Source organism: Stegostoma tigrinum, chromosome 14 (assembly GCF_030684315.1).
Source record: "Stegostoma tigrinum isolate sSteTig4 chromosome 14, sSteTig4.hap1, whole genome shotgun sequence".
NCBI lineage: Eukaryota > Metazoa > Chordata > Chondrichthyes > Orectolobiformes > Stegostomatidae > Stegostoma > Stegostoma tigrinum.
The window spans coordinates 12,884,216-13,015,131 of NC_081367.1; the positions used below are offsets into that span (position 1 = coordinate 12,884,216).

The 130,916-nt window shown below is 41.1% G+C and overlaps 1 protein-coding gene across 1 annotated transcript; it reads left to right on the forward strand.

The window, feature by feature from the left end:
• The first annotated feature begins 35,348 nt into the window (after positions 1-35,348).
• On the forward strand, positions 35,349-99,056 carry LOC125457713 (rho guanine nucleotide exchange factor 4-like). Its single transcript, XM_048542285.2, has 11 exons — positions 35,349-35,432; positions 39,426-39,524; positions 42,239-42,331; positions 52,875-53,102; positions 65,025-65,219; positions 72,072-72,251; positions 81,039-81,271; positions 83,624-83,753; positions 88,258-88,389; positions 94,640-94,886; positions 98,962-99,056. Exons 1-11 carry the CDS (start codon positions 35,349-35,351, stop codon positions 99,054-99,056), a joined length of 1,716 nt encoding a protein of 571 aa, XP_048398242.2.
• Positions 99,057-130,916: the final 31,860 nt, after the last annotated feature.

A 130,916-nucleotide genomic window follows, 5' to 3' on the forward strand; every position in this document is an offset into this window, starting at 1 on the left:
AAGGAAGTCTGCCCTCCTTGCCCAGTCTAACCTTTGTGTGATTTGAGACCCACAGCAAGGTGGCGAACTTGTACCTACAGACTGGGATGGCCTGGCAAGTTAAGCAGTTGTACCAAACTGCTACTGAAACCATTTGGACTGCGTGATTCAGGAAGGTGGATCTCCATCCACCTCCTCAAGGGAAAGTAAGGATGGACAACCATTCCTTAATTGCCCCATCCCAACAAGGAATTCAAAAAGAATGCAATCAATAGTAATAAAGATGGTGATCTTCAGGTACACTAAAGTGATATTTAATAAAGCAAAGGGGCGATATTGACATTCTAAAAATTAGACAGGAAGCACCAAAGCAATATTGCTCACTGGAATAGTAGTCAATTGCTTTGGTAATGTGAGCCAGCTCTGCCATGTGATCTGCTCCTATTTCTTGTTTCCAGGTCACAAATGTAGCCTAAGTGGAAGAAGCTTTTTAGAATGAGGCTGGCACTCAGATCAGAGGAGCTAAAATGGAATGTATATTTTTATAAAATAGAGGCATTCATTTCTGCGTCACTTTTTCCCAGCACAGGCCTTCCCATTATTATTATTATTATTATTAATATAAAATATAGAAAACAGGTCAGCCAGAATGTGCACAGTAAGCTCCTGCAAACAGCTATGCGAGAATGACCATCATAAGGGCAAATTAACTGTCAATCAAAAGGATAAATATTAACCAGACACCAGGGGTAACTGCCCGGCTCTTCTTTGAGCAGCATCATCGTATCTTTCACATCCACCCGAAAGGGTGTATAATATTTGAAGACGGTATTTCAAACAGTGCAGCACACCCTTAACCAGCTGACTCAAATAAAAATAAGAATGCTATCAAGTGAGTCAATACTGACAGCTGAAAATAAGATAGAGGCCCAATTGGTTTCTGGCCCAAAAAACTTAAAACAAGCATTTGCTTCAGTTCCGGAGATTTAAAATGGGAAGAAATAACTAATGTGAAAATAAGAGAATAGTGATTTCCTGAATGCATGTCTTGCATAACAGGTGAACTGTCAGGCAGCAAATGTGCTCATTTCTTTGTTGCACTTGTGCAAATTTGATACAATCAAGCAATGCTATTGCGGCAAAGGCACCATTACGTATACAGCCATGTCTGAGATATTTCAATTCAATTCAGACAGGTAGATCAGTATTGAATGATCTATATTACAGACATAATAATGTGCAAATGCATAGAGGGTAGCTATATTCTGAGAGGTGAAATAATTTGTGACTGATGAGGAAATAGGAAATATATTTTCTTCCAGTTAAAATATGGAATATTATTGGTGCTGCTATTCTTAAAGAACAAAAAATGCTGTAGTTTGGATGAAAATTCCTAAATATCAAAAGGTTAACTGTTTCTCTTTCAGATGCTGCCCAACCAACTATTTCCATCATTTTCTACTTTCATTCCATATTTTAAGCCAAACCTCACTGCAACAAAACTTATTCTATGTTCACTGCGAAAAATCATCTGACTGTTTGACACCCAAATACAAATATCAAAAACCCACAAGAGAAACATCTTCTGCTGTTTTTTTGACTTTGATTCATCCAGCTCCAGCCGAAAAATAGAAAGGATATTTGCCAAGAAAAGAATACCCCAGCAGAAGCTGTATGAAAGCAATCATGTGAGATTTGCCAGCCAACATTTACAATCTTACGTCAATTATAACATCCAAATCAACTGTACAGAAGAACACACAGGAATGTCAGGCTGTAGTCCATCTGCCTTGGTTTCTACCAACTGTCACATGATACAACAAAAATAGAGTACTTATAATAATCAAATTCTGCACCACAAGCCCCTCTTTACTGTTGGCTGATCTGCTTAGTTTAGCTTTGAATCATCTATGTCGCATTTAAGACTTGAAACCAGACAGGGAAGAGTCATTACATCAAAGAAAGCATGTTAGAAAACAGGATAAGAGTCACCTTTCGCCCAACAAGCATACAGCAGCTGCCCCTCATTATGTCTAATGAGAAGTTTGCAATGATCGCATTATCTACATTGAGAATCCTGAAAGCACCATCCTGAAAGTGACATCATCTCTCAACCTTCCCAACACAAATAGAAGTTGATCAATTTATGTTTGTGTGCTCTTTAAAATGCAAAATGCAAAGATCAATGGCTCCTGTGGTGTAATGGGAGTGACCCGACTTTTAAGGAGAAGGTCCAGGTTTCAGTTCCACCCACTCCAGAGGTGTCTATTGCACATTCAGACAGGGTGATTTGAGAATATTTTTTCCAAAAGTTCCAATATTTTTTTCTTAACTTGCCTTCAAGATTTCAATGGTTAATTTTGGTAGATACTGGTCAAAGCAGTGTATCTCCAAGTTGATTTGATTTTACCTCTGGCCAATGTGGTGTCCGTTGGAGGGAATGTAATTTCTTGCCAAGCAACTGTCTCTTTGAGGTGATTAGGAAAATTAATTCCACCTCCACCTCCTGTAGTGCCACCTCCCTGGCTCCACCCCAAACCCCACGGCCTACCACTCATTCCCCTCCCACTAACAACCACAGTTGCAGGTGATAAACTATTAGGCCTGCAAGCCATGAATTTAATTTATTTCCACAAGTCATAGAACTGTATGGCCTGGAAGCAGACCCTTTGGTCCAAATTGTCAAAGCTGATCAGATCCATAGAAAGAATACAGGATGAAAACAGACCATTTAGCCCAACAAGTCCACACCGACCCACAGAAGAACATCCCACCCAGGCCCATTCCCTTGCCCTATCCCTGTAACCCTGCATTTCCCATGGCTAATACATCTAACTTCTACATTGTTGAACACTACAGGGTAATTAAGCATAGCCAATCCACATAACTTGTACATTTTGGTAGGAAACCAGGCCAAACCCTCGCAGATGCTGGGAGAATGTACAAACTCTACAGATAGTCGCCTGAGGCTGGAACTGAACCCAGGTGCCTGGTGCTGTGAGGTAGCAGTTCTAACCACTAAGCCACCATGCTGCCTTATCTTAAACTACTATCATTTGGCCTAAATCTCTCTAAACTCTTCCCATTCATGTACCATCCAGATGTCTTTTAAATGTTGTATTCATACCAGCCTCCACCGCTTTCTTTGGCAGCTCAGCCATGCATGCAGCACCTTATGCATGAAAAGCTGCGCCTTAGGTTCCTTTTAAATCTTATCCCTCTCACCTTAAATCTATGCCCACTAGTTTTGGACTCCGTCATCTTAGGGAAAAGACCTTGGCTATTTACCTTACCTATGCCCTACATGATTTTAAAAACTTCTTTAAAATCACCCCTCAGTCTCCAATGCTCTATGGAAAATAGCCCCAGCCTATACAGCTTCTCCCTATAGCTGAAACCCTCCAACCCTGGCAATATCCTTGTAAATCTTTGATAATGGGAACTGCAGATGCTGGAGAATCCAAGATAACAAAGTGTGAAGCTGGATGAACACAACAGGCCAAGAAGCACCTCAGGAGCACAAAAGCTGACGTTTCGGGCCTAGACCCTTCATCAGAGAGGATCTCATCAGAGACCTCTCTGATGAAGGATCTAGGCCCGAAACGTCAGCTTTTATGCTCCTGAGATGCTGCTTGGCCTGCTGTGTTCATCCAGCTTCACACTTTATTATCTGGTTTCCTTGTAAATCTTTTCTGGTCCCTTTCAAGTTTCGCAAGAGACACTGGAGGTAAGCATTGGCCTAGTGGTATAATGGCTGGGCTGTCATTCCAGAGATCCAGATAATTTTCTGGGGAGAGATAATGGGGACTGCAGATGCTGGAGATTCCAAGATAATAAAATGTGAGGCTGGATGAACACAGCAGGCCAAGCAGCATCTCAGGAGCACAAAAGCTGACGTTTCGGGCCTAGACCCTTCATCAGAGAGGGGGATGGGGGGAGGGAACTGGAATAAATAGGGAGAGAGGGGGAGGCGGACCGAAGATGGAGAGTAAAGAAGATAGGTGGAGAGAGTGTAGGTGGGGAGGTAGGGAGGGGATAGGTCAGTCCAGGGAAGACGGACAGGTCAAGGAGGTGGGATGAGGTTAGTAGGTAGCGGGGGGTGCGGCTTGGGGTGGGAGGAAGGGATGGGTGAGAGGAAGAACCGGTTAGGGAGGCAGAGACAGGTTGGACTGGTTTTGGGATGCAGTGGGTGGGGGGGAAGAGCTGGGCTGGTTGTGTGGTGCAGTGGGGGAGGGGACGAACTGGGCTGGTTGAGGGATGCAGTAGGGGAAGGGGAGATTTTGAAACTGGTGAAGTCCACATTGATACCATATGGCTGCAGGGTTCCCAGGCGGAATATGAGTTGCTGTTCCTGCAACCTTCGGGTGGCATCATTGTGGCAGTGCAGGAGGCCCATGATGGACATGTCATCAAGAGAATGGGAGGGGGAGTGGAAATGGTTTGCGACTGGGAGGTGCAGTTGTTTTTTGCGAACTGAGCGGAGGTGTTCTGCAAAGCGGTCCCCAAGCCTCCGCTTGGTTTCCCCAATGTAGAGGAAGCCGCACCGGGTACAGTGGATGCAGTTTTCTGGGGACCTGGGTTTGAATCCCACAGCAGCAAATGGTGGCATTTGAATTCAATAAATATTAGGAATTTAGAATCTAATGATGACCATGAATCCATTGTCAATTGTCAGGAAAAACCTATCTGGTTCACTAATGCCCTCTAGGGAAGGAAACTGCCATCCTTACTTGGTCTGGCCTACATATGACTCCCAACTCACAGCAATGTGTTTGATGCATAAATGCCGTCTGGGCAACTGGGATGGGAAATATAAGCTGCCTAGCCAGCAATGCCATCATCCTGTGAATGAATAAAGAAGATCTCTCCTGTAACAGGGAGACCAGAATTGAACGCAGTGGTCTAACCATTGTCCTGTAGAGTTGAAACATGGCCTCCGAACTCCTATACTCAACGGCTTGACCAAAAAAGGCAAGTATATCAAACGCTTTCTCTACTATCTTGTCGACCCACAACTCTAATTTCAAGGAACTATGAACTTGCACACCAAGGTCTCCTGTTCAGCAACACTCCACAGGACCTTACCATTCAGTGTACAAATCCTGAACTTAATTGCCTTTCCAAAGTGCAGCACCTCACATTTATCTAAATTAAGCTCTTCTGCCACTCCTTGGCCCTTGTCAATAAACAAAAAATCATGAGACTGCAGCAACTTGAGCTGTGCTCCCCATAGGTGTCCCCTCCAATGAACTGGATGAAGGGACCAACTATATCGTAATCAAATTTACTGTTGATCTAAAGATTGGCCAGAAAGCAAATTAGAGATGGATACGAAGAGCAGAATTTCACTCCCACATTAGGTTACATATAGTCTATCAATTTCTTTTTGTATCCTGAATGGTCTGATTTGCATTTCAGATGTAAAGATGCTGATAACTGGAGTTGGGAATATTCTCACCAGCAACAGTGTAGAGTTTGGCAGCTACAGGGGCTGGCAGGTATGAACGTGAGCTGGATGAAAGCCCTGCTTTGATATTCAGGGATTTCATCCATGTTGTAATCAAACCAATAAACCAAAAAAATGCGCTCATGCCATCACCCCTCACATTTTGTCACCACCCATATACCCTCCATGACACCCACACCCCCATGCCAGCTCATGTCACCTCACTCAGTCTACACCAATTCCCACATGGTCCCTCATATCCTCCATCCCAATATATCCCCCTCAGTCTACCCCCTATGGCTTCTCATATAATGCCAACTTAGTTTCAAGTTATACCCACCCATGAGCCACTATTCATCTTGTGGCTCTTATATGCTGATACCAGTAATGCCAGGTCATGCCAACTTGTGACAGTCACCCTTTGCCATTACATTCTCCATGTCACCTCATCTAGTATACACCTCAGAAGCCATGACGTTTGCCATAACACAATAAAATATTCTCCCTGATAAAATATAAACAATAGATTTAATTTCTTTCAAGTAATCAGTCACTTTTATAAGTTCCTTCAAGTACTTAAAGTCATGTAAAATCAAACACTGTCTATCTTTGACGTAGGTCATGAGTACAATCTATTTATACCCATATTGATCTGTTTTCAAATTTGAAAATTTGACTCTTATTGTGAAATTTTCAGGCTGTGGAGAAAGTCAAACGACACCAAATCTTAAATAGTAACTCGTACTTATGTTAACACTTTTTTTTTCAAATTTTAAATTGCTCAAGATTTCAATAACCAGATACTTGCCAACTTGACACATATTTAATCCACTTTTTATACATGCCTATTCCTAAACATCCCAAGGGGGTGCAAAGAATATCTAACATCTCCCAAAATACACCTTACCTTTCTCAAAAAGATACCTGGTTTCTCGCAAAAGGGTACTTGACCTTTTCCAAAATGGTCACCGAGAACTATCCAAAAGGATACCGTACATCTCAAAAGAATGCTCATAGGTTAGACCCATTCCTGAAATGTCTAAAACTCACCAGACTTGTTTTGGAAATCCTAATACTGAAAATTGATAGCAGAAAGCTGGGGGCCGGAGGATAAAGACATGCAAGGGCATAGGGAAATTCCTCTCACTCACATTTTACTCCCTCCACTGCATTCTACTGCCAAAAATCATGGGTCTCAGGTTAGGGAGAGAAAGGGGAGCCCTTCCATCCTCTTGAAATGTCAGGTCAAAAAGCCTGGAAGGGGATAAAGGTAGCTTAAATGGGTGGGTAGAAAATGTGCAAATGGAGTATAATGTGGGAATATGTGAGGCTATCTGCTTTGCAGGAAGGATGGAAAAGTAGAATATTGCTTAAATAGAGAGAGCTGTGTGTCCTTGTACATGAAACACAAAAAGTTATATTAATGAAGTAGGGAAGTCTTAGTGTAGCTGTAAATGGCCTGAGTGAGGCTGGATTATGATGTACAACTTTGTCCTCCTTACTGGACAGGCAATAAATTCTGGCCACCCAGTGACACCCACGTCCCACAAGTGAACAAAAAAAAACTTAAGGAGGGATATGCACTAGTGGAAGTACTTCAGAGAAGGTTGATGACTGTGAGGAAGCGGTTATCTTTTGCGAAACGTTTTAGTAGTTTTGGGCCTGGACTTCTTGGAGTTTAGAAGAATGAAAGATGATCTGATTGAAACATCTAAAAATGTGCAGGCAGATACTGAGAGGATATTATATCATCCGGGTCATGGTAAGTCAGGAAGTATGGCTTAAAAATAAGGAGTTTCCCATTCAAGATGAAGATGAGAAGGCACTTCTTCTCTCAGCAGATTGTTAGGCTGTTGAATTCTTTTGCACAGAGAACAGTAGACATCAGGTAACTGAAATATACAAGGCTTATTTGGACTGATTGTTGATTGACAAGGGATTTATCGGAGGTAGGTAGAAAAGTGGTATTCAGGCCACAATCAGATCAGTTATGGTTCATAGAATGGCTAAGGAGGCTTGATGGGCCAAATAACCTTTTTTTTATAAGCTTATGTGTTTAAGTTTATCTATACACCAGCCATCAATGCCAATGATAAAGTATCTTTAGTGAAGTGCTTAAATAAAGCTTGAAGTGGAAATATAAGGTCTTCTGGTTGGGACAACACCTGCATTGATTTCAAGACTAGGGGCCATGTTTTTAATGTGACAGGAGAAAGATTCAAAAAAGACCTGAGGGGAAATTTTTTACCCAGAGAGTGGTTCATGTGTGGAATGAACTTCCAGAAGAAGTGGCGGATGCGAGTACAGTACAGTTACAATGTTTAAAAGACATTTAGGTAAGTACATGAATAGGAAATATTTGGAGGGACTTGAGCAAGTGTAGGCAGGTGGGACTAGTTTAGTTTGAGATTATGATCAGTATGGACTGGTTGGACCGAAGGGTCTGTTTCTGTGGCTCTATGACTCTATGATTCTGTATGTCTATTAAAAATGTAAACAGTACAATATTCATAACACCATTACTTAGGAAAAACTGGGGACAAACCTTGAAAATAGGATCATGGTAAAATTGTATCAGAGATAATGGGAACTGCAGACGCTGGAGAATCCAAGATAATAATATGTGAAGCTGGATGAACACAGCAGGTCAAGCAGCATCTCAGGAGCACGAAAACTGATGTTTCGGGCCTAGACCCTTCATCTGATGAAGGGTCTAGGCCCGAAATGTCAGCTTTTGTGCTCCTGAGATGCTGCTTGACCTGCTGTGTTCATCCAGCTTCACACTTTATTATCATGGTAAAATTGTATTGTTCATGCATCCTTACAACACAAGATCACATTTATGTTTAAAATGCTGAAAATAAAGATGGGCAAAGAAATTTCCACATTCTGACAAAAAAAAAGAGAAAATTCCACATGTGCATTCTGCACTGTGTTTAGCAAGTGGCTACTCTGATGTCAAAAATATGGTGGGTGGTAAATAGCAGGAGCCATGCCGCTGTTTTTCAAGAACGAGACAGCTCAGGATTAGTTGTCTCTGCAACTAAGATGGGCAGATTGCAGCCTGCAGTTATCTGGACCACACGGAAGAGAATAAATGCAGTGGTAGGTCTCAACACTTCACTTCCCACTTCATCAACCACCATCATATTAGGTTTGCTGTACTGGGATAGCAGATAGAAATCCAGGTCAAACTTTATTCCATGTTAATCTGGGCATCGCTGTGATCTTACCACCCCAAGTTGGTTAGTATTTTGAAGATAAATCAATTTTCTTCTTGACCTGGGATCAATCTATTTTTGAATTTATGCTACAATTATTCAATAGTATTTAAATAATTAGTTTTAGGTGATACTGAACTAGAGGATTGCTGAACAAAGACTCATTTGTCAAAGCTTTATAGATTGCAATCATCAGGGCTTTGCAAGAATGCTAATTTAGAAAGGAAAAATGTCTTATGCTAAATATGTTGCGAGTGCAGACTACTTGATAAGTGGACTCTAATTGGTAGTGCATTGTCATAAGAATACACAAGCTAGATGAAAACTGACAGTTAACTGCCAAGCTTTGAATAAAGTTGAACAAGACGGATGAACTCTAACTGGTGTAATCGTTGTTCTTAGCAACGAATCAGAGAATTTCTATCACCAATTTTCTTAACTTGAAACAGACATAATAAGTGTACATATTATTTTTGTCTGCAAAGAGCAGTGTGAACCCTGGGAATTAATATATCCAATTTCTAAAGCTTTGCTTCTGTAGTTTTTGTCAACAATGCTCTTGGACTTCAATACTTGTAAGCTCACGTTACAGCAGACCTCATGCTGTTTAGTCTCAGCCACTGAGGATGCTTCAAATTTCCTCAAGTATCATTTCATGGATACTTTCCCCACTGAGCTGTATTTCCGATGGTTGTTGCCTTCACCCTCATTTGGCATGTGGATCAATTTGACATCCTTTAACACAATTCCTTGATGCTGGTTAAATAATCACTGCTCAGACAATAAATATCACCAAATCTGCCCAACCTCTGCGATGTCACAAAGTACACTCCATCTCATATGAGCATGGTGTGATGCACGACAATATCACAGGCAGTTTCCCTTCATTGTTATATTGTAGCCCAAGCAATACAGCTGAGAGGGTTTAACACTACGCATGGAGTATCTCTGCTGAGCTTCTCTGAACATCTACCTGCTCCTATTCATTCTGAACAGATGTAAATTGTCACATTCTCTTTCATCTGTTTGATACTGGAGGGACTGTTGAACCATTCATAGAAGAATGATTTTAGAGGTCATCAGTAGAAAGATGACAATTCAGATTAGTTAGTTATAGGCAGAAAGGGGTGTTGAACTTAGGCTGAACAGAGTAATTGAGTGCTTTGTGCAATGCTATCTTACTGCGTAGCTTTGGCAACACTGACATTGATGGACTAACTCACGCCACATTATAACTATGGAAAGATTGTTATTAGCTCTATATCTCCAGTCTGACAGGATGTTTCTCACTGTGATATAGCCTGTAACCATCAATGTCATTGATTAGAGTTTCTACCTATATTCTCTCCTTCCTCTTAATGGGGTCACTACTCCATCATATCAAACATAGAGTCATCAACAAAAGGAGCTGTCAAATGAGGAAGAGATTATGCTTTATATTTGCAACCTTGCAAACTCTTCAGCTTTTTCAAAGGTCCATCTAGTGAATCCCATTCCTATGCTCTTTCCCTACCTTCCTGCAATTTTTTGTGCTTCATCTATTATCCAATTTCCTTTTGAATGCTGTTATTGATTACATACCTGCCACCCTATGATGAAGTGCATTTCAAATCCTAACCTGCAATAGGGTTAGGGTTAGAGTTAAATAAAAAATGTTTCCTTCATGTTACCTTTGATTCTTTTGCCAATTCTCATGAAGCTGTGTCCTTGTGATCAATCTGACAGTTATTGCAAAAAAGTTTTATCTCTATTTTCCAAACCCTTTTTGATTTTAAGGCACTTCTATCAACTCTCCTTCTTTATCCTAAGGAGAACAACCCCAGTTTCTTCAGTTTATCCATATATGTGTAATCCTGTCATGCTTGAAATCATTCTAATATATCACTTCTGTTAATTCTCCAAAGCTTTCACATGCATTACAAAATATGGCTCCCAGAAACGGACACTATAATGGTGCTGAACTACTGTTCTGATGATGAATCCTTGATCAGAAACATTAACCTTATTTTGTTTAATTGCTGACAGACCTGTTTTGCATTTCCAGACTTCATGGGTTTTCTTTCAAGATCTGTAGTGCTTTATTCAAATACTAGGGATATTATATTGGTTTAGTATAAATTCCTGTTTTTTGCACTCTATATATAAAGTGCAGAATCCCATATTCTTTTTTGCACACAAAGAACCCAAAGTCTCTGTCGCCTTACAACCTACAATACATTGTGTTCAAATGCTGTTCATTATAATCGTAAACACCCCTTTTGCCTTTATATTTTCTCTGATGCTCTGTAGAAGTTCAATGAAGTTCCGGTTAAATTGGTGCAGAAGAAAGAAATAATTTATAAAGACAGATGATGATAACCAGTAAGCTAAGATCAAGGCTTAAGGCTCTGCCAGTCAGATCAGATTCAAATGTTTTTATACCACATTCATCCCCATTTCCAAAGCAACAGGATTAATTTGCTCAGTAAAACCATTTTCATATTGATTGAGACGTACAGTTGCGATAAAATGCTCACAAAAATAAGATCATTGAATGTCACTGCAGCTATGATCCTAGTTTCTGCTCAGTTTATCTTCCAGGCAGTTTGGCACCTTTATTATCTACCAATTGAGTATCAATCATAACAGTATCAATCCCCTACACACCCCAGGACCTGACACATCCTTCCCCAACCTTGGGATTGATACCTGCACCCTACCCACCAATATACCCACAAACAGCGTTGACACCCCCACCCCGTCTGACCCCAAATTTTCCCTCCGCCGACTGATTCTATTGGCTAGGTGATGAGATTAGTTTCTTGCTAAGCAGTGGCAATTGACTGAAACCATTGCTTGGTAAACACTTTACAAACTGAGCAAGCCAACTCATTAATATGCAGCTTCCTATTTTAGCAAAAGTGCTGAACAAACCAGGTGCCAAAATTTCTCAGTGTGAAAGTCAGAACAAATACCAGATGACTTTAGCTGGCCGCTGGCTGTGAAGGACCTCTAAATTGCTTAGCCGCGATTCACATATCGGGGCACAATGCATGGACAGTGGCTGCTCACAGAAATTGGCACCTGGAGTTTGCCAACCTCTTGCAAACCTGATCCGCTTACACGATGCTTAGAAAGCACAGGACCTGTATTGAAATGCTGCTGCGGGAATGTTTTGTGCCCAGGGGCAGGCAGTAGAGCTCACGGATTAGACCAAGCTGCACTTCGGGGCTGCTGATTTGCTATTCGCTCACTTGATGTCAGTTTACAGCATACAGGGCTGGACTAGCCTTGCTGTTCTGTGCCGTATCTGTTAGCACGTGGGCACTTACAGTCAGTACTGCAGCATTGGCGTGCACTGCTGCACAGACAGGCTTGTCACCAGGCCCGAAATGTTAACTCTGATTTTTCACTTCGCACATGCTGCCAGATCTTCTGAGTTTTTCCAGCTATTTCTTTTTCTTTCTCTCCTGATTTGCAGCATCTTCTTTCTGTTTTTACTTAAGCTGCTTCTTAGTATGGATCTGTCCAGGGTGGATGTATTGTTGTTAGGGGGTGGGGGGTGGATGGAGTTTGTCGTCTTACTGTATGGTACACCAAGATGTCCATCTAACTCTTAGGGTGTGTATCGCTCTGCACATTTATTCAACCAAATGACCAGGCCAGAACGTAGACGAGAAGTATCTTCGGTCCAGTCAAAGTGTGGGCTGTTGTCAGTAAAGGAGAGCCAGTACCATCAGCATAAACAAAATCTGCAGAGAATCCAGGAGCTTGGCCATGTTCAGTTTTGTCCACTGGACACAATTGGGGACATGTTTAGTTTCTGTGGAGCCATCACATGCTGTCAGGAAAGACAGCAGGCAGGGCCCTGATCAGCCAAGTCTAATGGCTGTTTGTTGACATTGGTCAGAAGTCTAGAGTTAAGACAGTCATGGGGTTGAATACGTTGATCATTGTGAAGAAGCGGAGAATAGGCTTGGGGCACAGAGGTCACACGCAAAATGGGGTGGGGCAATCAATGCTCGGGTAGGGGGAAGCAGAGGCTTGTGGGGCCAAGAACAGTGATGGGGAGGGGCAACTCAAAGTATATGTGGGACTGCATCAGAAGAATGGTCAGGCAGTGGGATGTGTGGTTGGGGATCATTGACAGTGCCCACCACTGTGGCCCCTACACAGGGAGCATAGAGAAGCGATGGAGCATCACTTAAGTTGTAACATCAGGGTTCAGGAGTCAGGGCAGACAGTCAGATGCAAAATTCAATGGGTCGGGTGTCCATATAGGGGAGGGGATTGGTGCGATCTGGGCAGTCAGAATGGAATGAATTAGAAGAGGACGTGTGTTCTGGGGTGTAAATACTTGATGAACCGGGTGGAGTCCTGTACTGATATTGTCCTTTGCAAACCGCATATCCTGCTATACTTACCAATCTCCAGATGTGAAATAAAACTAGAAAATGATAATCTTCGTCGTGGATGTGGCTGTGAGATGGAAAGTGAGGTTGAAGTGTAACAGGCATTCTATTTTGGGTGTGGTGTGTTGATCGCTCAGCTAGCATGACACTTTCACTGGGACAGTGTGTGATGTGACTTGTGCCATGATGGAGTAGATGATGGGGCTACTGAACTCCAGTTCCACAGCTTGGGCTGGTCAGGGAGGGGAGTCCTTCACTACTGCCCAAACAGAGTGTGCTGCATTATCCTGGCATGCTGTGTTCTGTCCAATTGGAACAACAGGTAAAATGATACATGCTGATGAACTGGAGGGATTGGAGCAGCCCGCTAAGGAGGGCAAGGAGAATAACAAGGACTGGGGAGGAGGAAACCTTCCTTGTGCATGACAGAACTCAGATGCATTGGGTCCTACAAGCCGGGCAGGAGTTGATTGATGCCTGGCTGCAGTGGATGAGAGTTGGGTGTGGCAGACTGCCATGGAATGTAAAATATTCAATAGTCATGATGCCAGCATTTGGTTGGCATTGTGTGGGTGAACTGCAACCTCTGTTTGCTTTGATTCTGTTCACATTTGCTGTCTGGAAATAAAAAGCTTCTGTTTGGAATTGTCCCATTACTTGCCTGTAGGTGATGTTCCCTTCTGGACAACCACAAGCCATGGGTCTCAAACGCAATTTTGGGACAGAGAGGTGGTGGCATAGAGAGGGTGTTCATAGGGGATATTACTAATGACGAGTAAACTGTGTGGCCTGGTCGTTAAAAAAGCAACCAGAGTGAGAGAATGGAGTTATATGTATGAAGCAGTATCAGCCATGCCAACTCTGTGCCGTGCGCTGCAGGCATTGTATCTGTATACTGTGGAAGTTGGTGTCTCCCGTATTTCCCACAACACATCCCTCACACCCCCGCCCCTGCCACAACCGCCCCAAGAGATCCCCCTTGTTCTCACACACCACCCCACCAACCTTCGGATACAACGCATCATTCTCCGACACTTCCGCCATCTACAATCCGACCCCACCACCCAAGACATTTTTCCATCCCCATCCTTGTCTGCCTTCCAGAGAGACCACTCTCTCCGTGACTCCCTTGTTCGCTCCACACTCACCTCCAAACCCACCACACCCGGCACCTCCCCCTGCAACCGCAGGAAGTGTTACACTTGCCCCCACACCTCCTCCCTCACCCCCATCCCAGGCCCCAAGATGACGTTCCATATTAAGCAGATGTTCACCGGCACATCTGCCAATGTGGTATACTGTATCCATTGTACCAGGTGTGGCTTCCTCTACATTAGGGGAACCAAGCGGAGGCTTGGGGACCGCTTTGAAAGAACGCCTCCACTCGGCTCGCAATAAACAACTGCACCTCCCAGTCGCGAACCATTTTAACTCCCCCTCCCATTCTTTAGACGACATGTCCATCATGGGCCTCCTGCAGTGCCACAATGATGCCACCTGAAGGTTGCAGGAACAGCAACACATATTCCGCTTGGGAACCCTGCAGCCCAATGGTATCGATGTGGACTTCACAAGCCTCTCTCCCTTTTTATTCCAGAACCCTCTCCCCATCCCCCTCTCTGATGAAGGGTCTAGGCCTGAAACGTCAGCTTTTGTGCTCCCGAGATGCTGCTTGGCCTGCTGTGTTCATCCAGCTTCACACTTTGTTAGCTTGTACACAGTGACCTTTTTTAAAATGGCACAGGCACAAGGGATGCCAGTCTTTAAACGGATAGACAGTAAGTGGTGGGTTGTCCTGGGACAGCTCATGGTAAGATGGGGCGAGAACTGGGATGTGAAATGGCACTGTAGGCAGTTAATGAGGTAAGTTTGGTAAAATATGGTAAGAAAACATGCCAGGCCTAGTGAAAAAACCCTGCAAAAAGTTTAACATAATTGATACTTAGCCGAAATGACTACTTCAGCTCGTGGGGTCTGCACTCATAGATCTGTATTAAAACCACATGTCTACCATAGTCTAGAATTCATGCTTTAAATGATTATTCAATTGTTTAGTTTTTATTCATCATTGTGTTGTCGTATGACCCAATACCTTACTATCTCCATCAACAATGCAACTTTGGAATATCAATCTATTTGCAGTTGTGTTCGCAGATCTGCTTCCAAAACCCTCTTCCTTCAATTTCTTACCAAGTTATAGACTTAACTGATCCATTGGTCTCCTTGCAGGCATCCTATCTTCCACTCTGCATTGATGGTAACTCATCCAAAGTCATACTGTCCTGATCCTAACTTGTACCAATTCCACTTCAGATAACATCCAGCCACTTGCTGACTTACTGATTTTTAATCCAGCAAATACCTTGAGTTTGAATTGTTCATCATTGATCTCAAAGCCTCTCATGGCCTCGAGCCTCTATCTCGATAAACTCTCCAGCCCTGCAAACATTTGAGACTCCTACACTCTCCTAATCTCTGTAATGACCTCCTGCTCACTGCCTGAATGAATGCCTTTTGAAAAGTCAGATGTACTAAGTTCTCTGGTTGTCCCTCATCTAATCTGTCCATTCTGCCAACTAAGAAATCAAAAATGTTTGTAAAATACACCATTTCCATCACATAACATGATGCGGCATCCAGTTGATTGCATTGTGATTTTTAGAGTCGCCTTATACCTCTTCATTCACAATAGATTCTGTTTACCTCCTGGGGATTTCCCGCTACCTGGACCTCTACTATTGGAGCACCTTGTTTTTTTTTTGTTTAACAACAGGGTTACCCTTGCTGTCTTGAAATCCATAGGGACTTGTCTCAAATCAATTGAAATGCAAGTTGTTGTAATGAGTGGGAAAAAGGCTATGATAGACTATCTGTATTAGGCCTAGGGTTCCCAGGCGGAATATGAGTTGCTGTTCCTGCAACCTTCGGGTGGCACCATTGTGGCACCGCAGGAGGCCCATGATGGACATGTCATCTAAAGAATGGGAGGGGGAGTGGAAACCCTGCAGCCTAATGGTATCAATGTGGACTTCACCAGTTTCAAAATCTCCCCTTCCCCAACTGCATCCCTAAACCAGCCCAGTTCATCCCCTCCCCCCACTGCACCACACAACCAGCCCAGCTCCTCCCCTCCACCCACTGCATCCCAAAACCAGTCCAAACTGTCTCTGCCTCCCTAACCTGTTCTTCCTCTCACCCATCCCTTCCTCCCACCCCAAGCCGCACCCCCATCTAACTACTAACCTCATCCCACTTCCTTGACCGGTCTGTCTTCCCTGGACTGACCTATCCCCTCCCTACCACCCCAACTATACTCTCTCCACCTATCTTCTTTTCTCTCCATCTTTGATCCGCCTCCCCCTCTCTCCCTATTTATTCCAGAACCCTCACCCCATCCCCCTCTCTGATGAAGGGTCTAGGCCCGAAACGTCAGCTTTTGTGCTCCTGAGAGGTTGCTTGGCCTGCTGTGTTCATCCAGCCTCACATTTTATTATCTTGGATTCTCCAGCATCTGCAGTTCCTATTATCTTTAAGTTTGATTAACCAGTTGAGGACAACAAGGTTATATGCAATGTTAAAAGCAGCTGAGGAAGGGAAATTCACCTCTTATCATTTAAAACCATTCCCTCAGTTGGCCATAGCTAAAATGAATATTTGTTAACGTACAGTTGTGTCACACTTCGATTAAAAACACTGTTAACTTGATCAAAATGAAGGAGGCAATTAAAGTCTTGCTTTCATTGAATAGATCATCACAGACAGAGATGATAGATTGTCACAGAATCCCACCAGCCCAACAAGTCCACACTGACCCTCAGATGTCCTATCCCCCTATAACTCACCTCATCCACACATTCCTGAACACCACGGGCAATTTAGCATGGCCAATCCACCCAGCATGCACATCTTTGGACCGTGGGAGCAAACCGGAGCCCCCGGCTGAAACCCACATTGTCACAGGGAGAATGTGCAAACTCCACACAGACAGTTGCGTGAGGGTGGAATTGAACCTGAGTCCCTGGTGCTGTGAGGCAGCAGTGCCAATCACTGAGCCACCGTGCTGCCAAATTTTATCACCTATTAGCCTCAACAAAACAATAATAACAAATAAGTGGATTAAAAATTGTGAGAATACCTGGTACTGACAGGGCGAATAAAGGCTACATTGCTTAAATGTTCTTAGAGTCCTACATTATGAGTTTTTTATTTTCACAGTAACCTTTGAAATGTCACTTTGTCAAATTGCTTCTGGAAATCTAATGACAAGCATGCCTGCAGGCTCTTTACATTCTACTGTTTTACTAATATCAATAGCTCACAAATTACAGTCATACACAGCACAGGTCATTCCCTCAAAGAAGTCTAATAAATTATTGAAACATGATGTTGCCTTTCACAAAATCACACTGATTCTTCCCAATTATCCTGAGATTTTTTGAAGTTCCTAGCTATAATTACTTTAATGATTGATTCTAACATCTTCCCCACTCCAGACACCAAGCTCAAGCAAAAGCAAAAATAGCTGGAGAAATTCAGCAGGTCTGGCAGCATCTGTGGAGAGAGAAATGCAGTCAACTATTTGAGTTCAGTGACCCTTCTTCAGAACTGCAGCGTAATGCTTCTTGTGTTTTTTTTATTTGATTGCTTCTGTATTTTCTTTAATTATTGCATGTTCTTTCTTAGAACATAGAACATAACAACGGAGCACAGGCCCTTCGGCCCTCGATGTTGCGCTGACCTGTGAAACCAAACCGAAGCCCATCTAACCTATATTATTCCATTATCATCCATATGTTTATCCAATGACCATTTAAATGTCCTTAAAGTTGCTGAGTCTACTACTGTTGCAGGCAGGGTGTTCCATGCCCTTACTACTCTCTGAGTAAAGTTTTATAGTTGCAGGCTTGAGTATGTGACATTCATGGAAAAAAGAGACCGTGATGACATTACACTTGCTGTCCTTTGTTATTCTCATAATATTTTTGTAAAAGAAAATGATAGAATCAACTGATAGTAGAACTGCCGATGCTGGAGGATCTGAAATAACAAGGTGTAAAGCTGGATGAACACAGGTAGGCCAGCAACATCAGAGGAGCAGGAAAGCTGACGTTTCGGATCTAGACCCCTCTTCAGAAATGAGTTTTTGAAGAAGGGTCTAGACCCAAACATCAGCTTTCCTGCTCCTCTGATGCTGCTTGGCCTGCTGTGTTCATCCAGCTCTACACCTTGTTATCTTATGCTAGAATTAACTGATGTCTGCATACAGGTAAGACATCATTCTTATGGAAAAGATAATAAAATGTGAGGCTGGATGAACACAGCAGGCCAAGCAGCATCTCAGGAGCACAAAAGCTGACGTTTCGGGCCTAGACCCTTCATCAGAGAGGGGGATGGGGGGAGGGAACTGGAATAAATAGGGAGAGAGGGGGAGGCGGACCGAAGATGGAGAGTAAAGAAGATAGGTGGAGAGGGTGTAGGTGGGGAGGTAGGGAGGGGATAGGTCAGTCCAGGGAAGACGGACAGGTCAAGGAGGTGGGATGAGGTTAGTAGGTAGCTGGGGGTGCGGCTTGGGGTGGGAGGAAGGGATGGGTGAGAGGAAGAACCGGTTAGGGAGGCAGAGACAGGTTGGACTGGTTTTGGGATGCAGTGGGTGGGGGGGAAGAGCTGGGCTGGTTGTGTGGTGCAGTGGGGGGAGGGGATGAACTGGGCTGGTTGAGGGATGCAGTGGGGGAAGGGGAGATTTTGAAACTGGTGAAGTCCACATTGATACCATATGGCTGCAGGGTTCCCAGGCGGAATATGAGTTGCTGTTCCTGCAACCTTCGGGTGGCATCATTGTGGCAGTGCAGGAGGCCCATGATGGACATGTCATCAAGAGAATGGGAGGGGGAGTGGAAATGGTTTGCGACTGGGAGGTGCAGTTGTTTGTTGCGAACTGAGCGGAGGTGTTCTGCAAAGCGGTCCCCAAGCCTCCGCTTGGTTTCCCCAATGTAGAGAAAGCCGCACCGGGTACAGTGGATGCAGTATACCACATTGGCAGATGTGCAGGTGAACCTCTGCTTAATGTGGAATGTCGTCCTGGCACCAGTCACGGTCGGACATAGAGCAGTTTTTCCGCCGTCTTCGCCTCCATGCCTACTTCTTCAACCGGGAACCCAACCCTCCTTCCACTGACCCCTTCACCCGCTTCCAACACAAGTCCTCCTCCTCGACACCACCCCCAGGCCTCCTACCCTCCCTCGACCTCTTCATCTCCAACTGCCGTCGAGACATTAACCGCCTCAACCTCTCCACCCCTCTCACCCACTCCAACCTCTCCCCCGCAGAACGGGCAGCCCTCCGCTCCCTCCGCTCCAACCCTAACCTCACCATCAAACCCGCAGACAAGGGTGGCGCAGTGGTAGTATGGCGTACTGACCTCTACATCGCCGAGGCCAGACGCCAACTCTCCGACACCACCTCCTACCGCCTCCTCGATCATGACCCCACACCCGAGCACCAAACCATCATCTCCAACACCATTCATGACCTCATCACCTCAGGGGACCTCCCACCCACAGCCTCCAACCTCATTGTTCCCCAACCCCGCACGGCCCGTTTCTATCTCCTTCCCAAAATCCACAAACCTGCCTGCCCTGGTCGACCCATCGTCTCAGCCTGCTCCTGCCCCACCGAACTCATCTCCACCTATCTGGACTCCATTTTCTCCCCTTTAGTCCAGGAACTCCCCACCTATGTCCGTGACACCACCCACGCCCTCCACCTCCTCCAGGACTTCCAATTCCCTGGCCCCCAACACCTCATATTCACCATGGACGTCCAGTCCCTGTACACCTGCATTCCGCATGGAGATGGCCTCAAGGCCCTCCGCTTCTTCCTGTCCCGCAGGCCCGACCAGGCCCCCTCCACCGACACTCTCATCCGCCTAGCGGAACTCGTCCTCACACTCAACAACTTCTCTTTTGACTCCTCCCACTTCCTACAGACTAAGGGGGTGGCCATGGGCACCCGCATGGGCCCCAGCTATGCCTGCCTCTTTGTAGGTTACGTGGAACAGTCCATCTTCCGCACCTACACAGGCCCCAAACCCCACCTCTTCCTCCGGTACATTGATGACTGTATCGGCGCCGCCTCTTGCTCCCCAGAGGAGCTCGAACAGTTCATCCACTTCACCAACACCTTCCACCCCAACCTTCAGTTCACCTGGGCCATCTCCAGCACATCCCTCACCTTCCTGGACCTCTCAGTCTCCATCTCAGGCAACCAGCTTGTAACTGATGTCCATTTCAAGCCCACCGACTCCCACAGCTACCTAGAATACACCTCCTCCCACCCACCCTCCTGCAAAAATTCCATCCCCTATTCCCAATTCCTCCGCCTCCGCCGCATCTGCTCCCACGATAAGACATTCCACTCCCGCACATCCCAGATGTCCAAGTTCTTTAAGGACCGCAACTTCCCCCCCACGGTGATTGAGAACGCCCTTGACCGCGTCTCCCGCATTTCCCGCGACACATCCCTCACACCCCGCCCCCGCCACAACCGCCCCAAGAGGATCCCCCTCGTTCTCACACACCACCCTACCAACCTCCGGATACAACGCATTATCCTCCGACACTTCCGCCATTTACAATCCGACCCCACCACCCAAGACATTTTTCCATCCCCACCCCTGTCTGCTTTCCGGAGAGACCACTCTCTCCGTGACTCCCTTGTTCGCTCCACACTGCCCTCCAACCCCACCACACCCGGCACCTTCCCCTGCAACCGCAGGAAATGCTACACTTGTCCCCACACCTCCTCCCTCACCCCCATCCCAGGCCCCAAGACAACATTCCACATTAAGCAGAGGTTCACCTGCACATCTGCCAATGTGGTATACGGCATCCACTGTACCCGGTGCGGCTTTCTCTACATTGGGGAAACCAAGCGGAGGCTTGGGGACCGCTTTGCAGAACACCTCCGCTCAGTTCGCAACAAACAACTGCACCTCCCAGTCGCAAACCATTTCCACTCCCCCTCCCATTCTCTTGATGACATGTCCATCATGGGCCTCCTGCACTGCCACAATGATGCCACCCGAAGGTTGCAGGAACAGCAACTCATATTCCGCCTGGGAACCCTGCAGCCATATGGTATCAATGTGGACTTCACCAGTTTCAAAATCTCCCCTTCCCCCACTGCATCCCTAAACCAGCCCAGTTCATCCCCTCCCCCCACTGCACCACACAACCAGCCCAGCTCTTCCCCCCCACCCACTGCATCCCAAAACCAGTCCAACCTGTCTCTGCCTTCCTAACCGGTTCTTCCTCTCACCCATCCCTTCCTCCCACCCCAAGCCGCACCCCCAGCTACCTACTAACCTCATCCCACCTCCTTGACCTGTCCGTCTTCCCTGGACTGACCTAACCCCTCCCTACCTCCCCACCTACACCCTCTCCACCTATCTTCTTTACTCTCCATCTTCGGTCCGCCTCCCCCTCTCTCCCTATTTATTCCAGTTCCCTCCCCCCATCCCCCTCTCTGATGAAGGGTCTAGGCCCGAAACGTCAGCTTTTGTGCTCCTGAGATGCTGCTTGGCCTGCTGTGTTCATCCAGCCTCACATTTTATTATCTTGGAATCTCCAGCATCTGCAGTTCCCATTATCTCTGATTCTTATGGAAAATGTTTGTTTTGTTCTGTTTGTTTTCTGCACTTTGTTCTTGGGTTCCTTTCTTACGCTGGCACTGTTCCTCAGCACATGTCAGCTGCTGTATTTGTGGATGTGAGTTTGCTCGCTGAGCTGGAAGGTTAGTTTTCAGACGTTTCGTCACCATTCTAGGTAACATCATCAGTGAGCCTCCGACAAAGCGCTGGTGTTATGTCCCACTTTCTATTTATAAATAGAAAGCGGGACATAACACCAGCGCTTCGCCGGAGGCTCACTGATGATGTTACCTAGAATGGTGACGAAACGTCTGAAAACTGACCTTCCAGCTCAGCGAGCAAACTCACATCCAGAACCTCAACCTGAGCTACAAATCTTCTCAAAACTCGCTGCTGTATCTGTTTCTTAATCTGTGCTGCCCTGGGCATCTTGTAAACTGTCATTTTATTTTGAATGAGAGACGGAGGTAGAGGAATATAATTTAACATAGGTCCATGGCCTTTAGTTTTGGTTGTAACATTTCAGTCTAATTTATATTTATTAGAACAAATCCCTGAACTCAAGACAGGTTGATGGATGGCTGTTTGGAGCAGGCTTTTCACAGTTGCCACACTGCGGTGAACCTTTTAGCATTTAGCACTTACTGCCCTCTGTTTTTACTGCCCATTTTCAACGTGATGTGGAATGTGATTCTCTGCATGTTAGTCGACACAACACATTTCACAAAGCCAACAGCAACAAAAACACAAACAGAGCTTTGGTTCTTAGGAAGGGCCACTGGACCAGAAAATGGTAACTCTGATTTCTCACCACAGATGCTGTCACATCTGCTGAGCTTTTCCAGAAATTTCTGCTTTTGTTTCTGATTTACAGCACCTGCAGTTATTTTGGCTTTTATGTACTACAAAGTGTCAGGTTCTTGTTGAAACTGATGTCTTGAAGTTCATTTACTATGCTATTTATTAGGTTAAACTATGATAGATTTAAAGATATTGTGTGTGTTCTGAACTTAATACAGTTACTGTGCATTGCATAGGCTGACTGAACACATTTCACTGACTCCATTACATAGACAGAGGGACTGAAAGTAAGGTGGGTGCCTTTATACTGGAATGTCACATGCCTGGATCATGTAACTGCCTTAACAATTCAGGCTTGCCTAGGCTGGAATCTACACCAGAATAAAGCTATTTATTTATTGCTTTCACTGAGAAAGACAGGTATGGAATTTGAGCTCCCAAACAACAGGTGAAACATCCGGAATATTGTGCAATAAGTTTGTTCAATTTCCCTGATAATACATTATGCTCTATGTTTGTAACATCTGTCTTATTATCTAAGTGTGTTCTTTGAAGATCCATGAACATCCCTATGCGACTCCTACTGGACTATAGATAGACAGTGTAGGTCCAGCAGTTCAATATAATTATGGTCCAATTGTGATCACTGATGACCTTTATCGCTAATAATACCAGACTATCAGTTATCATTGGGAAGTTCTTCCATTTAAATACTTCTATTGGTATCTAAGTATATTGCTAAAACCAAAGCACAAGCCAACTAAAATAATATAAAATCAACTAAAAACCAACCAACAGGAAATCTGACATAGAAACAAAATCTACTGAAAATGCTCAACAGGTCACACAGAATCTTTGGAGAGAGAAAAAATTAACTTTTCAGGTCGATGATCTTCCATTAGTCTAGTTTTGATGAAAAATCATTGACCTACAAGTGAAGGAATACTGTTTTTAACATTGACAACATTGACTCTATACAAAATCACTCTGCTCAGTCCACTGCTGGTGAACTGTTGTTCCTCAAGTTACAAATATGACCTTCACAATAGTGTTTGTGTGAGGCATTGTGACACAGAATGTTTGCAATTGCAACCCTTGAGTTAATGGATTGCCCAATTGTCTTGAGATCACTTCCTGTTGTTATGCTACTAGAATCAATTTTGCACCTCTAAGTTGATCATTTTAGAACTCAATGTATAAAACTGGGACCTCTTGAATTATAACAGAGTTAAAAAAATATTTAACTTGATTTAAGCAAGATTAACTTCATGGGTAAGTTACAAGTTGATCTTCATGTGGTCAACTTCTTTCTTGCCCTTTGTGTTGTTTTTCATTGTGAATTAGGTATTCGGCTCTTGCTGCGAAAAGCAGAGGCAACGGAGTACATGATTTGGAAAGAAATTTCAGAGACATGTATTCAGGGAGAATAAAACATTTATTGATTATTTCTCAGCAAGTTTATATGACATGTAATCTATTAGGCATTTTAAACACCATGTAATACTCCATGACATCACTGAGAAGAAGAGCAAATATGCTTTTCCTTTGCTCTGTATTCAATTTTCGTCCCTTTCAATATCTTAAACTATAAAAAGCTAATTGATAGCTAAGTGCTAGCTGGTGAAAACATTAAAATAACTCACTGGGGATGGGTCACATAGTAGGAGACCAGGGTCAAACTGCTTGGGTAGTGATAGAGAAACAGGGAAAATTCCTGAAATAGTATATCAGAAACATGCAGCAAGGGCCACATGAGACCCAGTGGAGACAAGATTGCACAGCGAATCCTTTAAAGATTAAATAATCCATTGCATTCAAGAGAATTTAAAAGTATAAAAGCAATAATGATTTTTAAAAGCTTCATTCAAGAATAAAGCAGCCCACTTGTTTGGCATTACGTCCACAAACATCCACTCCCTCCACCACTGACACTCAGTAGCAGTAGTGTGTACTATATACAAGATGCACTGCAGAAGATCTTCAGTCAGCCAATTCCATGACGTGTTCCACTTGGATAGACAAGGGCAGCTGACATATAGGAACACCACCACCTTCAACTTCCTTCACTATCCTGACTTGGAAATATATCACTGTTCCTTCGCTGTCACTGGGTCAAAAACCTGGAATTCCCTCTCTAATAGCATTGTGGGTCCACCCACAGCAGTTCAAGAAGGCAGCTCACCACCATTTTCTCAAGGGCAACTAAGGACAGGGAATATCTGGCCAGCCAGCTGTGGCCACATTCCACAAAATGAATACATTTTTAAAAAAAATTCAGGTGCAGGTTTAGATTTGGCAGCGCCACAGTGGTATTTTCCCACATGGATGCGGCATAGTGGCTCAGTGGCGAGCACTACAGCCTCACAGCGCCAGGGACTTGGTTTCGATTCCAGCCTCGGGTAACCATCTGTGTGGAGTTTACACATTCTCCCCGTGTCTGCATGGGTTTCCTCCAGGTGCTCTGGCTTCCTCCCACAGTCCAAAGATGCACAGGCTAGGTGGATTGGCCATGCCAAATTGTCCATAGTGTTCAGGGGTGTGTGGGTTATAGGGGGAATGGGTCTGGGTGGGATGCTCAAAGGGGCGGTGTGGACTTGTTGGGCTGAAGGGTCTGTTTCCGCACTGTAGGGAATCTAATCTAAAAGAAAATGACCACTGCTAGCACTTTGTGGTATGTGGAACTGGGTAAGGTTTGTGGCAGATAGTTCATTCCCATCCTCTTTTGTCTTTGCTTGTTCTTGGATCTATTTAAGGATAGAGAACACACTACCCGTAGGATATCTTACAGAGATAGTAGGAACTGCTGATGTTGGAGAATCTGAGATAACAAGGTGTAGAGCTGGATGAACACAGCAGGCCAAGCAGCATCAGAGGAAGAAGGGTCTCAGCCCGAAATGTCAGCTTTCTTGCTCCTCTGGTGCTGCTTGTCCTGCTGTGTTCATCCAGCTCTACATCTTATTACCACAGAATATCCACTGTTATGGACCAGATCAGACCCCCTCAAAATATTTTAAGAATGTAAGCTAGATGCTAACTTTTTTCTTATTTTTAAAGGCAATTGAGATGTGCCTGTTTCAGATGTAATGCAACTGGTTGAACTACCTGATATTAATCAAAACACAATTTATTTAAACACTGTATTTAAAAATACAACCCAAGAAACAGGAATTTAGAATAATAACTCTATTAAAAATCTCAATAAAATAATACACAGTAACTATTACTAATTAACTGTTCCAGTAGAGTAACATACCATGAACACACCCCTTAGCAAAAAAGACAGACATAGACACTCATATGCAGTTCTCCCATTCAAGTGCGAAAAACATCAAAAGAAAATTCAGAGTGAGTAGCAGCCAGGACACATCACTGGCACTGCCAATTCTGTTGAGGCATCAATGGCTCAGATGCAACAGAAAATACCAAAACCTGGAAATCTGGATCTGTGAGAGCTGGCCACAGCCATTCAGGCTGTTATAAGAACTCAAGGCCTCCCAAGCTGTTTACTCAAATGTTTTTAACTGGCCAGTCCACACTTCTGCCTTACAATTCCCCTTCAGAAAAAAAACAGGACAACATACGTGTTAAAGATATTATAGCATCACCACACCACAGAAGGGGCACTCTTTTTTTAGAAAACCATTGCACAATTGCAATATAAAAAATACATTTGGTCAGGCATGTCACTGTAGGATCTTAACATACACGTGTCTTTTCCCTCCAAAAGCTAGATATGAATTCCTTGTCTCCATTCACACAGCGTGTGTGACATAAGTAGTAGGGACATTAACTCTTTCAGAACCTTAAACACATCCACCTCAGGTATCATTGGCTTCCATTCTTGCTGCAGTAATAGTTTATAGGAAATTAGTTGTAGCGATTCCTTAGTCAAGAAGTGAAAATCACATTAAATGAGAAATAAATAATTAAAGTTAGATTTATTAATACTCAGAGTTGAAAACTGCATGTTTAGGCATAACAACAGATAAAAAAGAACAGCCACGATGGAAATAATGTGACAGGAACTGGAAAAGTACATGAAAATTCTCATGAAGAATTCAATGGAATTGCAGGATTTTGATAGCCTGCCTTGTTCTGTAATGCATCCAGTGAATCAGACAGTATATTATTGAAACCAGTTTCTTTGACATTGAAATTGATGGTGACATTGCACTTTGCTGGGATCCCTGGACCTGGTAGTCTTCACATAAATGTGATGCTGATTCAACATCCTTAATTTCAGAAGAAAGTCTGAGACATTGTACTGACAGTTTGGATCTGAAAGAATTAACTGAAATCCCAAAAAGCACTTCACCTAATAAGACACAAAGGGCTGTTCCTGGGAGGAGCTAACCATTTCCTGATTTGTTATTGGCGTGAATGGTGTGAAACAAAAGAAATAATCTGAATTTACTTTTAACTGAGCCTGATGCCCTAGAAGAATCTATTGTCTGTTCTGCATGTAATGTCACTGGCAAATGTAACATGCAATAAACTCTATTTATCATTCAAGGAGAATGAACCTATCCTCTGCCTAGGACATTGTGCGAACTCCCTTTCCCATCCTTTCGGAGGCTAACATCAGCAGGAAGAATTGATAGTGGCAAATTTTCCGAAGATATCCCGGATCTTATTCAATATTTATACATGATACTGAGGGTCTGACAATCAGAAATTGATTACCAAAAAGTCATTGCTTTCCTACCTGTGCTCCTAAAATGAAAAATTAGGCCATAGTACCTATACATACATGACACTGGAAACAATCATTTCAAGAACAAATGTGATTGCTAATGAATTAATGATCTTGTTGGTTCAATAATGTTGTGATTACTAATGAGTTTTGAATTTACCAAAGGCATCATTTGAAACAGAACCCTGTTTAATTCAGAAAACAAAACATCACTTAGTCTTTTTTTAAGGCAACTGAAGACGTAGAACAGGAATCCTCTGATATATTCACTGAGATCCCAGTTGAACCATTACCTAATATGCAACAATCTGGAAAACAGGTAATGACACTATTAGTCAGATATTATAAATGACAAATCATGAAGGTGCATCTGACCAAATAGATACAAATTACTCATAACATGTCTATCTTTTAGTTCAATGGCTCCATGATTGTTTTGCTCAATGCTAAAAAAACTGATTTCCAAAAGGCAAAATAATGCTGACACTGTAAATCAGAAATATAATCAAAATGCATGGTGGAAATCTTCAAAGGTCTTTGGAGAAAAGAAAACAGAGTTTCAGGCTAAGAAAGTCAGAACTGGAAAATACAATAAATGTGACAGGTTTTGGGAATATTATTGAGGTAGGGGCAAGGTATAGGTGAAGAACAAAAGGGAAGGGAAATAGATGGTAGGTGTGATTTAAGGGGCAAATTTGACTAGCAAAAATGGACAGCGATACTGAAGCGAGAAAAATGCCACCAAAGATAGGGTTACAGAAACTGTAATATGATTTGTTTCCACATTGACTGAATGATATACAAAACTAACAAATCACTATCTGCTTTACAAATAAAAGGAAGTTTTAGGATTTTGCAATTCTATTTTTGATTTTTACAACTGGTAAACAGTTGTGCCCACAGACATAAAAAGTATATTGATAATACAACCTGTTAACACATGCAATACATACTAACACATGTATCACATGTCTACCATCTTCTTGAATGAAGAGTCAACCATAAGTGGATAATACTCGAGTGTGACAAAACATTTCTTAGAAATTACATTCTCATGTGAGAGTGGAGGTTTCTTTCATTAGTTTGCCTAGTTCACTCCCCCAGAACAATTAATGTTGAGTATTGCTGAAAGAAGACATACATTCCCAAAGCTTTTACCTTGCACTCATCAGAACAATTCCCCTGAATACCAACTTAATGAGAAAAAAAATCATTTGCTATGTATGAGAGGAGACTGCTGCTTGGTTGGCAAGTGTACACTGATTGTTAAAGGTGCTGCAATGGAACATGCACTAGCTAATGCTGATTGACAGTTAACTGACAGGACACTGTCAAAGCTGGTTACATGATCTAGTTGGGTACTGTCAGTTACATATTGTGAACAGCTGAAGGGTTATTCTGTTTTATATGGTCCCTCAGTCTTTGGGACATTCATGCTCAAGGCTGACACCAGAAGAGCAGTGAAGTTCATTTTCCACATCACTGACTTGTATCTTAGACAGGGCATCTTTTTGGCTTAAAGTCAGCATCTGGTCAGTGATGAACGCCATTAGTGTTCTACTGCATACTATCAGCATGGAACATCTGGTGTGACCTGTTGCTTAAATATTTGAGAAACTTCACATTTCCTGGATAATCTGAAATTAGACTGTAGAAGTTTCAGTACCAAGTGTCACTCTTGGGGCATTTTTTGGTTTTACGTGATATATAGCAGGAAATTATCTGATCAGGGTAGCTATTATCCCACTGGTTGACTTCAGCATCAGGATTGCATGGCAAACAATTGGCTTGGGCCCTATTTATGAGATTGCCAATAAGGCCAATGTTATATACTGTGGAACAGTAGGGATCCCAATGTGTAAATTGGCCAGTGAAAGGAGGTTTATGTTAGACATGATATCTAATATTAGATGTGATTCTGCAATTGAACATCATTTGCTGGATAGTCCTGAGTGTGCAAATAATGACAGTGACAACCAATTTAGAATTGCAGTGTGGTGTACCTGTGTGTACTGGAAGATAAATATATTAATACTCAGGGCCATGTTATTTGCATTCACAAAGGACACATACACACATTGCAGCTGTTTCAACTAAAAAAAAGGTAGCCTTCACTGGTTCCTTCCTTAGGTTAATATCTCAATCAATCTGAGTCAATTTGCATGGATTAAAATTTAAACAAAGCATGTCAGTTAACTGTTAATTGTCATTAACTGGTGCATTGTCAATGCAAACACATCTGCCAGCCAGTGGCTTCTTGCCAACTATGAAGCATTCCCCTCTCATACAGAATAAATGATGGTTTTCTCTTCATATTATCAGTACAATATCAATTCTCCTATAGAAGTCTGCAAATATTTGACTAATGAGCTCAGGATTATCATGCAGGCAGCCTTCTTATACTGTTCAATATTTTCTTGCATTCAAGTGTATCCCAAGCACTGTTGGGTGTGCTACATATTTCATAAATAAGTGAACTTACTCTCAAAGTTTCAAGAGCCATATTGATTCTGAAAAACCATGCTTCAAATCATAGGTTAAAAATAAAGCCACTAGCTTGATACTTGTATGAGGACCTTTCTCAGAAATGTATTGGTGCTGCGTAGAATGTTCTGGTTCCTAACATGATTTAACAAGTGTTCCCTCCATCCAAATGGTAAGTGTATTTTTTAAAACTTATTTTAAAGTGGGGACAGAAGTAGGGAAGGAAGATTGCTGGCCTGAGCTGCTGTGCCCTCTTTCCCCATCCTAGAAACTATACCAGAAAGTGACTTAGATCAAGTCAGCCCTCTTCATCCCTGAGAACTGCCTTTCTGTGGACAAATGATGCTGACACCTCACTAGCCATGTTCTAATGAATTCTGAGGCTCAAACTGCAATATGTACATAGAACATAGAACATTACAGCACAGTACAGGCCCTTTGGCCCTCAATGTTGTGCCGACCTGGCATACCAATCTGAAGCCCATCTAACCTACACTATTGAACCATTCTGAGAACGTGGTGAACAGTTGTCATCCCCAGACAAAATATAATGGCTATTTGGATGCTGTATTATTGTTATTAGCTATTACATACTATTGTTTATTGTAGCAATTCACCACATGTGCAGGAGATAGGGGTCTCATCCATATCTGACCTCCGGTTTATAGCAGGTGCTTGGTGTGTGATTATCACTGCAAGACTAAAATTCAGTTTAAACAAATTTCTAAACAGCTGCATTTTTCCTGACTCCATGCCAAAATACAATTCCTTCTGGGAAAAATGTATTTATTTTGATACTAACATTACATTCGCTTCTGCTTTTCAAGCTAGATTATGATAGGAAACCAAATGAACAGGTATGGATGGCACAAACAAGGGTGGAAGATGTGAGAAAGATGAGACCCCTATCTCCTGTACATGTGGTAAATTGCTACAATAAACAATAGTATGTAATAGCTAATAACAATAATACAGCATCCAAATAGCCATTATATTTTGTCTGGGGATGACAACTGTTCACCATGTTCTCAGAAAGGTTCAACCAAAATTCCATTTCAAGTTAATATAACTTCTTTCCCAATTTAATGTCACAGGAAAGAAAAACATTTGGGACTTAATATGCTAATAATGGCTATGTACCTGATGAGGCTACTCTGATATCAGCTGCATAGAGAACACTATGAGCGAGTCTAGAGAGAAACCTGCAATGGAACAGGAGGTAGACAACTGAGAGATCTTTCCGGTAACTCGTAAAGATGTATAAGTGCAAATAAAGAGAGTTATTACAGAGAGTGAGAGAGGGCCTCATTCTGGCATAAGAACCAGGATACTGGGGACTAAGAACAGTGGCAGCCCAATAAAAGCAGAACAGCGTCAAAGAATGCAAATGATGTGTCCAATACCTATAGAAACAAAAGACAGGAAAGGGTGCTCATAAAGCAATATTAAACAATATTGTCTTAAAGCAAGAAGAACATAAGACCTAAAGGAATAGCTGCTGGAATGGACAAAATTGTCTTTGGATCTGTTCTAACATTCTGTAAGTTAATGGCAAAATTTCTATGTTGATTCCATTCTTCAGTACAATGCTATAACTCTTAATTTCCCTATTGCCCAAAAATCTATTGATCCATGTCTTAAATATAGTCAGCAACTAAATATGCACAAGCCTTCCTGAGATAGTGTTCCTAAGATTCACCAAACTCTGACGAAACAGATTGGTGGGCCACTAGCAGATGTCTAAGACTTACATGCATTTTTACATAATCATCTCTAGTTACTCTAAATTCCAGAGAACTTGGGCCCATTCTAGCTAATCATTTCTTAATCTCCAAACCTCCATCCCAGAAGCAAACTGGTGAACCTTCATTGATCTCCCAATGAAGCAATCATTTCTTTGTTTAGTTAAAGGGACCAAAATTGAACACAGTACTGCAGAAGTTGGCCTGTTCCAAGTCCTTTCTAATTGCAGCAAGGCTTCTTTACCTTATACTTCAATCTCTTTGCAATAAGTGCTAAATGCTATTTGTCTTCTAACTGCTTGCTGTACCTAAAAGGATATATGGATCGTTCTGAATCTCAACATTTACTAAGTCTCTCACCTTTTAAAAAATGCTCTACTTTTCTATTCTTACTTATAGTTGGCTTATTTCATGCTTCCTCACGGCATATTCCATACCTCAACATCCCCAGCCCCCTCCTATGTATCATTGACAAAGCCTGGGTCAAAGAACTGATCATAGTGGCGCTCCTGGGGTCTGGAAAATGACCTGCTTATTTCTACTGTCAAATCTAGCGTGCTTTGTTTATTATGCTTTCTGACCTTCTTCACTTACGTTACTACATTATGTGATTTGTTTATCTGTATTCCAGATCACTTCATTCTGCTGTTACATTTATACGCTGATTTTCTAACGTGGTTTCCAAAGTATATGATTTCCTTATTCTTCCTACTGAATGAATATCAGTACCCAAAACTATTCACAAATTTAAAAGATTTGGAGGTTTCCTAGATCTTTATAGTCAAATAAGAACCTCTTCCCACGCTCTTAGGATTTACTGATAAGTAAGGGGAGAGGTTTGATGAAGCTGATGAAGTTAATGTTGTATCCATGAACTTTGAAATGGCATTTGACAAAGTATCACTTCATGGACTTGTTATCAAACCTAACAGAGTCAAGTGATATGAATACAAAAATGGTCAAGAAACGGAAAGGAAAGAGTAATGGTGATTTTTTTTACATATTAACGAATTAGTAATCAGAGCACTATTCATTTTAATGCATATTAATAATCTGTACTTGAATATACACAGGAAACTTTCAAACTTATTCAATGAGGCCATAATCACAAATATTGTAAGCAATGAGAATTCAGCAGGAGATAGTAAGAACAGCCGATGCTGGAGTCAGAGATAACACAGTGTGGCTATGGAGGAACACAGCAGGCTAGGTACCATCAGAGGAACAGGAAAGTTGACGTTTTGGGTCAGGAAAATCTGAGGAAGGGTCCCGACCTGAAACATTGGGTTCCTCTGACGCTGTGTGGCCTGCTGTGTTCCTCCAGCTCCATACTGTGTTATCCCAGAATTCAGGAGGAGATAGTTTGTCAAATTAGACACAAAAGTGGCAGATGAAATTCAACACAAAATGAGAGATGATACATTTTGGTAGAAAGAATAAGGAAAGCCTATCAACTAAACAGTGCAATTTTAAATAGACAGCAGAAATGTGGTGTGTGTTCATAAAGCCTTTGAAGGCAATACAATAAATTAAGAGAACTGTGAAACAAAACCTCATGGACCATTGACCTTGGTAAAAATGGATTTGAGTAAAAAAAGAAATAAGCTCATATTAAAATTTATAAGTCACTGATCCGTCCTTAGCTGAGATATTTTGTTCAAATCTAAATGCCAGACATACAAACACGTTTATTAAGAGCTAGTATAGGCAAATTAACCCCTCAAGCCTGCTCTGCCACTAAATTATATCATGGTTGATCTGATTGCTTCACGTTCTTAACAGATTATTCCTGACTTGCTTATCAAGAATATGTCTATCTCTGTCTTAAGAATATTCAAGGTCTCTCCTACTACTGCCTTTTGAGTAAGAGAATTCCAAAGACTCAACCCTCTCAGAGAAAATATTTCTCCTTATTGTTATCTTAAATTAATGACACCCTATTGTTGAGTTCACAGCTCTAGATTCTCCCACAATAGGAAACATTCTTTCTGCATGTTCACTGTTTGCTCATAATAAGACAATACATCCAATCCAGGTATCAGATCAGAAGATTTGAACATTTCCCAATTGCTTTTAGTTCTGAAGAACAGTCATATTGCATATGAAACGTTACCTCTGTTTCTGTATCTGGCCAGATGTTCTGAATTTCTCCAGCATTTTCTGTTTTTTTCAGATTTCCAAAATCTGGAGTATTTTGCTTTCATATTTATTTGCAGCCACTTTATTTCTCCTTCATAACTTACTTTCCTACGTATCTTTGTGTCATCAGAAAACTTTGCATACATGCTTTTGTACCTTCGTCCCAGAAAAAATAAAAATTCCAAAACATTGAATCCACAGCATTGATCCCCATGGCAAACAACTTGTTATATCTTGCTAACTAGAAAATGTCTCATGTTCACATATTCTCTGTTTTCTGTGAACTAGCCAATTTTCATTCAGGCTGGTATGTTCTCCTCTGTTACAGGAGCTTTTATTTTCTCCAAAGACCTTTGCTGTAACATCTTACCAAATGCCTCTGGAAATTCACATTTGATATATCCTCTGGCTCCTCTTTATCCACAGCATGGGTTACTATCTCAAATAACTATAGTCAATTGATTTTCCTTTCATATAATCATTTTGATTCAACTTAATTCCTTCGATTTTTCTAAATGTCCTACTAGAACTTCTTTAATAATAACTTTGAACATTTTCTCAATGAAAGATGGTCTGCAGTTTCTTGCTTTCCATCTCCTTCCCTTTTGTCATTAAATGTGTCATTTAGCACTTTATGAAAAACGTCCAGGTCTTAAAATGGGTACAGAAGAGAATAACAAGAATTGTAGCAGGAATGAGGGATTACAGTTACATGGGGAGGCAATGGTCTAGTGGCATTATCACTGGACTGTTAATCCAGAGACGCAGATAATGTTCTGGGGACCCAGGTTTGAATCCCGCCATGGCAGATGGTGGAATTCGAATTCAATAAAATATCTGGAATTAAGAGTCAAATGATGACCATAAATCCATTGCTGATTGTTGGGGAAAAATCCCATCTGGTTCACTAATGTCCTGAAGAGAAGGAAACTGCCATCCTTACCTGGTCTGTCCTACACGTGACTCCAGACCCACAGCATTGTGGTTGACTTTTAACTGCCATCTGGGAAATTAAGGATGGGCAATAAATGCTGCTCAGCCAGCGATGCCTTCATCCCGTGAATCAATAAGTGAATAATTGGATAACTTGTTGTTTTTCTCCTCACAACAGTCCTGTCTAAAATCACAAATGTTGGAAGAAGTGAGAAAAAGCCATTCTCAGTTTTAGATATGTTGATAACCAAAGGATACAAGAAGTGCTTGCTAAAAGAAGCAGTGGTGACAAAAGGACTTACATAGCAAGTTATTGTGATCTGTAATGCACTGCCTGATAATGTGTTGGAAGCAATGACAATTTTCAAAAGTATATTGACTAAATGTATGAAGGAAAAAAAAAACAAGCTATGGGAAATGAGTAAGGAAGTGGTACTAATTTGTTAATTCTCATTTAATCAGGATGATGAGGTTTCCCCTATGAGATACTGTTGTAGAATTCAATTGCTCATCCACCAGATTTCCAATCTGGGCTTACTTTAAGTTCAAAACAACCAATTTAGTTTCACTAAGATATCAAAGTGACTGTTTTTCTAACTGAAAGCATATTTATTTGAAGATTGTAATCAAACAAATATCAATCACTGTCTTGAATATATAATTATTGGTTCTTTCCCCAGAATCAGTTTCTTTATTTGCATTAGTTATTAATATTATAATGTGCTACTGACAGTCAAAGATATCTTACGAAGCAACAGAAGAATATTTTTTGTGGTATCTGAGGATGGTAGAATTATTTTTTGTTTTGGATTCTAAAATAGCATATGTTCCTTCTCTCGAAGCCGTTAACTGCACAAGACCCATATCAACTGATGTATAAGGACCATGTGTATGAACTAATTGGAAAGGGAACTGGAGCCAGAGATGTACAGAAACCTGGAGTATCTGAACAAAAGGTAAAAAGCAGTTTTGATGAATGAAAGAGACAGTAGTAAAAACCTGAAGGATATATGTTATATGTATAGTCTAGACGGCAATTCACAAAACACAACATTTTTGTATTTATGATAGAACTAAGGACTAATATGAGATCTTAATCTTATAAAAAGAGTTTCAAAGTATTCTGGACAGTAAATGGTTAAAAATTGATAGAGGGACCTCATTGTGTAAATAATCCACAGCCATTTCTTCCGATGCAGTCAGCAGGCCCACATCTAGCTGTCTGTTAATTTGCAGATTCAGACCAGATAGCTATGATGGGCAATGCCAGGAGTCTACCCCAGCAACCTAGATGCAGCATTATATAACATTTGTGGACCTCACATAAATTGTCAATGTCAGTGAATGTTTATTCATATGCCATATCCTATTCTGCAAGTTAAATAAAACTGGGCAGACCATTGGCACTGACCTATGCACGGTAAATGGAAATGTCTTTTTCACTCACATTGGGGGACTTCTGCCAGATTTCAAAGAGCCAAGTAACAGCCTGATGTAGTCAAACTCATTGAATTAGTAGCAAATATCCTAGATAACCAGAACAACTACCACCATTGCCTGGTGACCTTCCCCAAGATAAGGTGTTACAATCAGAAGCAAGTTAATGTTTTGGGTTCAAAAAGTGTGGAGCTGGATGAACACAGCAGGCCAAGCAGCATCTTAGGAGCATAAAAGCTGACGTTTCGGGCCTAGGCCCTTCGTCAGAGATTTGATAGCAGCTAGGAAAAGGTGGCATATATGCTGTCAGGAGGTGTGCATGGTGGTGAAGGAATGAATGGGTAGATAGAGATGAATCCCAAAGAGAGACGATGATAGCTAGACAAAGGTATGAACGATGCTAAGCCGGGGAAGGAGAAAATCTGCTGACTGTTATCCTTCAAGCCTACTCTGCCATTCTGTAAGACCGTGACTAATTTGTCTGTGATTTGAATTTCATATTTCCTCCCCCTTTGATCATCTTTTATTCCCTGTTTAACAATATTCTCCCTTCCTTCACATTAAAAATATTCAATCATCCCAACTCCACCATCTTCTGATGCAGCAAGTTCCAAAGTTGCAAAAAGTCCTGAGAGAAAATAAATTCTCTCATTTCTGTTCTCAAAGATTGATGACTCAGTGTCCAAAACTCTGCTGATGATTGAGAGCAAACTTAAGGGCATAATAAGTATCAAAATTGGATTTGTGCTGATTTTTTTGGTTTGGATATGTGAGGGTAATTTTTCACACTGTCAAGTGTGGAGGCTATGGGGGTGGCTAGTTCTATGAACAGCTGTCACTTACCTACCAACAATCTTTATTAATCGCATCTCATGCTTACATCCTTATCATCACACATTTACCTAGTTGTCAGACTCACCTTCACAACTCACTTCTTGCATAATCACTGACACTGAACTGTACTTAATATGGACATATTGCCTTCCCACTGTAGAGTTGCTGTGAGCCCTATAATGCTTCCTTTGTAGATGTTCTGCCAAGTCAAGGCACCTAAATAGACGGTGGTCCTTCCACAGCATTAAAGATCCCCAGGGGAGAGGCCTGCCAACCTCCATACCAAAACAACCCATGAGAACTTTCAGAAAACCTGAGGCCAGCAACTCTTTATTGATCAGCAGTGCCACTGGTAAGATGCTGGTTGTTGAAGGTCCTGCATCCAACAAGAACCCTAGATAACTGAGAAATCCAAGGAGAGATGAGTGATGATGGAAAGCAGGGATTTACAGTTAAGGTATTGAGGAGGTTTAGCGGCACAGGCAAGGTGTGGGTCTCAGTAGGTACCATCCCAGCTTCTGATCCTGGATCCCTCAATTAAGGCACTAACAAGGTTTGTTTTTGAGATTTCAAGCATGACGTGAAATTCTACCTCCTATGTGAAATTAACGTTTGCATTTCTTCAAAGCCGGAAAGTGACTAAGCAAGACAGCATTTATTGAAATTATGGAAAGAGAGAGTGCTGTCACAAGTTGTCAGCATATCTCTCAGAAAAAAAATCAAAAGAATTCCAATGAACCAGTGAACCCATCATTTCGATCTGTAGCTTTTGAATCACTTTTGACAATGTGGTGGGATGCTCTGATCTCATAAAAGCAAATTGTAAAATGTTGTAATATTAAAGAACTTACTATTAACCAAAAGAAATTGTGATAACTTCTTCAAAATTGATTTACTCATGGGATATGGGACATTGCTTGCTAAACCAGCGTTTTATTTCCCGAGCTTTTATGCTCCTGAGATGCTGCTTGGCCTGCTGTGTTCATCCAGCTCCACACTTTGTTATCTTGGATTCTCCAGCATCTGCAGTTCCCATTATCTCTGATCACAGTTTTATTTCCTGAACCTAGTTTCCCTTGAGAAGTTGGTGGTGAGCTGCCTTCTAGAACTGTTGAAGTTCATGTGCTGTAGGTAGCCCTGCATGCCTTCAGAGAGGGAATTCCAACATTTTGACCCAGTGACAGTAAAGGAATGGAGATATGTTTCCCAGTCAGGATAGTGACTAGTTTGGAGGGGAACATGCAGGTGGCGGTGTGCCCAGGTCTCTGTTGCCCTTGACTTTCTAGATGAAACTGCTAGTGATTTTGGAAGGTGCTGTCTCAGGATATTTGGTGAATTTCTACAGTGCATTTTGAGGGTAGTATACACTGCTATTACTGACCAACAGTTGTGGAGGGAATGGATGTTTGTGGATGTGCAGCCGATCAAGCAGGCTGCTTTGTCCTGGATGGTGTCAAGCTTCTTGACTGTTGTTAGAGCAGCTATCCAGGCAAGCAGGGACTATTCCATCACACTCCTGACTTGTATCTTGTTGATCATGTGCAGGCTTTGGGAAGTCAGGAGATTAGATACCTACTGCAGTATTCCTACCCTCTAGCCTGCTCTTGTATTTATATAACAAGTCCAGTTGAATACTCTTCAGTACTGCAGGTTTGTATTTGTCCACCCATAGCAAACTCTGCTCCTCCTTCACTGAAGTTGCAACAGAGGTTAATACTTCACTGCAGGCTGCTGCTTGCTGAAATGTTGAAGATACACCATTTTTGGGATGTGATGAACTGCTCCCTTTATCTTCAGATTGCTTCATCAATGTAAATGAGATCTTCTTGCTGTGCTCATCTCTTTCCAAGACTCTGCCAACCTCTCCTACATTCATATTTGATTGTTTAACCTTATTTTCAGCTGCAACCTCACATCTGAATCTCTTACCCAGCATTCTACAAGTTAGATCCAGCGGTCCATCTTCATCAATTTGCTTTGTTCAAAGGCACTCAGCTTTGTCGAGTTTTGCTCATTCACCTTCTTGACCCGTTACCACATAATTGGTTTGCTTGCTAAAATTTCCTGTTAGTTTTCCTCCATAGCATTCGATTAAAGATTTGACATAATCATGTTCTATGGACTGCAGAACTCGTGTAATAATGAATGGAAGTCCTTCCAAGCAGTTTTCAGCTCTCTGAGAGATTTCTTTCAACATAGAGCTTCTGGTCCATCGTAATTCAGGTAATTCAGGTGCTTCTTGGCAGAATTCCTGGGGTTCTGGGACTCACATTTGTATGAGATATTTTATTCTGCTTGAAGAGATTTCCTCTGCATTTGGAGACACAGTTTGTCATCGTTTTTATTGAGAAATCTTACATTCTCCTTTCTTTGAAAATCCAATTTTTCTCCTCTCTCCTTGGTGAAGCTCTCGCTCTCTCGGGCTAGCCTTGTTGGACTGTTCCCTATCACTTCTTATTTACATCTCATGATAGTCAGTTTTGCACTGCTTTTGACTGGAGGTGATTTACTGATTGACGTTTCCACTTTAGCACGGGAAGATTCAAATGATTGTTGAAAAAATGCTGTTTTGCAAGGTTAAAAGTGCATTATTTGACTTTTCACTAAAGGCAACATTAAATGATGGAATCATGGTCGTCTCAGTTACCAAAATAACCTTTGTTTCTCTTTTTTGAAAGGTAGATCATGCAGACCGTCAACGTAAATCTAATAGAAAAGTAAAGCATAGTTCAACAGAAAAACCCAAATCTGAAGATGCAGCTCGTTTGGTTGAACAGGTCAGTGTTAGTTCTGAGGAAGTGTCACCAGACCCAAAACATCAACTCTGTTTTTCCCTTCACACCTGTTGGGCTTTTCCATCATCTTTGTTTTCATCCCTGATTTACAACATCTGCAGTTCTTTCAGTTTTTATTTGGGTCAGCGTTAGTGTTTATGTGATCGCCCATGTCAGCTGACCTTGCACTGTGAGACAATGCGTCACTCAGTTTAAAACTTGGCATCCACATTGAACTTCGATAAGATCAGTTGATGCTTAACAGCTCCATTGAGCAGAACAGGGACAGTGAGGAGCTAATTTCAATGTCTAACAAGCTGTAGTGAATCTTGTGTCTAGTTTTGTGCAATGGTTGCTACAAACAAGATATTAGTCTGACTCATAGGGCTCTGAATGTGTCCTTCAAAGGAACAGAAAGAGTCTTTAGAGCTTTATTTATAACGCTGTCCCAAAATTACATCATCATCACATAGGAGTCAATGAGTGTTGCCTATTTGAGATAATGGATCAGCTCAAGAACATTTGTTCAGCAGTGCAGCAATCACACGAGGCTAATAATGAAACTGGGGATAACAAGGTAAATTGACCTGAATGAACACGAACAGCATACTCGAGAATGAAAATTGTGGAGTTGAAATTTGTAGATTGAATAAACCAATCATTTTGCCTCCATTGTTTAAAACCTCCTCCTTGTTGCACCTATCTGACACCTTTCATCCCATATCTTGCTTTGTGGCCCTCCAGTCGCTTGTAGACCTGACCAACGTATATTTGGAAAAGTCACTGTATACTGTTGTTCAATTGGTGTGTCTGAAATGAGACTAGCCTGGCTCTTTCTAGTTTTAATTGGGGGTGCATGTGTCACAGTGTAATTCATAGTCCTCCCTGCTCCAGAGATGTATCATAATATCCCTGAACAAGCTTGTTAGAAAATATTCAATATTATCTAGTGCAAATCTGCTAGGGTATAATATTTCTGCAACCATTTTCTGTTTGAACTTTGAAGAACTCGAGGAAATTAATCAAACAAGATTTAACCTTCATAAAATTATCTTTTACACATTTTTACTAACTTGATTAAAACTTTGATTTGAAACAATAAATTTCCCAAACCATCTGGGCCCAGACCTATTTTTCTCTGGTAGCTAAAGGCAGATTCTGCAATCTGAACACACTGTAGTCTGCTCAATTTTCAGACTTCTAGCATCAACAGAAAGTCAGCACAACAACTATAGAAAAATGTAGTACCTACTTCGTTTTTTTCACTAGTTAGTTGAAAAATATGGGAAGGGGCGTAGGCCATTATATGATAACATCAGATCATTCTGAGTTACATTCATGATATTCTGAAAAGGCCTACTTTATTTTACCTGTACTCCCAATGACATCAGTCATGAAAATAAAAATGCCATCGTGAAGAGGAGAACCAAACATCAACAGATAAAGTTACCAACCATGTGGAAATGATTTAGAGCTTAAAAGTTGTGCGCATTACTGGTAAAGTTATTTCAAAAGCAAAATACACTCCTGCGTTTTCCGCTCCTACTCATCTGGTTCTTTGTACGTGCTATGTATTTGGAAAAATGTAACCCTCTGTTTTTTACTGAGATTTCACATTTAGGGAAATAGTCTATCATTGATCTATCAATTTGGGATTGGGAGGAAATGAATTGTCTTCAGAACATACAGATTGTGTAGAGGGTTGCTACATACCAGATATTAACCTGACTTGTGGACCTTTGAATGCCTCCTTCAACAGAACAGAAATCTTTATTCTTTAAATCTTTATTCATAATAGAGTCGCAGAAATACATCATTATCACATTGGAATCAATAATAGTTACCTATTTGAGAAAACAAACAGTTAAAACTCTCTGATGAAGGGTCTAGGCCCGAAACATCAGTTTTTGTGCTCCTGAAATGCTGCTTGGCCTGCTGTGTTCATCCAGCTCCACACTTTGTTATCTTAGTTAAAACTTATGTTTGGATCATCTCAAGAGCATTTGATCAGAAATGTAGCGACACACATGAGTTTAATAATGAAACTGAGGACAACAAAGTGAATTCTCTTGAATAAATATCAACATTATACCTGAGAATGAAACTTGAAGAACAAAACATTGTAGTTTTAACAAAACAACATTTTCTCCTTTCTCTCCATTGTTGGAAGCCTCCTTCCTGTTGCTTCCTTCTGATATCTTTCGTCCCATATCTTGCTTTGTGACCTCCAGTCACTAGCAAACCTGACCAACATATATTTGTGAAGGTCAATGCAGATTGTTGTTCAAATGGTGTGCCTGAAATGAGACTAGTCCTGCTCTTCGATAAAGTTTTACCTAATGCAAATCTGCTTATATATGATAGATTTGTAACTACTTTCTGGAGATTCCCAGTTTTTCTCTTTCTTGGAGATAAATTGTACACAAGCCTCCGCTATTCTCTACCCTGAAGCTGATAGATCTTTGACCGCTGATCAAACCATTGAAAGAAGTGACAGGATTGACTTTACTTGATGGGCTGCCTTGGTTCAAAAAGGTGGCTCACCACTGCCTTCTGAAGGGATAGGCAGCAAATGCTCATGCAGTACTCATATTTCATGCAGAAATAATAAAAATATAAGAATTGAAAGTGTTTTCTCTGACTTTGCATGGCTTAATTTATTGAGGAAATTATTCTTAGATCAGTTAATAAAATATCCATTATTTCTGTTCCCAAAGCTGGAATATGAGCGCAAGCAACATGAAAATGTTAAGAAAAAAGCAAAGACTAGACATATCTCATTAACGAAACCTGAACCACCCACAGGCAAGGTAAGAGCAATAATTTTCATCAGCAACAGAGATGAATGAAACATTAGTTGATAGTAAGGTGCAGGTGACAAGGCAAAATACTCAACACTCACGTCCAGCTCTGTGACTCAAATTATTTTCTTATTATCAAGTTTGGAACAACTCTTTTAAAATTTGGGTCATCAAATGTAGTTTTACCGTAATATGAGCTGCTTCATATGTTTTTAATTAAAAAGCATGTTCAAATATTATACGCTAGATGCTGAGCATATAGATAAGAATTTTTTAATGGCACGGTTTTTTGCTGCTAAGTTATGAATCTGGCAGAAGTTATCCAATCAAAAATGATTCTCAACTGAGAAACAAATAAGCTGTAAGAAGAACTTAAAAACTAATATTCTCTGTTTCTCATGATTTCAATTATGTGATTATGATTATTCTTTGAATTGTCTTTTGTGTTTTTGTTAATAGCTTGATTAAAATTAAGACATAAACCACTCTAGCCATTTGGACTCAGAGTTAGTGTCTGCAATTGTTTCTTTAGTAACTAGGTGTAGATGAGGTAATCATGCCATGTGTTGTGCACTGTTTCCCAGAATTCCAGCATTAACATTCAAACAGCTCATCTACTCTAACTGTTACAGAAAATAGTAGTCTCTTTTTTGCTTTTCATCATTAGTTGATGAACACAGGAACAGCAGTAAGCCATTCACCCAATTAAATCTGCTCTGCCATTTAGAACAATCCTGTGTTCAAATATGGAGTCATAGAGCTGTACTGCATTGAAACGGGCTCTTTGGTCCAACTTGTCCATGCTAACGAGAGATCCTAAATTAATCTACTCCCATTTGGCAGCATTTGACCCATATCCCTGTAAATCCTTCCTATTCATATACCCATCCAGATGCCTTTTAAATGTTAAAATGGTACCAGCTTCCAACACTTCCTTTGGCAGCTCTTTCCATATACGCACCACTCTCTCTGTAAAAACATTGCCCCTTATGTCCGTTTTAAATCTTTCCCCTCTCACCTTAAATCTATGGCCTTTGGTTTTGGATTCCCCCACCCCGGGAAAAGACCTTGACTACTCACCATATCCATGCCCTTCATGATTTTACAAACTTCTATAACGTCACACCTCAGCTTCCGACTCTCTGGGGAAAATAGCCCCAGCGTATTTAGCCTCTCCCTTTAGCTCAAATGCTCCAACCCTGGCGACAGCCTTGTAAATCCTTCTTGTACCATTTCAAATTTCACCACATCCTTCCAATAACAGGGAGACCAAAATTGAATGCATTATTCCAAAAGTGGCTTAACCAATGTCCTATACAGCCATAACATGACAGCACAATTCCCATACGCAATACACTGACCAATAAAGGCAAGCATACGAAATGCCTTTTTCACTATCCTGTCTACCTCAATGCCTACACTTCAATGCTTTTTACCCATACTAGTCCCATAATTATTTACACCACTATTAATCAGAAACCTATCAATCTCGACATTCGACATGCTGAAAGATCGAGCTTCCACATCCCCCTGGGGTAAAGAACTCAAAAATTCACAACTCTCAGCTCTGAAGAAGGGTCCTGGCCTGAAATATCGACCTTCCTAAACCCCTCTGACACTGCCTGACCTGCTGTGTTCTTCCAGTTCCATACTGTGTTAGAATCTGACTCCAGCATCTGCAGTTCTTGTTATCTCTGACAGACATACGCTGAAATCAGCTATCAAATGTTCAATAGAATTTGTGCTTTTGGATTCAACAGGCAGTCCAAGAACAAATTATGCACAAAATTGTGTGAGTTAAATAAGTAACTTCACTCTCTCAAATTTCCTGAAACACATTTATGAAATGGCAAAAGCAAAATTTGCTGTAAGCCCAGTGCAATGCAGCAATAATATAGAATACAACTAGCTTCTTTTTAAATGTTACTTTTCAGACTTCCTTGTTATTAGGAGTCATGACTTAGTACTGTTTAACTAATCTTTCTGAAAATGGGTTTATCTCCAAAAGGTAAGCATTTTCTGCATTATAATGATGAGCAATTTTAAATGGTTTAAACTGAGATGTGTCCCATTTGGTGGGTGAAACTGGTTAAAGCAGGTTTAAACTAATGAGAAAGACCTCAGAAATTCAAGTTGCATTGAATATGCCTTACACCTGTGTTCTTTGCCTACATTTGGCCAATTCCAGGCAAATTGTACTGACTAAAACAATGCAACCCAGCAGAAAATCCAGTTTAACATTTACAAAGCTGCCTTAGTTATTTACAAAACAGTAAATTTACTCCTGATATGGCCATAGATCATATCCCATATTGAAATTTTCATCATAATAGGTGCCTTTTAAAAGGATATCAGAGAGCCAAAAATGACTGAAATGTAAATTCTGAGTAAAATAATTCAGTGACTGACTGAAGACTTGTATAGATTATCCACGCTTTGAAGGAGACCTTGGAATATCACACCTAATGGATGTCAAGGAAGTTTCAAAAAACAAAAGGACTTCAAAGGGAGAAAGGGGCTGAAAACTGAACCACAATTTTCTGTGAGTTACCAGCGCCTGTGAATAAGATGGGAGAAAAGCAAGCAATCTGGGTGACAGATGTTTGTGTTGTACTCATTCAAGAAAACACAAGAACAGAGTTAAAAGATCAATTTCAACCTTAGCCTGCATGCATTAGTTGTTGAAGGTGTGTGCTGTGACAGTCAGAGCTGAGAAAAAAATATCCCATTATCCCTGCGTTTCTGGTAAAAGAAAGGAAGTCTATCTCGCTCCCTTTGTTGTCAGCCAGAAGGAAGCAAAACAACAGTTGGAAAGAAACAGACAAAAGCCTTTCGGTTAATCTCAACAACCAAGTATTCCACATCAAATACAATCAATATTAGTGATACTGATATCATCCAACTTAACCATAAGACCATTCAGCCCACCATTTGATCATGTAATAGATATAACATCCCATCATCTACACTTCACAGGACTCAAACTGACCCATTCAACTTTTTAAAAAATGATTTTGAACTCACCTCTAATTTCTAACCTGTGTATGTGTATTATATTGGTATTTTGTTTAGTAAATAATAAGCTCATTCTTCAATTATCTCAAGGAAGCTTGGTTAAATTGGCTCCTTTTAATTTCATTCATTTGATCTGGGAGAAAGCCATCCAGAAGGAAAGGGATATTTTATTAACAATGTTGTCACCAATTGAGGGCAGTGGGAGAAAAAGGAAGATTTATTCATGCCTCCTTGCTCAGAGCTTAATGATTTGTAATATCTGCCAGGAGACATAATAAATACGAGAACCTCATCTGGGGTTAATACTGTCAGATCATTTACCTCAGTACTTTGCAATGAAGCCTTTTGCCATCACTTGCTGCTTTCAACTATCTTCTCTAAACTTTGAAAATTTTATTGACATAATCCCAATAAATCAGTGGCCCTGATGTGACAATCTATTTTATGGAAAACCCCTTACCGTCACAAAATAGCCTATTCCTTCAACTAATGATAAAATGCCCCAGGAGATTTGCACCTATATATTAAAAAAAAATCTTGAATCTGTTAAGGATCTTCAGACAACAGCTGTAGATTATCACAAACCCCTGAGTGACCGTGCAATTTATAATTTGCTGGATTTGTTTTGATTCATCTAAGCAGAGCAGTAAATTTAGAAGCACAGGCCAAGTTGATATGCAGTGCTTCCGCCAAACCAAGATTACTCTCTGCAATATTGTGAAACTTCCACACATTCTTTAATAATTGAGTGACGCTTCCAGGAATTTCCACCCACTGCGTTCAGTTTTGGAAGCCTAACTTCACAGTGATATAATATCCAAGCAGACAACATTGCAAATATCTGTCATGTTGTTCAGAGGAGAGAGGATCTGTGAAGAAAAGTGGAGAAACAATGTACACCTTCAATTAAAGGATAGGGTTTAGTGTGCACTCGAAGCCTGGAAGGACTTCAATCAGGAAAAGCTATTTTTAACTGATCAGTGAATTTGTTGCTGAAGTCTATAAATGAGCTAATAAAATGTGAGGCTGGATGAACACAGGAGGCCCAGCAGCATCTAAGGAGCACAAAAGCTGATGTTTCGGGCCTAGACCCTTCATCAGAGAGGGGGATGGGGTGAGGGTTCTGGAATAAATAGGGAGAGAGGGGGAGGCAGAGGGAGAGGAAGATGGAGAGAAAAGAAGATAGGTGGAGAGGAGAGTATAGGTGGGGAGGTAGGGAGGGGATAGGTCAGTCCAGGGAAGACGGACAGGTCAAGGAGGTGGGATGAGGTTAGTAGGTAGGAGATGGAGGTGCGGCTTGGGGTGGGAGGAAGGGATGGGTGAGAGGGCAAACAGGTTAGGGGGGCAGAGACAGGTTGGACTGGTTTTGGGATGCAGTGGGTGGAGGGGAAGAGCTGGGCTGATTGTGTGGTGCAGTGGGGGGATGGGGCGAACTGGGCTGGTTTTGGGATGCGGTGGGGGAAGGGGAGAGTTTGAAGCTGGTGAAGTCCACATTGATGTCCATCATGGGCCTCCTGCAGTGCCACAATGATGCCATCCGAAGGTTGCAGGAACAGCAACACATATTCCGCTTGGGAACCCTGCAGCCCAATGGTATAAATGTGGACTTCACCAGCTTCAAACTCTCCCCTTTCCCCACCGCATCCCAAAACCAGCCCAGCTCTTCCCCTCCACCCACTGCATCCTAAAACCAGTCCAACCTGTCTCTGCCTCCCTAACCTGTTCTTCCTCTCACCTATCCCTTCCTCCCACCCCAAGCCGCACCTCCATCTCCTACCTACTAACCTCATCCCACCTCCTTGACCTGTCCGTCTTCCCTGGACTGACCTATCCCCTCCCTACCTCGCCACCTATACTCTCCTCTCCACTTACCTTCTTTTCTCTCCATCTTCGGTCCGTCTCCCCCTCTCTCCGTGTTTATTCCAGAACCCTCACCCCATCCCCCTCTCTGATGAAGGGTCTAGGCCCGAAACGTCAGCTTTTGTGCTCCTTAGATGCTGCTGGGCCTGCTGTATTCATCCAACCTCACATTTTATTATCTTGGATTCTCCAGCATCTGCAGTTCCCATTATCACTCTATAAATGAGCTCATTGGCAACATAGCCAAAGAAAATTTTTGGAGTGTTTATTTTATCTTAGACTATGAGAAGAGCTATTTTCACAGGATAGATACTTCAAGGGAAAATTAAAAAGGGCAAAAGAAAGGAATTGCGGAGATGGTAAAAATTATTTTCGAAGGGATACAGTTCTATGTTCTGAAGAAGGGTCTAGGCCCGAAACATCAGCTTTCCTGCTCCTATGATGCTGCTTGACCTGCTGTGTTCATCCAGCCTTAAACCTTGTTATCTCAGATCTATGTTAGGCTGGGTTAGCATGGATGACTAAGGTAGGATTCAGAATAATGCCACTGCACATTCTCAAGTAGATTTTCATCCTGCCTCGTTGCACTGTCCTCGCAAATAGAAGACAATTCTAAATTTAAGTTCAAGGTGAAGCAGCAGAGAGTGCAGATACCTTTATTCAGAGCACTAATGTAAGAGGAATATCTTACTGCATTTCATGACGAGTGCAGATCAGATGAATGCAAAGAATAAACAGAAAAAGAATCCAGGTGTATGTGTACTATTGCAGACAGTATGAAAATATCAAATGAAGGTGTTTGACTACGTGAAAACCTCAGGTCATTCCAAGTCATCATCTTGCAACATTCTATACTATTTAACTTATTCCATGAAAATTAAAATGGCATTGACGTGAGGGGAACCTCACTTCAGCAGAGAAAATTATTGACAACATGGAAAAGCCTTAGAGATTAAAAATTGTGCACTTTATTTAAAAAGTTATTTCACATGCAAAATACAGTTCTGTACTTTGAACTTATCTCATAAACACCGTGCCCTTTGTATATATTATGTACTTGGACTAACATAAGAAAATCTCATCCTCCCTTGTTTCAATGAACCTTCATGTAGAGAAAAATAGGCTTCCATTGTTCATTTCATCTGTGATTGGTAGGGAGTGAGTAATCTTCATAACAACAGACTATTTGCATTGTTAAACTACAAAAAGAAAGAAACGGTTATACATTAAAATCATTCCTGATTGTTGTTTGCAGCCTTGTGGTTGGAAGTGTTGTACCTCACGTTACAGAAGTGCAAGAATACAAGTGCGGTTTGATCAGGATTAGGGATTCCTGAGAATTAAGTGTTACATGGCATTCACGAACATTAAGAAGCCAGGTAAAGGTGAGGGTGTGGTACCGTAAATCAAAGACAAGATTTGTACAATATTTGGAGTTGACCTCAGTTTAAGACATTAGGGTGTAGAATTGGTCTGGATGAGGCAAGTCAGAGAAGGGGAAATAAATCACCATTGGGTGAAGTCAACAGCGCTCCTAGGAGTAACTACAACGTACACAAGAACAACGATTGGGTACTTGTGTTAAAGGAATGACAATCATCGTGGGTGATTTTAACTTATATCTGTTTAAATAATTAGACTGGCAGTTACAGCCTAGACGAAATGCTCATAGAATGTTCTCAAGGCAGTTTCTTCCAGCAGCACATCTTGGAAGTCTGCAGAGAGCAAGTTATATTCGACTTTTAATCCTACAATGTCACATGATTAATTGATTACCTTAGTGTAAAAGCACTCCAAGAATGTAATTGGATTTTACACTGAGTTTGAAAGAGAGAAAAATATTTTGTCAAAGATTAATTTTTCAAACCGAAATCAGGGCAGCGGTATGGGCATGCATCTTGAGCTTGGTAAAATGAACTGCCATAATAGCCTACGGGATAGATGATTAGAGACTTTGGAACAAGCATTTAAGAGCATATTTCAAAATACTCAGAATAAGTATATTCCTGCTATAAAGAAAAATGCAAAAGGGAGGAACCCACTATCTGTGGTTATTAGAAGTAGTTTGGGAAAGGATCATACTTAAGGAAAAAACATATTAATGAGCATGGGCAGCATGGTAAGCCAGTGGTTAGCACTGCAACCTCACAGTACCAGGGACCCGGGTTTGATTACAGCCTCAAGCAACTGTCTGTGCAGAGTTTGCACATTCTCCCCGTGTCTGCGTGGGTGTGCTCCGGTTTCCTCCCACAGTTCAAAGATGTGCGGGCTAGGTGGATTAACCAGGCTAAATTGCCCATAGTGTTTAGGGCTGTGTGGGTTTTAGGAGGATGGATCTGGGTGGGATGCTTCAAGGGGTAGTGTGGACTTGTTGGGCCAAAGGGCCTGTTTCCACACTGTAGGGAATCTAATCTTAAAAAAGAAAGATGAGCAACAGGCCAGACAATCAAAACCAAAAGAACTGTGAATGCTGTAAATCAGGAACAAAAACAAAGTTGCTGGAAAAGCTCAGCAGGTCCAGCAGCATCTGTGGAAGGGAAAACAGAGTTAACGTTTCGGGTCTGGTGGCCCATTCTCAGAAGTTCTGAGGAAGGGTCACCGGGCCCGAAACTGTTTTCTCCTCCACAGATGCTGCCAGGCCTGCTGAGCTTTTCCAGCAACTTTGTTTTTGAGGCCAGACAATCAGGCACAACATAAGAGCAGTCTAGAATTTCCAAATGGATAGCAATAATTTCTACAGGTTCTAAAATAAAATCAGTAAGTAAAGTGAGTGTGGGTTCTTGAGAGAGTGAGAATGGAATGTTTATAATAGATAACAAGGAAATGGCAAACAAAACAAGAAAATGTTTTGCTTTTGTCTTCACTGCAGGAGGCACAAGAAAATGTCCAAGTAATGTGTGTAAAATTGTAGGGAGAACAGAGAGAGGAACTTAGCAAAGTTATGATCACAGGCAAGAAACTGATGAAGGCACCCACATGGGCCCCAGCTATGCCTGCCTCTTTGTAGGTTACGTGGAACAGTCCCTCTTCCGCACCTACACAGGCCCCAAACCCCACCTCTTCCTCCGGTACATTGATGACTGTATCGGCGCCGCCTCTTGCTCCCCAGAGGAGCTCGAACAGTTCATCCACTTCACCAACACCTTCCACCCCAACCTTCAGTTCACCTGGGCCATCTCCAGCACATCCCTCACCTTCCTGGACCTCTCAGTCTCCATCTCAGGCAACCAGCTTGTAACTGATGTCCACTTCAAGCCCACCGACTCCCATAGCTACCTAGAATACACCTCCTCCCACCCACCCTCCTGCAAAAATTCCATCCCCTATTCCCAATTCCTCCGCCTCCGCCGCATCTGCTCCCACGACAAGACATTCCACTCCCGCACATCCCAGATGTCCAAGTTCTTCAAGGACCGCAACTTTCCCCCCACGGTGATCGAGAACGCCCTTGACCGCGTCTCCCGCATTTCCCACGACACATCCCTCACACCCCGCCCCCGCCACAACCGCCCCAAGAGGATCCCCCTCGTTCTCACACACCACCCTACCAACCTCCGGATACAACGCATTATCCTCCGACACTTCCGCCATTTACAATCCGACCCCACCACCCAAGACATTTTTCCATCCCCTCCCCTGTCTGCTTTCCGGAGAGACCACTCTCTCCGTGACTCCCTTGTTCGCTCCACACTGCCCTCCAACCCCACCACACCCGGCACCTTCCCCTGCAACCGCAGGAAATGCTACACTTGTCCCCACACCTCCTCCCTCACCCCCATCCCAGGCCCCAAGATGACATTCCACATCAAGCAGAGGTTCACCTGCACATCTACCAATGTGGTATACGGCATCCACTGTACCCGGTGCGGCTTCCTCTACATTGGGGAAACCAAGCGGAGGCTTGGGGACCGCTTTGCAGAACACCTCCGCTCAGTTCGCAAAAAACAACTGCACCTCCCAGTCGCAAACCATTTCCACTCCCCCTCCCATTCTCTTGATGACATGTCCATCATGGGCCTCCTGCACTGCCACAATGATGCCACCCGAAGGTTGCAGGAACAGCAACTCATATTCCGCCTGGGAACCCTGCAGCCATATGGTATCAATGTGGACTTCACCAGTTTCAAAATCTCCCCTTCCCCCACTGCATCCCTAAACCAGCCCAGTTCATCCCCTCCCCCCACTGCACCACACAACCAGCCCAGCTCTTCCCCCCCACCCACTGCATCCCAAAACCAGTCCAACCTGTCTCTGCCTCCCTAACCGGTTCTTCCTCTCACCCATCCCTTCCTCCCACCCCAAGCCGCACCCCCCGCTACCTACTAACCTCATCCCACCTCCTTGACCTGTCCGTCTTCCCTGGACTGACCTATCCCCTCCCTACCTCCCCACCTACACTCTCTCCACCTATCTTCTTTACTCTCCATCTTCGGTCCGCCTCCCCCTCTCTCCCTATTTATTCCAGTTCCCTCCCCCCATCCCCCTCTCTGATGAAGGGTCTAGGCCCGAAACGTCAGCTTTTGTGCTCCTGAGATGCTGCTTGGCCTGCTGTGTTCATCCAGCCTCACATTTTATTATCTAGCACTGATGGACAGTTCGCTAGGTCATGAGGGACTTCATCCTTGGTTATTAAAGGAGGTTGTCAATGAGGTCGCATGGTGCTAATTTTCCAAAATTTGCTAAATTCAGGAAAGGTTCCATCTGACCAGAAAGTAGATAATATAAATCCCTGTTCAAAAAGGGAAGGAGTGCAGATAACAGGAAATTATAAGCCAATTAGCTTGACATCTGACATGGGGAAGGTGTTCCTACTAGACACGAGAAGGTTATTGTTATGTGCTTTGAAAAATACAAGGTGATATGGAAGAATCAGCATGGTTTAGACTAAAGGTAATCATATTCAACCAGTTTGATGGATATCTTTGAAAAAGTCACATGCACTGTGGATAGGTTAGAGTTTGTAAATGTACCATACTCAGATTTCTAGAAGGCATTTAATAAACTGTCACGTCAAGGGTTAATTTAGAAAATAAAAGTTCATGAATAGAAAATTGGCTGACTGTCTGGTAGAAAACAGAGTATGTATCAATGGATCTTAATTTCATTGGAAGGATGTGGCAAGTGGAATCCCGAGAGCGTCTGTGCTGGGCCCCCCAGTGTTTATATCAGATGTTCGGAATATATAGGGCAATGGGGAAAGAGCAGTGCAGACAGTGAAAAATTGAACAGATGCGCTAAAGGGCAGACACAAACAAGGAGGGATGGATGGCCTTCTTCTGTTCTGTATTATATATGTTATAGCTACATCTATAAAGATTATATTTGACAAGGAAACATTAAATGCACTGAAAGTTATTTTCATTAGTAAACACTTCACTGTGGATCATTATATGTGTCTATGTGGTTTTAAACTTTATTTTTGAATTTAGGTATGTCAGGTTCTGGTTCACCTAATAGCATATACAGGTTTACGTAATTCCATTTTGAACAATAGTGTAGCTGCTTTAGACAAGTGTTATGTCAACCAGAGTTCCATCCTAATCATTACCTTGTGACCCCTGCTGAAATACGTGAACACTTGAGGGTAGAACAAGATCTCATGAATGACAACAACTTTGCTAGCTGAATTAAAGTAATTTCAGATACTTAATTACTTTTTTTGCTTTTGTTCTTGAAGCTGAATGCTGAAGAACATGTATATGATCCAGTTGCTGAAGATCCAGATTGGCATAAAGAGCACATATATGATACGGTTGCAGGAAGCCAATATCAGATGCAAGAACACATCTATGATACAGTGACTGAAGATCAGAATTGGGAAGAAGACCATATATATGAAACAATAGGATCACATAGAGACATCTTGAAGGAACCAGCAGTGAGTATTGAATCACAGGATGATCAGGTAACACAAAAACGTCCTAAGGAGAAAACATATTTTAAAAACAAAACAGAATGCAAGATGTTGCATTGATTTGGGATCTTATCATTTCCTCAAGCTGCTCTAAAATGTGGAATGAATGACGTTTGAAGTGTAACAGCTTTGTTATGTGGGCAAAATCGGCAGCTAACATGCAAAGAGCAAAGTGGCACAAATTGCAAATATGACAATTAAATGGATAGCCTGTTTGTATACCATGATGCTGATTGAAACGTTTTTCAGCAAATATGGGGAACTTGCTACTTTGGAGGCTATCCTTGGAAGAACACATATCTAGGCAACGCCACAATAATGATTATACAAATGATGTAGAGGTGCCATTTGCCTAGCACTGTGCTGCAGTGTCTGCTCGTTTCCTGGAAATGGGGTCTAAATACATTGGACTGGACGTTTCTCTCATCACCAACGTATTTGTCGGGGCAGTAACAGGATATAGTTGGAGACCTATTATTATGAGCTCACTTGTGGCTTTTGAACCAATTCAGATTTAGAAGACCAACACTTTACAACGTAATCTAAAATGCGGGGATTGGTGGTTAGGATGGGGGCTGGTTTTCAGTACCGTGAATGCAGTAAAATGAAAGTCCTATGATGCCTTTTGGGACCAAATGTCATTTCACATCAATAATACTGCTGCCATTGCTTCCTTTCACCATCCACAAATCATTTATAACACTGGTTGGAAAGTAGCTATTTACAATGCTATTTATCAGGATAATGCTGACAGATTATGCTTCAAGTCAGTACAGCAATGATTTGTGATTAAGCATAAAAGTTCATTTTTCAATGCCTGAATTCCTTATGTTTCTGCTGCTGATTCTATAATTCATCCTTTTCCCTGCCCATTCCTTCTATTCTTCCCCTCTACCATATTTCTGCAGATCCACTTCCATTTATGCACCTACAGAATTCTCAATTTCCCAAAGTCACTGGACTTCCTATAAGTAAGGTAAAAATCACTGTTGTTTGGTGCCTGGCATTTAGGTATGAATCAAACATGAAGATCAATTGGTGAGATGCTGCAGCCAAATCCTTCTGTTTAGACAAAATCACAAAAATCAATCCCACAATTTTCTGATGCACAGGAAAAAGTCATGTTCACTCGAATTGATTAAAAAAAAGCAATGGGCAAAACATTGTCCTGGGTCACTGTGATGTTGCAGTGTTATAGCAACAAAGGGATTTTAGATATTATGATTTTTTTCAAACTGGATTTCTGAAAAATAAAGAGAACATGATTATGGCCTTCAAGACTGCAGTAGTTATGATATGGAAAGTATTTAATATGTTTTCTATCCTGGAAATATGATCTAATAAAAAAAATTGATTAGCATGTGTATGGCATTTTTCACGACTATAAATGTTTCAAAGAACAGCACACAAATGAACTAATTTGGAAGTATAGCCATCATTAGGTTGTAGGAAGTACAGCAACCAATTTTTACACACCAGACCCCAGAAATCACATTGTTAAAATGACCAGATAATCTCATTTTATGAAACCTGAAAGAACTGCAGATGCTGTAAATCAGGACAAAAACAAAGTTGCTGGATAACCTCAGCAAGTCTGGCAGCAAGTGACCATTGAGGAAGGGTCACCAGACCTGAAATGATAACTGTTTTTTACCTTCACAGATGCTGCCAGACCTGCTGAGCTTTTCCAGCAACTTTGTTGTTTCATCTCTTTTTATGGTTATGATTGAGAGGCAAATATTTGGACCATGACTTGGAATGACATCCTGCTCTTCTTTGAAATGATATCATAAGATTTTTTTACACTTGAGAGCATAAGCATGGTGTCAGTTTAACATGTCATTTGAAAAACAGCAACTCCAGGAGTGTAATACATCATCATTAATACTTTGGAATGCCAGCCACAACTTTTGTGTTTGACTTCTAGACTGGAAATTGAACCTGCATTCTTCTGTAACAGAGACAAGATCATCATAGCTGACCCTAGAAACAGAATAGACAAAAATTGAATGCCCAGCTTTGGCATTAATTACATCAGATTTGAAGTAACTGAACTAACTGGTGTTCTGGACCAGGCCAGACACCCACTTCCAAATATTTTAGAAAGGTATCCTGGACCCTAACTTTTTCTTATTTTAAAGACAAATGTAATATGTTGTGTTCCAGATGTAATTCAATTGGTCAAGCTACTGAATATTAAGCAAAACAATATACCTAAATGTTATAGTTAAAATGCAACAAAAGAAAGAACTTAGAATAAATTAACTCTATTAGAAAACCTAACAGCACAATAGATAAAGTAACTAATTACTAATTAACTGTTCCAATATAGTAACATTACACAAACACACCCTTTGGCAAAAATAGACTTGTGTCACAGCAGCAGAAAGAAACCCCAGCTTCTAGTTATAACCCAGAGGAGGCAAATGAACTTTTACTTCTTCAAAACTCCAGCAGTTTCTGACCTGTTGTGGCTCCCAAGAAACTGTTTAAAACTAAACCTAAAAACTAAAATCAAAACTAGAAATCCTGGTCTATGAGAGCTGGCCATATCCATCCAGGCTGCTTCTATTGTTCCAAATTAAAAAAGAACCCAAGACCTCACAAGCTGTTTACATAATAGGTCTTCACTAGCCAACTCATCACCTCTGTTGTAAAACTATCCTTCAAAAAAAAATCCAGGAGAAAATAATCTCTTAAAGCCACAGCATCGTCACACTGCCATCATAAAGAGAACATTACTGCATTATTTGTGAAAATCCTTTCACTGAAGGGAATGAAACCGCAGCAGTCCGAAAAAAAAACTGTGTGACGCAGGCAGAACACCACTTAAAATCAAATGAGTGCTGAGAGTATTCCCGAAATACAGGGATAAATACAACTTGGGACAGCTGTAAATTATCAGAAGCCAACACTTCTCACTTCTGAGCAGAAACATAAGCTTCACTCTTAAAATTCTCAGAATGTTGAAGAACTTTAACCAGCTCAGAAGTCAAATACCATGAATCAAAGTAAGTTTACTCATCAAGAAGAAATCTTTATTGTTCTCAGAAGTATATTTTTGAAAGCTAGGAGAAAATATGCACCACTAAAGATTAACCTGGTAGAGCGCCTCTTCACAACTAGGAGATCAGGAGATACTATTGACTTCACAGGTTTGAAGGAAAAATTCAATTGTATTCCAACATCAGACAAATCATTAAAATATGATCATTGGACATCCTGCATCCCGCAACAATTAAAAGTGAATAGTAAAGTGTAAGGCTGCTATTTTAGACGATTAGAGAACCAAAATGTCATAATACATTTTATTGTCTATGACTGAACCTGACAAAATAAAGAAGTTACTCAAAAGAAACCTGTGAGAATGGAAGGATCTTGTGCAACAAAATCTTGTTACAACATAAAAATGGGAGGAATACTCCTTTCAGGACCACAGCCATCTTCTGTGATAGTAATTTGAGGAAACTAAAATTCTTCCAAGGGAGGCAAATGTAACATTATCGATGATCCAGAACACGTTCTTCTGTAAAGGATGTTAGAAATGGAAAATCAAAGATCCGCCAAGGTTCAGGTGTAGAAACAAACTGAACCTAAATGTTACATCCACAAGCAGAAGACTTCAAACTCAATCAAGTTGGCCTCAGTGATAAAGACAGAAGCTTGAGTGTTAACCTTTTTTATATATTTGAAATAGCTGTATAAAAGAATTAACAAGCATAAATAAGTTTGTGTGGGAGATGTTATAGAAGACATACTGGAAAGTGTTAATGACATCTTGAGATAAGCTCTCCCCACCAGGATATAAAGCATTGTTTTTGGGAAGGGATATGTAGGCATCAAGTTATCTATAAGTTGTTATCAGAATGCTTCAGTGACAATAAAATGCATTTATTCTAAAGTGTAACCTGATGTTTTTTTCCAAGTACTCTTGTGTGTCTTAGATGTAACTTAACTAGCTGTTAAGTTCTATTTATTAAGCCTATAATGTTTATCAAAAATGAATCCACTTCTGCTGAAGATTCTGCATGGGCTTCCTTTCCTAATGGAAAAAGTAACTTAAAGTAATATTAATAAGGAGGATTTTAGGATGAACACCAACTGTCAGTCCTGATGCTTCTGGGGACATGACCAGAACATAAAGCAAAATTTTGCACCTGAAGTAATGTCCAAACAGATTGATTTGCACAGAGCCATTGACTGTGAAAGTGAGCGTAGCTAAGAATGCTTATGTGCCAGGAACAAATTTCTAGTTATTTACCACATCTCACAGGTTTTTTATAATCCATTGTTGTCTAAGGGAGATTGCTGATTCATTAAGAATTAATTACATTTCATTTTCTCTTGCTGTGGAACAGCAGGCGAAGTGAGGCATTGTTTCAGTAGGATTGCAGAAATCCATTTGCTACAAGGCGCCAACATACATCCCCTAATCCCAATTCCTCTGACTTCACCCCATCTGCTCCCAAGATGGGGCATTCCACTCCCTCACATCCCAGATGTTCTCCTATTTTTAGGAGTGTAACTTGCCCCCACCCCCAACTGAAAATGCCTTCAAACACATCTCTTGGTATTTCCTGCACCTCTGCCTCACATCGTCTCTGCCCCAAAAATGATAAAAGCCAGAATCCCCTTTGCACTCACATATCACCCGCCCAAACTCCACAGCCAATGTATCATCCTCCGCCACTTCTGCCACCTCCAATCCTACCCCACAACCAAACACATATTTCCGCCACACCCTTATCTGCTCTCTCTGTGACTCTCTCAACCGCTCCACACTCCCCACTTACTCCATTACACTCAGCACCACTCCCTGCAACCACAGGAAATCCTACACCTGCCCCTACATCTACCCCCTCACCTCCATTCAAGGCACAAAACAAGCCTTCCACAACAGACAAGGGTTCACCTGCACATCCGTCAACTTGGTCTACTGTATCCGCTGCACCCAATGTGGCGTCCTCTACATGGGTGAGACCAAGCAGTGACTCGGAGACCACTTTGTACAGCATTTAATGAGATATCTTTTGAGCCACTTCAGATGAATCATTAATTTCCCCTCAAGATGCTTTTGGTATCTTTTGGTATTCTTTGCCATACTGACACCACTTTTGCTGTTCTGAAACTATACTACTTCGGCACATCTTCTAGAAGAGACCAATTGTTTTACAAATATAGCATTCTTTTGCCATAGCCGGGTGCTGCTTATGTCTCTGAGGCACTTTTTTTTATTGCATGGCACTTACTAACTCTTAATTATTTGACCTCCTCTTTGAGTTGGCATTGTCACTTGTGTCTAATGAGTGTTTATACCGAATAAAGTGAATATGTTTTTACTGCATTCTGGAGCCAATGTCATTCTTCTCTCAAGATTTGTCTGTGAGGTGAGTTTTCCAGGTTTCAGTTACCAACAGAAGTTGAATAGCTTTCTCCAAAACAAATATTCTCGGAACTGTAATGAATCTGTTAAAAATATTATCAATAATTTCAAAAACAGTTTTGCTTCTAATGCATTCTGTTATCAAACTTCAATGTTCACAGTTTTTCACTGATACAGTGATAGCATTAATGAAGCAATCTATTGATTTCTCTGGATTCTGAACTCTCTGTTAAATCTTGGTCTTTGAAGAATTTTGTTTGCACCCAAGTTAAATTAGTTCTCAGTTGTTGTCAGAATGTGGAGCTGGATGAACACAGCAGGCGAAGTAGCATCTTAGGAGCACAAAAGCTGACATTTCAGCCTGAAGGGTCTAGGCCTGAAACATAAGCTTTTGTGTTCTTAAGATGCTGCTTGGCCTGCTGTGTTCATCCAGCTCCACACTTTGTTATCTCGGATTCTCCAGCATCTACAGTTCCCATTATCTCTCGTTGTCAGAATGTGCCTTCTTTTAGATTTTGGTTCTTGATAACATCATCTACTTTAGAACCTACTGAATTCTATGATGCATTTACTTGTTCAACTTTAAAACTTATCTTTGTTTTCTCTAAGATGTCCAATCCTGCATTCTATCCTTTTCAGTCAATTTCTTAATTAAATTTTAATTGCCTTTTAAAGAAAACTTTGAAAATGGAATTATTAGTTCTTATTATTTTAAAACTGTTTTAAATCTGTAGCATCTCAATGCTATTACGGTGATTTTCGACAGCAATTTCAAGATTTTGCAACAGGCAATGGTTTTAAAGCATGTTACATTACATTAAATTTAGACAATTTGTATTCTCCCTTCTTAATGTCCTTCCAACTTTTAGGCTCTGGATATAACATTGTTGTAGCATGTTTTTGTAAGCTTTTAAATATCATCAGAATGATGCTGTATTATTTTCTTGTAATAAAGCTTTAAATTCTGTATTATAGCATTGCTGATGTGTGTTAACTTCTAAGTTTGTTGTTATAACTATATTGTATCTTGATGCTGCTTACTTAGGATTTTCCTGTATTTTTTTCTATTAACACCATGGTTTCCCACCTTCTGCAACTAAGACGGAGATTTTGTGTCTCTTCATGGATAAAATGAATGTCTACTTATCTTTCACTCTGCACACACCCATGCAATTGTTTTAAGAATTTTTTTTATTGTTAATCAATCGTGCCACCAAAATCAGGGTTTAAACTATGAAAATCCCAATCTTATCACACTCTTAATATTCTCCTAATTCTCTTCTTCCATTAGACTCTGTGTTCAAAATATTGTAAATTGCACTTTTTTTACATTAAATGTACTCTACAACTTTTCTGATACTGCACACTAAGCATATATTAAAATTTAACACTTTATTTGTGTAACTGGGTCCTTTAAAGAGTGCTCATGATGACAGTAATGATCAATTTTAAGGAGAAGTATTTCTCTTCCTTCTACCCTTTCATTATTTTCTTCTGCTCTTTATATTGGTGCTTCTTCCTCTTGCCGATAGGCTGTCGATGTTCGTGCATGTATTTTTGAATTGTTGCCACAGATCCTTCTTCCATAAGGGGCGCATCGCTTCCAATGTAACTGGCCTTTACTCTCTCCTTAGCCAGTAATTTCTGCTTTTCTTACCAGCCCTGAGGTGAACATTTTCTTCCTGATAGCTGCTTTCGCCCTGCTCCTGCCTCCTGCTTGCCCATTCACACATTTTCAACTGCAGTCGGATTGTCTGACTTTTCTCAAAGCAGTAACATTCTTAAAGTGATAAAATCACTTTTTTTTCCTCCTGTTACAAGTTAATTTTTTCCATCATTGTTACTTTTAGGCATCTAAGCAACAATCCCACTGCTGATCATCGTGTAGCATGTCGCAATACAGTGTGGCTTGAGGTTTGGACAAAGTGCGAGCTCTAATATTTCATTCCATACCAAGTTGAAGGGCTATCTAATTAGTGGGAGTAGAGGATAAATCATGATTGAGTTTTAAAGTAAAGAAGAAATTCTCTCAACAATAAGTTGTGCTTTATTGGATGATAACAACGGGTACAAGAACATTGACTAGTTAGACATGATTATGAGGGCTACCAGGAGCCAGAATGATACATCTGTCCCCATCAGGGCCTCACATGAGACTATCTCTTCTTCATACCAGGACTGTGTGGCATAATCGGACGGGGTGGGCACACAATGTAGCTTCAATACAATACTATATCCTTTTATTGTCACATATAGTCCATTGCAGGATTACAATGAAAAATATCTACAATGTCTGTCTTCTCACAGCAACATCTTAGGTTTCTAAGGTAAGGATTGTCTCCTCACACCAGCCTCTGACCAGGACACGCTACCTGCGCGCTGCTCTGGGGTTGTTTCCCATGTGTTGTTTGGAGTTTCTTCCCTGCACCGCTCCAGGCCCATAGTCCATTCCCTGCTCCAGGGCTCACTGCTCGTGGTGTTCTGGGGCTCATGGGGCATGCCTGCAGGCCTCAGAGCAGAAAGCCATGCTGTCCATGCTTGACTCGATCCGTGCTCTCTCATGTTGCATGAGTCATCCAATACCTGCTCAGGTCTACCGCAGGACTTGACCCATTTGCCCCGCTCCTCTGTGGGACTCAGCCCACTCACTCTGCTCATCCATGGACTTGGTCAATTTGCTCCAGTCCTCCGTGGGACTCGGCCTGCTTGTCCCGGTCCTCAGCAGGATTTGATCCACTCACTCCGCACCTCCGCAGGGACTGACTCATTCACTCAGCTCCTCCATGGGACTCAGCCCACTCGCTCCAGCCCTCCGTTGGATTCGGCTTGCTCGCTCCGGTCCTCCATGGGATTCAGCCCACTTGTCCCAGTCTTCCATGGGACTCGGCCTGCTCACTCTGCAAGCCCAGGCTTCTGGGGTTGGAGGTGTTGGGTGGGGAAGAAAGAGAAAACTGCGAAGAGGAGAGAAAAAAGAAGGGCTATAAGGTAAAGAGACTGGTAAGCAGAGGAACTCCGACTGGAGTGCCTTACTCTGTCACCGTCTTGACCAGAGAATGTTTACTCTTTCAGAATCATTGCCTTACACAACTGTTATAAAATGCATCTACCAACTTATTCACTGAGATTTTTTATTACACAAAATAAGAACAGGACTGGCCTAATCAATCCTTTCAGCTGTTCCATCATTCAATTGGATCCTGACTGATCTATATTTCTACTCATTGAATATGAAGGTTTGTAACAACGGAACTCAGATTCAGCAATTAATCAAATTCCAAATGCTGGCATAAGATATGCACTGAAGAAATGACAGAGGACCAGTTGTGTGTGTGACATCATTAGAATTTGACAATAAGAACATTGCTTTGAGTTCTATCCAATCTACATTGTGTAAGATTGTATATTTAATTAGGATACTTCAGCCAAACTTGAAAAACAGTTTGAGTAGCGTTTTTCTGTCAAGCAAAAAGCATCTTTCATGAAGTCTTTAGCAAATAAAACAATAGTATCATAATACAAAATATAATCCATAACACAAACAGGTAAACTTGATTCTTTTTTGAAATCACTGGAGACTGGATGTGTAAGAAATTACTGTTGCTGATGTTTTCAGGTTATGATGGGTCAACATTTAAGCTCAAGTTACAGAAGTGACCTACCTATCAGCCATTGTATGATACAATTATGACACAACTTATGTACAGCTACAACCCTGAGTGAATGGCTTGCTGATAAAATACACAATTTTAGTCAAAGCTGGCCACTAAGCAAAGTTCAACCAAAGCTGGTTCACACAAAACAACATTTTGGTAATTTGATGCATAACTGGAAGCCTAATGTGTGGAGTTGGAGCCTTCTCTATCAATTCTGACCTCAACTTAGAATGGCTGGACCAATAAGCTTTGTCAAAGCGAGGTTGAATTCATTTGTAAGTACTGCCAGTGGTAAAATAAAAATCATGTCAACAGTGCTCTTTTAATGAAATTTGTACTTGTCAATTTTCAGGAATCTTACATAGCAAGTCAGAGGATAAATTCCTCTGACAAAACACCATATTTAATGTAAGGATTGGGAATAAGCCCTTTTTAAGAAATGAAAAGAAGACAAAATAGTAAAGTTTATGTATCCAGAGAGAGCTGTAGTATTGTTCATGTGTTGTCATATAGCAGGATATCGATCTCCCATGGAGGTTTTCATATGATGTATCCACAGAGAAAAAACTGCTTCCTTCTAATCTCTCATACTTATTGTTCTCTGCCAGCACTATTTGTCTATGTATGTCGCTTCAACTGGCAAATATGCAGTTGTTTTGGGGCAATGGAGTAGGAAGATAATGATAGCATAAAAGGGCAGGAGGGGAGCATACAGGCAGTTTGAAAGGGGGTCAATCATTGCTTGAAGGCTGAAGTTTTCAAACAATTTCAGGCTTGTTTCGAGAAAAACTGTCACAAATTTTGAGTGTTTGAGAATGGAGACCAGAAGGCTTCATACTTGCTGAGTTCTATTTCCTTGCCCCATCTTCACTCTTTGCACTAATATTTTGGGGGTAAGTTTAAAGGAAATGTGAGAGGCAGGTTTTTTATACAAACGGTAGTAAGAGCCTGGAATGTGCTGCCAGAGGAGGTGGTAGAGGTGGATGCATAGCAATGTTTAAGAGGCATCTTGACAGATTTTTTTTCTATGCTTTAGGAAGAAGGATTGTAATATTTAACTTGCATCTTCCTCCTTCCAGCAGCGTTTCAGTGCCCTTCTCTAGTTTTTACTACCTCTGTGATCTTTCACTTCCGTTACTTCATTCCCGCAACATATACCTCTCTCACTGCAGCTTATTTCATTCTATTTGCAACTCCTGGTCTTATGTGCTAAAGTTAGGCACCTGGAATTGAACTCAGCTCGTCTTACCCTTCTCCGTTTTATTACTGCTACCTTCAGCTGAGATATTAATCTCCACAGCTATCTCCCTAGAATCCTTTTACTATACACTTACATAGCATTTTCACAAAATCAGGATCATGCAAAGCATTCAAGCGTTATTCATGTAACACAGGGACACCAAAATAAACAATTCATGTCATCGGCTTGGTACCAAACTTGTGCAAGAGCCAGCTGCACAGCCCCATTGTACTGCCTTTTCCTCACATTCTCATATTTTCTTTTTTCAATTATTTGCACCATTGTTAAATAAAAATATCAATGTAAACAAAGCAAAGCTATAAACGTAGTGAGGTCCATGTGATTGAAGACTTAATGCAGGATATTGGTATGATCAAGAAATACCAGGGTTAAGTGAGACTTGCAGGCAGGGCAGCTGGTGCAGGGTAAAGTCAGAGAAGGGAGGAGAAATGGGAATTGAGGCCCATGTGTGTGTAAAATGGCAGAAGAGAGGCAAGCCCATGAATGGGCTCAAGTTAGCAGAGGTGCGGTAAGAACCAGTGACAAATGAATAATTTGAAAACAGATAGAAAAGTGAATTAAAAGCCAGATGAAGGTTGTAGTAATTCAGAGGAGAGATTGGACAAATATAGCTTGTTTTCACTTGAACATCAAAGGATGAAGTACAACTTGATGGAAGCTTAAAAAATTATGAGAGGCATGGATAGAATAGATAGTCAGACTCTTTTCTCAGGGCAGAAGTGTCAATTAGCAGGTTTATTGGAAAAGGGGGCAAGTTTAAAGGAGATGTGAGAGGCAGGTATTTTACACAAATTGTAGTAAGAGCATGGAATGTGCTGCCAGAGGAGATGGTAGAGATTGATACAAAGCAGTGTTTAAGAGGCATGTTGACTGATTCTGTTCTATGCTTTAGTAAAAAGCATAGTAAAAAGCTTTAACTTCTAAACTTGCTTTCTTTATTTTTCTACTCTGCACATTTGTACTTAAGATGGCAACATATATGGCAGCTTGTAAACGTTTCACTGTACTCATGCAATTGAGTACATGTGACACTAAAGCTAATTTTAAAACTAATTCTAGGCAGGGCATAGAGGGATATGCCATGTAGAGTTAAGAGGTTTTTAGTTTAGAAAGGCATCATGTGTCAGCACAGTCTTGGTGGGCCGAAGGGCCTGCACTATTCTCTGTTATTTGTTCCCATCTGATGTTGCACCCTAAAGTACAAACAAATCTGTAAAATGCCCCTGCGTTGTCTCTGAACTATTATCTTATTATCAAACCATCTGTTAATAGATAAAGTTTGGCGGACAGGAAAAATTGTAAATGTGACACCATGAATATTTCTTAATGTGATCTGTTTGAGGAACTGGAAAAGTAGATCTGAATAAAATAGTTGAATATTCCATTGATAGTCATATATCAATGTACTTCTCATTTCATTAAAATGGTAATCCAGTGGCGAATCTTACTAACAATACATAACAGAAACTGTAAGTGCCAAATTTCCTGGTGCAACAGCTTGTTTATATCATAAATCATTGAGAGAAACAATGTTCAGTGCATGTCATTAGGAACCTGGTTCAAGAGGATTATATTTCTTATATATGTTAAAGTGGTCTTATCCTCTGTTCTTAAAGTTAGGATACGATGAAGAAAAGAATGATTATGTTTTCTATGGAGAATATAGTGAAAGTGAGTCCCACCCAGTGCCAGCTCCAAAAGTTCCTACTTCTCCAGACCAGGAAAAAAGAAATAGACACAGAACCAATGTCATCAATGAGATTATAAACAAAGAGCGAGACTATGTCAAGAACTTAAAGGACATCTATGAGGTAAGGATCAGTTTCTTTGATATGTGAGATTGCATCAATTTTGTTCCTGCCAAACTTTCCCTCCCCTGCCACCAAAAGACGTGGGGAGAATTTTGGTCTTATGATGGGAGTTGGTGGTGTGTGAGATTGTTGCATTCCACTCACCAGTTAGATCGTGTTCTGGAGTTGAAATAGCCTGCATTCATGGATTGTGTGGCGCCCGGCAATGTCTATCCACCACTTGCTTTGGCGGCTGCTCGATGTCCGAGACAATTCAATAATACCACTTGCATTGGTTGAATTTGAAAAGCTCTTTGCCTGGGCAGTTCTCTATTTACCCTCAGACATCATCGTGCAGTTTGACAGTGCCACTTCCCATTAATGCACTCCCCTGTAAGCTCTAACCAAGCACATAATCACCTTCAGTGATGCCCAGTTCCTCATCTCCTGTTCAGCGAGCTGCCTAAAGGGAGCACACACCATACTCACATTGCTGTTCTCTGAGGCACAGAAGTGGTGTCCCAAAGGCTTAATCCTTTACTCACTACCCCCATCTGCCATCGCTCTTGACTCCTCCAGCATGGATCACTGGACTCTGAGAACTCACTCCTCTTGAAATTACTGACTTACTAGTAGCTCAGGCAGTAACGCAATGGAAGTACTAATCGGGCAAGACTTCCCCTGGATACATTGAATTCCAGCATTCTCATTTTAGACTCTCTCGGGCCCCAAATCTGTGATCAAGGGCATTTCGCCACAAAAGTTTAGATGGTCTGGAGCATCCACTTGCAACCTGTATTGCAGACAACAGCAGTCATCTGACAGAACACTACAGGAAACAGTACCTTAAGTAGCAATGGCTATCTGGAACCAAGTGATAAATAATATGCAGGCCTTTCTCAATTCTCATTAAAACTCATTATTTGAAATCTTTCCACGTGGAGAATATTCCTTGTGATCTTGCAGCTTTCAATAATGTGCATATCAGTTTGATATTTAAGCAGATATATTGTAGATTGGAAGGAATCAGACTGATTTTCTAATGTCTGTTACATCCAGGGAACACAAATTCTACAATTTCAGTTCAGTGAACCGCCACTGAGGAGATCTACCTGTAAAACTTTGACCCCTTTCACTTTGTTGAACTCCACCTACCAGGGGAGGTGAAGGCCTACTCGTATTATTGCTGGACTGTTAATCCAGAGACCCAGATAATGTTCTGGGTCAGGTTTGAATCCCACCATGGCAGATGGTAGAATTTGAACTCAATAAATATCTGGAATTAAGAGCCTAATGATGACTATGAATCCATTGTCAATTGTTGGAAGAACCCATCTGGTTCACTAATGTCCGTTAGGGAAGGAAACTGCCATCCTTACCCGGTCTGTCATCTATGTGACTTCAGGCTCACAGACATGTGGTTGACTCTGAACTGCCCTCTGGGCAATTAGGGATGGACAATAGATGCTGCCTAGCCAGTGACACCCTCATCCCATGATTGAATTTTAAAAAAAGGGTTGAGTCTTTGCTTCTGATGTTTGTAATATGTCCATTTTATGTAGTTGCTTCCTAGTGCATAATAATTTATGTTGTTTTCCTTTTGCATGTAATAAAGGTTGATATACTTTTCTTAAAAGCTTCTTATAAATATAAGTAGAGAGGTAGTGAGGTTATGCTTCAATTATACATGGAATTGGTGAGACCACATCAGAAGTATTGTGAATAGTAGTGGCTTCCTTACTTAAAGCAGGATATAAACATGTTGGAACCTGTTTACCAAACTAATACTTGGAATTAGTGGGTTGACTTATGAGGAAAGGTTGGACCAGCTAGGCTTGTATCCATTGAAGTTAAGATGAGTAAGTGGGCTAAGAAACATATAAGATGCTAAAGGGTCTTGACATTGTGGATGTATGTTTCATCTCATAAGAGAAACTAGAATGAGGGGTCACTGTTTAAAAACAGAGGTCACTCATTTATAACAGAAATAGTGCAGTTTATTTTTTCAGAGGATCATGAGACTTTGGAGCTCATCCTGAAGAGATGTTATCAAGAGAAACTTGAGTATTTTAAAGACAGAGATAGAAACATTATTCTTAAGTAAGGGATGAAAGGTTAACAAGGTTGAGATTGTCGATTTGAGGCAGGCTTAAGGGGCTGAATTGCCTATTCTTGCTCCCTGTTCATGTTTTCATGATATGTTCAGTGATTGACCACAGTGCTAAGCAAATTGTAAACATTCAGGGCAGCACAGTGGCATTTCTCCACAAAAGTTTAGCATCCACTTTCAACCTGTATTGCAGACAACAGCAGTCATCTGACAGAATACTACAGGAAACAGTACCTTAAGCAGCAATGGCTATCTGGAACCAAGTGATAAATAATATGCAGGCCTTTCTCAACTCTCATTAAAACTCATTATTTGAAATCTTTCCACGTGGAGAATATTCCTCGTGATCTTGCAGCTTTCAATAATGTGCATATCAGTTTGATATTTAAGCAGATATATTATAGATTGGAAGGAATCAGACTGATTTTCTAATGTCTGTTACATCCAGGGAACACAAATTCTACAATTTCAGTTCAGTGAACCGCCGCTGAGGAGATTAGGAGGAGGTTAGCACTGCTGCCTCACAGCACCAGGGACCCAGGTTCAAATCCGCCCTTGGGTGACTGTCTGTGTGGAGTTTGCATATTCTCCCCGTGTCTGCGTGGGTTTCCTCCAGGTGCTCTGATTTCCACTCACAGTCCAAAGATGTGCAGGTTAGTTGGATTGGTCACACTAAATTGCCCGTAGCGTTCAGAATGTGTAGCTTAGATGGGTTATGGGCAGAGTGGGCCTGGGTGGGAGGCACTGAGGTTAGATGTGGACTTTCCACACTGTCGGGATTCTTCTCATGATAAAATATATAGTCTATCAAGGCAGGTGCTATTTTGGGATCAGACATGGCCAGTTTTACAGGTAGCTGGGATCACAACAATATGGGGTCTGAAGCCCATCTTGGGGTCAAATATGATACCAAGGTTGCTCAGCCTCAGCGTGAGAGGTGTAGTTGGCAGCTGGAGTGCCAAGGTTGTGGTGGATACCAAAGACAATTGCTTTGGTCTTCCTAATACATAGCTGGAGGAAATGCCTATTCATTCAGTACCACACGTTTAATAAACGTTCTGAAAATGTTGAGTCAGTGGAGGGATCTTTTTGGGTTGCAATGCAGGAAGCCACTGAACCTGAACAAGGATGTGAATTGTTCTTTGATATTTCCAGGAGTCTGCTGTATGTTTAGTTGATTCATCAATCTGGTAGTTCAAATGACAAAGCATAGCAATTAGTCAAGGAGGCATGAAGTAATCTTTGCCATCAACCAGCTTCTTGCAAATTGTGCAGTGTGAATAGTGGGCCTGTAGGACTGTTGTAATGTAAATGCATGATTACAAGGGACTTGAAAAGCAAGCAAGCAACTAAATGATGTGCTGCTGGACATCACGTACTATTTGCTAACTTCTAGACAGAAATTCTTTACAATTCACGGACATGATATCTGAAGTTGGGTACATGCTCTAGACTTGTAGGAATTCAAGTTTGAATGTACCAACCTTACAGCAATACCCTATGATCAGATAATCATGGTGAAAGCTAGGGATGTGTTTTCCCTAGCGATTAAGACATCAATCAAGATTTTCAAAGTATGGACCTGAAATTAACTGATGATATTGACATACCATGTGACAGCAAAAGTAAGTATATTCCAGAATGCAGTAAGCTGGGGTGCCACAAACATTCTACCAACCAAAAGGTGATGCCACACTGGGGAGTTAGGACATGAATTGATTGCTGCAGAATCCTGAGCCTAGACCCTGTTCTTGTAGCCGCTGTTAGGATTTCATTCTGTTAACCCAGGATTTAGCTATGATGATTAATCACAAGCTTTATCTGAGGGTGTCTTCACCAATGTATACAGCCTGTGGTTGTTAGATGAAGCAAGGCAGTGGTGTTGATTACTTAGACTAGAAATGCCAAGAAATCCTAATGATGTTATTAGATCCTAATTTGTATTCAGGGAGCCAAAAGTTGATTGCCCAGGTCGAAACAGTGGGGATCACAGTTTGTTATCTTTCTGCGTCCATTCAGATTGAAATGTGCATCATGGAACATACTTGCTCCTACTTAATTTGCAAGAACATAGCATTGGCTACGTGGCACTTGAAGTGCTATCTTGCTCCTCCAACCTTCCAGTAACACATGATATGACAGGGGTCTGCGGAACTGTTGTTCAGCTCCCTAAAGGCAGGCTCAGTCTGAAAGAGAAGCTGCACAAAAATATTGCAGCAATGCAAAAACTTTCAGCATAAACATCGAGGTAGGCAAAGGGTTCCCTACCGACAGCTGCAGAGCTGAAGACATTCATAGTACCAGTGGGCAGGAGGAGAGATTCCAGGGTTCAAGGGGAAGGGAACCCTGCAGGATCACTCTCAGGAGAGTTGGCAGCAAGTGAACTCCTGGACACTAGAGAAACATTACAGGAAATCTAATGAACTCACCTGGGCTGTATCTTTACTGCATATTACTCATCATAGCACCAGCCTCTCATGGCGCATAATGCACTGAAACACCAATATTCATCCAGCAACACTTGCTGACATTTAAGGTTCATGAATACTAGCCAGATGCTCCACTGCATTTTCGTTCACCCACTGGTGCTGTCTGCCACTTCTCTCTGCCCACACATGCATAAAGTTGTTCAGAAATGGCACGCACAATATCCAAACATGCACCCCCAGAGACACTGTATCATACAGAACAAGGTGGCATACAATAGGAAGGAACGAAGCAGGATGAGGGAAAGAAAGAACGTTGACATTTCCTGGAATTCCCTCCCTAATGGCATTGCGGGTCAACCCACAGCAGATGGACTGCAGCCAGTCAAGAAGGCAACTCACCACCACCTTTTCAGGTGCAAATAGGGAAGGGCAAAGAAATGCTGGCTAGCCAGCGATGCCCACATCCCACAGGTGAATAGAAAAAATCATTCTTGAGCTCGAGAGAGCAGGTGGCCCTCAGCATCATGATATCAGTTACAATGGAGCCCATTGTATTGACTGCAATGATAAAATTGAGGCTAACATGTATTCTTACCTTACGTACCTTCTCAGTTCATTCTTATCCTGCTGTCAAGTTTGAGGAACATGCAGCTGATAGTTTGACCATGATCCACTGACTCAGCATCTCATCCATTCCCTTCTGAGTTCCTGCTTTCAGATACTCAAGAAACACTCCTGACCAGCCACAGCATCCTAAGGAGGAGAGAGAACATCAGAGTAACATTGATAAACAGGCCTTACTCATTGATCTGACTCACACTGCCACCAGCTCAGCTATTGGTGCTTCAGACAAGTACAGAACTCAGTTTGGCTTGTCTGGTAGCCTCCTTTCTTTGCTAAGAGAAGTGCGGTGCAAACGGAATGTGAATGTGTAATTTGTAAAGGTTGTAATTGTAATAGTACAAGTAGTAGCACGACATTGTAAAGCGTAATTTGTGATGGGGGAGTGCAGGTATGCAGTGGTGGGGATTGGTCAGTGAGGTGGGAGGAGCGGATAGCTGGGAGAGAAGATGGACAGGTTGTGTCAGGTCAAGGAAGAGGGGATGAGAGGCAGGGTCGGTCATTGGATGAGTCCGGGGGTGCGGAGATTTTGAAACTAGTAAAGTCCACATTGAGACCGTTGGGTTGTATTACAGCTAATCTGCCAACAATCCCTACCACTGAATACTTGCGTTCACCCGTCACCACCCCACCTACCTTCTCCAGCCCTAACCCTCTTCTCTCTATTTATTTCTAAGCTCCCTTCCCCCTCCCCCATTTCTGGAGAAGGGCCGAGGCTCGAAATGTCAGCTTTCCTGTTCCTCTGACGTTGTCTGGCCTGCTGTGTTCGTCCAGCTCCACACCAAAGCAATATTAACATGGGTACTGGGTATGTAATGGGTTAGGACAATTCCAGGCTCTTTGTTTGAGTCAAAACTAAATTAAAATTCAGGCAAAATGAAACAATTTCAGCCCTTTATTCTCATTAACCATTATCCAGACCATAACACTTGCCTTTGTAGATCACACCTTAAGCTCTCAAAGGCATCCAGCAGAATCAAGGAAATGTGAGGGTGATGTATTGCAGCTAATCTGCCAGGCCATTAACAACTATTCACCCTCCCAACCTGATTGTTCTCAACTCCTTTGTCTGTCCAACTTTCTTTCTCTTTAGGCTCTATCCTATCGTTTGGTCCTTACCCCACCCACCTCCCTATTTTCTGCAAATTAACTGATGTTTTCCAAGCCACCATCAGTTCTGAGGAAGGGTCACCAGACCTGAGACATTAACTCTGTCTTTTCCTTCACAGATGCTGCCAGAGCTGCTGAGATTTTCCAGCAACTTTGTTTTTGTTCATGTGTTACAGCTATTCTTTTCAGTTTGAGTTGATGACATTTCTGAAAGGATTTGAATCTGTAGCACAAAAAAAAACTACAAGAGTTTGTGTTCATGGGGCATGAGAAGAAAATAAATCCTTTCCGTTTCTCCTGGAAATTCACGAGCAAGAACATGCATGCTCTCCCCAAAAATATTTGTGGAAAATATTCTTGTTAACAAGCTAAGAATTTAGTAAATATTGTCTTTAATGCTAAACTGTCAATATAATTTCTTTCCTGGTAACACGTCAACAGCAGACATATAAAAACTAAATACTGGGATGTTCATTATAATTTTATTACATCATTTGACTCAACAAAATATTTGCTCATGTTCTGCTTCAGTCAGTTTTGGTTTGAGACATTTGAGTTGCAAAAGGAAGATTGAAATAAATTATTCCTTTGTTTAACCCTCAGGGTTACTACAAGCGTTGTCAAAAATATCCTGATATGTTCTCACAAGAACGACTGTATACCATCTTTGCAAACATTGACAACATTTACAAATTCCAGAAGAAGTTCCTGAAATGTCTAGAGAGGGCATATAATTCACAACAGCCATACTTGACTGCATTTGGCTTCTGCTTCCTCGATTATGTGAGTAGTTATTTAATATTTCCTTTGATCAATAGGCCAGCTCGTTTAATTTGAGTTTTTTTTTCAAAACCATTCAGAGGATTCCTCCCTGCTACTGATTATAATTGGTTTTGGCAGCTCTTAGGTTGTATAAAACCCTTGGATCTTGGGGAACCCCACACACTGGTGCAATTTTATTTTTCACAGACATGGAGGAATCACCACCTTTCACTGCTAGAACATTAGGAAGTACCCAATAATAAAGTGCAATCTCACAACAGGTTCACTTACTCTACAGACCGCCGCAGAAATTCTTCATCTTCATGCAATCTTATGGACCAAGAAATCAAGCAGAGGTACCGTAGCTACGGCTCTATAAAATTTGCCATCAGTCCCTACAAGTAATTACACCATTAAAGCCATCATATCAACCCACACGCCAACTGCGACAAAGGTAACTCCTGGGTTCACAGGGTTCCCACCTGACACCAGGAATAGATAATTTGCCCTATGCCAGTTGAGCTCCTAACAGCAGTTGGAGGACCACAATCAAAATTAATAACAGCAAGAGGAATTTATATAGCAATTTGGAAATACTAAAATATCCCAGGTGCTTCATAGGACATTTATTAAATAAATTCTGCAGTCAGTAAGTAAATGGACCAAGCCAACACTGCATCCACTCCCCCACGCCCAGTAGTTTTCGACCTGGATCAGAACACAGTTAAAGTTACTTTCTCTTGGTTCCTGAGAAGCCAGTTGTCACCAGTTGTCTGTCCTCATCCTACAAATAATACTGTGAACCATCAAATGCCAATCACCAACTGTGGAACTGTCGTACATAGATTTAGATTGGGTTAGATTTGATAAATTCTTTTTGTCGCTTTGAAAAAATGAATTATATTTTTATTTGATATGTTGATCTAAAAATTAATGTCACTTCTAACATCAGATGTACGTAAGAAATAAAAGCAGGAGAAGGTCTGTGACTTTAGTGGCCTGTTCTGCAATTCAACAAAGCATAACTCACCTTCTACATAAATTCCTCTTCTGACCTATCTCCAGAGCGCTTGGTTTTCTTTGTAGCCATAATCTATGAACTGTCTTTGAATATGGTTAATAAGTAAATGTCTTTAAGGTACAGAAATTCAATGATTCAAAATGCATTGAATGAGTACTTTTTTCTACCTCTCAGTCTTTGCTGTAAATCTGTACTTTCTAAGTGTACAGGTTCTTCAGGGCTTAGATTGTCTCACGTGTATGAGGTGAGCCACCTTCTGTTCTGATAGCAGTGCCTTGTAAACAAAATGTTGTCTGTTGCAGCTGTGCAACAGTTTACAAGTTATAAGAATAAGCTTTACATTACTACAAAGGCTGTTGTGGGGAGGGGGCAATAGCTTTCGCTCTGAAATCCACAAGATCCTACTTTCTCCACTCAAAGTCTGCAAGATGTCAAGGTGCTTATTGCACTGAATCAAGTATTAACCTATTCAGATCCATATAACATCCCTACAATTTCCAAAAAAAGGGGTTATGTTTATTTAAAAAACTATGTTTACTCTTAACCCATTCCAAGAAAGTGTTTGACCTTGTAAACTAAGACAATCTGGAGATTTCACTATTCACCCTGATTGTGCTCTCTTCGAGCTTTGAAGAAAGTAATTTATTGGTGAGAAGGTAGTTGTCTTGAAGTTGTTGTCTTCCTGACAGTCTGAGGTTCTGCCCTGTTATCTGGTTTGCCATTCATTTCATCCCAATCAATAACCTGAGGATGCTCAACTGTACTAGAATGAGGGTCCTATGAACTTTCTTTTGCCTTATTCGGCAGTACCACCAATATATGATCTCCATTTGTTCTCATCTCCACAGATGATTCAACTTTTCTGTTTAAATCTCTGAACCTCACTTGTTGGATCATTCCTAGTGCAAAACACACCAATATATTTTGAATTAAGCAGGACATTTTTTTTAGGGATTTACAAAGGATTTACTGTAAATCTTTATTTTGTATCACATACGATATTATACTCTGGAGTAGGTAGGAATTGAATCCATGCTTCCCGATTCAGAGGTAGGGGCAATATCACTGCACCATGAGAACCCTTCAGATTTAACTTGTTTTTTTTTCTCTATAGGTGGAAGGGCTATCACATGGAACTGTGCAGTTTTTTTTCCCCCTCCTTTAATTCACCCCTGTTTCCACTGAATCATTTTACTAACACAGCCCAGTAAGGACCATGCAATGAACCCAAAGGGAAGGGAGAGGAAGTGGGGGAGGGAGGGAATTAAGTCAAAATGAATTGGAGGGTGACAAAAGGTATTTAAGTTACCCTACTTCCAAACTGAGCTCCTAAGTTTCTAATCAACCTATTAAACACCTCTGCAGCAGATAGGACTTGAACCCAGTCCTCTTAGTCCAGAGGAAGTAACACTACCACTGCACTGCAAGAGCCCCAAACTGAACTCCTATTTTTATACCTCAAAGTGCTTCAAACTCTACTTCGTGATATTTTTCTAATCAACCTATTAAGGGATGTTATTGGCACACCTTTGGTGCAAGTGGAACCCAGGTCTCCTGGCTCAGAGGTAGGGGCACCACCAATGTGCCACAAAAGCCTAATCTAAAACAACTCCAAGACATTTCCTAATCAATCTGTTCAGGAATGTTATTCCACACATCCGGAGCAGTTGGGACTTAAATATAAGCCTCCTGGTTCAGAAGTAGGGATGCTACCATTGCACCACAAGAACCCTACAAACTCAATACTGAGAGATATTTAATCAATCTGTTCAGAAATGTTCTTACACATCTCTGCTGCAGCAAGAACTTGAAAACCCAGACTTTCTGACTCAGAGACACCCCCAAACTCATCTTTTTTCTTTTTCGTTTTTGTTTTTGTGAAACATGTTTTCTTGGAGAGCGTAGAAATTTGAATCTTCCTCTTTCTCCCCATCAGTAAGTCAAATGGTGCTTGACTGCATTGGAATTCATTAGTACAGTGTAGAAGTCGGAATTCTTCTTTAAAAGTGACTTAACAATTCTGACCCTAGGTTAGATTCTGGGCAATGTGGTGAGGTTGTACATGCTGTAATCCACAACTAGCTGCAAAATTGCTGAACAACTCAATACATCGAATGAAACAAACACATCTCTCCATGCATCAGAAATGTCTCATGTGACACTCAGATAACTGCTTGCATAGTTGTTGTATTTAATTTCTTAATGACAGTGACAAAGGATCTCTTATCAAATACAAGCAAATCCCAAGGTCTATAAGGCAATTGGTTAATATTAATGATTCTTTTTACTCAGCCATGTGGATGGCACATGTCTCGCAAATGGTAATATGTTCCTTAATGTCCCTGAGGATACAAGGCTACCACAATGCAAACTGAACAACCTGCTCTGCATTTGATGACTCCTGTGTATCCTTGTTGAAGCTTCCCCAAAACCTCCTCTCTATGTGAAGCTGGAATGTTTCTCATACACTTGTAGATTTTTAAAAATTTTAAAACTATTTCTGTAGTCAACATATACATTCATAGCCATCTCACTGAGGCTTCCATGCAAATAACTCTTGGTGCAATGTCAACAAAATTTCAGATATTCCTGATCTCTCTTTTGTTCCTGTGAAATCTGGCTAAGCCAATTGCTGGCTGTTGTGCTGCTGTGGACCAAACGCATGATCTGATTTCTCTGGCTCTTGATGGTCACTCTGGAGAGCACATCTACTATTGTCGATAGTTTCCCTGGGCGTAAACTGCTTCGTAAGTGACTGTCATGAGAAGTCAAAAATGTTTCATCCTTAGAAGCATTCTTGCAAGTTCCTTCTCATCTAGTTGATTTCTCAAAGGTTGGGCTTCTCTCACATGTTACCAAAGATAGACAATGAAGTCTTTATTGCCTGCCTTCTATTGAAAGCTGAACAAGCAAAACATAATCATAAAATGCAACTGCTCAGTAACTTTTATTTTTATAGGTACTCCCTATCTGCGTGTGGCTAAAAGTGAATGAATTTCATTCAAAACCAAAGACAACTTGGGAAATTTTCTTTTAACATAGCACATTATTGTGATCTGGAATGCACTGTCTCAAACGTTGGTGAAAGCAAATTCAATAATGAAAAGGAAATCAATTAAAATGTTTGGATTGGAAAAATCTGTAGAACAGTGTAATGAAGTAGGGGATTGGGACTAATTGGCTTTACCAAATAGCCGAAACTCACATGATGATCCGAAAGAGCTCTCCTCTGTACTATATCATCCTATATAACATGATTCATACTATTGTTGATTAAAGTTTTTCATGTTTCAAGGCTACTTCTGGTGAGATACTTTCTCCTTGCTGACTTGTACTCATTTGGGAAGGCAATGGCCCAGTGGTATTATCACAGGACTGTTAATCCAGAGACCCAGATAATGGCCTGGGAACCCGGGTTTGAATACTGCCATGGCAGACAGTGCAATTTGAATTTAATTTTTAAAAATTGAATCAAGAGTCTAATGATGACCATGAATCCATTGTCAATTGTTAGGAAAAACCCATCTGGTTCACTAATGTCCTTTAGGGAAGGAAACTGCCATCCCTACCTGGTCTGACCTACATGTGACTCCAGACCCACAGCAATGTGGTTGACTCTTAACTGCCCTCTGGGAAATTAGGGATGGTAATAAATACTGCCTAACCAGTGACACCCTCATCCTGTGAATGATTTTATTTTTAAATTGCCTGTTTCCTTGCATTGGAATGAAATTCAACTGTCAGCTTGATTTGATGCAAAAACATTAACAGTAGTGTTGGATTTTCTACAGTTATTATTTTTGTTACAAAAACATCATTAACTATGAACAAGCAATAAATCTAAAATATGCTTTCATGTTTTCACTTTTGTTGACTTAATTCAAGCTTTGAGCAGTCTTTGGATATCACCTCTTATCACTTGACAACAATAATTACAAATTAGAGCTTTTAAAGACACCTCTGCTGCTGTTCAAAAGAAAATCTGTAAGCATACTTTGTTCCTGCAGTTTAAAAGCGACAATTTTCCAATTATCTGTCCTTAGCATACAGTTGCAACCCTCAGATTAACAATTATCTCACACACAGTACTCTGAATATTTGAGTGAATTTTGCTAAGTTGAATTTTGAAGCCAGAGTGTTACTTAGAATTAATGCACTGAGGTACACTTATTTAAAATGCTAAATGTTAAAAGCATAAAATTCTCAAGAAACATAAACAATACTATTCCATGAAAATCTACAATCCATCTATCAGCCTTCACAGGAAAGATTCTGATGAAACTGAACAGTTTTAGATTGCTGATGAAACTAAATCTGATTTTCTTTGTGAGAGTGTATTCAATATGTTCACTACTTCATTAGTGAATAAAGGCAATTCTCGAATGCACCATTGCTAATCTATGTAAGAGATTATGCAAGAGAGAATAACAAGAGGAGAACATTTGGCTTGTCAATTTGCTCCTCATGACAGATCTTGGACTTCAACATCATTTTTCTGCTTGCTTCCCAAATCCCTCACTTCCCGAGAGCCCATAACTTCTCTACTGCAATTTTAAATGGATTCAGTGATGGCACAGCCACAACCCTCTGGGGTAGAGAATTCTACACATTCACATTCCCTGAATGAAGGAATTATTCCTCATCTCAATCTCAAATTATTGACCTTCAGCATGAGACCGTGTTCTTTTGTTCTAGATTCCCCAAAGAGTGGATTCTTGAACTCTCATGATTTACCCTGTCAAGCCTCTTCAGAACGTTATATTTTTCAACGAGTTCACCTGTCATTTTCCTAAATTCGTGAGCTTATCAACCAACGCCAACCTTCATTTCACAAGAACCAATCTGGTGAACCTTTGCTGTACTGTCACCCAAGCATTTCCTTTCTTAACACACTATTCCAGGAGTGACAAAACTCTCAAACTGTACCAACTGTCAATTTGTTCAATCTTTGTACTTTAACTGGAATGCTTTTTATTTAAGATGAGAACAGCTTGCCTAGGGATACGGTTACTTTTGGAGCTCATACCTTCAGTACTATTGCTGCAATGTTGTCAGGGCTCATAGCCTTTACAGCATCCAGTGCCTCCAATCATTTCTTTATATCTTGTGGAAGGAATCAAATTGGCTAAAAATTGGCACATGAAATGTTGTTGACCTCCAGACAAAGCCAAGATGGACAAGCACTTCTAGCTGAAGACAGCTACAAATACTCCAGCCTTGTCTATTGAAGATATTTGTGGAAAATCCTCACAATGTTTGGGAATGTCGGAGTTCACAGTATTCACCACGTACAACACATAAGGAAGGTCTATAGTTTGTGAGAGACAGAGACAAGTCATCAATTGAGGAAAAAATATAAGTTGGTTTGATTTTCATTACACGCATTGCACTCTCGCAAGAATTCACTACTTTTTTCCTGCCCTTTTCTTCAAGCCTTTATGAATAACACTTTCAAATGAATTTTTCTAAATTAATTATCTCCCCTCCCACTATCCATTATTTCTCCTCTTTCTATTTTAGTTTCTCCATCTGATTCTGATCAGTCCTGACTCTCCTTAAATTTCATTACTTATGGAGATAAACTGTTGGATCTAATGTTCAAGGCATCCCACCTACCATATTGACCTTAGATCCCTGTTGTCAATCTATACACCCAGAAAACTCCAGTGCAAAAAATAATATAACTTGTCAAGTTTGGCAGAAATTTCAACTCAAAATTCCCTCTGTAGGAATGCTACTACTAAGCAAAAAAAGTCACTCAACAGTACTGGAGACAACTAGACAAATAAATACATTATAAAACAGTGAAGCTAAATAGAAATGATGCTATATTCAAAATGAAAAACAAACTCTTAACAGTTAAATAACTCTATGTTTTCTCTTAATTGTGGCTGGAACATAATTCTCAACTTTGCCAATGAAATGGTAAATTGGAAACTCACTCACCAGCCCATTACCGAACCAGGCTAATTTTCAACTCAATTGGGACTTTGATTCAGTTGGAATGGAAGTCAGGTAGGTGCTACAATGGATGGTTCATCCACTCAATGAGTTAAACACCCAGATGATAAAGATAAAACCTATCTCCACTGCCTACATTTTAAAAACAAGCTCTATTCCTCTTTTTTATTCATGCATGGGATGTGGACATTTCTAGATGGGCCAGCATTTATTATCCATCCTTAGTTGCCCTTGAGAAAGTAGTGGTGAATACCCATCTTGAACCACTTTGCTTGAGGAACATGCACAATGCAGTAGGGAGGGAGTTCCAAGATGTTGACCCAAAAACATTGAAGGAACAGTGACATAGTTCCATGTCAGGATGGTGAGTGGCTTGGAGGGGAACTTGCAGATGGTGGTGTTCCCAAGTATCTGATGCCCCTATCTCTAGTGAATTTCTGTAGTAAATCTTTGTAGGTAGTACACACTCACTACTGATATTGGTGGCAGGGGGACTGAATGTTCGTGGATGTGGTACCAATCAAGCAGGCTTCTTTGTACTGAATGTGTCAACTTTGTGTGTGCTGTTGGAACTACATTTATCCAGGCAAGTGGGGAATATTCCAGCACACCCTGGAATCATGCATTGTAAATGGAGGAGGAGTCAGGAGATGAGTTAGTCAAAGCAAGATTCCTATCCTCTGACCTGTTCTTATAGCCAATGTATTTATGATGCTAATTCAATTCAGTTTCTAGTCAGTGGTAATCCTAAGATATTGATAGTGAGCGATTCATTGAAGGTAATGCCAAGATTAGATCGTGACTTATTGGAGATGATTACTGGCTGGCATTTGTATGCCATGAATGCTTCTTGTCCAAGCATGGATATTGTTCAGGTCTTTCTGCATTTACTTCAGTATCTAAGGAGCCACAAGTGATACTAAATGTTGTGCAATCATCAGCAAACACCCCTACTTCTGACCTCAGGATAGAGAGAAGGTTGTTGATGAAACAGCTGAAGATGATTGGGCATAAGACACTTCCCTGACAAACTCCTGCAGAGATATTCTAGAACTCAGGTGACAGACCTTCAAAAACCACAACCATCTTCCTTTGTGCTAGATATGACTCCCAGCAGGTGGGAGTTTCCATTGATTCCAGTTTTGCTTAGATTCCATGATGCCATATTTGGTCAAGTACAGTTTCAAGGAGCCCTTGCAAAACTTAATTTCGATTTGCTTGAAGGTTTCCATTCAGTTACATCAATGTATCAATAATATGAGAAATTGGCTTCAAGTTTATTGGTTTATTGGTTTTTTTCAAGTTTGCTGGTACTTAGCAGTAAATGAAAAGGACAGGGTGTTGTCTCACTCAAAACAAGACAATAGGGAAATGTAAATCAAATATGACAAAGAATGGCTGACTCAATGACTCACTGCCTGCTCAGTCCAATTTTAAAATTTAACTCAAGTTGGCTGGCATGAGTTGCAGCTGGAAACAACTAGGAACTAGCGCTTGCATGAAAGGCTTGGTAAAACAATGTTGTCAGGACATTTATCTCGGTAAGCTGAAAAGAAAAGCAAAATTTTAAATATATATTTATATATAAATACACATACAATGTACCAATTTTAAGGAACTCTGAACATGGACACTCACAGAGACACCAGAGAGCACTAAGTATACTCAGTCAAGGCCAAATTACACTGTGTAAGCAACTTTGTAGTGTTCAGCAAGATTTCATTTCATTCCCACTTAAGTTATGTCAACATTAAATGCAAAATAACTGCAATTTTTTCCTTTAATTGAGCTAACCACAGTTTGTTACTTTCTGTTTCGCTTTGCAGGCTCAAGGTTTCCTGATCTACTCTGATTACTGCAACAACCACCCCAATGCTGTCTCAGAAATCAGTAAACTCCTGAAGATACAAGAGTATGCCTTATTTTTTGAGACCTGCCGACTGCACCAGCGCATGATGAACCTCTCAATGGATGCCTACCTGATAATGCCAGTGCAGAAAATCTGTAAATATCCACTGCAGCTGATGGAGCTACTGAAGGCCACTGAATCTTGTCACATGTAAGCATCAAAATACTCAACAGTCTGTTATCTTAGCAGAAGGAATAATCCCATGTAATCAATTGGTATTCACTCTAATAGCTAGGTTTTTGATTCTCACCTCCAATTTTATCAATGATCATTTGAAACTGAACTATTAATTTGCTTATTTTCACAACATTGCCTGAAACTTGTGAAGTGGAACTGTAAGATTTTCCATAATGTACTGCACATTGCTATATGATCTCAGCCTTATTGCCAAGGTGCTCTCAGAGAGGGCAAATGGAAGAGAGTCACTGCAGACCACATAAAGAGATTATGCTGGAGTAATAAAGAAAGGCAAATATGTCCTCATGTAAGTGAACAACTATTTCTTTTTTATTATTACACTAGCGGGTAGGAGAGAGCATTCACAGAACAGTGCAGGCTTGGTTCCAGTTCTAAGTATGCCCTTCATCAGCAGGCACCACTGATGATGTATACAACACATTAATAAAAAAGGTATTTACCAGTATCCAACAGGCTACTCCTGTTAATTTCAAAGCAGCAGGCTCAAAATTAGGTTTGGCATGTGGTTACCATTCTCACAACTTGGGAGCCTTTGGATCAACTGATCTATAAAGATTCATTTGATCAACGGCTTTTGTTTTACCTTAGCAACTAATTAGACATGACAAACAACAGAAATCATGCCTTTACCTTTGAAGTGAGAGGGTTGTCTAATGTAACCCATGCTTTACTTAATGTATGTGAACTGATTGCAATCATTCAAATGCATTCAGCAACACATTCCTGATCGCTCAAGACTTCAATCGAACCAAACAAATCCTATCAAAGCACATTTTAAGAAAAAATCAAATGCTGCACATTGGTGAAAATGTTCACGGTACTGAACAACACGTTTTATATAATTCCAAAGACTGGAAGTTTTATACCTGTGCCAATTCCCATGACCTGCCAATGTAAGCCCAGACAATTGATCAAATTTGACACTGCTTTGTGAACCACAAAGTTTCTCAATATCTCAGGCATTCTGTGTCGTAGTCGTGTGAGCAATCATCTACGGCACTGCTGCCACTCAATTTGTTTTCGAAATGGTTATAACTATGATGGAAGGAATGCACAGATAATAAAGCCCCACAATTCCCACCCTCACCTTTAGGATAAATGCTTTGATTCAATCACCAAAACAGTCACCAGTTTTTTTTTCCCTTTCGTACTACTCTCCAAAATAAAAGCAACTTCCACATGGCGGTTATGAAGAACTCAAAGTAATCCGTTTATTATGAAGCAAAACCTACCTCTAAAAGCAAGTGTAAAATAACAGTTAATACCTAAATTATAATCTGGAATTAGAACGATATCCCCCTTTAACCTAACGCAGACACATACAACATAAAAAGCCACAGACTCTGCAGATAATTTAATGTGAAAAAGGGTCAAAAGTAAATCTCTGTTGGTCATGGGTCTGAAAGTAAAGGATAGAATTTGATGACTTCTCAGATTCCATTACATTCTTGTCATTATAGCAAATTCTTAAAGATTATAGGCTGATGAAGGTCTTCAGTTCCAATGGAAATCAAGCTGCATCCATGCCTTTGGAAAATGGTCACAGTTCAGCTTTTCAGGGTTTTTAAGGTAGTCAGATTATTATACTGATTATTAGAAACTTTTATCAGATTTCCAAGGACTTCAAGTTAAAGAGATAGAAAAGAATTTGCAACATCTGAAGTTTTCTTCCTTATGGCTATTTAAGTCTCTAAAAACAGAAAACAGGCTTAGAAAGCATTGTGAGACATACACCTCCTTTCAGGCCCCCAAACTATATTTTTACAAAGCTAAATTTTTCACAAAACGTTTTTACATCAATTCAGGACATTAATCATGACCTCTAAACGAGCTGAAAGCTTTATAAAAACCAAAGAACTGCGGAAGCTGTGAATCAGAAACAAAAACAAAGTTGCTGGAAAAGCTTAGCAGGTCTGGCAGCGTCTTTGAAGGAAAAATCAGAGTTAACGTTTCACGGCTGGTGACCCATCTTCAGAGCTTCTGAGGAAGGGTCACCAGACCCGAAACATTAACTCTGTTTTTACCTTCACAGATGCTGCCAGACCTGCTGAGCTTTTCCAGCAACTTTGTTTTTGTCGCTGAAAGCTTTGCTTGGCTATTTTCCAAATTTGGTTGTCTTTACATAATCAGCAGGTGGATCACTGGCCGTATTAACTGTGGACTTCATTTCTGAAAAGATAATTTGACATCACAAAGTGTCCAAACAGTTCAATATGTTCTATTTTTTCACATTATCCGTATATATAAATACTACCAACATCTGAAATCTACAATATTCTAATTGTCACTTCTTCTTTCATTGAGGGATTACAAAGACGTAGATTCTGCCACAACAGCGATGAAGAATATTGCCAATGTGATTAATGAACGCAAGAGACGGATTGAAAATCTTGATAAGCTCCCAAGGTGGCAGCATACAGTTATGAATTGGAAGGTACTAACTGGGATGAGTCTATAAATCCCACTCCTCCTAACCCTTTCTACCTTTTGGCCCTTCTTTTGAGTAAGATTAATTTTATTATTTCCCTTTTAGAAATTCGTATGTAACTGATATTATAGGAATGCATTTATTTTAATTTCCATTGAGATTAGTGTGCCCATTAATCAATATCATAATATACACCAATTTACATCAATCTAATTTCATAACCTCTAATAAATTTTTTTCAAATTTTTTTTAAAGTCCTGACTGAATTAATGACTAATATATGTATGGTCTAGATTTTTTTGTTTAATTGCTTACCACTTCTTCAATATAAATCAAACAATGCCTTCCCTCGGGTAATAAAGCTGCCCTTGATTGCTCCTCCTTTATGTCATACTTGTTAGTATTATTTCTCTTTCAGTACCACCAAAGAATTCAGACCTTCCCAATGGCCCACGGCCTCCCTTGGCTTCCTGTATTGATCCCATTGGAAAATGCTACTTGACTCAGTGCAGCAACATGCTTATCTGTTACTCTGAGTGAGAGTCTCACCCAGTACATTCCTCAGAGTCAACTCTAACCTTTCCCTATTCTACTCGAGTCTTTCAAGGTCTTTGTCTTTAATCCTATTGACTGCTTTCCTCTATTTTGACAAACAGAATCATACTTTTGCAAGAACACAAACTTACCAAGGGAATATCTACTGACATAATAATCATTTCTTGAACATGGCACATGTTCCAATTTTTATTCTTACTCTCAAGCGTGCTGAACTGTTGTACTTTTGAACATTTACCACAATCATGGCACCACAGTCACAATATTTTCATTATCACGAAATCACACCTCTTCAGTACCTTCCCCTGACCATCACTTCAGTCAAACTTGTAAAATCCATTCCACATTCCTATGAAGGTTCATGTCAACTTGATATCCTTCATTTACCTTAATGTCAATTGTCTTTGTAGTAATTTGTTGACTTCAACCAACCCGGCCTCCTTTCATTTTTTTCCCCCCTCTTACTGCCAATCTCACCATTGTGAAAAATTCTTTACCCAGAGACAGAGTGACTCAGTCAATCATCCGCAAACCCTAGTCATTGAAAAGGGCACTTCATCACCATCTAATATCAGCCGCATTGCTTTTCCTTCCCATACTCACAAAAAACTTTGTTAGATCCCTCACTAATTTGCAATTCCTTACTATTGCACATCTCTATCTGCCACAAGAGAATCCACTTAGTTGTCCTCTCAGCTCTGCCTATGATGCCCTGATCCCACCAAACCACTCATCAGCTTCTACCAGTTTTCACTACAGTTGTGGTCACTATCATAATTCCCACAGATTGGAAGACTGTAAATTTTAACATAACTGTGACATGTCCATTAGTCAACTAGACCCTGTGAACATCCTTTCCACATGCATCTTGTCAAGACTTCTCAGGAAATATCATAACTCCAACAAGTCACCTCCTACTCTTCTAAATTCCAGCAGATACAAACCAACCTTTCCTCTCAAGTAGGCTCACCTATTCCAGACATTAGCCTAGTAAACATTTACTAAACTGCTTTCAACGCATTTCCCTTCTTCCTTAAAAAGACAGATCAATACAGTAGAGAGATAGTAGAAACTGCAGATACTGGAGAATCTGAGATAACAAGGTGTTGAGCTGGATGAACACAGTAGGCCAAGCAGCATTAGAAGAGCAGGAAAGCTGGCGTTTCAGGCCTAGACCCTTCTGCAGAAAATGTTCAGAAGAACGGGCTAGGCCCGAAATGTCAGCTTTCCTGCTCCTCTGATGCTGCTTGGCCTGCTGTGTTCATCCAGCTCTACACCTTGTACGCCTGGGATGGGGGTGAGGGAAGAGGTGTGGGGGCAAGTATAGCACTTTCTGCGGTTACAGGGGAAGGTGCTGGGTGTGGTGGAGCTGGAGGGGAGTGTGGAGTGAACAAGGGAGTCACGGAGAGAGTGGTCTCTCCAGAAGGCAGACAAGGGTGGGGATGGAAAAATGTCTTGGGTGGTGGGGTCGGATTGTAGATGGCGGAAGTGTCGGAGGATGATGCGTTGTATCCGGAGGTTGGTGGGGTGGTGCGTGAGAACAGGGGGTGTGAGGGATGTGTTGCGGGAGACGCGGTCAAGGGTGTTCATTTGTCACATGTTTTCCTATTCACTTAACTGCATTGGTGACCTTGCTGCCATGGAAGCCCAGGTCAGCCTGGGAGATGAATTCAAGAGGGGAGTCATGGGCCGAAGCCCAGTGTGGAAGCCTGTCCGGGTCCAGTCCAGCAGGCGAGTCATGGGCCAGAGGCCAGAGCGGGGAGGCAGTGAGGCTTTGAGTTCTGATGCCTGGCAGACGCAGATTGTAATTCAAGTATTTTTTAAAGATACTTTATATTCTTATTCTGAACTTTGAGTACTTGTTAAAACTTTGTATTCCTGCTCTGAACTTTTTTTTATTCTTTCAAATCTATAGCAAATACTTCAGTATTCTGTACCTAGGTACCTTATAGCTAAGATGGCAGCAAAGTAGTGACATTACTAACTTTTCACTGCACTCAAATAAGTCCATGTGACAATAAAGGCAATTCTGTAAATTCTATGCTATTCTATCCTTTTGCAGTCTCTTTACGTTGTCTTCACAACTTACTTCCCCACATATCGTTATGTCAATGGCATACTTGGCAACCATTTCTTCTGCCCTTTCATCCAAGTCACTCCTGTAAATTGAAAAACGTTAAGGACCCAGCACTGATCCAAGTGGCATACCACACATTACAATTTGTCAACCAGAAAATGACCCATTATATTTACTCACGGCTCCTGTTAGCTAGTGACTCTACTTACCATACCAAATGTTATCGCTACACCATGAGCTTCTAATTTCCACAATGACCATTGATGTGGCACCTTCTAGAAGTCTAGGTACAGTAGATTGACCGATTCTCCTTTATCCCTTTGACAGATATTGAGCTACTGACCTGTAGTATCTTCCTTTCTGCCTCTTTCCCTTTTTGAATAAAAGGCTAACACTTCCTATTTCCCAATCTAATGGAATCTTCCCAAAACCAAGAGAATTTTGAAAAATTTATACCATTACATTAACTATCTAACCGATTACTTCTTTTAATACCTCTGGATGAAGTCCGTCAGGGACCTGGGGATGTTTTAACTCTGCACACACAACTAGTTTCTCAGTACCATTTCACCAGTGACTATAACTTGTTTTGAGTTTCTCCCTCCCTTCTACTTTTTGTTTTGTTGCTGTTTCTGGGATGTCACTTTGTGTCCTCCTTTGTGAAGCCTGATATAAAATATCTACTCAATTCATCTGCCATTTCCTTATTTTCCACTGTAAATTAATCCTTTTTATAGGACCAACATTCACTTTGTTAACTCTTCTTTATTAAGTATCTACAGTAACTTTTGCCTGTGTTCCTTACATCTTTGTGTTTTCACTATTTTTTGGCCAAACATTCTGCGTTTTAAAATTATCTGTCTAATCTTCTGACCTGCCAAAATCTACATGTAATTATATGCTTTATCATCTGGTTGGGTATTATATTTAACTTTTTTAGTTAACCATGGAGAATAGTCCTTTCCTTGAATTTTTTCTTTTTGGAATGAACGTAATCTGCATGTGCTGAAATATCCCCTTCAATATCTTCCACTTTACCTCTATTGACCTAGGTTATTTCTATACCTAATTTGATATTTCTCTTTAGACATATTCTTCTACTGTCTCTCCTAATCTGATGACTGACTCCATGTCATCAGACTGTCTTATTGAGATCAAAGTATTGGTGTGCTACAACTTCCTCAAGTTTTAAAAACCCGAAATTCAAAGCTTTGTTTTAGGACATCAGCACTAACTCTGATCAATTGTTTCACTCCCATTTGTCCTACTGCTTCCCTAGATTAAAGAAAACTATGTTAACCTTGGCATCCCACTGGACCCTGAACCTGATTCTATCAAATAATCCCTGCCTTTGATCACCGCACTGCTTACATTCTTAGCCGCACTTTTGACACCGCTTTGATTAATTATTTCAATGCTTTCCTTCTCCATAAGCTCGACAGCACTGGAGCCACAGGCATCCTTATTTTATTCAGCCATCAATCCCACTCTCACAGATTCACATTGGCTGCTTATTTTCAAATTAATGCTTCACTTTTTATTTAGCAATGATGGCAAAATTGCTGGTGGTCACGAACAACCATTTCATCCAAAGTAAAAAATGTGAGAGGGGCACGAGTGCAATTTGTACCTCACATTCATGACTTGTAAGGCTTTATGTCAGAACTAGAGTCTCTGCTGTCAATATCCCCCATGGTTTAGACTACATTGACAAAAAATTCACACAAATGATCCTAAATCATTTTACAAACTTTCTCCTGAATAATATCTATTTGATTGAAACCTTTTGTTAATTCAGTCTGTTCTCTTCCATGCAAAATGACATGTTGTGTGTTAACTATTATGGGAGTGTGTTCCTCATAGTTATCTTCCTGTTAGGGAGAAGATCTTTTGGAACGCAGCTCTGAATTAATTCAAAGCGGTGAATTAATTGTCGTCATGAAGCCTCAAGGCAAAAGCAAAGACATGATAGTTTTCCTCTTTGACCATCAAGCAATCTTATGTAAGAAGGTAAAATCACAGCCAGTCCATAACTTTTGCTTAAGAGAAAATTCTGTCACCAGTGTTACAAAAAGTCACAAACGGTTCGCAATAAACAACTGCACCTCCCAGTCACGAACCATCTTAACTCCCCCTCCCATTCCTCAGACGACATGTCCATCATGGGCCTCCTGCAGTGCCACAATGATGGCACCCGAAGGTTGCAGGAACAGCAACTCATATTCCGCTTGGGAACCCTGCAGCCCAATGGTATCAATGTGGACTTCACAAGCTTCAAAATCCCCCCTTCCCCCATTGCATCCCAAAACCAGCCCAGCTCGTCCCCTCCCCCCACTGCATCCCAAAACCAGCCCAGCTTGTCCCCGCCTCCCTAACCTGTTCTTCCTCTCACTTATCCCCTCCTCCCGCATCAAACCTCACCTGCATTTCCTACCTACTAACCTCATCCCGCCTCCTTGACCTGTACGTCCTCCCTGGACTGACCTATCCCCTCCCTACTTCCCCTCCCATACTCTCCTTTCCACCTATCTTCTTTTCTCTCCATCTTCAGTCCGCCTCCCCCTCTCTCCCAATTTATTTCAGAACCCTCTCCCCATCCCCCTCTCTGATGAAGGGTCTAGGCCCGAAATGTCAGCTTTTGTGCTCCTGAGATGCTGCTTGGCCTGCTGTGTTCATCCAGCTTCACACTTTGTTATCTTAACAAAAATTAATAGTGGGGTTTGGAAGATTTTGAGTACTTTAGGGCTGTAAATGAGGTGCACTTTTTCTGTCACCTGCATTTTATTTGTGTTTAGTTTACAAAACAATTTTTATAGCATTAAAATACGTGTCTTGCAATGAAGCTTTAGGTCGTTCATGCTGGTAATCAGAAGCTAGGATAGTTCTCCTCATTTTAGCGTTTCCTGTATGGACTTCTGATTTCTTTGTATGGTATACTTAATCAAGAGTAGCAGTTATATGGCAGAGGGATAATGTGGAAGGTTTCTCAGCAGTTACATGCCTGCTGAGAACACAGGGAACATTCGTCACAGGAACATGCTCATCTGCAAGCGATCCCCATGAAGATTAAGTTAAACTGTGCTGAGCTCGGCAGAAGGGTGTAAAAAAGCTGGATTAACATGAATGAACTTCAAAGCCTTCCTTGTTTATTCAAATGCCATCAAATAAGGCAGTAGGAATGATGAACAAACATCCAATGATGGGAATTTATCCTCTGGCTTCCTCACCACACTCTGTATGAAGAGTGCATAACTTCTTACCGAGTTCTCCTACTCAAAGGCTCCAGTTTTGCCTGTCTGTCTCACTGATGTAGTTGAGGGGGAAATTGGTTGGGGAGGGTGGTAATGGTGGCAGTGGCAGTTAGGTTGAGTTGGGTAGGGTGGGAGTGTTGAGGTCCTAATAGTGTCAAAAATACAGCTGTACCTGTTTGTAATCTCAATTGGGCTACCTTAAAGGAAGGAATAGCAAAACTTTCCATGAAAGATGAGAAAATTCAACTCAGGAAGTCTCAAAACAAATTCCAAATTATACCCTGGAAACTCATTAGGAAATCTTCAAATTATGTACTGTCCACTGTTCCTGAACAATGGTGTTGCTACTGATGATGAGAAGCCAAGTATGCCCTGGCACTATCACAATTGATGCCCGCAAGACTGATAGGGTAAGCGTCTGTGACATGAGGAGCATGGGGTTGTCAAACAATTCAGACACAGTATTTGAGAAAGGTGCTTCAAAAGAGAAAAGGAACTGGGAAGTATCACAAGGGTTTTCCTTACATCTAACCAAAAATTCATACTTTAGTGGGAGGGGACAATGAAAAGTGTTACTAAAGTGGGAGGTAACCTGAACAGATGCTTTCCCAAATAAACCTGAATGCCAAGAATCACTGAGAATCATGTTTTAGGACAATTAGCCATAAACATACAATGGCAGATGGAAACACCTCAACAATGTTGTGACAATGTGTAATTACTCTAAAGTGTTAGAATTAGCAACAACTAATGTGAATTGAAAGCTTGGTTTTACTCAATTAAGAACATACAATGAGTCCGACTTTCACCTATGTATGTGAAATACATAAAACATGCAAAACAGCTAAAGGCTTTGGATATTGATGTGGCGATGTTAAGAGAAGCCGGAACCCAGAACAGAACAGGGGTAAATAGTAATGAGGAAGTCTGTTTATGGAGAGTAATATGTGTTAGTTACATATTAATTATGTCATTAACATAGAGGTGAAAGACATTGAATTAATTAAGTACTTAGAGCATTTACAATGAGGGATTAAGATTTCTCTTTCGTCACAGGGACAGTTACCTGATTAATTTGGTGTAAGTCGGCTTAATTGTTTAATTGAGATCAGGATTGCCTGAAAGGGTGGTTGAAAAAGAATCACCAGTAACTTACCACAAAAAATATACTAAAGGCAAATGTTTGCAGAAATGTTATATTGCAGCAGTAAGTGGAACCAATTAGCTCATTTTTCCAATGGGCCACATGTTCTTCTTCTAATGCTGTAAGATTTTGCAAGCTGAAATTTTGGGCCCCCTGCAAATGGGAAAACAGATAGGCAAACCCTTAGATTAGAGGGTCTCTCCATCTTTGACATGCCCACCTGAAATAATTGCAGTGAAGCTGGTATCCCGTCACCAAGTCACCCTTTATTTACACATGGAGAGTCCTTAACACTGATCCAGCTCTAAGAATGAACGGAACGTCTGACACTCCTGTTTATATCTGTCAACCAGGGACCCCCTGTTGGGACTGTTAATCCGGTCCAATCAGAGAATCATGTTCTAGCGTGGTACAATCATTACATTCCCTCCCCCTCTGAGCCCAAGAACATAGGCCAGCTCTTTTTATTGTGCCTCCTCCTGTAGTGTTTTAGCATCAGGGTCAAGTTCCTCCAGCTCTGCCTCTGAAGCGGGTTGCTTGTAGTGCACAGTAGCTCACCCTTAGCACCTGCAACATGTCGGAAGAAATTCATTCTCCTTTTCTGGTGGCAAAGGTGTCCAGGTGATGACATCTATCATGTTTATCTTAGATTGTGAGGTATCTTGAATGCTTGATGGAGAGGGAGAACAGTTGGAAAGGCAATGAAAGAGCAGGGTATATTTTGCCCCCACACCGTTGCAAGTTTGCAGCTTTCATATGGTCCACATGCTTGTTCAGGACCATCACACCTACCACAACTTTATACATGACTGGACCTGACCTCGTGTTGACCATGTCAGTTACCCAAGCAGGGCTATTCCTGTGGGTCCTACAAGAATCTTTACCCCCGATGTAAACTTTCTTGCTTAGCAGAGTCTGCTGTGCAACGTTGTCATTTCTGAGATAGCAGGAACTGCCGATGCTGGAGAATCTGAGATAACAAGGTGTAGAGTTGGATGAACACAGCAGGCCGAGCAGGAAAGCAGACACTTTGGGCCCAGACTCTTTTTTTCTGAAGAAGGGTCTAGACCCGAAATGTCAGCTTTCCTGCTCCTCTGATGCTGCTTGTATTCATCCAACTCCACACTTTGTTATCTCTATTGTCAGCTCTGATGCCGTTCAACCCTCTCCCACCAGGTTTGGGACAATCAAATTTAGCCTGGTGCGGCAGCTTCTCCCCTTTAGCAACTTTGCCGCAGCTATCCCTGCGGTTCCATAAGGGATGTTCCCATAATCAAATAGGAACCGGGACAGGTTTTTAACCTGGTGAAGCTTTTTCTCTTTCAGCTTGCCTTCAAAGTTTGGACTGCTCTTTCTGCTAGATGTTGGATAATGGATGCTATGGAGCTGTCCTTACATGTCATAAATCATTCAACTTTATGAAAAATACTCAAATTCCCTCCTGGTAAACATGGTCTGTGACCAATAGTCTAGGAATCCTTTTAATGCAAAAGATGTATGCAGTTTTCTAGTGGCATCCCCATGTTTGACAATTGAACTCTATGCACGTACAGCCACTTTGAGCGGGTATCCACAGTGACTAAGAACACTAAGCCCATGAAAAGACCTGCATAGTTGACATGTAACTGAGCCCAGGGTTTACATTGCCATTCCCACCAATATGGGGAAGCTACTGGCAGTAGTTCTTGGCCTAGTTGGCACTCTGGGCACTGCCCCATCAACAGGACTGTGCCTGCATCCAACCCTGGCTAGTAGGCATTACTTCTGGCTAATATCTCCATTTTGAAGACTATTGGATGACCCTGGTGGAGTTCATCCAGTGTCTGGTGGCAACCTTTGCTCAGGACAATCTGTCTTGCCTCCCTTAATAATATGCCATCCTCTTGTGTGATCTGGTCTGTCTGGATCCTAAAAGGTTTCAGTTCTGGTTGTGATGGTCCTTTGCTTTTCCCCATCTCAACCAACTGTTTCAGTTTTGCCAGAACCAAATCTTTTTGTGTTCAAAGTCTGATATTGTCAGCTGTGACTGGAAGTGTGTCCTGAAAAATTAAAACTGTGACGGACTCTTCCAGTGGTGGTACCACCGGTGATGTATCTGCTAGCAGGAGGTGGCTCAACACATTTGCATTTGCTACATGGCCTCCTGGACAATGTTCCAACTTGTAATTATATGTACTTAGTATTAGAGCCCACCACTGAATTCAGCCTCAAGTGATAGATAGCACTGTGTTGCCTCTTTAAGTTGACCTATCAGGGTTTTATAATCTGTTATTATTACAAAACTACACCTGTAAACATATTGGTGGAACTTCCTGAGCGCCAACCTTTCCTGCCCTATCCAGGTGTATTTACACTCTGCATTAGCTGAAGTCCTGAATGCATATGCTATTGGCATTCCTCTACACTGGACCATCTATGAGCTAACACTATATCTATGTCATGTCAATACCAGATCTCGCTCCAGATATAATGTGCCATCACTTTAGAGGATGATAGCTGTTTCTTCACATCCCTGAAATCTATGGCTTGGCTTCGTGATGATTTCCAAGGCTGACTCTCTCTTAAGAGTTGCTGCAGAGGTTCCAGGATGGAAGACTTGTATGAACTTGCTGTAATAATTCACCAGCCCAAGGAAAGAGCTAGGCTCCAGTACATATGTCAGAACCAAGGCACTTTTAATCACCTTCACTTTATCTTCCAATTGGTGTAACACTGTCTTGTCAACTCAGTAGCCCAAGTAGTTCACTTGGATGTCTGGAACACATTTTTCCCTTCTAAGGTGTTCACCCACCTAGGAGAAATGCTGAAGGACCATGTCCAAGTTCTCTAAGTGCTTCTTATCGGTCTTCCCTGTTATTGGCACATTATCTAGATAAATAGCGAGCCAGGGTAGACATTGTAAAATGTTCTCTATTGCCCACTGAAAAATTGCACAGGCCGACAATACCCCAGATGAGTGTCATGTATATTGGCACAAACCCTTATGAGTATTAATTGTAGCATATTTCTGGGAATCCTCATTGAACTGCAATTGCAAGTGTACATGATTCATGTTCAGCTTCATGAAGGACAGTCCCCCACCAGCTTTGCTTATAAATGCTTTATGCATGATATTGGGCATTTATCCAGAAAAGTAGTTTTCTGCTTGTTTAAATTCCCCGCAAAGGTGAACTAACCCACTGGGCTTCACAATCGGTAAGACCAATGCTGTCCATTCTGCAAAAGGGACTGGTTTGATGTTCCTTCACTTTCCAGGCTTGTGATTTGTGCCTCTACTTTTGCCCATAAGGCAAATGGCACTGGGTGGGCCATGCAGAATCATGGGATTGTTTTCTGGTCAACATGTCAGAGTAACCTTGGCTCCTGTGATTGTCCCTAGACCTTTCTGACAGACTTCTGGGCATTTAAATAGCCTGTCAAACAAGATCCCATTCCTTCCCTACAGGGCTTGTGAACTACGTTGCGTACAGATTCCAGACTTGCCCAGATTTAGGAGAATCCAAGACTCCTCTTCCCCTGTTATTCTCTGCAATGCTAGATGTGGCCACCAATACCGATGTGGTACCTGGCTTTCAATTAGCCGGCAGCTCTATGAGTTAGAGCTTCTACTTGGAGAAAGATGGAAATCTCTCAAAAGTAGTGTGTGGTAATTAAAGGGCTAGCGTCTGGAAAATTAAAGCGAAGCAAACTGGCCAAAATGAGAACTCACCAAATCTACAATGGGCTACAGGGTGCCTGTATTCAGTGCACAATCTAGCATTATGATTCTATGAAATAGTTTTAGCTGTTGTTGCTGCGCCAGTCCAGTTTAATCGATCAACAGATATTTAAAATAATCAATTACATTGCGTGCCATTTTTTATAGGATATTCTACGTCGTGACATCTTATACTACAAGAACAGAATAGACGTTGATAATATTCTGGTGGTAGACATAAACGATGGAAAAGATTGGGAATTCAATGTCAAGGTTAAAAATGCTTTCAAACTTCAAAGTAAGCTTGTAGACGATGAGGTGCATCTATTCTGTGCAAAGAAATCTTCAGAGAAACTGCTGTGGCTTCATGCCTTTGAGGATGAAAGGAAACTGGTTAGAAATGATGAAGAATCAGGTAAAATATGGCTCATATTTGACTTAAGAATACTTGTATTTTGGCCTATCGCAAACAGAATTCTGTGCAGCAAATCTATTAATTGGTTAATACGAGACCAAGCTCTATAAGTCACTCTTGACCTCTTACGAAGGCTAGTTTTTGCCATGAACCAACAAGAGTCCCATTAGCTGGATCTATCCACTGTAGAGCTTAACAAGCAGGTTACCGCTGCCCTCTCCAGGGGAATTAGGGATGGGCAATGAATGCCAGCCTAACTAGTGAACCCACATTCCATGAATGAATTTTTAAAGCCTGTCTGAACCAAGATACAGCTCTGCATGAAGATGCTATATTTCACTGCAGTACCTCTGACTGTTTTGCTCAGGAAAAGTCCTGTGTCTTCTGGCCAATTAGTTACACTAGTGACTCGCATAAACATATTTGAATACCACTAGGGCCTAGGCAACTAGGGCAACTGGGGATAGGCCAATAAATACTGACCTATGAGCAAGGCCCACGTCCCACAAAATGAATACATAAAAAGAAACAGAGAGAATGGTGGGAATTTTTCCATTAGTCACTGCACTGAAAGACTTATTTCCCTTGTAAATTCCTTTGGGCTGTATGATAAAAGCATTCATTCAAAACAAGAATGATTGATAGTGTAAGTCGCCAAGTCGACATGGACATATGATGTGGTATAGCAGGTAAATAGAAGTGCTTGTGTTTCAGGCTAGAATTTTTGTCTATTTTTCCAAAGGCTGAATGTGAATTAAGAGGTTTCAACTGCCTATCTAAATATGATGTGGAGCAAATGTAGTGACAGAGTGGACTTTATGGGTAAATATTGGAAAAGTATTGACTCCGAAGCTCTTTCTGTAGAGGGCAAGTTAGAGGTACTACTGCAAGCATCAAATGTAAGAAGGATTGACTTTTTGCAACTCTTCCTAAAGAGCAACAATGCAGTTATACTTGATTGTACTTGACAGGTAATGATCACAGACCCTACGGATATGCAAAAACTTGGGACTTAAGTAATGTACCATCGTGGATTTGTGCAACAGTGTCATTGGCTAAGCAACTGTCTAAGAAAGACTGGCACATGCTAGCTAATCACTGCAAGTATGGAAGTACAGTTAGGTTGCGCAAAAATTCCAAATAAATGTACCACTCTTTCATTGGTAACTGAATATTTCCATACTCCAAGGAGATATACACCTCAACACTGAAGCTTCCAGTGCTTGAAAATTTTGTGCACTGATATCTTCACATGCAATTAACAGGTGACAGAATGGCACGGTGGTTAGCACTGCTGCCTCACAGTGGTAGAGACCTGGGTTTGATCCCACCCTCGGGTAACTATCTGTGTGGAGTTTGTATGTTCTCCCTGTATCTGTGTGCGTTTTCTCTAGGTGGTCTGGTTTTCTCCCACAGTCTAAAGATATGCAGGCTTGGTGGATTGACCATGCTAAATTGCCTGTGGTGTTCAGGGGTGTGTGGATTACGGAGGTTATAGGGGGATAGGTCTGGGTGGGATGCTCTGAGGGACGGTGTGGACTTGTTGGGCAGTAGGGCCATTTCCACACTGTAGGGATTCAATGATGAATTACCCTTATCTATTTTACTATTAGAATACATGATCATGTATTGACCCATATTATGGATTGCAGCCTGGTGTTGTGTCAATCCCCTTCTTCACTTTAGCACAAATCTACTTTAACAACATCCCTCTTGGTGGAAACAGTGATTTCTTGAATTTGTTTCAAGATAAGTTTGATAGCTGATTGAGACAGTAAAGAACAATTCAGAACAACCTGATGCACTTCCAAACACTGAGCAGAAACAGCTGTGAAAAATGCAAATGTTGAAGAATTGAAAAACAACAGAGATAAATATGTAGACTTGGTGTGGGAATTTAAGGAAAGTGGTACTATTCAGTCTTGCCTGAAAATACATCAAAATACCATCACTGGGAAGAAATTAGTCGACTGTCCAATGGAAGTCAAAAGTCTTGAAACAGCTGCAGCAACCGACAGATCAAAAGATTTGATGGCCAAAACTTTTTATGTCCCTTAAGAGGAAAAGAAATTGAACACAGTGACACTCTATACAGATTGATAGATCATGATTTTACTGCGTGACAAAACACAAGCTAGCAGAGTATCATGCAATTTCTGGCTCTAAACATTCTGAAGCCATGAAAGACTTAACTCCGAATCTATTCTCAGAACGCATTACACCTGATGGCAAGTTTGTAGTTACAAATCCATGATGAACAATCAGTATTGATGAGTACTATGAGCTTGCAACATGACTGCAAGACTTGGATGTTGAAAGCCTCTCTGAGAAAGAGAAGCTAGCTTTCTTCACCAATGTGTACAATGAATCAGTGATTCATGAAAATATTAAACAAGGATCATGCAAAAACATGTGGCAGAGATGTAAACTTTTTGATTCTGTTGATTGGTGAAGGAAGTCTTTACATTGCAAGGTATTGAAAATGATGTACTTCGTGGAACTGAAAAGGCATAGCTCAGATATTGAAACCATTCTCAAAGGGCAATCCATTTCTTAAGGTCACCATCGATGACAGTTCTACTACAAAGTGATTCCAGATGGTGGCAGAGCAGGACTCCTAAACCAGAGCTCCTTGGGTCCACCTGTTTCTTTTCTTTTCTCTTTTTTGCACTTTTGTGGGCTTTTTTCCCTTCTTTCTACTCAGCAATATTCTGAAATCCCAGCCTAAGCATGGACACCGACTCCTGGTCTCAGTGCAGACCAGGAGTGGAGATCTCTCTGCAGCCAGGTGTGATGATCATTTGGTCCGGTGTGGCCTTATCATGGACTGCCATCCTGGAGATGATTCCAAAGTGGCCTCGAGAGCTTCGAGGTGAAGTCCAGTGCAGTCTGGAGTCAAGGCTCAGCATGGATTAGAGGCCAGGTGCCAGCATGGGCTGGGTTGGAATTACTGTACTCTGAAATTTTTATTTCTTATTTTTTCTAATTTATTGCCATGGCCTGCGAAGCTAGTCATTTTGTTTCTTATTTATCTAACTTTTTTCCCAAGAATTTGTACTTCAGAATCTGTATCTAGGTACGTTCATACCTGAGATGGTGCCATAAGTGGCCACTTGTAAAGTTTTCACTGTTTGTTTGAGTACATGTGACAATAAAGCTAATTCTAATTCTAATTTGACACTTATAAATTCCTTGTGTGTGCATCACAGTTTATAATACCAACAAGTTGGAGAACATCATGAGATCAGAAAACTTTTCAATCCTTTTCAGAATGTTACCTTGCAGCATCTTTACCTGTAAGAGCAGTACATGAATGGGAAAGGTGAAGCTAAAGACTTCTCCCAAGCCTTCTACTATTTCTTGTTCTTCTCACTCTGACAAACACAGAACACAACGCACATTAACTTCTCATTCAACTTTTACCTCAAAGAAAACCCTACCTCAATACCAATAGCCATGATCAAGATAACATCTGTCTGGCACTGTGTGTAAGAAGAAACACCGCAAGCTCCCAAGGTAGCTGAAGTTTATGATTAACACGTAAATGAAGGCAGAATTCACAACATAAAGAACGTGATGAGCTAATCACAAAAACCTTTCTCGGGTTAATCATCATTCTGCAATCTAAACTGCAATGAGGCGCCCCTTTCACACCCATTGCAAAAGAAAGATGCAGTACAGTGAAAGAAGAAAGACAGACACCAGAGAAAGAAATGCTCACAACCACAATATCACTTCCGAGAAAAGAAATCACTTTGGTAAGTAAAAAAGTACATGCACTTGTTTCTTGAAATTGTCACTCACAAGGAGAAAATGAAACAAAGCCTATTCTCATGGTAAATAATCCAACACAACATTTACAGCAAATTTCCCAGCTAAACAGTTAGTTAGATATTAAATTGTTATGAATGAGATATCCCTTCTTTACTTACTGTGGTTTAAATATCAAATAATCAGATGCATATAAAACAGGTTGAATAGGATTACTTTATACGTATTAAAAATAAAGACACTTGAAACCTTATTCCAAAACTTTGAGTTGCACTGACATATTACACTGTGCTACTTTTTAAAGGCTTTGTCATCACTGAAGCTCAAAAACAGAAGGCGAAAATTCTTGCAAAAAAGCCAATGAAGAAGAAAAGAGGTGATTTTGCTGATATTAAATAAATAAACCATAAGCATCTATTCTGGAAATAAAATGGAAGATATGAGGCAGCCAATAAATTTCCATTTGCAGTATAAAACTTCATTATGAACCAGTTGGGAAAGTTTTCCTGTTAAGTCACGTATAATTAAATTGCAAGTCTATTTTGAAAAATAGATTTATAATTTTGTTACGCATTAGCAGACAGAGAAAATGATTTGCCTATTTTGGAGAGCAGTTGAATGTTTACTGTTTTCTAAAAATCACAGTTTATTCTCTTACTGATTTTTAAAAAAGTATTAAGGGTTTACTAAATTCAGTTATAACAGAAAAGGCAGAACAATTGTTTATAATTATGTTCAGGGTTGGTCTTCTGTGGGTACTGCGGTCACATTGTTCAAAAAAAACACTAGTTATGGCCAAGGGGGAATAGTAAACAAAGATAATGTGGTCTAGAACAAATAAGTGGAATGGAAGTGAAGTTTATACTGTATAAAACAGTCTCCAATGGAACTGTATCTGAGAAGTCAGGAAAAGGTTTTCTGCAACTTTAATGAGATGAAATACTTGGCTATTCTGTCTAATTTGGTAACCATCTTACTACCACATATCTTTTTTTTAAAGTTTTATACAAGACAGCAGTTTTATACCATTATTATCAAATAGTGTAACTTATCGTAATTTGTAAGGTGAAGAAGTGCAGTTGGTTGGAACCTTGGGAAGGGAATGAGGGATATGAAGTTATAAAGCTGAGCACTTGGGCAGCATCATCAAACGTGACAAGTTCAGATAGGAAATTTGAATTATCTATGTGGTCGTGGTAGGGTATAAGGGGAAACTATGACGAGGGTGATGCTATGGGGAGTTTGAAGAATTGGGGACAGGGAGGGCAACTTGATGCAGTACAGACAGTCTAGTTACCTCCAATGCCCTGCTGTTGTTCAGGTCAAACTTAAAAAGACCAACATAATGAGAAAATTAAAATTTGAATACATTTATTGCAGTCAGCTGTGGCATACAGAATCGGCTATTTTCAAAGTTATTACGAGGGATCATGATCTCCAGCAGTGTTAGTGTCTCAGTTATATGAGAACAGGAAGAGACCAGTCTCTTCCTCAGGCATGGTTCACCACTCTCTTAGATCATTGCTTACACCCTGACCTAATAAATTCTGTTAATCTCAATTTTTAAATTGACTGGTCCACCAGCCTTTTGAATGACCAATAAAATTTCATAACTTGCTGTAATGTGTTAAACTAATGGAAACTCCTTTGGGTTTCAAGTTCAATATCATAACCACAAAACTATCATATGTATATGCATTGAAGAGTATTGGTTGGAACATGGATTTAGAATTTTTGGGAACTGCAAAACCTCTGAAAAAGAAACATTTTGTAGCAATTAAATGAGCCATAGCTGTAAATGAACAGATATCAGACTGTGGTATTGTCAGGCAGGATGTGGCAGAACTAGAAATCCAGAGAGGCCACCTCAACATCAGGAGTAATTCGTGTCATCTTTTATGCTTTTCATGCGCAGTGTGGTACATTTCTTGCTTGGCAGTGGGAAGTTGCTAATTAACAGTGACAATTGCTTGTAAATACCTTGTTAACAGCCCATCTTGCCTAATTAATATTCAGCCTCCCCTCTTATCAAACTCAACAAATAAGTCTGATGTCAGGAAAACTCAACAAGGAAACAGAGCATGTGGCAAATTCAACTGGTTCTGAACAACCTCTATGTTGGAAACTAACATCTTAGGGCAAACTTTGTGGCTATCACATCTGAACATTGGCATCTAACATGTGCCAGAGTCCAAGCACTCTCATGGTTTACAGCATGTTTCTGCTCCTTATTGTCATGCCTTGGGCTGCACCAACCACTCTCATTGTAATGCTGTAGCAAGGACACAGTGCACTCAGGGACACACGCCCAGCTCATGGAGCGAAACAGGTTGTATGTCAAGATTATGAGCTCACCGTCATCGCACTCATTTACTGACACCTTCTTGGAAGCTCATAATGTCCCTGTTTTGCAATGTTTTGCCTTGCCTTTTTGCACAATGTCCCCTCAGTCTGAGATACCAGTCTGATATTACAGTTACCTGCACAGTACCAATAGCGTAGACACAAAGCCAGAAGGCTTGTCATGTTTAGCAGTAGTCCACAGTCAAATCCAAGGAGATAGCTTTCACTCAGGGGGATTTGGCACAATAAGTCAATGGTAACCTCTAAAACTAGCCCAGACACTGTTCAGGGGGAAAGAGCCAAGATCCTTTCCTCATTAGTGGCGATTTGCTAAATGATGGCTGTACACCACCAATCTTGACCCTTTGTGCCCAATTGTGGGCTGTGTTTCTCATTAAATTACGGGGAGGCAGCTATCTCAGGAGATGCAGGTGGATTACACAGCTATTAATATTGATGTAGTTGGAGAGCTACCCTAAGCAAGTGGATGAGAAGTGCTGAGGGTATGCAGATTAATGGTTTCCCGGTTGCAGTGGGTGACAGTGAGTCAGGGAGATATTGCAAGCAGTAGTGAGAGTGGAGAGCATGAGCATTGGTAAGAAGCATGTACAGGGACAGAGGTAGAGTCAGAGTGAGATATTAGAGAGAAGATGGTGGAATGTAACCTGGCGAAGTGGAGAATATTTGCCTCCTTCCTAAAGTGCCCTTCATTCCTTCAGATGGCTGAGACTGCTCTAACCCAGGTAGCAGCCTTGGACTAAATCTGCTGTCATGGTCTCCTTCTGGGGCAGGAGGAAATCCCATCTCCCATCCGCTGTACCCCAAATTCCTGCCTGGGAAGCAGGCTATCAACAGCTTGCCATCTCCAGGGCAAATGCCAGAAAGCATGCAGGGCAGCTCTGGACTGACAGTGCTCATCTGAGTGCACAGCACACCTATAAAGATGGCACATATGCAGGAAATGTAGGTGAATTTTGTGATATGCATAAATAGTGTGTTGTGATCAGGAAGAGAATGTGGTGAGATGGGGCGAAAATCGGTCATGAGAGACGACATAGGCACTTGGTAGGATTTAGCAAGCGAATTTGTTAAGACTCACAACGAGAAATCTTCCAAACAATCTGACAGAACTCAGGCTTTGTCAAAAAGTGTAAAGTTCAACCTATTGAGTTCTGAACCACAGAAAGAGGCCTTTCATCCCATCATGTCTGCACTGTCCATCAACATTTTAGTACTCTAATCCCAGTTCCCAACATTTGGCCCATAGCCTTGTATGGTATGGGATTTCAAGTGCTCACCTGAATATTTATTTAAAGGTTGTGAGGGCTCCGCACTCTATCACCGTTCAGTGAATGACTTCCAGAAACACCCCAGATCTGGGTGGAAAACATTTTCCTCAAATCCTTCTACTCCCCTGCCTCATACCTCAAATCACAGCCCCATGATTATTAATCTGTCCACTAATAGAAAAACATGTTTCCCTTTAAACAATGTCTATGTCCCTCAGAACTTTTTATATGTCCATCTGATCACCCCTCAGTCTTCTGTGCAATAAGGAAGATAAACCCAGCCAATCTAATATTTCTTCATAGCTGAAATACTCCAGACAAGCCAACATCTTGATGAATCTCTTCTGTACCCTCTCTTGTACAATCACATCTTTCCTATGGTGTGGCAGCCAGAGCTGCATACAGTACTGTATGGACAAACTAGTGTTTTATATAACTCCATCACAACTTCCTTGCTCACATATTCAATGTCTTGGCTAATAAAGCCAAATATTGCATATGCCTTATCTACTTGCCCTGCTGCCTTTAAGGATTTATGGACATACGCTGCCACATTTCTCTGATTCTCTGTACTTTCCACAATTCTACCATTCATTATGTATTTCCTTGCCTTCTTCATTCTCTCAAAATGCACCACCTCGCAGTTTTGAGGGTTAAATCCCATTTACCTCTGTCTATCCATCTGACCAGCATATCTGCATTGCCATCTGGTCTCAGGTTTTCTTCCTTGTTATTTATCATGAAGCCAATTTCAGTGTAATTGGCTAAATTACTGATCGTGCCTTTTATATTAGCATCTGGATCATTAATATACACTGCAGCAAGAAAAGCAAGGAAACCAATACAAAATCTTGTAGTACGTCATTGGATATAAGCTTCCGGCCATGAAAGCAACCTTCAACGATTATTCTCTGCCAATTTTGGATGCAATTTGTTATTTTGCCCTGAATTCCATGGGCTCTTACCTCTTGATCGGCCTTCTTGTGACACCTTTTCAAAAGCTTAACTGAAGTTCACATAAACTACATCAGGTGTACTATCCTCATCCATGCATTTTATCACATTCTCAAAAATTCAATAAAATTTAGTATATATGCTCTTCCTCTTATGTTTGTCAATTGCATATAACTGGTCAGCAAATCTACTTTAGTGTGACTTTACTGGACATAAATAAAGGAAAGTTGTAAATTTCAACAGTGAAATTTTGCGCATGATATGAAACCATCTTGGATTGAATTTCCTGATAGTGTTAAAAATCTTGACGTTGAATGATCTGGATTCCCTGTCAGCTCATCCTGTTCTTCTAGGCAGATTAAATGGGCAATTTTCCCGTATAGCTCAGCCCTCTAACTTCAGTAATCAGCCTCATTTCTTATCTCTCATCTCTACCATAGTTCTACAGCCATTCTGCACAATGGAAATCAAAACAAAACACAATACTTCAGACCTGTTTTCATCAACGCCGTATAAAATTAAGGATCGCTGCTTTTGACTTATAAATCTCACCCTTAATTGGGGCAGGAGGAAATCCCATCTCCCATCCAGCTGCACCTCCGAATCCCTGCCCAGACAATGGATTGCCAACTTCTCCCTGTCTGCCGTCTCCAGGGCACATTCCAACATTGTATTTGCTTTTATGACTGCCTATGAGCTCTGAACTGGTAGTTAATAATCCAGCTAACTAAACCCTCAAACTTCTGATTTTCATTTTAACTTATTTGTGAGTGTACTTTACACTCATCTCTCTGATCCTATACTTTGAACTTACATCTGATTTCCACTCACTACCTCTGCTTATGGACCTGGCCTGCTTCAGAATTTCGGTTAATGTGATCAACTATTGCAATTTTTTGTCCTATCTCCAAACTACCCCACATAACATTCCCACTTTTTACTCCCCCTCCAATGATATTAGTGGCTCAAATTGAAGTCCTGTGGGAATTGTCTGGTGATCTGACACTTCCTATTGCAGAGCCACCACTTAGTGCTGACAGCTTGGCAGACCGAGTCGCACACTTGTGCAGTTATCATCAAAACAGAGGCGTGCAGTTGTTTTGGAAATCCATGCCTAAACAGAAATAAATATAAGGAGGAATATAAATGATTGATTCAAAGAACAATTGGAACTAAGACAGAGAAAACTGCATTAAGTAAAATGTATTCATGTTGGACACATGTTACAATAAACAAACAAGTGAATACAGCAAATGAAGATAAAGAAGGATTTTCTTGTTCCGCTGAAGACAGCCTTAGGTCAAATTCACTAGTTACATTAGTATTTTACTCCTTAGTAACGCTATATTTAAGTACTTGACCGCATTGAATAAAAGTATCACAAGCATAAAAAGTAACAGTCGGATAAAATTACTGCAGATGCTGGAAGTTGGAATGAAAATAACTAAAACTGGAGATCACAGTGGGTCAGACAGCATCTGGAGAGAGAGCAAGCTAACATCAGAGCTCTGATGAGGAGTCATCTAGACTCGATCTGATGAAGGGTCTAAGCCCGAAATGTCAGCTTTTGTGCTCCTGAGATGCTGCTTGGCCTGCTGTGTTCATCCAGCCCCACACTTTGTTATCTTGGATTCTCCAGCATCTGCAGTTCCCATTATCTCGATACATTTGCTTGCTCTGTCTCAATGGATGCTGTCTGACCCATTGTGATCTCCAGCATTTGTTGTTTTCGGTCATGAAAGCAATACTACCAGATTGAGGTGGCATGGATTGTTTTATTTGTCTGCTATGATGCCCCATAGTTAAGGTAGCTTGTGCCATTATGGGGAGATAAACCACAGTTAATAGTGGTTATCAGCATGTGGATAAATACTATGATGGATATATGTTTATCTTCGAAAATTGACATTAAGAATTACAATTAAAGTTCTCAATATTTACTCTCCCACTGAGTAGGACAATTGTTGAGAAGGAAGACATAAGCACTTTTAGAAATAGCGCCAACCTTTTATTCTGGCCAAAAGGAGTTGACCAGTCTTTGACCCACTCAACCTTTCATAGTCATGGCTTATTTTATGGTGCTATTGTAGGGATAAAACCCTTAATTTAAACTAAAAGTAATATCTACCACTGTCCTCCTCTCCAATGTCCTAAAGCACCTAGCTTAAAACTTACTCAGAGATAGTAGGAACTGCCGATACTGATATGTTCTTTTCTGAAGAAGGATCCAGAACGGAAACGTCAGCTTTCCTGCTCCTGTGATGCTGCCTGGCCTGCTGTATTCATCCGGCTCGACACGTTGTTATCTTAGCTTAAAACTTAATTGTGTGTTTTCACCTTTATTACATTATCAAATAAGTTATTTCAGATTTATGTCCTTTAGTGACACTACCTTGAATTTCTTTTAGGTACTCTATAGGTTACATTTAGCTAAACTAGGTACTTAAATTGGTCTAGCGTTGCAGCTCACCATCAGCTTGTAGCGAATTGGCAGGCTGTTATATAGCTTTTATTGCTGCGGACTTGGAAAGTATTACCAAGATTTTTAATTCTAAGGCAAACAAAAACAATGGTGAGAGTAGGAAAACAGCCTCCAAAAAGTGTAAACATTATTGTTTGGTAAGCTTGAACAGAATGAAGATTAGGCACGGTGAAAAATCAACTACTGATTCACTACCAAAATGGTTTCATCCTCTTAGCCTAGACCAATTTCACTTCCACTATGTTTTATATACATGTTGATAAAGTCAATTTTGATCTTTTCTCTAGTTTGTACTGCCTGAAAATCTGTCATATGATCATAGAATCATAGAATCATGCTATACAGAAGAGGCCCATCGAGTCCCTGCCACAAAAATATACACAACAACCTACATTTGTTCCACTTTTGTGCACGAGACCCATAGTTATGTTATGATATGATAGACTCATGGAATGTTATGATACTGCAAATGCTTATCCACATCTTTTTAAATATTGTGAGTTTTCCTGCTTCAACTACCCTCCCCGAGGCAATGCATTCCACACCCTTTGGACGAACAAAAAATTCATTGGTGCCCCTCTAAACCTTGTGCCACTCAGTTTAAAATTATGCCCCCTTGTCATTAACGCTTTGACTAGGGGAACAATTGTTTTCTATTCACTATGTCCATGCTCCTCTTAATCTTGTTTAACTCTGTCACGTCCCCATCAGCCTGCTCTGCTCCAAGGAAAACAACCCAAGCTTATCCAGACTGTCTTCAAAGCTGAAATACTCCACCTCAGGCAACATTCTGGTGAAGCTCTTTTGCACCCTCTCAGGACATTCACACCCCTCCTGTAGTGACATGACCAGAACTGTGAATAGTACTTCATCTGTAGCCTATTCAAAACTCTGTACTGCTCCCTGCTCTGATAACCTGTGCAATGATTAGTAAAGATAAGCATCCTGTATGCCTTCTTAATCATCTATTAACTCATCCTGACACTTACAGAGATCTATGGACAAATACCCAAAGATTTCTCTGTTCCCCTGAGCTTGCTAGTGTCTGCCATTTGTTTAGTATTCTCTTGTCTTGCTCTTTCCTCCAAAGTGCATCATGTCACATTTATTAGGATTGAATTCCATCTGCCACTAATCAGCTTATCTGGCCAAACTGCTTATATCCTCTCGTAACTTAGCACTGTCAACCTCACAGCCAATCATTGCATGAGACTTGTCATCCTCCCCACATTCTCATCTGCATGATCTATGAATGTCACAAACAATAAGGGGCCCAGCACTGATCCCTGTGGTAGGCCACTGCACACCAGGATGCAGTCACACAGTCTTACGCCTCCTATCACTGAGCTAAGTACTTTTCCAGTTTCCCTTATTTCCTCATAGCTCAGCGCATTTGGCAGAATTCCTGTCCTTCTTGGCTGAATTTCCAATGTTTGCAAATTATTTTATGGAGTGATGTGATCAAAACTGATCACAGTAAACCAGGTGCAGCCTGACTAGTGGACAAAAAAGCCTCAGTGTTAGCTTGTGCTCCTGGTTCCTGGTTGCCCATGACAGCTATCTAAATGCTTCACTGTATGATCTAGACCTTACATGCCAAAGTCTTCTAGCTTACTGATTTCCTCCTTGGAGATCAAGAGCAGGCCCCTGACAATCTCCAATAAATGAGTTAGAAAAGTGCTTATTTGAATGACATGGGAGTTGAACACAATAAACTGTTTAAATTCACAGAACATTGAAACATCGAACGCTTACCATTTCTAGAATGTACGTGAGCACCATGTGTAGCTCTTTTATTAATGAGTTGAACAAAGAGGCCATTAGTAAACCATGATGCACATTTACCAGATACAAACTGATATTTGAAGCTACAGTATACATGGGACTTTAATTGTATCATCGTTATTCTGTCATAGAATAACAGCGTCACTGGCAAGTTTTGCATTTGTTTCTCATCCCTAATAATCCTTGAAGTGAGCAGTTTGTTATCCCATTTTAAAGCCAACCACTTTATTTCAGGTCTTTCATCACATATAGGCCAGACCAAGTGAGGATGACAGATTTCCTTCCCTGAAGGTCAATTATTGCAGCAGATGCATTTTTAAATTATGACCATTGTCAATAGTTTTATAGTCACAATTATAACCAGCTTTCAATTCCAGATTAACTAAATTTAAAATCCATCAGGCAGAATGATGAGCTTTTAACATATGTTTGCGAAGCATTAGCATCCCATACTCATCCAGTCACTTTACCAGGACATTACAATCTTCCTTAACGGGACTTTACTGTCAGTAGTGTGGGTGCAGCCTGGAGGAATATCCTGACCACTGTGCTACACCCTCTGCTCATACCAATCTGATTTTTCCACACCCTCTAATGGGGAACTCCTCCAGTTTGGGAACCAATGTACAAGCCATTAACACAACTAAATCATTTATCAATAAACACTTTTCCAAGTTTCCATTAATTATTTACCATTAACTTTATACAAATATTTTACAATTTTATGTATCTTATATTTGCTTGTAGGAAAAACAACTTGCCATTTGTTTATCCAATAGTATATATGATCTAAATTCTTCTTTCAGTCATTAACTGCATCATCAATTTGAGCTCCTCCTATACTTTAGTCCTTCTGTAAATGTGGTATGCTTACCATCATTTTGATAATGGCAATTTACATGGATTAAAAGGATTACAGGTCTGAGCATTTCTTGCATACACAAATCAATGCTGCTACGACTGACCCTTTGACATTAATTTACTTTAGTTATTTTGACCATGAGGCTGCAACAGAAGTCCTAAGCCCCAGTACTGTTCCCTGCCTTACCCCTCATCCTCTGACCAAAGAATAGTGCCCCTCCCAGGTTCCTGGGCCATAGTTATTGAGCCCTGATATACTCCCTTGGCTTGAACCTTGTTCCCAAGTTCTTTTCCTGAAAAAATTACCTTAATTTATTTGCACGTCTATGAGTACAAATAAACTACATGACAGAAGGCTCCATCATTTACTTAATATGTAATGCCTAAGGGAATTTGATCTTGTCAAATAGAATCCCCTGGTCCTAAGTCTATGCACTTTCTTATAAAGTTGCAATTCTTCAAATAGTAACCATTATTTCACTTGCTATTTATATTTGCATGAGTTAGTTTTATTAGAATTACATTTAACTGTTCAATGGGAAATAACTTATCAAGATTGGAAGCATATGCTTCACCAAATTTTCAAAAGACAAATACAACTTTCTATGCTTCTGAATAGCTTTAATGTTGCACTGTCCTAAACCAAATACTGTTGGTAAAACTGGATAAGGAAATCCCACCTACACCTAACAATCAAAGCTCCAATTTTTAATCATGATTCTGACTAATAATAAGTTAATTGATTGTTTCCAAGTAAACCCACACTAACTAAAAGACCATTTAAATTAATATATAATCTCTTTCTCACAAATCAAAGAGTTAGGGCATCATAGGCCAGGGCTTTTCTTGAACAGGATAACCAATGAGTTATGCTAACTTAGATCTTCTAGTTTCCTCCCACAGTCCAAAGGTGTGTAGATTAGGTGGATTAGCTATGCTAAATAGTGTTCAGGGATGTGCAAACTAGGTGCATTAGCCATGGGAAATGCAGGGTTACAGGGATGGAGGTTAGTCATGATTGGCTGCTCTTCCGAGGGTCAGTGTAAACTTAATTGGTTGAACAGCCTGCTTCCACACAGTAGGAATCTCTGATCCTATTCTAGAATTTTTTTTCTGTTCTTATGTGATACCGACTGAGACCAACTGCTCCTGTGGCTCAGCATTTCCTCTCTCCAATAAGATATCAGAATAAAATATTATGCACTTACAATATTTTCGCATTGTGAATAATGTAAAGAACACTTGCCGCACTCCTGATCCTGCATTACTATAAGTAACACTGCTAAGCATAAGACATAGTTGGAGAGGTATGCCATTCAGCCCATTGAATCTGCTCCAACATTCAATCAAATCTTAGAACTGTTGTATTGTATTAGACTAAATTAATTATGACTGGTTCCTGCTTAGCAAACTGGCCCAAAAGATTCAAATACATTTTGCACAGAGATATTCATTAGATCATTGTTTTTGCTATGAGTCCACTTGACTGTTTATCCATTAGAGTTATTGAGTCAGTATCCTTCTTAATCCTCAATCTTTTAAATCTCAATGATTCACCAGTTTATCATGGAGTAACTTAATTTGAAAGAACAAGGAAACTTTCTGACCCTAAACTATGAACTATGTCCATTCAGAGTTATTAGGGTATAATTTGCAGATCTTAATGAAAATCATCTCCTACAAACTAACCCATTCTGCAAGATAATTTAATTGCAAGGCATACAAAAAAAGTTCTTCAAGTGGAAGTATGGCTGGAGAAACAAGCAAAGCAATAGTGATTGAATTCAGTACAGTTACACTGTCCATCGTGTAAAATTCTTTCTTACATCAGTATCTGTTTACCTGCTATTAGTCTGACTACAAGTTGTGTAGCTCATCATACCAGTAAAGCCAACATTGGAGACAAGTAGTCTTCAGGCTCATCTATTCAGAACCTTAGATTATATTAGCTATACAAAGGATATACATTTCCATTATAAATAATATTCAAGTTCCCTTTAAAATCATGTCACGTGTAACATTAGTGTGACAATGTAATATTAGTTTGACTATCAAAGTATCAGCTTTAAAGCATACTTGCCTATATTGTCGAATTACTGTATCAGTGCGATGAATTGAAATAACAGTTTTTTTTTAAGCTATGTGGCCCATTGTTTTTTAAAACATCTCTTTTTGTGTTAGACAATTTTCAAATATTTACTTACGCAAGGAACGAATCAGAGTACAATTGGTTGTAATTTGTTTTTTAAAAGGACGCATAAGCTACTTGGTTACATTAGTGAGTGACACAATGTAGTAATCAAAAACAACATTGTATTGCTGCTGTACAGTGTACAAGTCAGATCACATCTTAGGGTACAATGTATCGTTCTGTTCTCCATATATAGGACCGTTATCATTCCTACCAAGAGCATTCAGAGGCAAATAACAAAGGTGATCTCAGTTACAAGGAATTTGTTTGGATGAAAGATAAAGTTGAACCTATTGTTTTTGGAAATTTGGAGAATTGCAAGAGACCTAATTGAAGTTTTCAACAGTTTGAAGGAATTTTTCGGGCCAAATTCAAGCCTTTGCCATGATGAACAGACACATAGGATTTGCAAACGCTTAAGGTAGGAAAGAGAAAGAAAATCAGGAAGAACATTTATTTTTCACACTGGATAAAATGACTGTGGAATATATTCCCAGCAAAACGAGTTCAACCAATTATAAATATGTTTGGAATGCAAATTGATCAATTTGTCGAAAAGAAATTGAAGGATTATGGTGAGAAGTTTGGCATACTCCTGATCTTCTGTCTCAAGATCTATATGTTTAGAATGTTGCATAGAGGGTTGTAGGTTAATAAGGATAGGGAGGAAGAATCTTTTGACCTCTGTGATTAATTGTTTTGCCAATGTCTTCCAAAAATAGGGAAGCCTAAATGGAACACCTCGTGCAGCGTAGATTCTGAATGTGAGCAATTGCCAATAAAAGCTTCAATCTGCCCTCATCAACACAATCGCCCAGTGATGCAGACGATTTCTTCTTCCTCCAGCTCCTCTTCAAGTTCGAGCACCACAGATTCATCATCATCATTAGACCTGGAAACAGAATCAGATGCAATTTCAAACCGCAGCACTCAATAACAAGGAAATTTTGCTTTGCTTAAAAAAATGACAGTGAAATAATTTGTATTGAATGTCTGCCTGTGAAGCTTGACTGAATGCAGATAAAAGGGGAAATGAAAACAGTGTATTGAAACTAGCATGTTCAATACCATGGATGGCATGAAAGGTTAAAAAAGAAAAGAACCATGTCAGAACTGCATGGATGTGTGCCCCTCCTGGCTGATCAGCTGGAGTAGTTTGCCTGCTTTGCTCTCTGGCCATCATTTTTGCATAGTATATCTTTTTATCTTTGCCCTTCTCAAATATATTGACTATGATCTTCTTTCATTTTGCCACTTATGAGTAATACTTCCCAAATTACAGCCATCTGCATCCATCTTGATACGTACGATCTATTTATTGTTTGGGGGCAATTTTTTTTCTCTCTAATTCTGGTTGCCACTTTTAACATCAGTTCACATTTGTCTGTTTTCTGTTCATAAATATTAAAAAGGAAATGTACTCTAGTGAATCACCTATAAGAAATGCTTTGGAGGGACACCTGCACAATTACTTACCATTTAGAAACAGCCCCAAAGCGGATATACACCAACAACATCATGAAAGGGAAGTGCTGCTCCCGAATGGGTACATATTTATGAATTCAACATAATCTTTCTCAAAACATCCTTATTAATACAAGGTAATCCAATGTAGTATGTTTCCATTTTAAGCTCAAGTATTAAGGTCTTACGAATGCAATTCTCGATCTGTTACCACCAATAAAAATCAAATCAGATTTATAGTTCAAATGGTTTGCTTCTGACTGTTAAGCTGTTTTATTGATTCAAACTACAGGCAACCCAAGATACCTGTGGCAAAAAAAACAAAATTAAAAGTAACAAACTGAACATTAGAATTTTAGACTAGATATGTCTGATGATATAACAGTGTTTAGTGTGGGAAAGAAGAGCGTAGTTCAACATTCAGGATGTGTCATCATCGACTCCTCAGAGTCCCATTAGTTATGTTTAACTAGCCAATGTATTGCTTACCTACTGCTATCATGCAATAGACTGCATCTTGGTAAGGCAAGTGCCTCTTCTTGTTAAGGCTCACTAATGGTTTATCTTCTATCTCTACAAACCAATTACATAAAGAGTAGAAAGGATGATTAGTCTCCAGTGATCCGGGTGACCTGGATTCAAATTTCACCCATTCCAGAAGTCTGTCACAATATCTCTGAATGGGTTGATTTGAATTTTTTTGCTTTTTTGAAAAAAAAGGACTTGGTCTTGCAGCGCAGTGATAATGAGCCTCTCGGCGATGAGTTCAAAGCTAAATTCCCATTTTCCCCAGAAGTGTACCATACCATATCTGAATGAGTTGATTTGCAATGCTTAAGAATTGGCTGGCTGGTCTACAGGTATGATATTTATTTTAGGAAGTGTTATACAATTAACGGAGGCTATTTTGGTGGTGTGATAATGTCCCTGCTCTGAACCAGAAGGTCTGGATTCAAGTCCCACTTATGCCAAAGGTACATCATGACATAAAAAACCTAAAGAACTGCAAATGCACTAAATCAGGAACAAAAACAGAAGTTGCTGGAAAAGCTCAGCCGGCCTGGCAGCATCTGTGAAGAATAAAATCAGAATTAACGTTTTGGGTCCAGTTTTGAGGAAGGGAAACATTCATACATTTGCGTATATCATAACCTGCCTGAACACGTTGACATTTTAAAATAACTAGAAACAAGAATTAGGGCCTTTGTGGTGCTATGGTTGTATCCCTTCCTCTGAGCCAGAAGGTCTGGGTTCAAGTCTCATCTCTTCCAGAGTTGTGTTCTACCATGGCTGAAATACCTATACTATTGGCTGTGGATGGTAATCTGGCCCAGCCTGATGAAGAAGAGGAGAAGCCCCTAGATTAGGAAGCTCCTCATTCGTAAATTGGATAGGATCCCTGCCTGTCATGGCTTCAATTGTCTGATGAGGAGAGGCTACTCTCTGTTGATTTATTGTGAATAAAAGAATGATGTAGGCTTTATGGAGATGGGAGGATTGGTGGCAGCCACATTAATTGATCAGTAGTTGGAGAGACACAGGATAAGACACAATGTTGCCAAGAGATTTGAAACCATTTTGTGTGACTGTGCTTCACCCTATGAGCTGAAGCTTCCTATCTTTGGGCTAAGTGTCATTTTCTTCCATTTTTACAGAGGGCTTCTTTTTATGAAGCTGACTGAATTTTCTCATACTATCACCTCATTCACTGCCTACCAGACCCTTGTGGCATTGTTTTGCCCAGTGCTAACCCTTTTTTGCCACTTGCCATGTCTGGAAGTTCTCACCGCTGCTACGATTTCCCATGATTCCGGGACTGGTATCATCTTTAAAAGGCCATTGAGAATCCAGTCAAGCATTGTCAGTCCAAAGCCACTCTGCACAGTTGGGGGCATTTGCTCCAGGCATGTCAGATAAGGAGAAATGGGTACACTGCTTTGACAACAGACTTTTACGGGTTCTGATGGATGGATGGAGTGACACAACAGAGGACCGTCTTCTTTCTCCACGACCACAAGAGAAGGGCACAACATCAGAAACTAACAGCCTAGCCCAAAGTTGCCACCCCAGGCCAGTGCAGACTTAACTGCCCAGAGGAACATGCAGTGATGCCATAGAAAGTAAATGACCTCCACCGTGAGTTAGTGCCGCCATTTTCGCTCTGCTCACACTTGCTGTATATTACTGCACCTAACTCTCATAAAAGGTTCACACACTGATATGCTTATTATTACATATTAAATCTTTCCCCAGTTACTCTCACCTCTCACACATCACTAAGCCTGCATTGCCTCTGCAACCCTGCTTACTCACCTGGGACACCTCTTATGATCTAACTTTGTAATTCACTACTTGCATTTTGGGCAAACATATTTTGTACTTTCCTATTTTTTATTCCTCAGTAACTTGCCTTGTAAAATTGGGACCTTGGATAGCTGATAGCTTGAAACAGATGTAAGACATTCCTACTACATAACATAAACTCAAGATGTGAGGGTAAATTTGCATTTAGGTCAATAAATTGTCCTAGATGTTGTGCTGTGACCTGCAAATCCTGTTTTGTTTTGTTTAGTCTGACTTTTAATTATCTTGAATATGGAGACCACATTTTCTCCCAGAGAGTCTACTTGCAGAATTGCATCCCCTGTAAGATGCAAGACTGAATCCCCTTTGACACTGTATTGAACAGATTTCTAAATTCAATATCATTTTACCTACTATATTTTTGATTGTGAAATGAAATGGAAGAAAAGACTTTTAAAACCAAAGGCTGTAGAAGAAATTGCTGCAGTTTTAAAAACAAGTTGCTCTCACTCATTGTGTGTAATGTTTACATTAGTGTTTGTTCAATCAGTAGGGGGAGGGTTTGGGAACTGCAGATGTCCCAACACCACTGGATGAACACAGAGTGTGACTGAGATTTGGCCAGCTACAAATAGCTAATTGATCTGATCTAACTGAGACCAGTCATGGATGCCAAATGTCACCAACCTGAAGAAATTTCTCTAATTGGTTTCGAGGTCATTAAACAGCTTATGGGTATGAACGGTACAGGAAGCCGCCTTTGGACTGTTGGAAGCACAGGTGGCGTCTCTCTCTATTCAGCAAAAACATAAGGAGTCTGAAAAAAGCCAGCAAATTTCTCCCAGTAGTTGATGTAAGGTTGCTTTTAACCAATAACTAAAAGACTTTGCAGTTTGCATACCAGTCAGCTTATGCCTCCTGAAGAGTAGTAAAAGAAACCTGACAAAAAAGACTGAAGGATAAAGTCCTGGCAAATCAGCAGGTTCATTTCAGTGAACCCTATAAACTGGTGCTATCAAGCTATGGTTCTTAATGTACATATTTTCCCCTCCACCCTTAAAAGCAATATTTGTTTTTTTTTAAATGTGCATACAGATGCTTTGAAAGGGAGATAGAGACTTAACTAAGAGTGCCACATGTTGAAGGTTTATTGCTGTTTATTTATGATTAACTGTGTGACTGTATAAACTTGAGGAGACCATAGTGGTAAAGCAAGCCAGAACCCAGGCAATTGATCTGAGGATCAAATCCCACCACAGTAGAAGTCGACACTTAAATTGAATAAAATTCTGGGACAAAGAACTGCCCAGTGGTAACCATGTGACTCTTGTTGTTGGTTGTAAAAACCCTGGTTCACAAATGTCATCCAAGGATGATAAAACGTTGTCCTTACCTGGTCCAGTCTACGTGTGACTTCAGATCTCTAGCAACGTGATTGATTCTTAAGGAACATCTGGGCCCAGCCAGCAATAACCATATCCAATGAATGAATGTTTAAAAGAAAAGTATTTGTAAATAAACAATAGCTCTTTTTAAGGAACCTAATGAGTGTTTTCTATTAACTTGAATCCAACAGGTGGAAAATTGGGGCACTTTGTGTGCTTTGATTTGATCACTAACATTTATGAGATCCTGAGAATAATGGGGCTTGAGACAATTTCCACCATAGTAATTTCCAGCAATGGCATTCAAGTGAATAATTGAAATACAAGGAACATGAACAGTTAATAATGACAGAGAAATATATTACACCTTCACACAAATTTAGATTTCTTTCACATGGAATTGAACTGGGCTATATGGAAGACATGATTCATATGATGTTGAATTATGTCAGGAAAGAGAAGAGAAGAACAAGTCAGTACACTTCTCAGTTGAATCGATCTGGTCGCAGGTCTTGGTTTAAGTCAACAGAGGCCCAAATTTTCTGATGGCCAGATAATCATCATCCCAGTGTAGATGGGAGTTGCACAAAAGGAGTGAATGCAATTTTCCATCATATCACATTCCAAAGGAACAGCCATAAGAACACAAGACATTGTAGGAGAAGTAGATATTTCGCCCACCGAGTCTGTTCTGCCAATCAGTGAGGTCATGGCATTCCGGTAATATTCAACTACATTGTCCTCCCTTTTACCCATAAGCTTTGCTTAAAAGTCCTGGGAAATTAAAGATGCCATTGGGAAAACCCCACAGTGCTTTTAATTGGGCAGGTTTAAAGGATTGGCCATGCTAGATTACCCTGTAGTGTCAAGGAACTTGCAGGCTAGACTGATTAGCCATGGGAAATACAGGGTTACAGGGATGGGATGGTCTTCAATGGGTCAGTACGGGCTGAATGGCCTGCTTCCATATTCGAGGGATTGTGAATATCCACTCAGAAATGTAAAGCTCTCTCCTTTTGTTCAAAAAAAAGGATGGGATAGAAACCTGCGTCTTTGCATCTCTCTTTGGAGATTTTTCAACCAAAGAATTTTGCATTGGAAAGAGTGATCCAGGTAATGGGAGAAGATTAAATTCAGAAAGAATATAACAGCATGACAGGAGCAGAAAGGCAATCTTGCTGAAGAAGCTCGTCAGTCTTTAACTTTCTAAGATACAAAATAGCAAAACATCACATGATAGGCCAACACAATATCTTCAAAGCCATTGATGTGAGAAGTTACCGTTCCAGGGTGTGGATTTTAAAAAAAACACAAATAAACGGAAACAATGTCTACCTTTAGCACATCAATGCAATTTTTGTAAGAAAGTGTGATATTTTCAGAGAATAGTCAAAGGTCAAAAACAACCACTAAACCACAGAATTAAGAATGCTAATGTGCACAATGAGATTAATATGATTAATACCTTGGAGCAAGCATCTTTGGAAGGAGACCCAGCATGGCAAAACATATCATCAGAACACATATCATTATATGAGGATATCCCATCTCAAGCAGATATGAATTGCCTTTTTCTAGCTAATATCTGAATCCGATATGGTACAGATCATACAGGTTAACTGTTATCCAACTAATTTTAAACTTGTCACCAGGGCAGGTGTTCCTGTTTTATCTGAAAAACGTTCTTGTTTGGGGAAAATGAAACTGCAAGCATCTGACAAGGAATTGCAGAGTTCAGGCGAACACTAATCAAGATCAAAGTAGTGTTGAGCATTCTCTTAAAATACAGAGACTAACACAATGTGGAATAGTAGGGATATTTAGAAATTGACACTCCTCACTTCTGAGCAGAAATGCAAACTTTGTTGTTACAATTCTAACAGTTAAAATCTAAACGACTACAGTCCTACTGGGCCATACAGATGCTCCATCATTAGAAAGATACAACAGATGCTGGTTTAACACAAGGGTCACTACACTGCAGGTGAGGAGAGAGGTTAAGAAGGGGAGTCCTCTATGGTAACCTCAGCTAGTGCAGGATTTGAATCCATGCTTTTGCTGTCACTCTACGTTGCCAGCCAGGCTTTAAAATTTTACAGCATGTTGAAAAAACTCAACCAGCTCAGAAGATTGAAAACGGCCATCAACAGAATTTCAGTCAACAAGCAGAAGACCTTCTGGGTCTCAGAATATTGTTCCCTGGACCTGTGAGAAAAAAAAAACTTCACTTGAGATTAGAGATAGAAAGAACTACAGATGCTGGACTCGGAGATAACACAGTACGTGGAGCTGGAGAAACGCTGCAAATGATGAACAGGGAAGCTGACCTTTAAGAAGGGGGGAGGGGAGCTCTGAAATATATAGAGAGAGGGGGGTGGGACTGGGGAAGGTTGGTGGGATGGTGATAGGTGAGTGCAGGTAATGAGTGGTGGAGGATAGGTCAGTGAGGTAGGAGAATCGGATAGGTGGATGAGAAGACGGACATGCTGTGTCAGGTCAAGGAGGCGGGGATGAGAGGGAGGGTCGGTCGTCGGTTGAGGGCGGCGGTGAGCAGATTTTGAAACTGCTAAGTCCACATTGAGACATTAAGCAGTCTCCGAGCTTCCGCTTGGTCTTACCGATGTGGAGGAGGCCACGTCGGGAGCAGCAAACCTTGATAATACAATGTGAGGCTGGATGAACACAGCAGGCCAAGCAGCATCTCAGGAGCACAAAAGCTGACGTTTCGGGCCTAGACCCTTCATCAGAGAGGGGGATGGGGAGAGGGAACTGGAATAAATAGGGAGAGAGGGGGAGGCGGACCGAAAATGGAGAGTAAAGAAGATAGGTGGAGACAGCTTTTGTGCTCCTGAGATGCTGCTTGGCCTGCTGTGTTCATCCAGCCTCACATTGTATTATCTTGGAATTCTCCAGCATCTGCAGTTCCCATTATCTCAGCAAACCTTGAGATTGGTTAGGTTGCTCTCCAACAACTCTTCAACACTGAGGGGTCAGATTATACCACTGATTTCACAGGCACAGAGGAATTATTTAATTCTTTTCCAACCACAGACAAATCATAAAAATCTGATCTTTAGAAGACACTTGATGCTACCAATTCAGCTCTTTAGAAGAAAAAATGCGAAAACTGTGCAGTCATTTGTATTATCTAGCGTTGATCCTGATAAAATGGTGATTATGTCTAAAAGAATACCAACAGAAACGGAAGGGTCAAACGTGAGATTCCCTCGTTACAGCATCAAAAAAAAATTGCTAATTCTTTCAGAGGCACAACTGCCTTCAACAAATGTGCAACAATGGCAATGGTGCCAGAACATTCCCTCAGCGAACAGGTCCGTGATCCCAGAGGTTTGAGTGCGGAGGCAAACAACACCTGATTATTTCATCCTCAAGCAAAAGACTTTCAACCCAACCGAGTCATCAGTCATTCTTAACATCAGAGAACTGGTGGAGATTAAGTCGTGATAAAACTATTTTATTTACTTAATAACCATAAACTGCTTGAGAGGAGATGTTATATATGACAGTTAGTACCTGAAAGGGTTAACTGACTTTGCAAGATAAGCTCTACTCATCGCCACGTACTGAACTCTTCCTGGGAGAATGTCGACAGTGTCTTAATGTATCTTAACAAGTTCTTCAGTAATTCTTCTTAATGTCAACAGCAAGCAGCTGAAGTTGTAATAGACACTCTTAAGATAAATTCCAATGTAGCACAAAATACGATTGTGTATCTTAGCTGTAATGCAACTAGCTAAAAGTACTAGATAATAAATATTTACAGTTTACCACGATTGAGCTGATCTTCTGCTAAATATATTGTATGATTTTTTTAAAAGTCATTCATGGGATGAGGGCACTGATGGCCAGGCAGCATTTATTGCCCATCCTTAATTGCCCAGAGGACAGCGAAGACTCAACCACAATGCTGTGGGTCTGGAGTCACATGTGCGCCAGACCAGGTGGGGATGGCATTTTCCTTCCCTAAAGGACATGGGTGAACCAGACGGGATTTTAAAAATTTAATTCAATATTCACCATCTGCTACAGCTGGATTCAAACCCAGGTTCCCAGAATATTATCTGGGTGTCTGGATTAACAGTCCAGCCATAACACCACTACGCCATCATCTCCACTAGGGTAACCTTCTCCACTCAATATCATCAGCTTGACTAATGCCAATAAGAAAAACTGGTGGCAGAGAATCTACGTATAAAATTTTGGCCATGCTGGCAAGTCCCATTATAATACTACTCTGAAGTAAACAAGATAATAAAATGTGAGGCTGGATGAACACAGCAGGCCAAGCAGCATCTCAGGAGCACAAAAGCTGACGTTTCGGGCCTAGACCCTTCATCAGAGAGGGGGATGGGGGGAGGGAACTGGAATAAATAGGGAGAGAGGGGGAGGCGGACCGAAGATGGAGAGTAAAGAAGATAGGTGGAGAGAGTGTAGGTGGGGAGGTAGGGAGGGGATAGGTCAGTCCAGGGAAGACGGACAGGTCAAGGAGGTGGGATGAGGTTAGTAGGTAGGAGATGGGGGTGCGGCTTAGGGTGGGAGGAAGGGATGGGTGAGAGGAAGAACAGGTTAGGGAGGCAGAGACAGGTTGGACTGGTTTTGGGATGCAGTGGGTGGGGGGGAAGAGCTGGGCTGGTTGTGTGGTGCAGTGGGGGGAGGGGATGAACTGGGCTGGTTTAGGGATGCAGTGGGGGAAGGGGAGATTTTGAAACTGGTGAAGTCCACATTGATACCATATGGCTGCAGGGTTCCCAGGCGGAATATGAGTTGCTGTTCCTGCAACCTTCGGGTGGCATCATTGTGGCAGTGCAGGAGGCCCATGATGGACATGTCATCAAGAGAATGGGAGGGGGAGTGGAAATGGTTTGCGACTGGGAGGTGCAGTTGTTTGTTGCGAACTAAGCGGAGGTGTTCTGCAAAGCGGTCCCCAAGCCTCCGCTTGGTTTCCCCAATGTAGAGGAAGCCGCACCGGGTACAGTGGATGCAGTATACCACATTGGCAGATGTGCAGGTGAACCTCTGCTTAATGTGGAATGTCATCTTAGGCCTGGGATGGGGGTGAGGGAGGAGGTGTGGGGAAAAGTGTAGCATTTCCTGCGGTTGCAGGGGAAGGTGCCGGGCGTGGTGGGGTTGGAGGGCAGTGTGGAGCGAACAAGGGAGTCACGGAGAGAGTGGTCTCTCCGGAAAGCAGACAGGGGAGGGGATGGAAAAATGTCTTGGGTGGTGGGGTCGGATTGTAAATGGCGGAAGTGTCGGAGGATAATGCGTTGTATCCGGAGGTCGGTAGGGTGGTGTGTGAGGACAAGGGGGATCCTCTTGGGGCGGTTGTGGCGGGGGCGGGGTGTGAGGGATGTGTCGCGGGAAATGCGGGAGACCCGGTCAAGGGCGTTCTCGATCACTGTGGGGGGAAAGCTGCGGTCCTTAAAGAACTTGGACATCTGGGATGTGCGGGAGTGGAATGTCTTATCGTGGGAGCAGATGCGGCGGCGGCGGAGGACTTGGGAATAGGGGATGGAATTTTTGCAGGAGGGTGGGTGGGAGGAGGTGTATTCTAGGTAGCTGTGGGAGTCGGTGGGCTTGAAATGGATATCAGTTACAAGCTGGTTGCCTGAGATGGAGACTGAGAGGTCCAGGAAGGTGAGGGATGTGCTGGAGATGGCCCAGGTGAACTGAAGGTTGGGGTGGAAGGTGTTGGTGAAGTGGATGAACTGTTCGAGCTCCTCTGGGGAGCAAGAGGCGGCGCCGATACAGTCATCAATGTACCGGAGGAAGAGGTGGGGTTTGGGGCCTGTGTAGGTGCGGAAGAGGGACTGTTCCACGTAACCTACAAAGAGGCAGGCATAGCTGGGGCCCATGCGGGTGCCCATGGCCACCCCCTTAGTCTGTAGGAAGTGGGAGGAGTCAAAAGAGAAGTTGTTGAGTGTGAGGACGAGTTCAGCTAGGCGGATGAGAGTGTCGGTGGAGGGGGCCTGGTCGGGCCTGCGGGACAGGAAGAAGCGGAGGGCCTTGAGGCCATCTCCATGCGGAATGCAGGTGTACAGGGACTGGACGTCCATGGTGAATATGAGGTGTTGGGAGCCAGGGAATTGGAAGTCCTGGAGGAGGTGGAGGGCGTGGGTGGTGTCACGGACGTAGGTGGGGAGTTCCTGGACCAAAGGGGAGAAAATGGAGTCCAGATAGGTGGACTCCATTTTCTCCCCTTTGGTCCAGGAACTCCCCACCTACGTCCGTGACACCACCCACGCCCTCCACCTCCTCCAGGACTTCCAATTCCCTGGCCCCCAACACCTCATATTCACCATGGACGTCCAGTCCCTGTACACCTGCATTCCGCATGGAGATGGCCTCAAGGCCCTCCGCTTCTTCCTGTCCCGCAGGCCCGACCAGGCCCCCTCCACCGACACTCTCATCCGCCTAGCTGAACTCGTCCTCACACTCAACAACTTCTCTTTTGACTCCTCCCACTTCCTACAGACTAAGGGGGTGGCCATGGGCACCCGCATGGGCCCCAGCTATGCCTGCCTCTTTGTAGGTTACGTGGAACAGTCCCTCTTCCGCACCTACACAGGCCCCAAACCCCACCTCTTCCTCCGGTACATTGATGACTGTATCGGCGCCGCCTCTTGCTCCCCAGAGGAGCTCGAACAGTTCATCCACTTCACCAACACCTTCCACCCCAACCTTCAGTTCACCTGGGCCATCTCCAGCACATCCCTCACCTTCCTGGACCTCTCAGTCTCCATCTCAGGCAACCAGCTTGTAACTGATATCCATTTCAAGCCCACCGACTCCCACAGCTACCTAGAATACACCTCCTCCCACCCACCCTCCTGCAAAAATTCCATCCCCTATTCCCAAGTCCTCCGCCTCCGCCGCATCTGCTCCCACGATAAGACATTCCACTCCCGCACATCCCAGATGTCCAAGTTCTTTAAGGACCGCAACTTTCCCCCACGGTGATCGAGAACGCCCTTGACCGCGTCTCCCGCATTTCCCGCGACACATCCCTCACACCCCGCCCCCGCCACAACCGCCCCAAGAGGATCCCCCTCGTTCTCGCACACCACCCTACCAACCTCCGGATACAACGCATTATCCTCCGACACTTCCGCCATTTACAATCCGACCCCACCACCCAAGACATTTTTCCATCCCCTCCCCTGTCTGCTTTCCGAAGAGACCACTCTCTCCGTGACTCCCTTGTTCGCTCCACACTGCCCTCCAACCCCACCACGCCCGGCACCTTCCCCTGCAACCGCAGGAAATGCTACACTTGTCCCCACACCTCCTCCCTCACCCCCATCCCAGGCCCCAAGATGACATTCCACATTAAGCAGAGGTTCACCTGCACATCTGCCAATGTGGTATACTGCATCCACTGTACCCGGTGCGGCTTCCTCTACATTGGGGAAACCAAGCGGAGGCTTGGGGACCGCTTTGCAGAACACTTCCGCTTAGTTCGCAACAAACAACTGCACCTCCCAGTCGCAAACCATTTCCACTCCCCCTCCCATTCTCTTGATGACATGTCCATCACGGGCCTCCTGCACTGCCACAATGATGCCACCCGAAGGTTGCAGGAACAGCAACTCATATTCCGCCTGGGAACCCTGCAGCCATATGGTATCAATGTGGACTTCACCAGTTTCAAAATCTCCCCTTCCCCCACTGCATCCCTAAACCAGCCCAGTTCATCCCCTCCCCCCACTGCACCACACAACCAGCCCAGCTCTTCCCCCCCACCCACTGCATCCCAAAACCAGTCCAACCTGTCTCTGCCTCCCTAACCGTTTCTTCCTCTCACCCATCCCTTCCTCCCACCCCAAGCCGCACCCCCAGCTACCTACTAACCTCATCCCACCTCCTTGACCTGTCCGTCTTCCCTGGACTGACCTATCCCCTCCTTCCCTCCCCACCTACACTCTCTCCACCTATCTTCTTTACTCTCCATCTTCGGTCCGCCTCCCCCTCTCTCCCCATTTATTCCAGTTCCCTCCCCCCATCCCCCTCTCTGATGAAGGGTCTAGGCCCGAAACGTCAGCTTTTGTGCTCCTGAGATGCTGCTTGGCCTGCTGTGTTCATCCAGCCTCACATTTTATTATCTTGGAATCTCCAGCATCTGCAGTTCCCATTATCTCTGAAGTAAGCAATTCTGTTTACCTTGCCAGTGCCCTTTGCTGTTGTATGTCATCCAGGCAGCCAGCCAAGACTGTTGCCATTAATGTTGAGGTGGTGCTATCCAAAGTCTGGGCTTCTAAGCCTGGAGATGCTAGATGGGATTCAGCAAAGCCATCTTCAGTCATCTCCAATAAATGTCAGCAGCTTTCTTTCTTTGGGTCTACCAGTGAGCTATTGGGTTGCATCGTGTATGAGCACAACATCAGGCTAGTGGAAGATTGTTGCATGTGTTGCTGACTTTTGTGATCAGTGTGTTAAAATTGTGAGGGTGCTCTTCCTGAATGTGCTTGCAAGTTATCGAGAGCTCATGCATAAAGGAATCACTCACTCTTCAATTTTACCATTAATTTTATTGAGTAGTAGTAATTTTTCAACCTCTTCCATTTTAGTGAGCATTTATTTGTTTCTGTTCACTGGCATTTTGCTTCAATTCAAATGTCAAACTATCCTTTAAGAACCTTCCCAGAATTTGCAGACTTTAGTAATTTGACATTGCATCAACAATTACAGTTAGTTACAATTTTGTCATCTTACCTTTTGTCAAATTTTCTGCTGAAGAAAGTGGTCTTTGTTAAAATGAGTGAGAATTCATTGAAAGCAACCAATTGTATTTTGTACAAAGTAATATACAAAAGAATTGACCATTGATAGAGACTGAGCACAGTAACCAAGACTACTTTCGTGATGTACCAAGACTTGTGCATGAATCTCTGAAAAACAGACTTTGAGATATCCAACCCAGATAATGGATAATGCAACTAACTAAAATCAATCTGTAGTAGCAAGCTTCCCTAAAAATTGAGTTGCTAAAATGAAATCTTTCAATCTTTCCAATTATTCATTACTTTGCTGTCTTTGGGGTTGCAACAAAGCAGCAAGGGGAGCAGCAATGGAGAGTTGGGGAAAAGGGATGTGTGGTTTGAAGGAGCACTGAAGGGCCATGGGGAGCATTATAAAGGTACGGTCACCATAATCCCATTATCTCATTAGAGAGAGATAAAATTGGTGGTGATTTAATCTGAGGGTCACCATGCCTCAAAGGAGGAGAAAGATTGAGAAGGAAAATTCATCATAGTAACCTCAACTGGTGCAGGAATTGAACCCACCCTTGTGACGTCTGCATTGCAAACCAACCACTGAGGGAGCGAAGGGAAGTGAGAAGTGGTTGGGGGCGAGAATGAGGAGACAGTTGGGGGCTGCAGGCAGGTAGGGGAGAGCTAGAACATTGAAAGTTTCGTCTTTGTTTTTATCTTAACGTAAGAGAGTGATTAGAACTTGTCGTCAGTGATGTTACCAGCACTGACACTGTACTAGCATACGTGCAGGAAGTTCTCCCCGGATCTCAAATAAACACAGCCTTAACAAAAAAGGAATGCACAGTGAGATATCTATATCGCGATAATACCCTGATTTTCGAAATAGAACACATGTTCTCCTAAAACTCCATCAAGAAATTTGGAACGCATGCTCAACAAAACTAAACAAATGGCTCAGAGATAATGGGAACTGCAGATGCTGGAGAATTCCAAGATAATAAAATGTGAGGCATTTTTGTTTTTTGTTTGAAGCTTTTTGTTTTTGTTTGAAGCTGGTAAGACCGTCTCACGAGGAATGCAGTTAGTTTTGTTTAGATCAACTATCTTTACCAGGCAAAGGTTTGCATCCTTTCACTGGAACACACGGTAGATTTCAGGGTAGAAATCAAATTCTCTTCAGCAGCCTGACATCATTCTTTGCATCTGACCTGTCATGTCTCAGGAAAAAAAGAAATCCTTGCACCTCAGTGCTGCATGAGTCTTGGTGCACATTATGGGTACATGGTGATAAGGCATTTTTTTGTTTTAATTCATATAAGTCTAGGTGCCTCTGATATATTTTTCCAATCCATATGTTCATACTATCCATATATCTCTTGATGTCTAAGTTAGCCAGAAATTTACCAATCTCTGTCCTGAACTTAGTCAATGATTGGAGCTTCCACTGCTTTCTGGGATACGAAGGATTGACCATCCCCTGAATATGAAATCCCCTCTCATCTCAGCCTGAAACAGTTTGGCTTTTATCCTGAGTGGAATCATCCACTCTGTGTATACTTTGTCTATCTCTTTAAGCTTCCATAATATAATCTCTCATTCTTTTAACCTGCAGAGAATACACCTCCGGAATCCTCAATCTTTCCTTATTTGACAGTTCCATCATCCCAGGAATCAGTCTGGTGAACCTCTGTCACATTCCTTCTATGAACCGAATAGACTGCTGCTGCAGTCTCACCACTGTTCTGTAGAATCTCCAGAGAGATTTTGCTTCTGTACTCAAAAGTCTCTTGCAATAAAAACTATGAGATGTTGATTATGATGGATTCGAGGTAAGCGGCTTGTATCTCGGTATCTGCAAGTTGTAACATAGCTGGTTAGCCTGCTATCTGCTGCCACCCGCTGCAGGTCTGTGGTACTGCAGCTGGACCTCAGCACAATCTGCGGGGAGAGATTTAAACTTCCACTGAAATTTCCTACGACATAACTCCTTTGCTGTGCGCTTCATTGTGACTGCCCTATCCAATCATAATCAGTACCTCAGCAAGAATATCTTCAGAATTCTCTAAGGAGCATCCCTTGTCATCCCTTATCATCAAGTGGTTACTTAGTGATATCATCCAAAAACTTGGGGTTAGCTTCCCTTGTAAGATCACAACACCCAGTTTGATTTACATCACTTCTGTCAGCCACATCCGGTTTAACTGGGTGTCATCCTTGATAGAACACTCAAGTATAGAAAAAACCTCATAAAGAAAACCTTCAAACCTGCAACAAGCTACCTCATAGGCTCACAGGCCATGAACACAAAGACCTCTGATATCACCCTTGTGAGCTGAGCTGCAGAACACTGCACCCCAGTCTGCCCACACCAAACACATCGATATGCAACTCAATTCAACAGCACAAATCATCGCAGTTACTGTTCACGAATCTCACCTTTCATAGTTGTAAGTCATGAGCAGCACTGTCCTGCTTCCCCTCATAACAGAAGATCATTGCAACAGCTAGGCTACCAAAGAATATCTCCTCTAGCCTGAGCCTCACCTTATTCAGTGACCTTCTCAACTCACCAACAGTGCTCCAGTCTCCCATGTCACACTGTATGGTTGAATTTAACTCAAGGAGAATTCAACAAGGAAGGTTCATGGCTGAGATCATATGGTAGGATGATTGTCAGGATGATACATTCATTATGTTCTTATTGCAGATTCTCCTGCTCATCCAATCAGCTTTGATCTCCAATGGTAACTGAGGGCCCTTTTAAACCATTTCTAGACCAGCTAAGGCCTCTGAGTAGTCTCCCAACAGCAATGAGAAACCTTCAGGCGGCAGGTGAAGCAGACCAAACATTGTCAAGGAGCACACACTGAGTAAACTTGAAAAGCTTAAAAAAGCTCTAGGTCACCACTGACAATTCTATTACTTGGTTCTGATACGAAGCACACAAGAACATCAATAAATTAATGAATTTGGAGGAATCATTGGGATGCCATGGGATGAGGTGAGGTGGAATAGATGAATGCTTACCTGTATGCTGCATAAGCATCCAATAGCCATATTTGAAGAAGAAAGGACAAGGTGCTTAGTTGAAGATTGAAGTAATTGAGAAACCACAAAGCAAAGTTAGATTTCTCAGTTAGAAATTTGAAAGGGTGTGCTGCTGAAGGGATCAATTATCAAGAGGTGGTGATCTAGGGAGCACTTTATTATAATATTAAGAGTGTAATGATAGTTTCATACTGTGCAATGTGATGTGGGGAATAATATACCTAGATGGAAATACTTTAGAAACAATCACGTAGTTGCTGTTTGTAACGCAAGTTTGCCAAAATTCGAATGCCAGCGCAAACATCCATAATAAGCTCATAGATGGCAAAAGCTTGTCTGAGTGAATGGATATTTTGTTGGGGCATGGGTGGTGACCATTAATCTGACAACAGTCCAGGGGTAGTAAGAATTGGGTTGTGGAATAGGAAGGGTGGGATCATTAAAGTCGTCAGATTTCTAGTGGCAGCTAAAGCAGGTATGCAATTAGGCACAAAAAAAGGAAGTAACATTCAGTGACAAAAGCCAAAAGTACTGTAGATGCTGTAAATCAGAAACAAAAACAGAAATTGATGGAAAAGCTCAATAGATCCGGCCGTATCCATGAAAAGAAATCAGAGTTAACGTTTCAGGTCCAATGACCCTTCCTCGGAGTATCTGTTCTGGGGAAGTGTCACTGGACTGGAAATGTCAACTCCGATTTGTCTTCACAGATGCTGCCAGGCCTGCTGAGCTATTCTCGCAATTTCTGCTTTTGTTTCTGACATTCAGTAACCTTTAGCCTTCTGACTTAATGCTTAAACATAGAGGAGCAACAACTTGTATTTATATAGCAGCTTTAATGTGATAAAATATTTCAAAGCTGCAACAATCATTAGTATCACCAGGCATCTGGTATCATTCACAAGCATCCCATGAGAATAATTATATCCTTCCACAACATTGCTGGTTAATATTCAGTTCCAGATGGCAGCTTTCAGTTCGGTGATTCAGATGTTACTCGAGATGGGAGCAAATCTGGGAAATAGATTCAATACACTGCACCAAGGAAGAAAATAGAGTTCTCCAGTACTGATAAAAAAGAAGAAATTCCCATTGGTTTTTCATCAAGACAACCACAGCAAGAGTAGAAAACAAGCTGCTATACTTTCAAATCATCTTAGAAATATGTAATAACTTCAAAACATTGAATTAAATTGAATTTTCTTTCCACACCTGACTGTTCCATGAGATAATGGGAAATTTGGTCCCAGAACAACACCTCATACCTTCTCCCACATGGAAATATGTTGATTAAATAGATACATCTGACTGTAACATCCAAGTGTTACTAAATCACACTAACAGCCTAAACTTAAAAAAAATGCAATTTGGCTGAATTTGCAGAAGTCACAAGACATCAAAGGGAGAAAATTGAGCGAAAACAAGCAAGAAGGGCTCATATCACGTGAATCAGCAAAGTGATGGCAGATGACAAATTGTAGGGTTAGACGTACCACATAATATCTTGAATTCTAGTGTGGTCACAGCAGAGACCATTCAATTTTTCATGTTGTGCCAGGTCTCTGAAACTGCAACTCAACTTGTCCAACTGCCCTCTCCTTTTCTCAGCCTTACAAATATTTTCTGTTCAGATAATTTTCCAATTCTTTTTTGCCTACTTCACTCTCAGCTCATTCATTCAATATTCTAAGCAGTTCATGTTTATTTTTTCCATCTTGCCATTCATCTTAAACCTGTCCCCTCTGGTTCTTGTCCCTTCCACCAATGAGAGCAGTTTCTCTTCTCTGTTCAGATAGCTTGTGCCTCTGAAAACTTCCAGTAAGTCTCCTTCTCACTTTGAGAACCGGCCCAGCTACTGTGACCAATTCAAATAACCAAGCCCCTTCTGCCTTGAATTATTCCCATAAATCTTGTCTACATCCGCTCCAATGTCTTTATATCCTTCCTAAAGTATGGTGTCCGGATTTGGGCATGATACTCCAGCTGAGATCAATTACATTTTTATAAAGTTTCACCATGACTTCCTCACTTTTTATCTATTTATGACGACCAGGTTGCCATCCTTAATAAACACTTCCTCAACCTGGCCTGTCAGCTTCAAAAATTTAAGCTCAAACACCTCAAAGATCTTCTACTCTTTCATCGCATTTAGTTCTGCACTTTTAATTAACTTTGCTTCTCCAGTCTTTCAAAAATCATCACTCATGTCTTTGCATTAAATTTCATGAGTGTCTGCCCATTCCAACAGCCCAGCTATGTTCCCTTGAAGTTGATCATGCTTCCTCACATTTCATAATACTTCCATGTTTTATGATCGTCACACATCCTGAAATTGTGTATTGCACACACAAATTCTAGCTTATTTAATGTAGATCAAGAAATACAATGGCCTAATACCAAAACTTGGGAACCATACTATATACAAAGTCCAATTAGAAAAATAACATTTGTTATTGTTGCAAAGCAGAGGGTTCCCCACCCCACCCACTCCCGATAACTACAACCAAAACAACCAGAGAAGCTTGCCCCACCTCATAACCTGTTAAAGAATGTGTGAAAAGTGGTATAACCGGCCTCACACCTCCCAATCTGCTATTAAGGACTAGTTAAATAAAATAAAATTCCTTTCACTCACTCTATAATCAACAAGTGATAATTCATTTATTTAACACCAACAGCAAACAAATTAATGCAACTACCAACAAACCAAACAATTTCCTCCTAACTACTAACTAATTCCAAATAAAATAAAATTTGCATGGTATGCTGTTCAAATAAATACAAGTCAAACTTACATAAACCAAATAATAATAAAATTTAAATTTAATCTCTCAAAATTATAGCCAGGATATGATTTCCAGAATGTTATGTGCCTTTTCTACTGATCTTCAGTCAGGAGCACCTGTGTCCATCAAATTCTTGTGTCAGGAATATTAGCTAAGAGTGCCACTATATCTTTATTTAGATGGTGGGTACTCAGACATTAGAGAATTCAATGCGAGCCAGTGATTTTCTCTTCAGAACTGATGAGTTGTTAACTCTATTAGCTGGCAGTTGCTCTCACACTGATTTTCAAGTACCCTCTTCTTTCATACCTTTGATGATTTATCAATTTCTTGCAATAGGATTGGTCCTAGGTTGTCAAAACCATCAGATTTAAATTGAATTAGTCATTCGTCTCTAAGTGTCTGGTTTAAATTAATTGGTTGATATTTAAACTGGTGTCTTGCTAACAAAACAAGACTATTGCCTGGGATTTTAACCATCAGCCTTTTGATACAATGTTTCAATTTCAGGACCTGTACATGTACCTGCAAGTTGAAAAAAAATCTCCAATCATAAAAAAAACATTACTTTTAAAGGAACTATATACTCATCCCCCCCCATCATTTTACAAACATCAAATCTTAACATACTACCT

Bases quoted from the DNA above. Each gene is read 5' to 3' on its own strand.
- LOC125457713 (XM_048542285.2), top strand. From the start codon at position 35,349: ATGTATAAGGACCATGTGTATGAACTAATTGGAAAGGGAACTGGAGCC. The intron at 35,433-39,425 runs GTAAAAAGCAGT...CTTTTTTGAAAG, and splicing joins CTGGAGTATCTGAACAAAAG to GTAGATCATGCAGACCGTCA. The intron at 72,252-81,038 runs GTGAGTAGTTAT...TTCGCTTTGCAG, and splicing joins GCTTCTGCTTCCTCGATTAT to GCTCAAGGTTTCCTGATCTA.